Genomic DNA, 134,950 nt, shown 5'->3' with positions numbered 1-134,950 from the left:
CTAAAAACTGTGGCCCTTATTTTATAACAATACAATTGCTCAGAGGAAGAGATTTTGTTTGTATTACTTGCTTAACAACAAGTAATACTTTTTCTTCTCAAAAGGGTAGCGGTCAAAATTATTGACACCCCTGTTTTCAATACCTTACCTTGTGAGGATAACGTCACTGAGCATTTTTCTAAAATGTTTTATGAGTTGGAGAACATATTGATAGGGCTCTTAGACCATTCCTCCATACAGAATCCTTCCAAATCCTTCATATCATTTGTTTGTGCTTCTGGATTGCACTCTTCAATTCAAACCACAGGTTTTCAATTGGTTACAAGTCTAGAGACTGAGATGGCAATTTATTTATTTTTATTTTGTGGCCAAAGAACCATTTTGTTGTGGATTTTGATTTGTGCTTAAGGTTATTGTCTTGCTGGAAGATCCACTTGCGGCCAAGTTTCAGCCTCCTGGCAGAGGCAACCAGGATTTTGGCAAAAATGTCCTGGTACTAGGTAAAGTTCATGATGCCTTTGACCGTAACAAGGGCCTCTGAGGACCAGTGGTAGCAAAATAGCCCCATAACATCAAAGATCAACCACCATATTTTACAGTAGGTTTGAGGTTGTTTTCTGCTCATGCATTGTCATTTCGACACCAAACCCACCACTGGAGCTCTATTTTCATGTCATCCAACAAATGTAAACGCCTGGAGTTTGATAACGGGATTTGGTAAAATGACCTGAACATAGAGCTCTTTGGCTATGAGCATCAGTGGTGGGGTTGGCGTTGAAATGAGAATGCAAATGCCTTCTCAACACAAGTACCTGGAGAGGATTGCAATCACCACACATCACCAGGTGTGCTCTTATACATTCTGCCTGTGCCATCTCAGGGGGAAGCACATGTAGCCTAGTCTACAGACAAGCCTACTTGCCTTTGTCCTACAGCCTAGTAGTGTTTTTTTTGTCCTAGTACCCCTTTTTGGGAAACAGTGCCTTAATCACTTGCAAGAGTATTTCGGAAGCACCTGCATCAAGGCGCAAAGGAGACCATTTTTTCTACAGTGGACATATGAACCCAATACATTTCGCTTTGGATATAGGCTGCTGTAGCCATGCAGTGGCACCTCATGCTGTGGGGGAGAAGATGCTGCTTTACAATGGGAGCATGTCGTAGGGGTTTCCTCCCGCTATATTGGTTGGATTATGTAGCCTGGGGTAGGCTTGCTGGCTAGTTTACGTTGCACTGTGATTTGAACCTCGGTTTTACTAAGGTAATCCATGCCCCTGTGTTTTTGCTATTGTCAACATGTCCCCAGCATCGGCTGCAACGGCCAGTGAGAGCAGCACCACTACCGTTCCAGAGGAGGACACAGAAGAGAGCCCCCGCGAGGAGGTGAGAGAAGAGAAACGCTTTGTTTCGCTTGCGGCTGTACGAGAGCTGCTAAGCGAATCCTGCATTTTGGCAAATGGTTCATATTCATATCATAGCTAAATCCCACGTAACCTGAGCCCTATTCCGATTCTGAGATATCGGTTCAATTACCCACTTAAAATGAACGCATTATGCGCTGCATCAGCACATCTGCACCAATCTTGTTTTGAATACGTTTCTTAGGCTACCGTTTATCACTCTAAATCGTATATGGTTTTGACCATATTATTAAATATGTGGTGTAGTTTGACTGTGCAAGTTTGTGTGCGTGTGTGTTTGCGCGTGAGCGTAGGTAAACTACGTGAGTGTGTGCTTGTTTTTCTCTCCCTTCCAGTCACTGAAATGGTCATGTCCCCATGAAATGGTCCCTCTCTGGTGCGTATCAAAAAGATTGACAGCCACCTGTCTGAGGACAAATGACAGGCTATATGCTATTCCTGTCATGGTCTTCCAAGGCAAGGGATTATGAAAGCCCTTTTAATGTTAATTTACACAACAATTTGAACATTTAGGGGAATTTCACAAACTATTATTATCTATAATTGTTACAATCAGGCCCTCTTGTGTTTACAGTCATTCTGAGTAGGTTTGCATTAGGAAACACTCAATTGTATAACAATGTTTAATTGCTGGCTGGTTATATTCCGATCTGCTTTGTATAGCCAGGGATTGGATGATGATTTAGTAGAATGGTTTATTATCAGTAGATAGGATGTGTCACTAACCATTTTAATGTGTGAGTATTCATTACCTAACACTCATAGTTCCTATTATCACACTTCTGAATTAAACCTAGGATTGAAGAATTTACATTTCCAATCAAGGTTTAAGTCTTGAGAGGTGCTAATGTTGAGTCAAACTTTTGTTCTACTCTACATTATTCTACATTGGGCCAATTATGACTTCTAACCATCAACATGGAAGTTGGGCAAGCAATATCTCTTCCATTAGCCCTTCTATTACACAATAGTTTTTTTTACGTAACGCAGAGCCATTCTTAACAATATAGAAGTGTCAGCTTGAAAGGAACTCAGTTGGAGGCACTAGATAGAACACACTAATAAGCCATTGCTCGAAATGGTTAAAATACAATGTGGACTATTGTAGCCTATAAAAATTAATTAATTTAAATGAAATGCCATGAAACAGGAAGTATGATTGAAAGTATGATTGAATGCCATGTAACAGGAAGTATGAATGAAAGCCTGTGAACCCAAATAAACCCTAAAATAATCGCTGACTTATCTAACACCCTCACTTTGTGCTTCATCAACACCATTTGTTGAACACACCTCTGGTGAAAATTAGATCACCTGAGATGATCATCATTGTGGCTGTTTGGAGCTCCTATTCAGAATTCATTCGGGAGGTTTTTGTCTGTCATGCTTAATTGCTGTCACGGCTACAAATATCCGTTGTTAAATTTTTAGAACGATATTACATTACCTCCTAATATCTATCAAGAAGGCATTAAAACCACCCACACTGCATGTGAAAGAAAATCATTTTGAATTTTTGATATCATTAATTCATAATTCCAGCTGCCTCCACATTGATGATATTTAATTGCCTGGTGCATCTGTTTAACTTAGCTTCACCATTTAAATATTACGATTCCCGCTGCTTTTTCAATCAGCTTTTCTCAAATTCATCTTAAAATTTCAGAAGCAGTGACTGCAAAATGCTTTCTTAAATAAAAAATATGAATCAAGTTACTTTTATAATTGACTCAACAATGGCTGTACTTGCTATTCTGCTTTCCTCTAGGGTTTCCCAACCCCTTTTTAAAACTGTGTTGTTGAGGCAAGTGGTCATGGAGAATATACAATATATTGATTTTTGTGATGCATGATATACATCAGAACAATAGATAGATAATCAAACGCGGTTGGGCACTGATGTTTGGAATTTAGGCCTGGCTCGCAGTAAGCATTCCAATTAATCCCAAAGGTGTTCAAGGTGTTCGATGTAGTTGAGGTCAGGGCTCTGTGCAGGCCAGTCAAGTTCTTCCACACTAATCTCAACAAACCATTTCTGTATGGACCTCACTTTGTGCACAGGGGTATTGTCATGCTGAAACAGGAAAGGGCCTTCCCCAAACTGTTGCCACAAAGTTGGAAGCATAGAATGGTCTGGAATGTAATTTTATGCTGTAGACACTGGGGCCCCACAAGGGTGCGTTCTGAGCCCTCTCCTGTACTCCCTGTTCACCCACGACTGCGTGGCCACGCACGCCTCCAACTCAATCATCAAGTTTGCGGACGACACAACAGTGGTAGGCTTGATTACCAACAACGACGAGACGGCCTACAGGGAGGAGGTGAGGGCCCTCGGAGTGTGGTGTCAGGAAAATAACCTCACACTCAACGTCAACAAAACTAAGGAGATGATTGTGGACTTCAGGAAACAGCAGAGGGAACACCCCCCTATCCACATCGATGGAACAGTAGTGGAGAGGGTAGCAAGTTTTAAGTTCCTCGGCATACACATCACAGACAAACTGAATTGGTCCACTCACACAGACAGCATCGTGAAGAAGGCGCAGCAGCGCCTCTTCAACCTCAGGAGGCTGAAGAAATTCGGCTTGTCACCAAAAGCACTCACAAACTTCCACAGATGCACAATCGAGAGCATCCTGGCGGGCTGCATCACCGCCTGGTACGGCAACTGCTCCGCCCACAACCGTAAGGCTCTCCAGAGGGTAGTAAGGTCTGCACAACGCATCACCGGGGGCAAACTACCTGCCCTCCAGGACACCTACACCACCCAATGTTACAGGAAGGCCATAAAGATCATCAAGGACAACAACCACCCGAGCCACTGCCTGTTCACCCCGCTATCATCCAGAAGGCGAGGTCAGTACAGGTGCATCAAAGCTGGGACCGAGAGACTGAAAAACAGCTTCTATCTCAAGGCCATCAGACTGTTAAACAGCCACCACTAACATTGAGTGGCTGCTGCCAACACACTGACACTGACACTGACTCAACTCCAGCCACTTTAATAATGGGAATTGATGGGAAATGATGTCAAATATATCACTAGCCACTTTAAACAATGCTACCTAATATAATGTTACATACCCTACATTATTCATCTCATATGCATACGTATATACTGTACTCTATATCATCTACTGCATCCTTATGTAATACATGTATCACTAGCCACTTTAACTATGCCACCATTTTATTGTCAATTCAGAAAAAGGGCACAACAGGGGCTGGAATGCAACAGGGTCTGGAAAGTGTGTCATGTTCGATTGATCACGGTGCTATTCGCTGCCAGTGAATAACTAATATTCCATTGCGGTAGCGTTATCAGCAGAAGGGGGAAATTCAGTGCTAAGCCCTCTGCCCTATGGGGAGTTTTGTTTACAGGGGACCATGTCATGTGACAAGGTAAGGGGAGGATAATTATGGAGTGCTGTCAGGTCTGTGTTGTAAAAACCTGAAATACAGTTTGGTGAAACCTGTATTTAAATCCCCAAAAAGGTTGTCTACACAGTATTATTAACAATAATAGAACCATGGAACCATGGAAAGAATTATATAACGTGAACACAATGCCTCCTCTTCCTAGCTGTTTACAGTGTCCTGCCCTCCTTGTGTATGGTACTGTTCAGTTCTGGTCCTACTAATCACCCCAAACAACCACAAACAGGTGTCCCAAATAACCCCAAACATGTACCCCAAACAACCACAAATAACCCCAAACAGTTACCCCAAAGACCCACAAACAACCCTAAACAGGTACCCTAAACAACCACAAACAACTCCTAACAGGTACCCCAACCACAAACAACCCCAGACAGGTATCCCAAACAACTACAAACAACCCCAAACAGGTACCCCCAAATAACGACAAACAACCCCAAACAATGAGAAGCATCCAGCCCCCTGGTCTGCGAACCTCAGAACGCAACCACACACAACCCCAAACAGGTACCCCAAACAACCCCACAAACAACTCCAAACAGGTGCCCCAAACAGGTACCCCAGACAACCCCAAAGAACAACTAACAACCCCAAAAAGGTACCTCAAACAACTAAAAACAACCCCAAACAAACCCAAACAAGTACCCCAAACAGGTACCTCAAGCAAACTTAAATAACCCACAAACAACCACAAGCAACCCCAAACAGGTACCCGAAACAACCAAACAGGTACTCCAAACAACCACGAACAACCCCAAACAACCCCATAACCCCAAATAGGTACCGCAAACAACCTTAAACAACCCCAATACAATCACAAGCAACCCCAAACAATGAGAAGCATCCAGCCGCCTGGTCTGCAAACCTCAAAGCGCAACCACAAACAAGCCCAAACAGGTACACCAAACAATCCCAACAAGTACTCAAAACAACCCCAAACAGGTACCCCGAACAACCCCAAATAACCCCAAACAGGTACCACAAACAACCCCAAACTGGTACCCCAAACAAACCCAAATAACGAGAAGCATCCAGCTGCAGATTATGCGTGATGATGCCACCTGGTCTGCAAACCTCAAAGCGCAACCACAAACAGATACCCCAAACAAGTAACCCAAACAACCCAAAGCAGATACGCAACACAACCACAAACAATCACAACAAACCCAAACAACAAGAAGCATCCAGCTGTAGATTATGCGTGCTGATGCCGCCTGGTCTGTGAACCTCAAAGCGCAAACACAAACAACCCCAAACAGGTACTCCAAAGACCCACAAACAACCCCAAAGAGGTACCTCAAACAGGTACCCTAAACAACTACACACAACCCCAAACAGGTACATTAAACAACGAGAAGCATCCAGCTGCAGATGTCGCCTGGTCCACACTAGTTCTGGCCCATGACATAGCTAGTAGCCCTGGTCTAGCTTTGGTCCGCTGTAACTGACTCTGGGTTGTTTGGGTTTGTTTGCAGTGATTAGTAGGACCTTTCAGTTCCAATGAATTCATCCCCTGCCAAAAGTACCACCATCTTTCCCCACCATATTGGCGACGATGTCCAGCGAGCCTCCTGTACTATACACGATTAGGTCAATCAGTCTTTGCCCCTTGTGTGATGACTGATAAGCAAATGTATGAATGTTGTTTAGGGTACCTGTTTGGGGTTGTGTGTAGCGCTATATAATCCATCCATCCTGGGGCTTTTTCCATCCCATAAGGCGTGACCAGCTTCTGATGCAGGCACTCGGGCTTGCAGTGCCCTGGGGTGGAAAAGATGCCACCAGCTTCATGGTGTCTGGATGAAATTACTGCATGATTTAATTGGGATGGTTTGCTCTTTTAACAGTTCACAATTTTGGAATACTATTCCAATCCTTAAAGTGTTTTAGATATCCATTTGAATACATACCATTTATATTATAAAATATAATTATGTAGCTAATACAGCTCATTTCACTTTTATTATGGTAGTCTTTACTGTATATTTGATCAGAAGACCCCACTTTCTCACATACACCATTAACTGGGAGGGTTTCACATTCACTTGAAGTTGCTGGTAGTATGTGAGGTTCTTGTATGTCATGGCGACAAACACATGCAGTGTTTTCTCAATGACCTGAAATGGAAATGGGAAGATTCTCTTGAAGAGGTTGATCATGTGAAAGTTCAGATGAAGTGTGTGAGCCGTTTGATCATAACAAACTAAAGACATGAGCAAGCAGCTCTTTGGCGAATGTCACATAATTTGTATACCTTGTTTGTCATAATAACTAAGATTCAATGGTGTTTATTGGTGAGAAGCCAGGGGATTGGGTTGGAGTGACTAGGAGGGCTTCAGACACTTCTGTGTATAGCCGCGGGAAGTAGGAGTGCCGAGGGTGCTGCAGCACCCCCTGAAAAATTGGAGAAAAATATGTAAAAAAATATCTATATTTCTTACTTTCTCACAAAAGTAGTAGACTGGGCCTTTACTTATTCCTGTATTAGGGGAGCGATATAGCCGTCTGATGCGTGGGCAATTTTTAATATATTTTTTAACATTTTGTTTTTTCACAAAAGTAGTTAACTGGACCTTCTTTAGTAGTCCTGTACTAGCGGACCAATATAGCCGTCTATAGTGCGTGATTTTCTTTTTCTCCCGCACTACAGATTCTCAGCACCCCCAACATTTTCCCTTATATCCCAGCACATGGACACAATACGACCGTTTTCTAATGTTGAATTGTACCTTACATGGTGAAAACTATACATTGATTTCATTGTATATCCCACCAAGAGAAAATCTTTTTTTTAGATAGTATTCCAGCTATATTAGATCAAATCCAGACAGGAATAATTATTTTAGCAGGTGACCTAAATCATACTTACATAAAAAAAGTTAAGAGAGCCTCTAAAGAGGCTTAAAAATGTAATCTCTACAGGTAATGTAACAGGACACTTGGAGATTACTATTCCCAACTACAAAAAAACAATTCCTTTTTTTCTCAAAGTAAGAAAAGCTATATTAAATGTACAACATTTTATTTCCAAAAAATGCCCTCAATAATTTACTGGATTCAAAAATTAATGATATAGTGATATCGGATCATTTTCCGTTATCGTGCTTAAATACACCAATAGAAAATACACTTAGCAACAGAATTTGGAGCGTCTGTATTAACTAAGTAAATTACATTTATTTTAACCTTTGCCATTACAGATGTAGACGTAGAAGATAGAGAAAAAAACGACCCCTGATTTAATCTGGGATGCCTTTAAGGCGTACATTAGGGGAATGATAATCTCATACTCAGCAAATTATAAATCTGATTTAGAAATTAACATAAAATAAAAATACATCTCTTAGAAAATTCCATAAAAATCATCATAATGTGAAATTATTCAGGAATACGATCTTTTACTATTGAAGAGAGTCAACAATTACAGGTTCATGTCAAATAAAACATATTACTTAATGGCAAATAGACCTGGTAAATCTCTCACAGTTCAAGCAAAAAGAATACCAGTTATAATTTAAAAAGATAAACATACAAATGCATAAATTGGAAATAACATGATTAATTACATTTTAGAAAGCTTCTATGAAAATGTATATAAATCAGAATTAAACAACAGTTGGACAGATCTTATAGACTTCTTAGACTCAACAACCCTGAAGTGATTATCAGCAGAAAGTATATGTATAAAAAATACATTTAAAAAAAATCACTAAAAACAGAGATCACCCAAAAATAAACATGATATACTGTTAAAACATTCACGTGGATAAAAGTACCAGGAAGGGAAGGCTTTCCCATATAATTCTATTTAGCGTTTTCGGACAAAGTAGCGCCCCACATGAAAACAAACATGGCACTCAATTCAGTATTCAGTACTTCCTAGTTCCATGTATCAAACAGTTATTTCAGTTATATTAAAAGCAGGACAATTCTGGAGTTCCCTACTGATTATAGACCCATAAGTTTAATGAACTGCGACAATAAAATAATAACAAATGTGATAAACTAGGTGTATGTGTGGGTCAATACTTCACATCAGAGCCATAATATCTTGTTTTTTTAAATTAAAATGTGTTTTCTGGCAAAAAAAACTTCTGGAACGTGTAAACTTTCATGTGCCTTAATAACAAACTTGTATGCCATCTGAAAATCAGAGTAAAATAGTTAAATTACGAGCCTAGTTGGTTTAGCCACAGAAAAAGTCAGCAACCTTCCCGCTAGCCATGATTGGCTGAGATAATGAGTGGGCTGGACATGCCACTCAAGTTAAAGTGTACTGTGAGCTAACTAACTAATGTTAGCTGGCTGGCTAGCTAACGTTATGTGTATGATCTTATTCGTATCTCAGAGCCATTAGCTTGGCTAGTTATAGCCTATTGTTAGCTAGCTAACCTGGTTGGTTAGCTACCTGCAGATTCATTCAGGGTAGTAACGTCATGAGTTGGGTTTATGCTTTAGCTAGCTAGCCTAGCTAGCTACATTTTCAATTATTACACGTTTCTAATTTTGACAGTCATTTTCATTTCAAGTTAAAGTGTACTGTTAGCTAGCTAGCTAATGTTAGCTGGCTGGCACGCTAGCTAATGTTATGTGTATGATCTTAATATTTGTATCTCAGAGCCATTTCCTTGGCTAGTCATAGGCTAATGTTAGCTAGCTAACATTGAACCTGGTTGGTTAGCTACCTGCAGATGCATGCAAGGTAGTAACATCATGAGTTGTAATTATGGTTCATTGTTTTGCTAGCTATCTAGCTACATGTCTTAACAAAAGACTCCACATTTTAAAAGAATGTCACTGCGGCAATTGTTAGCTTGGGTGCTTGACTGCTTTTGTTTGGACAGAACATTCGGATCAACCCTTAAAACCTCTTGGCGCACCGATCCCTTTAGCCGGATCATTTTCATCAACATCCACTGAATTGCAGAGCGCCAAATTCAAATTAAATTATCCCAAAAAAATAATCATGAAATCACAAGTGCAACATACCAAAATACAGCTTAGCTTGTTGTTAATCCACCTGGCGTGTCAGATTTCAAAAAAGCTTTACAGCGAAAGCAAACCAAGCATTTATGTGAGGACCGCTCTCTCAGCAGACAAAACATTACAAACAGCTAGTGTGGGTGCAAAAGATACATATAGGGATAAAACAATACTGAAGAGCAAAGATGTACGTCAGACTACAGGAGAAGAGAGGGAGAGACACATAGGCTACCAGACACATAGTCTACAGGTCCTAATAAGGACAAACCATACCAAGAACATACCAAGCTGGGCATGTGGGGAACATAGGATAAGACGTAATGTATTATTATTAGGATATGAAGACACTGAAGGAATGTTAGAAGAGCCACATAGTCTACGAGTCCTAATAAGGACATACCATACCAAAGAAACACACCAAAGGGGCCCATAGGATGAAATGGACATATATTATTTTTGGGATAGGAGGAGGTCCTGCCACCATTATAAACCAACCAAGACAGATATGGGCGCTATTGGGCGTGAACAAGCCGGATGGACAGATTGGAAGATAATGGTGGCGGATGGACTAAGGGAGGTTACCACTTTTACATGTAGGAGGGACTCATATGTTATGTGTGTATAAAAACAGAGCCAGAGCTTAGGGAAGGGAGTTGTTCCGCGGACCAGCTCGCCTTCTGATATTTTGTATTAAAAGCCTATATTGAATTCACAAGTTCTTGCATGTGTTATATTTGATAAACGATTTTCTACGACACTAGCAGCAAAGTAGATTGATCACAAAAGTCAGAAAAGCAATCAAATTAATGGCTTACCTTTGATGATCTTTGGATGTTTGCACTCCCAGTTACACAATAAATGTTTGTTTTGTTCGATAAAGATAATTTTTATATCCAAAAACCTCCATTTGGTTGGTGCGTTTTGTTGAGTAATCCACAGGCTCGTGCAGGTCACGACGGGCAGACAAAAATTCCAAATAGTATCCGTAAAGTTCGTAGAAACATGTCAAACGTTTTTTTATAATCAATCCTCAGGTTGTTTTTACAATAAATAATTGATCATATTTCAACCGGATGGTAGCCTTTTCAATAGGAGAGAGAGAGAAAAGATCTGCTCCAGGCTGCTTGCGTATGCACAAATCTGGGGACACCCAGCTATCCACTGACGCGATGTGATCATTCTCGCTAATTTTTCAGAATAAAAGCCTGAAACTATGTATAAAGACTGTTCACACCATGTGGAAGCCATATAGAAAGGAATCTGGTTGATATCCCTTTAAATGGAGGGTAGGCATGCAATGGAACAGAGAGGTTTCACAATAACAGCACTTCCTGGTTGGATTTTTCTCAGGTTTTCACCTGCAATATCAGTTCTGTTATACTCACAGACAATATTTTGACCGTTTTTGAAACTTTAGAGTGTTTTCTATCCTAATCTGCCAATTATATGCATATTCTAGCTTCTGGGCCTGAGAACTTTTCATCCAAACATCAAAATACTGCCCCCTATTCTCAAGAGGTTAACAATATGTGACCGACCGGCTCAATTCGGTCTTATGTAGCAAAATTTGAAATCGTTTTTTATTTTTACATTGGATAAAAGTAGAGACTCAGAGCTAGAAAATTGTATATCATACACTACAGTTGGGAACAATGAGAAAGTAATTATTTTTGACAAAATTAGAAATGTGTAATATCTGAAAATGTAGCTAAGACTATCTTACCCGTACACATGGATGGACGCTTCTCCCTCTCTGTCACAGATGCCATGGTTGACCTAAATTTGAAGTAATCCGGAGACATGTTTTTTATACAACAGCCTTCTGTGTGTTCTCTTTTTCACTTCCTCTGCATATTTGCAATCAAATGCCAGAATTTTCTCCATCTCCTTAGCTATCATTCTCTAATTCCACCCGGCATTCCACTGATTTCAAATCTCGGTCCTCCAGAAAGTGTGGAGAGCAACAGTTTTGCAGTTCTACTACGTGATACCTTTTTAAAAAAGCAGCGTTAGAAAGGATTACCTACATATACTGACCAGCTCATGTTATAGACAGACACGTGTAACCTGGCAGACCAATCTGAACTCATCTCTCGGCATGTCCAGCCCCCCAATATCAGCTAATCATGGCTAATGGGAAGGTTCCTCACTTTTTCCGTAGCTAAACTAACTAGGCTCGTAATTGAACTATTTCTTTTCATATTTCCAGATAGCATACAAGTTTGTAATTAAGGGACATGAAAGTTCACATGTTCCAAAATGGCTCTCCTACCCCCAGTTTCCTGAAACGAGTCACATATGAAAGCAGATTTAATTAAATGGTACAATCTTCCCATAAATCTTACAGGTAGTATAAGCCTCTTCAGAATGGAATGTATTTATTTTTGGTAATACCAATTACCCCACCGAAGACATTCTTTAAAAAAGTATACCCGGTCATAGAATAAAAAATGTAGTTTTACATCAGTGTGAGGGAGTTTTTAAACTTCCAGACTTGGAATTGTATCAACTCACTACCCAAGGCTTTTACTTGTGCCATATAGTTAAATGCACTAAAGGGGAACAATCGGTACATATTGAAGATGCTCATGCTCATCCCCAGAATCTTTTTATTTTCAAAGGATAAAGCTAAGAACGTTAACAACTTCATAGTTAAGAACGCTATAACAATATGGAAGAAAAATACACTTATTCTACAAGAACAAATATCACTCCCTAAAAACGCAACCCTACGGAACAATCCTTGAATAGCCTTTCAGAATTAACCAATAAATTGGTCCACATGGAAAGCTAAAGGCATAGATACCGTAAATGACTTGGTAACAGGAAACACATGTATTTCCATTATATAATTCAAAATCTATTTTGGTCTGACCAATGTAGATATTTTCAAATCGATGCAACTTAAAAGTTCCATGTGTTTTATTTGAAATCTTTTGGACATCAGAACAACCTTGAGGGAAAGAGATGTTCACATGATAGGTAAGACATACAAAATCTTGCAGAGAGCATACCGTATCCAACCTATCCAATTAATTAGAAAAAATATAAACTATTGGAATCAAGACTTAAAAATAACTGATGTTGGCACAAGATGGAGGGAATGTTGGAGCATAACTAATGAAATGACAGTAAACGAAAATGTAAACTTAATCCAGTATAAACTATTGTATAGAATTCATTTATTATACAAGAGACAAAATAAAAAATTCTACAGCACTGATGGATATACCTCAGCAGAGTCATATCTTAAGTGTAAAACTAAAAATGACTCAATAATCCATGCTTTCTAGGAATGCTATGAAGTCCAAAAGTAATGGGCAGAGCTATAAAGTTGTCTGTCAGAAGTATTACAATGTAAATGCACTTTTAATCTGTCTGTCTGCATATTTCAAGACATGGCATATGGGGGTATAGTGAGATACCAAATGGGCTGATTCTCTTCTCATCAACTCATCTTGAAAAAATCTATACATAGTCGACCGAGAAAAACAAATCTGGACAATTTAAGGCAGTGTGGCAAACAATAATGCAGGCACTAGGGAAGGGAGTGTGAGCATGCGGATCCGGGCTGATGAGATGTAGTCGTTGTTTGTGTGCGTCTGTAAATCAATGTTCGCATGTGTATGTTTGTATCTGGTGTTGGAAAAAATATGAAAAATTGACTGGTATAAATTTGAAAAATAAATGGAAACAAAAAGATTCTAATGGGGAGGTTGATCGTGTGAAAGTTCAGATAAAGTCTGAACTGTTTGATCATAACAAGCAAAGACATGAGCAAGCAGCTCTTTTGCTCATACATAAGATACAGTATGTCAAAGCACATAGATGGCTGAATATTTCATGTGTTGCAAAGAGTAATTGCTTTTGCCTCAAATTCTTTCAAGTTTACTGTTTCTATAGAGTTATTTAAAAGATAGCTATTACTTCAAATATCCATCAATTCATCATTCTCATTGTGCATTTGATATGTATTTTCTCACTGTATGTATAATGGTTAGCACAACAATGCTTACAGGTATGTTTTCCCAGACTCATTGCTATTTTCTTTCTCCATTTCCCCCTGTGCAGCAGCGGCCCCTGAAGCAGTCCCTCAGTAAGTCCCTATGCAGGGATAGCCACTGGAAATGCCTGCTCCTGTCCCTACTCATGTACGGCTGTGTGGGGGCCATGACCTGGTGCCACGTGACCAAGGTGACGCGGCTTTCCTTCGACAGTGCCTACAAGGTCAAGTCAATGATGTACCACGAAAGCCCCTGCTCCAACGGATACATCTACATTCCTGTGGCCTTCATGGTCATGCTATACGTGGTCTACCTGGTGGAGTGCTGGCACTGCTGCACCCACAACGCACTGCTGTACAAGGTGGACGTGGAGAGTGTGGGCGAGCGCATCGGGTGCATGCAGCAGGCCACACCCTGCATCTGGTGGAAGGCCATCAGCTACCATTATGTGCGGCGCACGCGGCAAGTGACGCGCTACCGTAACGGCGAGGCCTACACCACCACGCAAGTGTATCACCAGCGTGTCAACACGCACGTGGCCGAGGCGGAGTTTAACTACGGCAACTGCGGCGTGAACGACATCTCCAAGCAGCTGCAGGGCCTGGACAGCTTCCCCGTCACCAAGCTGAGGTTCACCAAGTGCTTTAGCTTTGCCAATGTGGAGTCGGAGAACTCCTACCTAACCCAGCGGGCCCGCTTCTTCACCGAGAACGAGGGCCTGGATGACTACATGGAGGCCCGCGAGGGCATGCACCTGAAGAATGTAGACTTTAAGGAGTACATGATTGCCTATTCAGACCTGGACCACCTGCCCTGGTACGTGTCCAACTACGTGTTCTGGGCAGCCGCTGCCTTCACCTTCTCCTGGCCGCTGCGTGTGCTGACCGAGTACCGCACAGCTTACCTCCACTACCATGTGGAGAAGCTGTTCGGCTTCGACTGTGTCAATGTCACACCGTCCGAGGAGCGACCATACTGCCACCACATCCCTAGGGTCAACACCATCGAAAGCACCGAGCTGGAGTGGCACATCCGCTCCAACCAGCAGCTGGTGCCCAGCTATTCCGAGGCTGTGCTCATGGACCTTGCTCAGCTTTCCTCAGGTGGCGGCAGCAATGCCAACACCTACTCGGTGTGCGGCAGCTATGGCAGCTACCAACAGAACTGCGAGCGCTGCCACTGCACCATCAGCAGCTCATCCATCTTCTCGCGCAGTGCTCTGAGCATCTGCAATGGGACTAGCCCACATATCCCCTTCAGCGCCAGCCGTTTCTCATTGTCGCGTCTGTACGGCTCGCGGCGCAGCTGCTTGTGGCGGAGCAGCGGCAGCCTCAATGAGACGTCGTGCCCCACAGAGAGCACGCGCTGCCTGACACCGTCGGACCAGCCAGCTAGTGAGGAGAACCCGCCGGACTACCAGGATGCACTCTACTTCCCCGTGCTCATTGTGCACCGCAACGAGGGCTGCCTGAACCATTCGCTGCACATGAACGGATCCTGTGTGGAGACCACCCTATGACTCCCACCTAGTCTAGACCTGAACAAGGAATGTAATGTCACTGTCCTTTCTCTCTGGAGGTTGATGACTGAATAATATATCTTTTTTTCCCTTCCAGGGAAGGCTTATATGGATCTATTTTTCCCCCCAATTGGATCACAGAACGACACACCAATGGCATTCCGGACCCCTTCCAGACCTCTTTCAACACAGTTTGTCAAAGACAAACTCCATACAGTACTGGATTAAATGCACCTTTTGGATGCTCACTCCACCTTTCCAATACCTTCCCTTGTAGCCCAGCCCATCTCAAATAAGGTGCGTGATATGATATGTTCATCGTAGTAAGTAATAGACAATGTAACTATCTCAAAGAATGTTTGAAAAAACGACATTGACAAGCATAGTCAGTCTGAGACAAATGGACTTAGTGTTCTGAGAAGGATGTTGCACAACACCACCATTCTGGACCAATCTCAATGCTCTGTTCATATCAGTTCATGCTAGCTTCCATATGACCTATAAATAGAGGAGATGTGTAAGCAAGGTACACTAACAGACATTTGGCCTAAGAATAAATTCCAACTTAAATCATAGTGCATTTTGTGCAACTTTAATGAGAACATCTGTTTGTTGGATTGAATTGATTAAATTGGTTATTTTGTGAGAGGCTTACAAGGGATATCTTGTGACTGAAAATCCCAACACAGCTCAACAGTAGAGGCCTCCATTGGAGATGACTCATAAGTGGGGCGTGAACTTAAGGAACATAAACAATATTTACTCAAGCCTTAAAGAGCAATTTGGAGATGGCAAGGAAAACCATCACACCACACAAATGATTGCAAACAGGAAAAGTTGAAAACAATCAGACCTTTCCTCCCCCGTAAATGCATTTCTGGACATTTAAAAATGTTGCTGCATGTATCAAAGTAAATTCAGACAGTCTATAATTCATTTCCCCTCTTGCTCATGGTTCTCAATTCAAACATTAAAATCTAAACTCATTTGGGGCTATGGAATGGTGTATTTCTTTGTTTCGAGGTCAACAAGTTTTTCTGGAATTAATGCTCTTTCATGATGATGATGTGAGATACAGTAGATACAACATTCACTTAATGGGGCGGCAGGGTAGCCTAGTGGTTAGAGCGTTGGACTAGTAACCGGAAGGTTGTGAGTTCAAACCCCCGAGCTGACAAGGTACAAATCTGTCGTTCTGCCCCTGAACAGGCAGTTAACCCACTGTTCCCAGGCCGTCATTGAAAATAAGAATGTGTTCTTAACTGACTTGCCTGGTTAAATAAAGGTAAAATAAATAAATAAATTAGCAACAGGAGTAAAATATCACAGGATGCAATGGCATTCCCACTTCCTGGCCATCTAAATATAGCATCATAGTCAGTGCCATTAATCATTTAGTACAGGGGGACTAAAGGACAAAAGGACTTCAAACTGAATCCATGAGAGAAGTCTTTCATCACATCATGTTCCTTACTCTTAATGTCACTCTTCACTTAATTTTAATATATTTCTGATTAAATAATACATCAGCTGTCAATAATAACCTCAGCATGTCTCCTATTTCCAATTTGACTATTCTTTCTCAAAATTATTTTCATTATGCATACAATAATTTGTTTCAAACGACCTCTTCTTTGTTTAGGGATTTAAGTGCCTGACTATGGGTCCTTTAAACCTTAAGTTTGGCTTAAAAAACACACACCTAAACAACATACAGTACCAGTCAAAAGTTTGGACACACCTACTCATTCGAAGGCTTCTCTTTCTTTCTTTTATTAGAATAGTGAATAGATCAGACCTATGAAATAACACATATGGAATCATGTGGTAACCAAAAAAGTGTTAAACAAATCAAAATATATATTATGTTTGAGTAGCCACCCTTTGCCTTGATGACAGCTTTACACACTCTTGGAATTCCCTCAACCATCTTCATGGGGTATGCACCTGGAATGCATTTCAATTAACAGGTGTGCCTTGTTAAATGTTAATTTGAGGAATTTCATTCCTTCTTAATGTGTTTGAGCCAGTTGTGTTGTGACATGGTTGGGGTGGCATACAGAATATATCCCTATTTGGTAAAAGACCAAGTCCATATTATGGCAAGAACAGCTCAAATAAGCAAAGAGTAACGACAGTCCATCATTACTTAAAGACATGAAGGTCAGTCAATCTGGAAAATGTCAAGAACCTTTAAAGTTTCTTCAAGTGCAGTTGCAAAAACCATCAAGCGTTATGATGGAACTGGCTCTCATGAGGACCGCCACAGGAAAGGAAGACCCAGAGTTACCTCTGCTTGAAACACGAGCAATGGACATTAGACCGGTGGAAATTCGTCCTTTGGTCTGATAAATCTAAATCTGAGCTTTTTGGTTCCAACCGCCGTGTCTTTGTGAGACGCAAAGTAGGTGAACGGATGATCTCCACATGTGTGGTTGCCACCGTGAAGCATGGAGGAGGAGCTGTGACGTGTCAGGGTGCGGCGATACACCATCCCATCTGGTTTGCGCTTAGTGGGACTATCATTTGTTTTTCAACAGGACAATGACCCAAAACACACCTCCAGGCTGTGTAAGGGCTATTTGACCAATAATTTAGATGGTTTGGGATGAGTTAGACCGCAGAGTGAAGGAAAAGCAGCCAACAAGTGCTCAGCATATGTGGGAACTCCTTCAAGATTGTTGGAAAAGCATTCCTCATGAAGTTGGTTGAGAGAATGCCAAGAGTGTGCAAAGCTGTCATTAAGGCACAGGGTGGCTACTTTGAAGAATCTCAAATATAAAATCTATTTTGATTTGTTTAACACCTTTTTGGTTACTACGTGATTCCATGTGTTATTTCATAGTTTTGATGTCTTCACTATTACTCTACAATGTAGAAAATAGTACAAATAAAGAAAAACCCTTGAATGAGTAGGTGTGTCTAAACTTTTGACTGGTACTGTATCTTTCCTACACATTCATACAACCAACAAACCAACCAACCAGAAATAAACTTAGTAACAGATCAACTCAACATTCACTGCTGATAGCAATATACTGTATACTGTATTTTACTTCTAGTTTTCAGTGGCTTCTGATGAGACAGGACATCAAAGTGAGGCGGGCAACCAATTATTCAAGATGTGCTTTGTCTATTGTCAGAAAAAGCAGGCTAACAAGCTGGACCACATGCTGATTCTGCTGCGTATGCCTATCAGCCATCACAGAGATCTAAAATAGATTATGGCCTGTGTTCAAACACGGATAATGTCAGCTCTAATAATAAACCATGAGGATTTTTGAAGATCTGAGAATAAGCATAATCACAACTGATATCATTTTCTATGTACGAATGTCTAATTTCCACAAAAAAAAAATGTTCAAGGCAAGCCCAGCCATAAACCACATTTGCATGACCTTTTGCAAGACATGTAAATAATATTTGTAAATAAGTTCAATAAACGTGTACAGAACCAATCACTTATAAACTACACAGAAAGGGTGCTCAGCTTATAAACTGAAGAATCCAGCGAACCCACTACCCCCAGTCCCCTGAAACATCAATGTAATATTATGGTTTTGAAGGTAGCAGTCAAAGGGTTTTGTTGCTGTGATCAAAATAAAGCTTACCTAAGAAGCTGGAGTCAATAAGGCCCAGGATAAGAGCTAAGCTGATAGCCAGTCAGATACCCTTGGCACAGAGCCCCCTGCTAGTTAATAGAAAAAAAACTGGTCAATTCAGGGGGGTGTGCCGGCAGAGCTCAGTAATCTATGCCCAGGGAGTCACGCTTACAATTCATAAATCGTTATTAGATCTATACATCAAGGGTAGATTCTCACTTCTTGGTCTCCTACTGACAATTGAATTTCTTACCTCAGAAATGACAAGCATTATCTGCTGGTGTGGTTATGTGATTGGACTGACTGGATCGATCACTTAAAGACATGCTCCAGAACTTTGGTGACTAGTAAGTGTTTTTTTAAACTTCCGCTTCGGGCTGAATGTGACAATGTGTAGTTCAAACATGCATAATCTACAGGCAGAATTACTGGTTTACCTCTTAGCCAAAAAAATCCCTATTTTGAAAGCGACTCTTTGCTGGAAGCTGTGCAGCGCTATTTACCCTACATTTTCTCCCACGTGGGACAGCCCCCTAGCAATTCCAGTTCCAGCTAATTAGCTTTACCTACAAAATTAGACATATTTTGTGAAATCTGGTAATTTATTTATTTCACCTTTATTTAACCATGTAGGCTAGTTGAGAACAAGTTCTCATTTGCAACTGCGACCTGGCCAAGATAAAGCAAAGCAGTTCGACACATACAACAACACAGTTAAACATGGAATAAACAAACATACAATCAATAATACAGTAGAAAAATCTATATACAGCATGTGTAAATGAGGTAAGATAAGAGAGGTAAGGCAATAAATAGGCCATGGTGGCAAATTAATTACTATATAGCAATTAAACACTGGAATGGTAGGATGTGCAGAAGATGAATGTGCAAGTTGAGATACTGGGGTGCAAAGGAGCAAGATAAATAAATACAGTATGGGGATGAGGTAGATTGGATGGGCTATTTACAGATGAGCTATGTACAGGTGCAGTGAGCTGTGAGATGCTCTGACAGCTGGTGCTTAAAGCTAGTGAGGGAGGTAAGAGTCTCCAGCTTCAGAGATTTTTGCAGTTCGTTCCAGTCATTGGCAGCAAAGAACTGGAAGGATAGGCAGCCAAAGGAAGAATTGGCTTTGGAGGTGACCAGTGAGATATCCCTGCTGGAGCGCGTGCTACGGGTGGGTGCTGCTATGGTGACCAGTGAGCTAAGAAAATGTGGGGCTTTACCTAGCAGATGACCTAGAGCCAGTGGGTTTGGCTACGAGTATGAAGCGAGGGCCAGCCAATGAGAGCATACAGGTCGCAGTGGTGGGTAGTATATGGGGCTTTGGTGACAAAACGGATGACACTGTGATAGACTGCATCCAATTTGTTGAGTAGAGTGCTGAAGGCTATTTTGTAAATGACATCGCCGAAGTCGAGGATCGGTAGGATGGTCAGTTTTACGAGGGTATGTTTGGCAGCATGAGTGAAGGATGCTTTGTTGCGAAATAGGAAGCCAATTCTAGATTTCATTTTGGATTGGAGATGCTTAATGTGAGTCTGGAAGGAGAGTTTACAGTCTAACCAGACACCTAGGTATTTGTAGTTGTCCACATATTCTAAGTCAGAACTGTCCAGAGTAGTGATGCTGGACAGGCGGGCAGGTGCGGGCTGCGATGGGTTGAAGAGCATGCATTTAGTTTTACTTGCATTTAAGAGTAGTTGGAGGCCACGGAAGGAGAGTTGTACGGCATTGAAGCTCATCTGGAGGTTAGTTAACACAGTGTCCAACGAAGGGGCAGAGGTATACAGAATGGTGTCATCTGCATAGAGGTGGATCAAAGAATCACCAGCAGCGAGGGCGACATCATTGGCGTATACAGAGAAGAGAGTCGGCCTGAGAATTTAACCCTGTGGCACCCCCATAGAGACTGCCAGAGGTCCGGACAACAGGCCGTCCGATTTGACATACTGAACTCTATTGGAAAAGTTGTTGGTGAACCAAGCAAGGCAATCATTTGAGAAACCAAGTCTGTTGAGTCTGCCAATAAGAATGTTGTGATTGACAGAGTCGAAAGCCTTAGCCAGGTCGATGAATAATCAAATCAAATCAAAGTTTATTTGCGCCAAATCCACAGGTGTACCTTACAGGGTAGCTGGGGCAGCAGGGTAGCCTAGTGGTTAGAGTGTGTGTGTGTGTGTGTGTGTTGTTGGAGGTGTGCCTTGGTCAGTTTAACACTGTAACCATACTGATGCTCCTATAGCTGGAGGTCACACATCATGTGAGGCAGAGTTCACTCACTCACAGAAAGCCCTCTTTCTCATTAGCAGTTTTGATTAGTTATTTTTTTAGATCAACTCCCATTATGTCTGAGATCATTTGAAGTTTGGAAACAGCAGGTAGTGAAGACCCAGAGTTTTAGATTTCAATATTGTTGAATATGATTACATTACTGACATTACCGACTCAATAGTCCAATGCTCACTGACCAACCTCTCATCAATAAAAAAGAAAGTCCAGTTAATTTGATGGCTTCACTGTGATATGTTATCGTGTACAAATACGTGTTTACCAGTGCTATGTTTTCTAACCATACAACCATAAATAGGATACAGCTAAAAAAAATCTGTGAAGGTGACAGGAAAATTCAGAAACCTGAATAATGTTTCTCCACCACAGACTGTTAACATTTAACCCTTTGACATATGTAACATGGAATTAAGCTTGCAAAATTCCGGAAACTTCCCTAAAATTCCCGAGGTTTTCAGAATTCCCAGTTGGAAGATTCCCATTAACAGGAAATCCAGAATCCAGGGCAGCAGGTAGACTAGTGGTCAGAGTGTTGGACTAGTAACTGAAAGGTTGCAAGATCAAATCCCTGAGCTGACAAGGTAAAAATCTGTCATTCTGCCCCTGAACAAGGCAGTTAACCCACTAGGCTGTCATTGAAAATAAGAATTTGTTCTTAACTGACTTGCCTAATTAAATATTGGTAATAAATAAATAAAAATCCTCCAACCAGGATTTATGGGAAAGTTACTGGAATTTTGCGACCATACATGAAACTCATTATCATGTGTACAATGTGGAATAATAAGTAATATTACCGTATGTACTCTCACAACCAGAACGTTTTTGGGGCTCATCTTCTGATAATTTGTACAAAATGTTGTGACTTAAAAAGAGTGTTGCGGAATAAATATTTTGTACTGTAAATAATATAGAGATACTAGGTTAGAAGGACTGTCGGGGTGCTAATATAAAATGTACTTGACAACAGGATAATGTTTTGGTTTGCAGATTGAAAATTGATCCATTTCTACAGTACCAGTCAAAAGTTTGGACTCACCTACTCATTCAAGAGTTTTTCTTTATTTTTTACTATTTTCTATACTGTAGGTTAATAGCACATATTAAATCATATAGTAACCAAAAAAGTGTTAAACAAATTAAAATATATTTTAGCTTCTTCAAAGTAGCCTCCCTTCTCCTTGATGACAGCTTTGCACACTCTTGGAATTCTCTCAACCAGCTTCACCTGGAATGCTTTTCCAACAGTCTTGAAGTTCCCGCATATGCTGAGCACTTATTGGCTGATTTTCCTTAACTCTGTGGTCCAACTCATCCCAAACCATCTCAATTGGGTAGAGGTTAGGTGATTGTGGAGGCCAGGTTATCTGATGGAGTACTCCATCACTCTCCTTCTTGGTGAAATAGCACTTACACAGCCTGGAGGTGTGTTGGGTCATTGTCCTGTTGAAAAACAAATGATAGTCCCACTAAGCCCAACCAGATGGATTGTGTATTGCTGCAGAATGTTGTGGTAGCCATGCTAGTTAAGTGTGGCTTGAATTCTAAATAAATCACTGACCGTGTCACCAGCAAAGCACCCACACACTATCACACCTCCTACTCCATGCTCCAACCTTGTCACAAGATAACTGATTTTCTCAAACGCATTAAGGAAATAAATGCCACAAAATAACTTTTAATAAGGCACACCTGTTAATTGAAATGCATTCCAGGTGACTACCTCATGAAGCTGGTTGAGAGAATACCAAGAGCGTGCAAAGCTGTCATTAAGGCAAAGGGTGGCTACTTTGAAGAATCTCTAAAATATATTTAGATTTGTTTAACACGTTTTTGGTTACTACAGGATTCCATGTGTGTTATTTCATAGTTTGATGTCTTCACTAATTATTCTACAAATGTAGAAAATATAAAAAATAAAGAAAAACCCTGGAATGAGTAGGTGTGTCCAAACTTTTGACTAGTACTGTATATAAAATGGTGGAAAATTTATCTTGTAAATACACTACAGTTTCAATTGCAGACCATGCAGCTTATCTGATGCTGTAGGGTACATCCATTTGAATTCAATCACTTTGACACCAAAACATTCAAGAGATAAAAGTTCTCAAAAGTTGACCCCTTTAGCATACCCCACCCTACCATGAGACATCCATGTCTTCATCACTAGAAAAGACAAACAGGCTTGTCAAACTATTTATAATTTCTTAAAAGGAAATGGTTGAGACGCAACATGATCTTGAATACAGGGTGGGTGTCATATTTTGGCTGATAAATGTACAATGACAAATGCAATTTTAATTTAAACTTTCAAATGGTACCACAAAGACGGTTGGAGGTCCAGACACCAGAGAATATTGACTTGAATGGGAATGTCTGTTTTTTAAAATTGTACTCTTAACCCTCCACAGAGGCGGCGGGTAGCCTAGCGGTTGAGTGTTGGGCCAGTAAACGAAAGGTCGCTGGTTTGAATACCTGAGCCGACTTGGTGAAAAATCTGTTGAAGTGGCCTTGAGCAATGCACTTAACCCTAATTCCTGCTTTAATAAGTAGCTCTGGATAAGAGTGCCTGCTAAATGCTAAATGAAACTTATTGAAATATTGATAATAGAATAGACATGACCATTTAAGTTGACATTCAGAGAGTGATCTGGCAGTCATCTTTGTGGTAGTAGTTACAATTTAAATTCAATTAAAATGTAAATGCTGTACCAGATAAATTGCAGTGGTCTAAAGGGATAGATTTCTGCGAGGGAAAAAAAACACATCCTGTTAAGAACTCTTTATTATTTTTTTATATATATTGACTTTCAATGAATTGTATTTCTATGATTGAAATGACACCCACTGTATTCAAGAGCATGTTGTGTCTCAACCGATGGTGGACACAACACAAAAACCTCAGATTATGTAAAACAGGGTCTAAGCTACAACATACGTGAATATGTTTATGCGTTTTTATATAATTGGTGGTAAAAGGTAAAAAATGACACCATTTTAATATAAAACACGTATTTGAAAGAAATGATCAAATAGTTTGACAACCCTGTTTGTAAACTTTTAAATTATATCAAGCTCAATCGTTTATATTTTGGATGTCTCATGGTAAGGTGGGGTATGCAAAATGAGTCAACTTTGAGCATCTTTATTTCCTGTTTATCTCCTGAATGTTTTGGAATTCAGGTCCAAAAAGTAACTTTCTGACAACTTCTTCCATGGGCAAACATGTATGAAAATGTTTAAAACAAAGGAATGCTGTCAAAAAAGTGATTGAATTCAAATGGATTTATCCTGTATGAGCTATACACTCACTTTGCAATGGCAGAAGCACTGTTGTTTCTTTCTTTTCAACTTTTTGTACGTTTTTAGTTGCTTTCTTCATAGAGGAAGAGTAGGGAGATTACATATTTTGTACGGAGGTTATATACACAGATTTGAGCACGGAAAACTGTTTACACGAGGAAGCCAACCGCTTTCCTGTTTGATCAATATTCCACTCTTGGCTTGCCATTCAGACAACTGTTATATTAAATTAGTCCAGCCTGATCGTACTGAGAACATTGCTCTGCCTACATTTTTCTTACTCTCTCAATGTCATAAACTGCGGGTCCTGGCAGCAAGATCAACAGTCAGGAAACATGTAATATACTAACATGTTTTTTACTGCCTAGGTAACGTGGATCAGAGGTTGGGTGTGTGACTGCAAAACAATACATACAACTGCAAATCTGTATGTATATTGACACGAACACAATGTTGCCTTCATGTTGCATAATACAGTTGCAATGACCACAAACCAAATCTGTGTATCAAAAGGGGGAAAAGGCTAACTCAATAAAAAGTTAATGAAATTGTTGAAACATAATTTGTCTTTTTACATGCTTCGTATAACCTGTATACACTTTGAAGCTCAAGTGGTAGAAGAATATGAAGCCTATGTTTAACAATAAATCCAACTATCCAATTGTGTTCATTGTTATGCTAATTTATAACACATCCACATTGTGCATTTAGTTAACAGCGCTTGTAAACAGTGAGTACATACAGTGAAGGTGCCCGATAGCTCAGTGGTAGATTATTAGGATTATGAAGTAATCTACAGATCCTTTTCCCTCAACCCCTGGAGTCACCCCAGAAAAACTCCTGTCTGTGTTCATCTCTGACCATGCCCATTGATCACATTCTAATAAAGACAGTAGGGTTGCCAGTTCAAATCCCGGGTCCGACGGGAAGAATCTGACGGAAAGTGAGCTGCAACCGATAGTAACAAATCCATTGCCTGCCATTGTGCCCTTGAGCAATGCACTTAACCACCACAACAGCTTCCTGAGCACCCAGTGTGGCAGCCCCCTGCACCTCTCCAAAATCTGTATATGTATGTGTGTCTTTCGGAGGGGTTGAGTTAAAAGCGAAAGTCAAATTTCGGTTGGACCTTGTGTACATATGACCAATAAAGCGATCTTAATCTTAAACAAATTCTGGTTTCTGTTCACATTACAGACATGGCTACATTTAACAACTGAAGCAATGAAACAAATAGGATACATACTATCTGCAATATATGACAAAGTGGCACTTTGGTGAACATACATGGATTGTATGTTTCTATTTGATAATGCTCCGGTTTAGAGAAGGTTTAGGATAGTTTTTAATGAACAATATAACATAGAATCTACCTGCAGACAAGCCGCTCAACATTTACATTGCTTACAGTCATCTAGCAGACACTCCCATCCAAAGCGACCCACAGGAGAAACCAGGGACAAGCGCCCAGACCAAGTAAGCTCAGAGAACGGGACCACCAAGTGCTGAAGTGAGTAGCGTGTAAAAATCATCTGTCCTCGGTTGCAACACTCACTACAGAGTTCCAAACTGCCCCAGGAAGCAACATCAGCATAAGAACTGCTCGTCGGGAGCTTCATGAAATTGCGTTCCATGGCTGAGCAGCGTACACAAGCCTAAGATCACCATGTGCAATGCCAAGCCTCAGTTGGAGTGGTGTAAAGCTTGCTGCCATTAGACTCTGGAGCAGTGGAAAGGCGTTCTCTGGAGAGATAAATCACGATTCACCATCTGGCAGTCCGACGAACTAATCTTTGTTTGGCGGATGCCAGGAAAACCCTACATTCCCGATTGTATATAGCCAACTGTAAAGTTTGGTGGAGGAGGAATATTGGTCTGGGGCTGTTTTTCATGGTTTGGGGTAGGCCTCTTAGTTCCAGTGAAAGGAAATCTTAAAGCTACAGCATACAATGACATTCTAGACGATTCTGTACATCCAACTTTGTAGTAAAAGTTTGGGGAATGCCCTTTTCTGTTTCAGCATGTCAATGCCCCTGTGCATGAAGCGAGGTCCATACAGAAATGGCTTGTCGAGATTTGTGTGGGAGAACTTGACTGGCCTGCAGAGCCCTGACCTCTAAACCATCGAACACCTTTGGGTTGATTTGGAACGCCAACTGCGAGCCAGGCATAAATCAGCCAACATCAGTGCCCGACCTCACTAATGCTCCTGTGGCTGAATGGAAGCAAGTCCTGTCAGAATTGTTCCAACATCTTGTGAAAAGCCTTCCCAGTAGAGTGGAGGCTGTTATAGCAGCAAAGGAGGGACCAACTCCACATTAATGCCCATGATTTTTGAATGAGATGTTCGACCATGTAGTGTACACATACTTACACTGACACACAAACACACACTTCTGTTACTCGTGTCACTATTTCCATACTTTTTATATTTAACACTCCATTGTTGGAAAATGACCCGTAAGTAAGCAGGGACTATTTGTCTACACCTGTTGTTTATGAAGCATGTGACAAATGACATTTGATTTTTTAATACAGTACAGACACTTGATATAGCGACAAATCATAACTTCCACTCAAGTAAAATTTTCACAGTCTCCTATTGACATCAATGCGTGACCAAGTGGAATTTAGGATTCACCCCTACGTCTCACACTGCCTGACATCACACCGTAATCTGCTCTGAAGAAACCTAGAACAGCTGGGATCAAGGCTACATGCAGTGCCTTCAGCAAGTATTCACACCACTTGACTTACAACCTGAATATCAAATTGAGTAAATTTAGATTTGACACTGGCCTACACATAATATCCCATAATACCAAAGTGGAATCATGTTTTTCGAATTTTTGACAAATTAATGTAAAATTAAAAGCTGAAATGTCTTGAGTAAATAAGTATTGTAAATTGTAATAAGTAGCGATATTTACGAATTGTTCAGCAGTGTAATGGCTTGGGGGTAGAAGCTGTTGAGGAGCCTTTTGGTCCTAGACTTGGCACTGCGGTACCGTTTGCCGGTCCGTAGCAGAGAAAACAGTCACTTGGGTGACTAGAGTCTGACAATTTTATGGGCTTTCCTCTGACAATGCCTATTATATTGGTCCTGGATGGCAGGAAGCTTGGTCCCAGTGATGTACTGGGCCATTCGCACTGCCCTCTGTAGCGCCTTACGGTCAGATACTGAGCAATTGCCATACCAGGCGGTGATGCAACCGGTCAGGATGCTCTCAATGTTGCAGCTGTAGAACCTTTTGAGGATCTGGGGGCCCATGCCAAATCTTTTCAGTCTCCTGAGGGGGAAAAGGTTTTGTCGTGTCCTCTTCACGACTGTCTTGGTATATTGTTTGGACCATGATAGTTTGTTTGTGATGTGGACACTGGGAACTTTAAGCTCTCAACCTTTTCCACTACAGCCCCGTCGATGTTAATGGGGGCCTGTTCGGCCTGCCTTTTCCTGTCGTCCACCATCAGCTCCTTTGTCTTGCTCACATTGAGGGAGAGGTTGTTGTCCTGGCACCACACTGCCAGTTCTCTGACATCCTCCCTATAGGCCGTCACATAGTTGTCGGTGATCAGGCCTACCACTGTTGTGTCGTCAGCAAACTTGGTGTTGGAGTCGTGTTCGGCCACGCAGCTGTGGGTGAGAAAGGGCAGTGGAGTGCAATTGAGATTGCGTCATCTGTGGATCTGTTGGGGCGGTATGCGAATTTGAGTGGGTCTAGGGTGTCCGGGAGGAGGCTGTTGATGTGAGCCATGACCAGCCTTTCAAAATACTTCATGGCTACTGACGTGAGTGCCACGGGGCGGTAATCATTTAGGCAGGTTACCTTCGCTTCCTTGGGCACAGGGATTATGGTGGACTGCTTGAAACATGTAGGTATTACAGACTCGGTCAGGGAGAGTTTGAAAATGTCAGTGAAGACACTTGACAGTTGGTTCGCGCATGCTTTGAGTACATGTCCTGGTAATCCGTCTGGCCCAGCGGCTGTGAATGTTGACCTGTTTAAAACCAATTATGCATTAGGCGGGCGCTATTAAAATTTTGGGATGAAAAACATTCCCGTTTTAAACAAGATATCTTGTCACGAAAAGATGCTCGACTATGCATATAATTGACAGCTTTGGAAAGAAAACACTCTGACGTTTCCAAAACTGCAAAGATATTGTCTGTGAGTGCCACAGAACTGATGTTACAGGCAAAACCCAGATAAAAATCCAACCAGGAAGTGCCGCATTTTTTGAAACCGCCTCATGCCAATGACTTCTTATATGGCTGTGAATGAGCTACGAATGAGCTTACGTTTTCCACGTATTCCCCAAGGTGTCTACAGCATTGTGACGTCTTTTTACGCATTTCCATTGAAGAATAGCCGTAAGGGACCATATATAGCAAGTGGTCACATGGTGTCTCCCGCAGAAAATCTTGCGTAAAATACTGAGGTAGCCATTATTCCAATCGCTTCTTATGAGAAACCAATTGCCTCGACGGATATATTATAAAATATATATGTTAAAAACACCTTGAGGATGGATCCTAAACAACGTTTGCCGTGTTTCTGTCGATATTATGGAGTTAATTTTGAAAAATGTTTGGCGTTGTATAGGTAGCATTTTTCGGTCGATTTCTCAGCCAAGCATGATGAACAAACGGGAGCTATTTCGCCTACAAAAATAATATTTTGGGAAAAAAGGAACATTTGCTATCTAACTGGGAGTCTCCTGAGTGAAAGCATCCAAAGTTCTTCAAAGGTAAATTATTTAATTTGGTAGCATTATGCCATGATAAACTTACACAAATGCTTGTCTAGTGTTGGCTGTAACACATATTTTGAAAATCTGAGATGACAGTGTTGTTAACAAAAGGCTAAGCTTGTGTATGAATATATTTATTTCATTTCATTTGCGATTTTCATGAATAGGAAAAGTTTCTAGGGGTATTTATGTCCGCTGCGTTATGCTAATTCATTTGAGGCTATATTACGCTCCCGGATCCGGGATTGCTCGTCGCAAGAGGTTAAAGGTTTTGTTCACATCGGCTATCAAGAGTGTTATCACACAGTCATCCAGAACAGCTGGTGCTCTTGTGCATGCTTCAGTGTTGCTTGCCTCGAAGCGAGCATAAAATGCATTTAGCTGGTCTGGTAGGCTCGTGTCACTGGAGTTCGCATCTGGGTTTCCCTTTGTAGTCCTAATAGTTTTCAAGCCCTGCCACATCTGATGAGCATCAGAGCCGGTGTAGTAGGATTCAATCTTAATCCTGTATAGACGCTTTGCATGTTTGATGATTTGTCTGAGGGCATAGCGGGACTTCTTATAAGCATCCGGTTTAGTCTCCCGGTCCTTGAAGCGGCAGCTCTAGCCTTTAGCTCGATGCAGATTTTGCCTGTAATCCATGGCTTCTGGTTGGGATGTGTACAGTGCCTTGTGAAAGTATTCGGGCTGAATAATTTTGCACGCCCAATTTTTCAGTTTTTGATTTGTTAAAAAAGTTTGAAATATCCAATAAATGTCGTTCCACTTCATGATTGTGTCCCACTTGTTGATGATTCTTCACAAAAAAATACAGTTTTATATCTTTATGTTTGAAGCCTGAAATGTGGCAAAAGGTCGCAAAGTTCAAGGGGGCCGAATACTTTCGCAAGGCACTGTATGTACAGTCATGGTGGGGACGATGTCGTCGATGCACTTATTGATGAAGCCAATGACTTAGGTGGTGTATTCCTCAATGCCATTGGATGAATCCTGGAACATTTGCCTGTATTTGGAGTAAAGGTGGTCTAGGATTTTTTTCCCCAAGGTTGCACATGTGACATGCTGGTAAAAATGTGGTAAAACTGATTTAAGTTTGTGTTAAGGGAATTTTTATCAATAATGACTAACTATGTATACATTTCAATCAGGACTGACTAATCAGAATACTATTATATTACTGTATATGTATGAATTTTCTTTATAATCCTAGTACTGAATATAATGTGTCTAAATATAATCAAGAATTAGAACAATGACTGTCTGTTCCTTGGTAGAAATGAATGAACTTATAGCCAGACTGGCTAGAATGCTTATCTACACAGGCAGACCTTGGCTCTGTTCATAAATTATCTTAATAGGGAGAGACGATGTTGGAAAGCTTGAGAACCATACAGCCATTGTACTGGAGCGGAGATGAGACGGGCTAGTACTAAAACTAATGATGTCATTTTCAGTTTATAACCTGTGGTAAAATGTATCATGGGCAGTACTCTCGAGAATAAACGCTGCTAGTTGACTTTTAAGACTGGTCTCTGTCCATTTTATACAAATAAGAGTCTTACAAATTCTTATGAATTGACAGAGTGTTACATTTTAATTGGGTATTAAAACATAGAGGAATATAATTCCTGTAACAGTTTGCCTGCATTAAAGTCCCCGGGCAGTACGAGCGCCACTTCTGGGTGAGCATTTTCTTCTTTGCTTATGGCTGCATAGAGTTGGTTGAGAGCGGTCTTAGTGCCAGCATCACTTTGTGGTGGTAAATAGACGGCTCCGAATAATACAGATGAGAACTCTCTTGATAGATAGCGTGGTCAACAATTTATAAGGTACTTTACATCAGGCAAGCAATACCTCGAGACTTCTTTAATATTAGACATTGCGCACCAGCTGTTATTGACAAAAAGACCTCAGACTCGGGCAAAGGGCTGGACAAGCTGAGCCACCTTAGTTCCTTTGTTTTGTTTTAGTATGGTCAGGGCGTGAGTTGGGGTGGGCAGTCCGTTTGAGACTCGAGACTTCTTTAATATTAGACATTGCGCACCAGCTGTTATTGACAAAAAGACCCCCCCCCCCCCCACAACACCTCGTCATACCAGAGGTAGCGTCTCCGCCAGCTCTATATTGTCCATTTCTTCGGTCAGCCACGTCTCGGTGACACATAGGATGTTACAGTTTTTAATGTCCCGTTGGTTGGATAATCTTAATAATAGGTCATACATTTTATTTTCTAACGATTGAACATTAGAAAGGAGAATGGAAGGCATTGGGAGTTCACTCGCTCGCCTCCAGCTTCTCAGAAGGATCCCGATCTGCGTCCCCTTTTCCAGCATCTGTTCTTCACGCAAAAGGCGTGGATCTGGGCCTGTTCCAGTGAAAGCAGGATATCCATCTTGTCGGACTCGTTAATGGAGAACGTTTCTTCCAGTCCGTGGTGAGTAATCGCTTTTCTGATGTCCAGAAGTAATTTTTGGTCATAACAGATGGGAGCAGCAACATTATGTACACAATAAGTTTAAAAAATAAGTTACACAAAACACAAGAAAAATAACAAAATTGCACAATTGGTTGGGAGAATGTAAAACGTCAGCCATGTTCTTGGGCGCCATCTTAAAACATACAGATAATTGTAAGATCCCTCAGTTGAGCAGTGATTCCACCACAAAGACTAGGGAGGTTTTCCAATGGCTTGCAAAGAAGGGCACCTATTGGTAAAAAAAGCAGACATTGAATATTCATTTGAGCATGGTGAAGTTATTAAATACACTGTGGGTGGTGTACCAATACACCCAGTCTGTAACGGCCGTCGTCGGTGGAAGAAGGTGAGGACCAAGGTGCAGCATGGTAAGTGTTCATGATTTTTAATAATCAAAACTGAACACTAAACAAAATAACAACTAGGAAAAACGAACAAACAAAACAGTCCTGTCTAGGTGATGACACAAAAAACTGAAAATAAACACCCACAAAACACAGGTGGAAAACGGCTACCTAAGTATGATTCTCAATCAGAGACAACTAATGACACCTGCCTCTGATTGAGAACCATACCAGGCCAAACTCAAAAACCAACCTAGAAAAACAAACAGACTGCCCACCCCAACTCACGCCCTGACCATACTAAAACAAAAACAAAACAAAGGAACTAAGGTCAGAACGTGACAGTACCCCCCCCCCCCAAAGGTGCGGACTCCGGCCGCAAAACCTAAACCTATAGGGGAGGGTCTGAGTGAGCAGCTTGTTGAGCAGCTTGCCCGGGCACCACGGTTCCCAATGAGGTTGTGGGGGAAATTGAGCTACCTGAGGGTGGTTCAGGAGGGTGTTCACCAGTTGACGACACTGCTTGTCGTCCACTTTCCTTTGGTGGATCCTCAGCACCTGCAACGATAGCGGAGATTATGGGATTAAAATCAGGCTCAACAGTCTCAAGAGCAGGGAGGCTTGGCAGATATATTTATGTGACAATAATGCATACTGTAGCTTTAGCTTAACCTGCCCAGATGTTTAAAAATATATCAAATAAAACAAGCTGGAATCAAATTGATTTATTTCTTCTAATACAACAAATTAGAAATATGTGATGTTGTGGTTTATCATAGAATGCCATCTAGCCAATAATCAATGAATCCCTGTGCTGTGGTATTTGTTTCACCACATTTGAAACTTAATCTTTGTTACTGAGGAAGTGCATGGCACAGAGCAGAAAAAAGTGCTTCAGACAATCATCCTGTAAAGGAAAGTAGAGCGACTAAGCCAAAAGGCACCGTGCCAGTGAACACTGAAAGGGAGTATCGTGGATGATTAACTCAAGAGGTTCCTCTCAAAGTTCATGCCACGCCCTTGACCCGGTAGACCACATGCAACTCCTCCAGATGGCTCCTCCAGGTGGCTCAGCTTGTCCAGCCCTTTGCCCCAGTCTGAGGTCCTGAGCGCCCTGGTGCAGGTCTTCATCAAGGAACCCTACTTTGCGCCGTTTATCTTTCCCTCAATCCTGACCAGTCTCTCAGTCCCTGCCGCTGAAAAAGATCCCCACAGGATGATGCTGCCACCATGCTTCACCGTAAGGGTGGTGCCAGGTTTCCTACAGACCTGTTGATTGGCATTTTGGCCAAAGAGTTCAATATTGGTTTCATCAGACCAGATAATCTTGTTTCTCATAGAGTCCTTTATGTGACTTTTGGCAAGCTCCAAGCATGTTGTCATGTGCCTTTTACTGAGGAGTGGCTTCCGTTTGGCCACTACCATAATGGCCTGATTGGTGGAGTTCTGCAGAGATGTTATGGTTGTACTTTTGGAAGGTTCTCCCAACTCCACAGAGGAACCATGGAGCTCTGTCAGAGTGACCTTCGGGTTCTTGGTCACCTCCCTGACCAGGAACCTTCTCCCCCGATTGCGCAGTTTGGCTGGGCGGCCAGCTCTAGGAAGAGTCTTGGTTGTTCCAAACTTCATCCATTTAGGAATGATGGAGGCCACTGTGATGGATGATGGAGGACCTGAGCACTAGGACCATGCCTCAGGACTACCTGGCATGATGACACCTTGCTGTCCCCAGTCCACCTGGCTGTGCTGCTGCTCCAGTTTCAAATGTTCTGCCTGCGGCTATGGAATCCTGACCTGTTCAACGGATGTGCTACCTGTCCCAGACCTGCTGTTTTCAACTCTCTAGAGACAGCAGGAGTCGGCTATGAAAAGCCAACTGACATTTACTCCTGAGGTGCTGACTTGCTGCACCCTCGACAACTACTGTGATTATTATTATTTGACCATGCTGGTGATTTGTGAACATTTGAACATCTTGGCCATGTTCTGTTATAATCTCCACCCGGCACAGCCAGAAGAGGACTGGCCACCCCTCATAGCCTGGTTCCTCTCTAGGTTTCTTCCTAGGTTTTGGCCTTTCTAGGGAGTTTTTCCTAGCCACAGTGCTTCTACACCTGCATTGCTTGCTGTTTGGGGTTTTAGGCTGGGTTTTTGTACAGCACTTTGAGATATCAGCTGATGTACGAAGGGCTATATAAATACATTTGATTTGATTTGTTCTTGGGGTCCTTCAGTGCTGCAGAATTTTTTTGGTACCCTTCCGCCCGATCTGTGCCTTAACACAATACTATCTCAGAGCTCTACGGACAATTCCTTCGACCTGATGGCTTGGTTTTTGCTCTGACATGCACTGTCAACTGTGGGACAGGTGTGTGCCCTTCCAAATCATGTCCAATCAATTGAATTTTCCACAGGTGGACTCCAATGAAGTTGTAGAAACATTTTAAGGATGATCAATGGAAACAGAATGCACCTGAGCTCAATTGTGAGTCTCATAGCAAATGGTCTAAATTCTCATGTAAAAAAGGTATGTTTGTTAAAAAAATAAACGTAATGTCTAAACCCGTTTTCGCTTTATCATTATGGGGTTGTGTGTAGATTGAGGGAACATTTTTATTTAATCCATTTTAGAATAAGGCTATACCGTAACAAAAAGTGGAAAAAGGTTAGGGATCTGAATACTTTCCAAATGCATTTTTTTTTGTATTTCTCACTAATATGAAAGATACAGTTTTGGAAACAAGGAATGTAACAGGCGATGCGTTCTAACGTTCAGAACGAGTGTCGAGGCTCTTAAGAAAACTCTCCCAGCCAGAAGATACTATCGTCAATAGGCACTAAAGGTAGTTAGCTACCGTCTAAGAATGGGTTAAATGAAATATAATGCTATGGTGAGTATGCAAGCACACCGTAGTCAAAATTAGTAGCTATTCTACTGCCCCAATTATGACATGTCCTATGTATAGTGTTAGAGTTGCGTCAATTCGAATCTGGTATCAGGATAAATATGACAATGAGTCACCGATTGTATACTATGTATTTTTTATTAGCTAAGCAATAAGTGGTAAATGAAATTTTTGTATATACGGGTTCTCTGTCCCACCTCGCAGGGCAAACAGAGAACTGACTTGTTCCTGACAAAGATATTATAATATACTCTGATAACAGAAGTAGTTCCTGCTTCCGAGCCGGGCTGTCAGAGTAGAGACTGGGCGTGGTTTAGACTCACCCAGCCTATCGTTGATTGTTGGCGCAGAGGCTGGTCCCAGCCCCCTAAGCGCTTCAGTTGATAGATGTAACTGTTGCTGTGAAGAATATCTATGCGCTCATGCTCGATACCGTTATCTCGCACCTGGCTCCTGTTATCTAACAAAAGACCGTTTGTTCTCGCAACACTACGTTCTGAATGTGCCCCCCCCAACTCATTGCACAGTTGTCTTCATGTTATTCTGTATTTTGCCATCATGAGAAAGGCCCATGGCCCTGAAACTGTTAACAATGTTTCAAGTCAGCTATGTTGCATAACACATACATACATCCACACAAGCCAACAGCAGATAATATTCAATCACATATATGGTAACGGGCTATAGGGCATAACACAGAATCCTCATAATAGGGTAATGTGGGGTAAAAGTCCCCCCTAAGAACAATGGCCAATTACTGGCACTTAAAAGCAAAGTTTGGTAAAGATGTGGTATGTGGATGATGGTCATGCATAGGCAAACAAACTATGAAGCCAAAAAAGTGTCTACAGTTTACACTTTTTTAGTTAATGACATGTTTTCAGAAAATGTGTTTTTCCCAAGTACTGGGGTAACTGCTGGATCATTCGCTTATTTAACATGTATATCTGTGGATCAAGAGGCTGCTGAGGGAACAACTGCTCATAAAAATGGCCAGAACGGAGCACATGGAATCGCATCAAAATACCTGGAAACCATGTGTTTGAAGTACACTACCATTCAAAAGTTTGGGGTCACTTAGAAATATCCTTGTTTTTTAAAGAAAAGCTATTTTTTTGTCCTTTAAAATAACATCAAATTGATCAGAAATACAATGTAGACATTGTTAATGTTGTAAATGATTATTGTAGCTGGAAACAGTTGATTTTTTATGGAATATCTACATAGGCGTACAGAGGCCCATTATCAGCAACCATCACTCCTGTGTTCCAATGGCACGTTGTGTTAGTTTATCATTTTAAAAGGCAAATTAATAATTAATAAGCCCTTTTGCCATTATGTTAGCAGAGCTGAAAACTGTTGTCCTGATTAAAGAAGCAATAAAACTGGCCTTCTTTAGACTAGTTGATATCTGAGGCATCAGCATTCGTGGGTTTAATTACAGGCTCAAAATGGCCAGAAACAAAGACCTTTCTTCTGAAACTTGTCAGTCTATTCTTGTTCTGAGAAATGAAGGCTATCCCATGCGAGAAATTGCCAAGAAACTGAAGATCTCGTACAACGCTGTGTACTGCTCCCTTCACAGAACAGCACAAACTGGCCCTAACCAGAATAGAAAGAGTGGGAGGCCCCGGTGCACAACTGCACAAGATGACAAGTACATTAGAATGTCTAGTTTGAGAAACAGATGCCTCACAAGTCCTCAACTGGCAGCTTCATTAAATAGTACCCGCAAAACACCAGTCTCAACATCAACAGTGAAGAGGCGACTCCGGGATGCTGGCCTTCTAGGCAGAGTTGCAAAGAAAAAGGCATCTCTCAGACTGGCCAATAAAAAAAAAGATTAAGATGGACAAAAGAACAGACACAGGACAGAGGAACTCTGCCTAGGAGGCCAGCATCCCGGAGTCACCTCCACTGTTGATGTTGAGACTAGTGTTTTGCAGGTACTATTTCAATGAAGCTGCCAGTTGAGGAGCTTCTGTTTCTCAAATTACTGTCAGATATAGAGTTGAAATGTATTCAATTTTGAGTTTGCATCACAATATTACACTTTACATACAGTACCAGTGAAAAGTTTGGACACACCAACTCATTCAAGGGTTTTTCATTATTTTTACTATTTTCTACATTGTAGACTAAGTGAAGACATCAAAACTAGGAATAACACATGAAACATGTAGTAACCGAAAAAAAAGTATTAAACAAATCAAAATATATGTTATATTTGAGGTTCTTCAAAGTATCCACCCTTTGCCTTGACAGCTTTGCACACTCTTGGCATTCTCTCAATCAGCATCACTTGGAATGTTTTTACAACAGTCTTGAAGTAAGTTCCTACACACGCTAAGCACTTGTTGGCTGCTTTACCTTCACTCTGCAGTCCGACCCATCTCAAACCACCTCAATTGGGTTGAGGTTGGTTGATTGTGGAGGCCACGTCATCTGATGCAGCACCATCCTTCTTGGTCAAATAGCCCTTACACAGCCTGGAGGTGTGTTTTGGGTCATTACCCTATTGGAAAACAAATAAGCACCAACCAGATGGGAGCGTGTATTGCAGCAGATTGCTGTGGTAGCCATGCTGGTTAAGTGTGCCTTGAATTCTAAATAAATCACAGACAGTGTCACCAGCAAAGCACTCACCCCCCCATCACACCTCCTCCTCCATGCTTCACGGTTAGCATGATGGCGCCGACATAGATGGTCACCTTGCTAAGAGTCCTTAGGAAACTATGCAGTATTTTTGTTTTTCCACTGTCGGAACTAGAAGCACAATCATTTTACTACACTCGCATTAACATCTGTTAACCATGTGTATGTGACCAATAAAATTTGATTTGGCATGTGGAGATCATCCTTTAATCTACTCTGCATCTCACAAAGACACAGCGGTTGGACTCATCAGACCAAAGGACAGATTTCCATTGCTCATGTTTCTTGGCCCAAGCAAGTCTCTTCCTCTTATTGGTGTCCTTTAGTAGTGGTTTCTTTGCAGCAATTCGACCATGAAGGCCTGTTTCACGCAGTGTCCTCTGAACAGTTGATGTTGAGATGTGTCTGTTACTTAGGCTGCAATTTGAGGTGGTTAACTCTAATGAACCTATCCTCTGCAGCAGAGGTAAGTCTGGGTCTTCCTTTCCTGTGGCGGTCCTCATAAGAGCAAGTTTCTTCATATCACTTGATGGTTTTTGCGACTGCACTTAAAGAAACTTTCAAAGTTCCTGAAATTTTCCGGATTGTTTGACCATGTCTTAAAGTAATGATGGAGTGTCATTTCTCTTTACTTATTTGAGCTGTTCTTGCCATAATATGGACTTGGTCTTTTACCAAATAGGGCTATCTTCTGTATACCACCCCTACCTTGTCACAACACAACTGATTGGCTCAAACACATTAAGTAAAGAAATTCCACAAATGTGACCCGATTCAGGAAACTAGGCGTATGTTTCAAGTCAGGACTTCACAGAAGAGCGGTTTGAACATAATTTTTTGAATTTTTTATAATAAACGTGTATGCCACAAGCCTTGTTGGTTAAGCCACAGAAAAAGAAGCTACCTTCCCAATAGCCATGATTGGCTGAGATAGTGAGCTGGACATGCTGAGAGAGGAATTCGGATTGGTCTGCCATAGAAGGCTTCTGTCTATTTGAGATCGTCAGTCTGTGTTGGTAATCCTGTCAAACGCGGCTTTTCAAAAATATGTACTGTGTAGTGGAGCTGAGTAATTGTTGCTCTCCACTTTCTGGAAGATCAAGTTTTGAAATCAGTGGAATCAGAGTATGATAGCTAAAGAGATGGAGAAACCCACCTGTCTCTGGATTACATGTTCAAATTAAGGGCAACCGTGGCATGGCATTCCTGACAGGGAGACGAGTCCATCATGCATGACGTATACAGGTAAATTAGCTAGCTACATTTTCAGATATTATACGTTTTCTAAAGATTATAGAAAGTGGTTTAATTTCAAGCTAAAGTGTACTGTTAGCTAGCTAAAGTTAGCTGGCTGGCTCCGTAGCTGACGTTATTCGTTTCCCAGAGCCAATTGCCGTTCTAGTTAGAGCTTAATGTTAGCTAGCTAATATTGAACATGGTTGGTTAAATCCCAGCACTTTGGCATTGTTGATACTGTTCATGGTTGTTTAACTAGCTAATGTTACCTGGCTTGCTCGTTAGCTAACATGTACAACACCCGTTAAATATGGCCGGTGTCAGTAAACTTCTGCAAAAAAGCATAATGAAAGAAACTCTGCAAAGAAAAACAGTTTGCTGAAAATAAACAGTTGACAGTGAGAGGATGTTTATTTTTTTTGCTGATATACATATATAACTTCTGCCCCACTTGCCCTGAATGACGGTTCGCCACTGTCAGTAAGTATTAAAGCCTAATAGCAGAAATTTCAGCCAGTAGAGCTGATTCTCATATCATAAACCTTTTTCCTAATTTATGATCAGATGAAGCGTTGGTGGCAGCTCAAGGACATCCCTACAGGGAAACTCCACAGTGATGTCACGGCCTGTCTCACAACAAGACTATAAACGTGTAATTACAATTACTTGGCCATCTTTTTTTACACAAATTACCCTCAAAGCACTCGTTTGGATAAATTACTATCCAATGTAGGTCTACTGCTCAAAATATACAATATTTGATTACATAACACAAAGCCATAATGTATGACTTTAATACATTTGATCAATGTCTTACTCAGAGGCTGCCTTACCATGGCAATTGGGGAAGGAAAAAGGGACAGGGTGTGAACAGTGTTACTGCAGAGTGGGGTGGACATAGTAACTCTGCCTGCATGCGATTCACAGCACATACTGTCCACATGGAACTTTAGATGCAGTGTAGCTCTGCCATGATCCTAATGTGGGGACCATGTGACCAAACTGGCAGATTGAATGAGGCCTTTGGATAATATGCATTTGGAAAGGAACCATCATCCATCCCAAAGCATCTAAATAATGGAGCAGATTATCTAGTTTAAAACCATGTTGGAATTACCTCATATTGATGTCTTGCAATGGATTTTTCATTTGTTTAATAAAATAATCACACACACCAAAACATAACACATCTTATCAGTACTATGTGCTAGTACACAAACATACAACCTGATAATTCTGATAAATGTTGAGCCATGAATGTATAGCCTATCTGAAGAGTTGAGTAATAGCCAAAACGGGGGAGCTATTGTAATAAGATGTTTAGGTCACACTAGTATACATTCAGATCCTGCAGAATAAATAATACATTGTAGTCTAGACACACACACAAATAGCTTGATCAGCCATCCTTAGCCCTAAAACAATAGCCACTGATGCCTGGAGTTGTACTAGTGGTCTTATCAGCTGCAGCACTAGGGGGTCTCCGGGGAGGTGGGGCTCTGACAACACAAAAAGCCTCTGGGTCCTAATTTTCTGTCAGTAACACTCATCTGGAGCCTGTGTACCTCTCTCCGAGTCTGCCTGCTGCAGCCACACTTCATTGAGTGAAGCTTGTTTCTTCAATGGCTCTACAGCCGCATACAGAGGCATGTCAGTTTAGCACAGCAGCACTATGCTGACTCTCCTAACAGCCCCGAGCGGATATAGAACAGTGGGAATAGGATGTTTACTTGGCTTAAAGCTTTTTGTTTGGCAGTATGCATCAATGACACATCTTATATACAATATTAGGTGCTAGCATACAGGACAAAATTCACCTGAACAAAAATAAACGTAAAGTGCTGGTCCCTGAAATAAAAGATCACAGAAATGTTCCATATGCAAAAAGAGCTTATTTCAAACTTGTGCACAAATGTGTTAGCATCCCTGACAGTGAGCATTTCTCATTTTTCAAGATAATTCATCCACCTGACACAGGTGTGGCATTTCAAGAAGCTGATTAAACCGCATGATCATTACAAAGGTGCACCTTGTTCTGGGGACAAAGGCCACTTTTTTTGTCACAACACAATGCCACAGATGTCTCAAGTTGAGGGAGTGTACAATTGGCATGCTGCCTGCAGGAATGTCCACCAGAGCAAATGGCAGAGAATTTAATGTTTATTTTTCTACCATAAGTCATTTTAGAGAATTTGGCAGTATGTCCAACCTGCCTCATGACCAGCCCAGTAACTACGACAGCCCAGGACCTTCTTCACCAGCGGGGTCATTTGAAACCAGCCGTGGCCAAAAGTTTTGAGAATGACACAAATATACATTTTCACAAAATGTGCTGCTTCAGTGTCTTTAGATATTTTTGTCAGATGTTACTATGGAATACTGAAGTATAATGACAAGCATTTCAAAAGCGTCCAAGGCTTTTATTGACAAGTTGATGCAAAGAGTCAATATTTGCAGTGTTGACACTTCTTTTTCAAGACCTCTGCAATCCGCCCTGTCAATTAACTTCTGGGCCACTTCTGGACTGATGGCAGTCCATTCTTGCATAATCAATGCTTGGAGTTTGTCAGAATATGTGGGTTTTTGTTTGTCCACCCGCCTCTTGAGGATTGACCACAAGTTCTCAATGGGATTAAGCTCTGGGGGGGGTTTCCTGGCCATGGACCCAAAATATCAATGTTTTGTTCCCTGAGCCACTTAGTTATCGCTTTTGCCTTATGGCAAGGTGCTGGAAAAGGCATTGTTCGTCACCAAACTGTTCATCATGGATGGTTGGGAGAAGTTGCTCTCGGAGGATGTGTTGGTACCATTCTTTATTCATGGCTGTGTTATTAGGCAAAATCGTGAGTGAGCCCCCTCCCTTGGCTGAGAAGCAACCCCACACATGAATGGTCTCAAGATGCTTTACTTTTGGCATGACACAGGACTGATGGTAGCGCTCACCTTGTCTTCTTCGGACAGGCTTTTTTCCGGATGCCCCAAACAATCAGAAAGGGTATCCATCCGAGAAAATGACTTTACCCCAGTCCTCAGCAGTCCAATCCCAGTACCTTTTGCAGAATATCAGTCTGTCCCTGGTGTTTTTCATAGAGAGAAGTGACTTCTTTGCTGCCCTTCTTGACACCAGGCCATCCTCCAAAAGTCTTCGCCTCACTGTGCGTGCAGATGTACTCACACCTGCCTGCTGCCATTCCTGAGCAAGCTCTGTACTGGTGGCGCCCTGATCCCGCAGCTGAATCAACTTTAGGAGACGGTGCTGGCACTTGCTGGACTTTCTTGGGTGCCCTGAAGCCTTCTTCACAACAATTGAACCGCTCTCCTTGAAGTTCTTAATGATCTGATAAATGGTTGATTTAGGTGCAATCTTACTGGCAGCAATATCTTTGCCTGTGAAGCCCTTTTTGTGCGAAGCAATGATGACGGCATGTGTTTCCTTCAAGGTAACCATGGTTGAAAGAGGAAGAACAATGATTCCAAGCACCACCCTCCTTTTGAAACTTCCAGTCTGTTATTCAAACTCAATCAGCATGACAGAGTGATCTCCAGCCTTGTCCTCGTCAACACTCACACCTGTGTTAACGAGAGAATCACTGACTATGTCAGCTGGTCCTTTTGTGGCAGGGCTGAAATGCAGTGGAAATGTTTTTTGGGGATTCAGTTTGCAATTAATTGCAATTCATCTGGTCACTCTTCATAACATTCTGGAGTATATGCAAATTGCCATCATACAAACTGAGGCAGCAGACTTTGTGAAAATTAATATTTGTGTCATTCAAAACTTTTGGCCACGACTGTACTGTACACTCAGTAAAATCATTGAAATTGTTGATTTTTGCATTTATATTTTTGTTCAGTATATATAGTGGGAGAAGGGGTTAGGCAGGGGCAGTGCTTAACGTTATCATGACACTGTAGGCCTAAGGTCCATTATATGGTGTATTAGGAGGATCTTTGTTTAATTATGTAATGTGATGAGTAACCCTACTCAGTAGCTTAATAGGACACGACCCAAACGCTTCAGTGCAATGAGGGAAGAAGGGGGAAGACAGAAAAAGACAGGCGGAACGGAGAGAGAGAGTGCACAAGAGAGAGAGGGATGGGGGTAACTGTTGCTTACATCGCTCTTTTCATGACACATCATGGCAGAGGCTCTTGGAGGAGGAAGGCGGGAGGAAGCTCTGACTTGGGCCCCGGGGCTGTCCGTCGCTGTCATCCTCATGTAATGTAGCATGACAGACACGCTTCCATTGTACTCAGCTTCAAATGGACTGGCATGACAAGGGCTGGCTTGACAGAGCAGGAGAGGAGCAGGGCTCTGGAAGCAGGCGCTGAAATGCACTCGGGATATGAGGCTGCATCTGGTCTTGCCTGGAACTGGTAGTAGAATAATCTGTGGGAAATTCCAGTGTCATCCATGAGTCTACACAGCATGGTAATGTTGTTTGTTTGGATTTTCGCCCCATTGTGTCTGAAGAACCAAACAGGTTTCATGAAACACTGTGGGGGAAATCTGCATATGTTGAACTAACAAACCATTGAACTTCATCATTCACTTTGGTAGTTAAGTAGAATTGGCAGGAGACACAAAATCTATGGTTGAAAAAAAGATTGTCAATAGAGAACAGTTTAAAATGGGATGCCATCAAACTTCCAGAACTGCTGCCCCATATAGCACAGTAGGATATTGGCCCATATAGCTCACTGAGTGCCGGCAGTTTCATACAGATAAGAGCTTTGCTCTTGGAAAATGTAATACAGGCCATCTTTATTTAACACAGAATCTGTTTGTCTATGAAGAGTACCAGTAATGTTTCCTGCATTATTGTTGGGGTGGTGGTGCAATCACAGTTTTCCATTTTGCCTTCATGGCACAAGGAGCAGTTGCATTGGTTGCTAGTCAATGTGGTGATGTGTAAAATTGCCAAAGAGTAGATGGACGGTGCAATTTGAGATCAGTGGAATTTAGGCAAACTAGAGGTACTGTCAGGATGTATGCATGCCATGCTCTGTGTATTCAAGACATGGCTTACATAGATAAAATATTGCCTTTCCAAGTCAGACTTAGGCATTCTATGGCACACACTTCTAAAAATAAATGTAATAATTTCGGCATTCATCATACACTTATTCAGAGTGACTTACAGGAGCAATTGGGGTTAAGTGGGGCTTTGCTCAAGGGCACAGATATATTTTTCACCTAGTCAGATGGGTATTTTCGGTTACTAGTCCAAAGCTCTTAAACAAAGTCACCCTGTCTGGTCTTAAGAGCAGATTATATTGTATCAATATTATATGGTTTTGTAATTTGTTTACCAATAAGCCCCTCACCATCATATAAAAAAAAGGTAAATGAACAATGACCACGGTTAAGCTCACAAAAATGTTTAACTGGCCTGGCGCCACCAAGTTTCCATTTCTTGGCAGATTCATTTTGTGACTATTCAAATTAATGAAGTAACATTTTATATTCTGTTTCATTGGAAAAAATAAATAAACAAAAAATACATTTGTACAAAAAATATAACACTAACGGTATTTGTCGTACAATATCGAGTGCGTTGGTTTCCTGGCAAGGACGGACTTTCTTCAATTCTCTGCATTCTCTATGACTGTCTTAGCCTGAACATTTCATTTCAAATGAATAAAAAAGTAACATGTAACAATGTCAAATGGGCTAAACCTCGTCATTGTACTCATTGGAATTGTCGTTGGAGCCCCAATGGTCGCACTCTTCCAGAGAGATTATGGAGCTGAAGCTATCCATGGAGAGGTCACTTAGTGCTGCTACTATTGCTACTGTCTTCATGGATCACCATCAGCTCCCCCGGCTGGGCTGTGTGGAAAGAGACAGTGGAAGGCATCATGAGCCTTCATAGACCCACAGTGACCTGGGTCGTGTTCGGTAGGACACACCATAGCAAAATGTATTGCAATGGAAAATGAGAATCTGTTATTGGACAGGTAGCTCCCCATTTAAAAACATTTGCTCCCTACTGAACACGACCCTAGAATTCATGGGTGGAGATGTGGCAGATGGTTGGATGTTTCTGAGTGAAAACAGAAATCAAAATGAGTGCATAGGGAATTGCAGGGACCATAGCTCTATTTTTTACAACAAGTGGATATGGTCCTTGCAATTCACTTAAACATCCATCTATCCATCCACATCGCCATCAATGAATTTTAACAACCTCTGCGAACCTAGGAGCAGGGTGAACATACCTCTCACCTTTCTTCTCGGTGATGAGCACCAGGCGACGCTGCTTCATGTCGGGGATGAACTGCTCCACCATGCGGTCGATGCAGTTGACCAGCACATGCGAACGGCTCTGCGACAGGATGGCCTTCCAGCAGATAGGGCACTCATCCTTCCGCTTTCGCCACTCTCTGATGCAGTGCAGGCAGAAGCTGTGGGCACAGTTAACCGTCTGCCTGTAGGGGAGATCGAGGATCGAAACCAAACGACTCTGATTAAATGCGCAGAGCAATCAATTCTGTTTTACCTGTGTTTTGTATTCTTGTACAACAGACGAAACTAACACTGTAAAAGCACAAAAATATTTCATCTGTGTTATTTTCTGATAGTTGCTGGTTAAAAAATACAGTCTACACAATCAACAGGGTTTGCATGCTTTGAGTTTTGGCTTGCCTGGTGACATCACCAGGTGGTGTAAGTTTAATTAGACTAATAAAGAGAGCGCCAAACCTCTCTGCCAATAACAACTAGTTTTCCCCTCCCCATTCAAACCACTCAGCCCTAGCAAATGTATTACATATATATTTTTGGCTATTTCTACATATACATTTTTTACCATTTGAATGGTAAACTATTACAGTAAGGTACTAAATTGTTACCCAGAAACGTTTTGATATTCAGATAAAAACATCTGCAATGGGCCTTTAAAATAATCTTTCATTGTGATAAAATTGGGATTACAGATTGAGATTACAATAAAGCATCTTCCAGTCAGAAGCTATAATTCCAGACAGAGAAGTAAACTGAACAGTACGAGACACTTATTGCTATCAAATGGGAATGACGTAAGACTGGTATTTACCCTAATGAAGAGCTCAGAACAAATGATGCATTGTTCGTTCTCCAGCACCTCCGTCATTTGCTTTACCACCTCCTCCTTTTGAGCTCTCGACCTTCTCCTTCTTTTCCTGCAAGACAAAACATTGGCTTGAAACCTCACCGATTTATTGTCATCCAAGTGAAGTCAGTAATTCAACTGGGTTAGGAAATTAAATTGAGTGAGGTGGGGGTAGCTTACTTTTGTCACCTGCAGCTCTTTGTCTTTGGCCTTGAGGATGTCCTCAAAGCCTTGTCTCGAGAGTGCAATTTCCTCTATGACTTTTCTTTGCTATATGGATTGGATTGCAAACAGATTGGTTACACTATTATGGTTACATCAGGTCACCTTTAATACAAAAGCTGAATGTTTTCTGTTGCTCACCTCTTGCAAAGCCTCCTCCAGCAGTTTTTTCAAACCAATCTCTTCATGCTGTGTTTTTTTGCACCTTTAAAACAAGCATATGCCGTTATGAACACCTCATTCCAAAATCATGGGCATTAATATGGAGTTAGTCCCCACTTTGCTGCTCTAACAGCCGCCACTCTTCTGGGAAGGCTTTCCACTAGATGTTGGAACATTGCTGTGGGGACTTACAGGAAAGGGCCTTCCCCAAACTGTTGCCACAAAGTTGGAAGCATAGAATGTCATTGTATTTCCCTTAACTGGAACTAAGGAGATTAGCCCGAACCATGATAAACAGCCCCAGACCATTATTCCTCCTCCACCAAACTTGACAGTTGGCACTATGCATTGGGGCAGGTAGAGATGTCCTGGCATCTGCCAAACCCAGATTCGTCCGAAGGACTGCCAGATGGTGAAGAAACTTGAATAACTGACTTGTTGGAAAGGTGGCATCCTATGATGGTGCCACGTTGAAAGTCACTGAGCTCTTCTGACGTTTGTCTGTGGAGATTGCATGGCCGTGTGCTCAATTTTATACACCTGTCAACAACGGGTATGGCTGAAAAAGCAGGATGCACAATATTGAATGGGTTGTCCACATCCTTTTGGCCATGTGGATCAGAAAACCAGTCATTATCTGGTGTGACATCTCCTTCACAGTGTTAAATCAGGCAGTTTATTGTGGCTTGTGGAATGTTGTCCCACTCCTCTTCAATGGCTTTGCGAAGTTAACATGCCGTCGTACATGTCGTTCTAGAGCATCCTAACATGCTCAATGGGTGACATGTCTGGTGAGTATGCAGGCCATGGAAGAACTGGAACATTTTCAGCTTCCAGGAACTGTACACAGATCGTTGCGACATAGGGCAGTGCATGATCATGCTGAAACATAAAGTAATGGTGGCAGATGAATGGCAAGACAATGGGCCTCACAATTTCGTCGGTATCTCTGTGCATGCAAATTGCCATAAATAAATGTAATTATTTTCATTGTCTGTAGCGGCCCACACCATAACCCTACCGTCACCATGGGGCACTCCCTTCACAACATTCACCACATCACTCGCCCACATGACGCCATACGACAGGTACAGTTCAAACCGGGATTAGTCCGTGAAGAGCACACTTCTCCAGCATGCCAGGGGCCATCGAAGGTGAGTATTTTCCCAGTGAAGTTGGTTAGGACACTGAACTGCAGTCAGGTCAAGACCAAGGTGAGAACGATGAGCACGCAGATTAGCTTCCCTGGGACGGTTTCTGACAGTTTGTGCAGAAATGATTTGGTTGTGCAAAACCTCAGTTTCATCAGCTGTCCGGGTGGCTGGTCTCAGACGATCCCGCAGGTGAAGAAGCCTGATGTGGAGGTTCTGGGCTGGCATGGTTACATGTGGTCTGCGTTTGTTAGGCAAGTTGGATGTACTGCCAAATTGTCAAATGACATGGGAGGCGGCTTATGGTAGAGAAATTAACATTACATTATCTGGCAACAGCTCTGGTGGACATTCCTGCAGTTAGCATGTCAAATGCATGTGCCTTCAAAACTTGAGACATCTGTGGCATTATGTTGTGTGACAAAACAGTACATTTTAGTGGTCTTTTATTGTCCCCAGCAAAGGTGCACCTTTGTAATGATCATGATTAATCAGCTTCCTGATATGCCACACCTGTCAGGTGGATGGATTATCTTGGCAAAAAAATACTCACTAACAGGGATCTAAACAAATCTGTGCACAATATTTTAGAGAAATACGTTTTTGTGCGTATGGAAAATTTCTGGGCATCTTTTATTTCAGCTCATGAAACATGCGACCAACACATTACTTATCATGTTTATATTTTTGTTCAGTCTATGTGAATGGAGAATAAATGTCAGATATATATATATATTTTTGGTCACACACATCTTTAGCAGATGTTATAGCGGTTGTGCTTGCGTTTCTAGCTCCGACAGTGTAGTAATATATAACAAGTAATATCTAACAATTTCACAACATATACCTACAGAAATCTAAGTAAAGGAATTACGAATATATAAATATATGGACAAGCAATGTCAAAGCAGCATAGACTAAGATAAAGTAGAATAGGAAATGGTATATACATATGAGACGAGTAATGCAATATATGTAAACATTATTAAAGTGAAAAAGCAGGAATTGTGATTTGTCAGATCCCGATATCCCCCAGTGAGTCTCACCCAGAGGAGCTTCTCCATCTCGCTGATGGACCTTTCCAGCAACTCCATCCTGTGAAGCTGGCCCCAGAGCAGCTCCAGCTGGCTCTGCAGGTCCCTCGCCCTGCTGCCACTCCCCCTCCAGGGCCTCCACCCACTGCTGGGTGTCATTCATCCGCTCCCGCAGCACCAGCATTTTCTGCCGATATGTAAGTCAGTCAGTCAACTTTAGGCATTTCTAACCATTTTCAATCTTTAAAATTAGGAAAGATTCTAGCCAAACATATGTTAAAAGTATTAAAGACCCAACGTGGCTGTAATCTCAAAATCAAATCATTTCTGGGTAACGTGGAACTCTTTGTTATAGGTCTATTAACCATTTTACTGCATAGTGATGGGATCATCCTTTTACTAACTTTTGGCTGCGTTGAGACAATGACTTATCAATGACCCAATCCCAGCTCAGTTCAGTTAATCCCTACCCTACAGCTATTGTATGCACTAACCATGTGCCTATGAACCACAGGCAATGTGCCCTAGCAGGAAGTCCACTGTATGCAGCTCACACAATGCACTAACATAAATAACTTGAGCATGTCTACCTCTACTAAGCTTCCCAGTAAAGACATTTAAATAATCAAGCATCACAGAAAAGTGCTAACAATAGCCCACGTTAACATACTGTGCATTCGTAAAGTATTCAAACCCGTTGACTTTTTCCACATTTTGTTATATTACAGCTTTATTCTAAAATTGATTAAATATTTTTTAATCAACCTACACACAAAACCCCACAATGACAAAGCAAAAACAGGTTAGATTTTTTTTTTTTAAACTTAGGCTGCACTTGACACATATGAAATTGCTTATTCCAGTTACTTTTCTTAATGCACCCATTAAGAAAAGTACTAAAAAGTGTTAAATCCCTGTGGATTGATGAGGAATTTAAAAAAATGTATGGTTGAGAGTGATGAAGCAAAAGGAATGGCAAATAAGTCTGGCTGCACAACCGATTGGCAAACATACTGAAAATTGAGAAATCTTATGACTAAACAGAATTTAAAAAATAATAATTATACTATAAAACAAAGATAAATTATATAAAAGAATGATAGTAAAAAGCTTTGGATGCCAAACCAAATTTTGGGCAAAAAGGCACTCCATCATTCATTGAATCAGATGGCTCATTCATTACAAAACCCAATGATAATGCCAATTAATGATTTTTTAATAGGCAAGATTTGTAAACTTAGGCATGACATGCCAGCAACAAACGTTGACACTACACATCCAAGTATAACCGATCAAATTATCAAAAAACAAGCACTGTAATTTTGAATTCCGTAAAGTAAGTGTGGAAGAGGCGAACATTTTTTCTATCAACAATGACAAGCCACCGGGGTCTGACAACTTAGATGGAAAATTACTGAGGATAATGGCGGGCGATATTGCCACTCCTATTTGCCACATCTTAAATCTAATCCTACTGGAAAGTGTGTGCACTCAGGACTGTGGGGAAGCAGAGGTCATTCAGCTACCCAAGAACATTAAAGCCCCCTTTACAAAATCAGCCTGTTACCAACCCCTTAGTAAACTTTTGGATAAAAATTGTGCTTGACCAGATACAATGCTATTTTACAGTAAACAAATTGACATTCAACAAGCACAGCACTGACACAAATGACTGATGATTGGCTGAGAGAAGTTGAAGAAAAATATTGTGGGAGCTTTTCTGCTAGACTTCAGTGTGGCTTTTGACATTATCGATCATAGTCTGCTGCTGGAAAAACGTGTATTGTGGCTTTACACCCCTTGCTATATTGTGGATAAAGGGTTACCTGTCTAACAGAACACACTTTAATGGATGCCTCTCCAACATAATCCAGGTAGAATGAGGAATTCCCCAGGGCAGCTGTTTAGCTCCTTACTTTAAAAAATCTTTACTAATGACATGACATTGGCTTTGAGTAAAGCCAGTGTGTCTACTGTATGTATGTGGATGACTTAACACTTTACATGTCCACTATTACAGCAAGTGAAATTACTGCAACACTTAAAAGAGCTGCAGTTAGTTTCAGAACGAGTGGCAAGGAATAAGTTGGTCTTAAATATTTCAAATATTAAAAGCATTGTATTTGGGACAAATCATTCACTAAAACCTAAACCTCAACTAAATCTTGTAATAACATTTTTGGGGAAATTGAGGTCAAAACATTTTGATAGAACAGGTGCTACTCTGCCTTTTAAACAACACTATCAACAAGGCAGGTCCTACAGGCCCTAGTTGTCGCATCTGGACTACTGTTCAGTCGTGTGGTCAGGTGCCACAAAGAGGGGACTTCAAAAAATGACAATTGGCACAGAACAGGGCAACACGGCTGGCCCTTAAATGTACACTGAGAGCTAACAGTAATATGCATGTAAATCTCGCATGGCTCAAAGTGGAGGAAAGATTGACTTCATCACTACTTGTTGACATGCTGAATGCACTGAGATGTCTGTTTAAACTAATAGCACGGAGCTCGAACACCTATGCAGACCCCACAAGACATGCCACCAAAGGTCTCTTCACAATCACATAATCAAGAACAGACTATGAGAGGCACACAGTACCACAGAGCAGGGTTCCCCAACTTGTGTCCCGCAGGTTTTATTTGGGCCCCCAAGTTTAAGCAAAAAAGTAAATCCTTGTGGGCCATAAGACTGTAAAACCACCAGGAAATCAGCTCCAAGTGATTTTAATTTAAGAAATGTATTCCCATGTATGATCTAAAATGTACCTGGTGAAAGCCAGCCTAATGATAAGCTTTCACCATATTGTTTTAATTGTCAAGTATTTTCGTAATCGGTGCAGACAAAGGGGAGGACAGATTTTTGACAATTGAGAGATATTCACTTTTACTACATAAAACCTGTCCAAGGGGTTAGACATGGGTGAAGCACCAACAGCAACAGACGTATGTTTGCAAATGGGACAGATTCCTGATAGGAATGCTGGGTCCCTCTGAAGGCGAGTCCAGCCTCTGATGCTGCTGGGCCCGGCCTCCTCCCGTACCCTGGTCCCTCCCGGGGCTTGTCTGTAGGACAGGGCTGGCCCTGTGACTTGTCTGTGGCAGAGCGTAGGGCTTTGATTTAAATGAGGTTGAAGGCTCCATTTCATCAGAATTCAATTTCCTCTTACTCTTCTTGGTTCTGGAGGCGGTGCAGGCCACTTCACTAGGTCCCTTCGCTAGGTAGGGTTTGATGTCTTCGAGGCGCTGCCGAATCAGTATGTACTCATGCTCCACTTCGGTGCCAACAAGGGTCACTTTCAGCTTTATAGAGTCCCCAAGCCTAAGCAATAGAGCTTTATCCACAGGAATTCGTTCTCCGTTCACCCACACACCATTAAGGCTATAGAAAAAAATGAATGTACAATGCTGACAGCTTATTACCAGCGTCACATAAAAAAAGCGGTTTCATTTTAAAATAGAGAAGCTGTACCTTCTTGTCGGTCACTGTCCATCGGCCGTCGTCTCGTTGCTTTAACATACAGTGCAGTCTGGATATCATTAGGAGGCAGCTTGGGGACACGAGCTGGTGAGTGACATTCAAGCCACGTCCAATTGTAACCTGAGACAAGAGTGGAGCTTAGGCCAGAGAATTTGATTTATAGTAGCTCCTGTTATATTAGCTTTGCCAAGAAAAAGTGTTAACAAGAAACATATGCACACAGCAGAGTAAGATTCCATAGATGTTTCTATCATAAAGAGGTGATTTTATTGTGATGTTAGCTAGTTAAACAAGGTGGTTTATGTACCACTAAAGTTAGCTAGCCAACATTCGGTTTGTGAGAACTGCGACTAGTGTTAGTCATTTGCACATAGGAGGCTACTCCGTTAGCCATGGACTAGGCTACCCCATTCATAGACGCTAACTGCTTAAGCTCCTATTCACGATAGCATCTTCTGACCGGGGGAGATTTGTTAAAGTGCCCCAACGCTTGCTCTAAACATTAAAGTCCCACCTCAGAAGAAGTTACCTCACCTATTTTGTGTAATTCCTGTCCTAGAGTGGAAATGCTCTTTATGTTCCACCTCGAAGACTGACACAGGTTGCTAATACATAAGGAATTGGGGGTGGGAACGTTGTGGTGATTTCAACAAATAAGGCATTGACTGACAGCTGTCAGTGTAATTAGCTAGCATGCTAACCTTAGCAAGCTAATGGAAGTTGTGGGCAAGTGAAAATAATTATTTCAGAAAAAGACAACCAACTTCCACCACTTCCAGTGGTTCCTCATTTAAAAGTTGTGAGCTTACGCCGTGAGACTTAGAGGTACCCTGAGTCAAGGCTTCATTGCTTCAGACCACCACAGGGGAGTTAGAGCACTCATTATGCATTTGGGTCCCAAAGTTTTTATATGACCAATCATATCGAGTGATTCCAATGACGAATTTGACTTTATGCCACCCGTCGCTGGTGACTTTCTTCAGCAAAGATGTCTGACAAAAACATTATGGTGAAAGCAAATGTAAGTAATTATAACGTCATAACGAGTCAAGCAAAAAAAATATACAATTGAGAGGAATGTGTTAGTTAATGTGGAGAAATTAAAAAAGTTTATTTACGAAACTTGCATTTTTAGCTATTTTTTCCCAGTCATATCCAACACCAGGTGTATCCAACTGCATTCTTTGAATGATGCTGTGTCTGCATGTATGTATTACAATTATACACTTCAACAGTGTTTACCACTCCTGCTCCTGGGACATCAATGACTATACATTGTAACTATACAACAGACTAGAAACATGATTTAAGTAAAAGAAACATGATTTAAGTAAAGGCTGATTTGTAATTCATATATACAGAAAGAAAACAGTACACTACACTCCCTATGCATATCTAACTCCCTTCATCTGCATTAATCTGAGGACGTTCTCCCAGCCATGTAGACGATTGAAAACAGGGCAGCAAAGTTTGTCACCAGAGCAGTTTAGAGCATATTACTATTTGCATGTGAATAACCAGACCTTCATACAAACTTGCTATGCTGAATTCTTGACGCACAACCGAAGGTGCTGCCATATCCTGCCAGCAGGCCCACAAGCGAGCCACTCAGACGGAGAATGATGCATGGAGGAGGGTAAGGAACGAGATGGGAGTAACAATCCAGGCAATTTGCTCTGAGACCGGCATGTAATGTCGGTCTCAGAGCAATGAAACAAGCAGGGAGCAGGTTTCGAACCCTCAACATTCTAGCCCGAAGTCCAGCATGCTATCGACTGTGCCTAAATGTATTAATTGGGGTTGGGGCCAATTGTGGCTAAAAACACCATCATTTGGAATCTTTAAAAAGTGGAAAGGGGAAAAAGTATCCTTTTTCACAAGCATAGCAGGCTGTGAATTCTGCTGACAACGTTTCTAGGATGGGCTATTAGCTGAACAATAGACTATTCAACTTTACTAAAGAATTTTCAAATAGTCGAGCTAGGTGTGAACCCCCCAAATAAATAATTTGTATCTACCTTTCCACATCTACCTACACACGGTTAATTTTCATGACACATACATACATATATGTGTATGTCATGTCACCCGAGTGGCGCAGTGGTCTAAGGCACTGCATCTCAGTGCAAGAGGTATTACTACAGTTCCTGGTTCGAATACAGGCTGTATCACATCTGACCGTGATTGGGAGTGCCATAGGGCAACGCACAATTGGCCCAGCATCACCTGGGTTTGGCCGGGGTAGGCCAGGCAATGTAAATCATGCTTTATTATCCAAATGTAAAAGCATATACTGTACAGCACTGTATTTCTTCATCAGCATCTACGCTTTCGTTAATAAAATACTATTTTAAAATGCCGATGTTTATTTAGCTATGGATCATAACGAATACTATGGGAATAAATGTCACTGAATTAAAGAAATATTGGAATAAAATTGTCTAATGAAGGTAAAACAAATTGTTGCTTACTGGAAAATACTCTTTCAAACACAGTCACGGTGTACAGCGCCATTATGGCTATTAGCAGGGCTATATTTTGGCCTTAAATTTTTTGTCCCTCTTTGGGCTAGGGGGCAGTATTTTGACATCTGGATGAAAAGCGTTCCCAAAGTAAACTGCCTGTTACTCAGGCCCAGAAGCTAGGATATGCATATAATTGGTAGATTTAGATAGAAAATACTCTAAAGTTTCAAAAACTGTCAAAATAATGTCTGTGAGTATATAACAGAACTGATATGGCAGGCAAAAACCAGAGGACAAACCATCCAGAAGAAGAAAAAAAAATTTCGGCCTACCACTGTTTCCAATGGCTGTCATATTTATAATGAATGGAAAACCTCCCAGATTGCAGTTCCTAGGGCTTCCACTATATATCAGTCTTTAGAAAAATTTGCTAGAATTTGTAGTTTTTCTAAGTGGCTCCCATTTTGGCTGTAGTGTTTTCATGCGCGTGGATGAGAGCGCACTCTTTGTTCATCTCCGGTAAAGACAATAGCGATTCTCAGTCTTAAATTTTGTTTATTTACGTATTAGGGTACCTGAGATTTGATTATAAACATTGTTTGACTTGTTTGGAGAAGTTTATTGGCAAAGTTTGGGATTCATTTGGTATGCATTGAGGGAAACCGGTGGATTATTGAATGAAGCGAGCCAGCTAAACTGAGTTTTTGGGGATATAAAGATGGACTTTATCGAATAAAAGGACCATTTGTGATGTAGCTGGGACCTTTGAGTGCCAACAGAAGAAATCTTCAAAGGTAAGTAATTTATTTTATTGCTAGTTCTGACTTGTGGCGCACCTGCCTGATTGAAAAATGTTTTTAATGCTTGTGCGCGGGACGCTGTCCTCAGATAATTGCATGGCGTAAAGTCTTTTTGAAATCTGACACAGTGGCTGGATTAACAAGTTAAGCTTTTTTTTTGACACTTGTATTTTCATGAATGTTAAATTACTATTTCTGTCATTTGAATTTCGCGCTCTGCAATTTCAGTGGATGTTGTCGAGGTGAGTCGCTAGCGGAATGCCTGCGCCAGAAAGGTTAATCAGATTGCAAATTGATCTGTAATTTTTTTGAAAACAAAATATATAGCTTTCCCGCTGTGGACGTCTATTTAAGCACTGTTTCACGCTGCTCTGAGACAAGCATGGAGAAATTAAAATGTTCCATTTATATTCCATGATATTTTTAAGATGTGTCGATTGAATATAGGCAAGTAATGTATGCTAAATAATGAAGTTAGGTTTCCCCAGAAAAAAATATTTCTAAATAACAAACTGCCTTTATTTACAAATTAGTGAGAATGTCTCACCCCATGTTCAACAATTGCCTATTTCTTCACACTAGGTTAAATGAAAACGAAACCTCTAAAATATCATTACTTCATTTATTTTTTATTTTTATTAAATACATTTTTAAAAAGCCCCTTAGATATTCTCACAGATCCTAACAGAAGTGCCTTACTGCCTGGCGTCGCTGGGCAGACGGGCGGCACTGGCGGCGCTGGGCAGACGGGAATCTCCGGCAGCGCTGGACTGAGGGGCGGAAACTCTGGTAGCGCCGGACAGGCGGGAGCACCTGTGTTGATGGGACGGAGAGACAGCCTGGTGCGGGGTGCCGGCACTGGTGGTACCGGGCCGGGTACACGCACCTCAGGGCGAATGCCTTGCATACTACGCCAAATCAACTGCTCTCTTTCTTCACACTCCCCCAATTCTATTAACACCTCCTCGAGTGTCTCCTCAATTCCCATTCACTCTCCTCCATTCTGTCCAATAACTCCTCGACCCTCTCAGACTCAGCCCTCAGCTTAGCCGATAGCTCCGATAACATCCATGGCTCCTTACGGTAAACAGGGGGAGTTGGCTCAGGTCTGGCTCCTGACTTTGCCACACTCTCCCTGTGCCCCCCCCAATACATTTTTGGGGCTGCCTCTCGGGCTTCCAGACGCTCTGCCGTGCTAGCTCCTCATAATGCCGCCTCTCTGCTTTCGCTGCCTCCAGCTCGGCTTTGGGGCGGCAATATTCCCCTGGCTCCTCCCAGGGTCCTTTCCCGTCAAGGATCTCCTCCCAAGTCCATTTCTCCAAATAGTGCAGCCTCTCCCACTGCTGCTGCCTTTGTTGCTTCTCCTGCTGCTGATTTTGCTGCTGCTGCTTTTGCTGCTGCTGCACCTGTCGCTTCTCCTGCTGCTGCTCTTGCTGCTGCCTCTGTTTACCACACCGCTTGGTCCTTGGTTGGTGGGTGATTCTGTAACGGTTTTCTTCTGGTGAAAGAGAGGCGGACCAAAATGCAGAGTGGTTAGTTTTGTACATCTTTAATAAAGATGAAAGTACAACAATCTACAAAACAAGAACCGTAAAAAAAAAAAAAACGAAACAGTCCTATTTGGTGCCACAAACACAAAGACAGGAATAATCACCCAGAAGAGACCTAAACAATACGGCTGCCTAAATATGGTTCCCAATCAGAGACAACGATAAACACCTGCCTCTGATTGAGAACCACTCTAGGCAACCATAGACTTACCTAGAGTACTACTCTAACCACAATCCCATAACTACAAACAACTCCAGACAAAACAAACCACATAAATCCCCATGTCACACCCTGGCCTAACCAAAATAATACTGAAAACACAGAATACTAAGGCCAGGGCGTGACATGGTGAGACTAGAATTAGAAAAATTAGGGTGCAGAAATGTTATGCTCTTAGTGTAACCTTTATTTAACTAGGCATGTCAGTTAAGAACAAATTCTTATTTACAAGGACTGCCTACTCCATCATCCCCGTCTCCCAGAGGCTATTATAGCAGCAAAGTGGGGACCAACTCCATATTAATGTCCATGATATAGGAAAGAGATGTTTGACGAGCAGGTGTCCATACTTTTGTTAAGTGTGTGATAACTCCACCAGTTCATATCATTTACAAAGATTATACCATTAATATTAGTATTTTCTGGTGGATTAAACTGAAATTGCAAAAAGACTTCTATATATCTATATATTTCTTGTATTAAAAATAGTGATAGGTTGGATATGATTTCATTTTCAGATAACCGAAACTGAGATGTAATCTGAATTAGAGGTAAAGTTGTTTTATATTCACACATTCGGACATTCAGACAGACGTATGTATGATGAAGTTGAGCTTTCTATTTGGTCCATTTTTCAACATATTACAGCTAGCTGAGCAAAATATGTTTTGTTTTCCCTTTGGGTTGACAGAGAATGCCTTCTATAGCCAGCGGATATGACCGCGTTAAAAAAAGTCCCACAATGCCTCTCTTCTTCTTCTTCTATGAGGTTTAACGACAGTTGGCATGTTGCATTACCACCACCTACTAGACTGGAGTACAACTCTCTTATACTTCGCTTGAAAAATAAAAATGTACTAAATAAATACCCTACCATCTAACACTACACTCACTAATTTCAAAATATTATAAAATAAAGTTAACACCACCCTACTCCACTAATTAAATGTATTAATTCCTACCTCATGCCATCATCCCGAAAGGATGGGACATCACCACTTAACACAGCCTGTAACTCTTCTGTTGTCAAGTCTCGCACACCCAAATACCTCTTTGCAGCTGCCACCACAACTTTAATTATGGTGGCAGAGACTTCCGCTCCATCCCTGTAGTACAATTGATAACCATTGCTATACTGAAACTTATATCACTTTTTGGCCTATCCCTCTGTACTGGTATGTTTCTACTACTTTCACCACTCCTCCCCTTACCCATATTCCTCTACTTTCTTCACTACCTCAGCATATGACAACTTCTGCACTACTCTAACCGTGGAAACCTCAACCTACCTCTCCTGCATGGGATATTTCTGATCCCCAGCTCCATGGTCACCCGTACAATTAACACATTCCACTACTTTCCCAAATACTCCACATTCTTTCGTCTCATGCCCTTCTGCACATTTCTCACACCTTGGACCCTCCCTCATACACACTGCTGCCACATGCCCATAAGCTTGACACGTGTAACAACATCATGTATTCGGCACATTCGCTCGTACAGGATAACTGATATATTCTAACTTCACTTTGTCGGACAACTCAACTCAACTTCAAAAGTCAAAAGAACAAACAATGACTCTTCAGTTTCCCCACTCTCGCCACCCTGTCTGCGTCGCATCAAACGACGAGCATCACATACACCGGGAATCTTTCCCCTCAGATGGTAAACTTTTATATTTACTGCAACCCCAGTTATCACTCCTTTCATTTGTGACCTTTTCTTGAGAAAGAAACAATTCACTTTTCTTGCCCCCATTCGTTTAACTCCGAGCGCATTCTCACTCTACCCAACAGAAACACAAATAATTATAACTAGACCACTTCTGATAACCCTCACCGATTTCACATGACCCAACTCTTTTTTTCATCCACTGTGAAACCACAAATGGATCAGCCAAAAGGCAAGAGTCCACTTTTTCCATAAACTTCACTCCTACTGTTACAGACTCTTCTTTTTCCTGATCGTCAGTGCATACCTCGGTCTCTGATAACTTCACTGCATCTACCACCTCTGATACTTCACCCTCATTCACTTCCATTTGTCCTCCTGTCTTCAACACCCTCTGCTTACACTTTCTACCATTCTTCTTTAACAAACCATCTCCCTTTTTGCCACCATTTTTATCCGACTCAAGCTCACCCTCTTCTTCCCTCTCTCTCTTAAACCTCCTCTCCCTCTCTTTTTCCCTCCATTCCTCCTCCGTTTTCCAAGTATACGTCTCCTTATGATAATACTGCTGCCCCACTCCCATCTTGTTCTTGCTTTCTCTAGGGACTCAATTTCCCACAATGCCCAACTCTTAAACTTTTTCTTTATGTCCATATTTCTTGTTCATGTCTGAACAAAAAATCTTGATTATTATATTTAAAGCTGTTGCAAAGAAACCACACAAGACATGTCCATCTCAATACATCCCAAATGATATTATGCTAATTGTAACAACATTAACCATCAATTTGATTAGAGCAAATACACCAATCAAGTTTCTGACATATCACACTCGACACTCCTGCTCCTGATTACAATAATGCAGCATGTTTCTCACTTTATCTTTATAACTTCATGTTAAGAAAATACAATTTCATCATAAATGCTGTCTTTACCAAGATTACCATAATTCCTGGTATTTGAGTGTACAGTACAATACCTGCATTCTTTTTATTGGCCCTCATGAGAAATATTTTTTTAAATGCATAATTGCTTTTCTTCTTTCTTGAGGTTATCACTGATCTGTGAACTGGGTATGTTTAAATTTTACATTTAAGTAATTGAGCAGACGCTCTTATCCATAGCGACATACAATTAGTGCATTAATCTTAAAATAGCTAGATGAGACAACACGTTAATAGTATCATGTACATTTTCCCTCAACAAAGTATTTATCAGCAAAGTCAGTGCTCGTGGGAAAAGAGAAGTACCAATAAAAATAGTATTTTATTTTTATGTCAGAGCATTGTTTCTATCTCATTGCTTATTCCCATCAAACCTCGGCAGATCAGTGATTATTTCACGGAAAATAGATAGGATTAAAGAATGTGTTTCCCAAAAATTCAAACTGGGCCTGGGGTTCGGTGTCAGACCTCACACTATCTGATCGTTAATGAGTCCCAATGGATCCCAGCCTAAACAGTTCCGTATGGAACCGTTCAAGCATTTATTATGATGACATTTTGTGACGTTTTTGTTCGTTTTCGACTTTAGACAGATCGGGTGTAACCGATGTGAAATGGCTAGCTAGTTAGCTGTGGTGTGCGCTAATAGCGTTTCAATCGGTGACCTCACTCTCTCTGAGACCTTGAAGTAGTTGTTCCCCTTGCTCTGCAAGGGCCGCGGCTTTTGTGGAGCGAGGGTGACTGTTGTCTGTGTGCAGAGGGTCCCTGGTTCGGGCCCAGGTAGGGGCGAGGAGAGGGACGGAAGCTAAACTGTTACATTGATGCTGTTGACCAATCTCTTTGGATCTATGGGTAACGATGATTCGAGGGTGGCTGTTGTCGATGTGTGCAGAGGGTCCCTGGTTCGAGCCCAAGTGGGGGCGAGGAGAGGGGCGGAAGCTATACTGTTACACGGGCACGGGAAATCTCGCCCCCTCTTCCCCTCTTCGGCGATTGGTCAACAGGGATTTTCAATGAAGCGCATGTTGTTGTCATTCAATGAGAGACGACTCGTCCTCATGCACATTTATCCACTTGAAAAATACTGCACCAAACATCCTACTCATATGCAAAATTGCACGACTAAGATCTCTTCCGGCAAAAATATTATTCAGGGTTAGGTTTTACTTAGCATTATGTGTTCCCTACCAAGTGCTTATAAGGGCACAGATGACAGACCGGTAGGATTCCAGTTGAGGTTGTTTAATGACGCAGATTCACATAGAGCATTAACGGCATGGCAGTATGGCTTGACAATTGTGTTAACCAAGAGTGTGTATGGTTCTGAAAAGGGGGAAATTAAATACAATAGTAAATGGCAGGTATAGGCTTAGTACAACCACCCATTACATAAGCTATAAATAATATGGCTACAATAGGTTCTGCTGCACAGGGCAATACCACCTAACACCATGGCTGTGACTTCACTAATGAATGATCAGAGTGCAAATACACAGCACTACTGAGCAGAACCATCATCCTCACACAACTGCATGAACTTGAATATACAGTGCCTTGCGAAAGTATTCGGCCCCCTTGAACTTTGCGACCTTTTGCCACATTTCAGGCTTCAAACATAAAGATATAAACCTCTATTTTTTTGTGAAGAATCAACAACAAGTGGGACACAATCATGAAGTGGAACGACATTTATTGGATATTTCAAACTTTTTTAACAAATCAAAAACTGAAAAATTGGGCATGCAAAATTATTCAGCCCCCTTAAGTTAATACTTTGTAGCGCCACCTTTTGCTGCGATTACAGCTGTAAGTCGCTTGGGGTATGTATCTATCAGTTTTGCACATCGAGAGACTGACATTTTTTTCCCATTCCTCCTTGCAAAACAGCTCGAGCTCAGTGAGGTTGGATGGAGAGCATTTGTGAACAGCAGTTTTCAGTTCTTTCCACAGATTCTCGATTGGATTCAGGTCTGGACTTTGACTTGGCCATTCTAGCACCTGGATATGTTTATTTTTGAACCATTCCATTGTAGATTTTGCTTTATGTTTTGGATCATTGTCTTGTTGGAAGACAAATCTCCGTCCCAGTCTCAGGTCTTTTGCAGACTCCATCAGGTTTTCTTCCAGAATGGTCCTGTATTTGGCTCCATCCATCTTCCCATCAATTTTAACCATCTTCCCTGTCCCTGCTGAAGAAAAGCAGGCCCAAACCATGATGGTGGTGTGTTCAGGGTGATGAGCTGTGTTGCTTTTAAGCCAAACATAACGTTTTGCATTGTTGCCAAAATGTTCAATTTTGGTTTCATCTGACCAGAGCACCTTCTTCCACATGTTTGGTGTGTCTCCCAGGTGGCTTGTGGCAAACTTTAAAACAACACTTTTTATGGATATCTTTAAGAAATGGCTTTCTTCTTGCCACTCTTACATAAAGGCCAGATTTGTGCAATATACGACTGATTGTTGTCCTATGGACAGAGTCTCCCACCTCAGCTGTAGATCTCTGCAGTTCATCCAGAGTGATCATGGGCCTCTTGCCTGCATCTCTGATCAGTCTTCTCCTTGTATGAGCTGAAAGTTTAGAGGGACGGCCAGGTCTTGGTAGATTTGCAGTGGTCTGATACTCCTTCCATTTCAATATTATCGCTTGCACAGTGCTCCTTGGGATGTTTCAAGCTTGGGAAATCTTTTTGTATCCAAATCCGGCTTTAAACTTCTTCACAACAGTATCTCGGACCTGCCTGGTGTGTACCTTGTTCTTCATGATGCTCTCTGCGCTTTTAACGGACCTCTGAGACTATCACAGTGCAGGTGCATTTATACAGAGACTTGATTACACACAGGTGGATTGTATTTATCATCATTAGTCATTTAGGTCAACATTGGATCATTCAGAGATCCTCACTGAACTTCTGGAGAGAGTTTGCTGCACTGAAAGTAAAGGGGCTGAATACTTTTGCACGCCCAATTTTTCAGTATTTGATTTGTTAAAAAGTTTGAAATATCCAATAAATGTCGTTCCACTTCATGATTGTGTCCCACTTGTTGTTGATTCTTCACAAAAAAATACAGTTTTATATCTTTATGTTTGAACCTTGAAATGTGGCAAAATTTCGCAAAGTTCAAGGGGGCCGAATACTTTCGCAAGGCACTGTATATACCGCACATGATCTTATCACATTGCACATGGTCTCCTACATACTGCTGTTTATGAGTATTACTAAGGATGAAGGAGTGCTCTTCTATCTTCAGTTTACAATGACAAACCTGCGTCTGCCTGAGGAGAGAAGTTTTAACTTTGGGTGGAGTACATAGGAAGGGTCTGAGACAATTTTACTTGGCTGTCCCATGATTGTGTGTTCACACCCATCATATGAATTGATGTCTGGATAGTAATTTTAAAGTAACTGAAAATTTCACAAACCAGGCAAAAATGACATAATAGAAAGCTCTCTAGAACAGTCTGGTAGAAAAGGAGGGTTTAACTCCAAAAACCCTGCATCACACCACCGGTGAGTAGTCACCAAACAAAAAAACATTTTCTTTATGTATGAAGTGGTGGTAATCACACCACTGCACAAACCTCCCAATGAAACATATGTTCTTTTTAAAGCCCGTTTTATATCAGGAGTTATCATTAAGTGCTTATACAGCAACCAGGCACAGCCAAAAGAGGAATGGTCACTCCTCTCTAGGTTTTCCCCTTCGGCTCCTGCCTTTCTGGGCAGTTTTTCCTAACCACTACAGTATGCTTTGCTTGCTGTTGGGGGGTTTAGGCCAGGATTTAAGAGTACACGTGGCCAATTAAGGCCACATTTTTCTTCAAAATGTTTGAGCATGTTAACACACTTTACAGTTTCGATCAAACTATGTAAAAGTCATGAGGTTAATTTGACAGTCTTTTCATAATATGTTATGTTGCCCACAGTGGATTTACAATGGATTTCTGGTAGGAGTCATATTGATGGATTTTATTGTTGAGCTTGTCATTGAATTGAATGACAATACAATACAGAGTCCAGCAGTTCCCATTCTAAAATGGTTTGCTGCCAGATTCTACAAGAATAGAGTATTGAGCTAAAAGGCCTACCTTCAAACTCAATGCCTCTTTGCTTGACATCATGGGAAAATCAAAAGAAATCAACCAAGACCTCAGAAGAAAACTTATGACCTCCAGAAGTCTGGTTCATCCTTGGGAGCAATTTCCAAATGCCTGAAGGTATCACGTTCATCTGTACAAACATAGTATGCAAGTATAAACACCATGGGACAAACCAGCCGTCATACCGCTCAGGAAGGAGACATGTTCTGTGTCCTAGAGATGAACGTACTTTGTTGCGAAAAGCGCAAATCAATCCCTGAACAAAAGCAAACGACCTTGTGAAGATGCTGGAGGAAACATGTACAAAAGTATCCATATCCACAGTAAAACGAGTCCTATATCAACATAACCTGAAAGGCCTCACAGCAAGGAAGAAGCCACTGCTCCAAAACCACCATAAAAAAGCCAGACTACGGTTTGCAACTGCACGTGAGGACAAAGATCGTACTTTTTGTAGAAATGTCCTCTGGAGTGATGAAACAAAAATAGAACTGTTTGGCCATAATGACCATTGTTATGTTTGGAGGAAAATGGGGAAGGCTTGCAAGTCAAAGAATACCATCCCAACCGTGAAGCACGGGGGTGGCAGCATCATGTGGTGGAGGTGCTTTCCTGCAGGAGAGACTGGTGCACTTCACAACTTCACAAAACTTCACACAATAGATGTCATGAGGTAGGGAAATTATGTGGATATATTGAAGCAACATCTCAAGACATCACTCAGGAAGTTAAAGCTTGGTCGCAAATGGCTCTTCCAAATGGACAATGACCCCATGCATACTTCCAAAGTTGTGGCAAAATGGTTTAAGGACAACAAAGCCAAGGTATTGGAGTGGCCATCACAAAGCCATGACCTCAATTTTTGTAGGCAGAACTGAAAAAGCGTGTGCGAGCAAGGAGGCCAACAAACCTGACTCAATTACACCAGCTCTGTCAGGAGGAATGGGACAAAATTCACCCAACTTATTGTGGGAAGCTTGTGGAAGGCTACCCGAAACGTTTGACCTAGTTCAACAATTTAAAGGCAATGCTACCAAATACTAATTGAGTGTATGTAAACTTCTGACCCACTGGGAATGTGATGAAATAAATAATTCTCTCTACTATTAATCAGACATTTCACATTCTTATAATAAAGTGGTGATCCTAACTGACCTAAGACAGGGTATTTTTAAATGTCAGGAATTGTGAAAATTTAGTTGGAATGTATTTGGCTAAGGTGTATGTAAACTTCCAACTTCAACTGTATGTTAGATATTGCTGCACTTTCAGAACTAGAAGCACAAGCATTTTGCTACACTCACAATAACATATGCTAACCATGTGTATGTGACCAATATAATTTGATTTGAGATCCTATTTGTGCGTTGTAGCATATATTTGCATCTTCCATTATGGAATGCCTACTCTGTGATGTGCGAGTGTGCAATAACTCAATTCGCATTTGTGCTCCTTTGAAACAATGCACTTTTTAAAAACCTTTAGTAAAGGGAAAAGTCTACAAAAATTTGTCCACTCTGTTTGTAACAGATTCTAGTTTAGGGAACAGACTACTGTATTGAGATGAAATGTTTCATCGATATAAACATTTGTAGAATATCGGGCCAAATACACTTGGGTTCCTCTCACTACTATATTTGGTTGTGGGTAGAAACGCCAAGCAGATGCTTTGCATTTATACATTTGTGAAATATCTGTCTCATTGTTCTATCTGTGATAATGTCCTCCCAGGCTGGCCGGAAGTGACACACGGTCAGGAACACAGCTCATTCAGGAACACAGCTCATTCAAAACCGTAACCAATCACAGAGAAACCGTCCAACGCCAGATCCTCCCAACAGTGCTCCCTATCCTCTCACTTCTCTCGACACGCCCATTGAAAGGGTCACTCTGGCGATGCAGCTACCTACACTTGCTGAATATACCAAATATGTTTTATAAATAAACCAAGATAGACAACAGCATGTCGTTTACAATGGGAACAAATTAGTCACAGTTGGCAGAACAAGCAAGGAGGTGGGTAGAACCCAAGCACGAGCTGGCATTTATCTGCATATTTTAGTTAGGGAACGCCTACTCTGTGAAGTGCGCCTATGCAATAACTCAATTCGTCTTTGCACTCATTTCAAACAACGCGATTTTTAAAAACTTTTGCAAAGGGTCTACAAAACTTGGTCCACTCTGTTCATGACAGATATTCGTTTTGGGAACAGAAAACTGTATTTAAATCAAATGTTTAATCGATGAGGAAATTTGCATAATATCGGACAAAATCCATCTCGTTCCATCTTCTCCTACTGCCGGCCAGTGGGCTTCCAGTCACTACCATATTAGTAAGTGGAAACGCCAAGCGGATGCTTCACATTCATACATCCGGTGAAATATCTGTCTCAAACGTTTATCTATGACTCTACTGCATATTGTGAGAGGCGGGACTTCCCTTCGTTTACGGATAGAGGTTTAGTTGAGAACATAGAAGGGATCGTTACTGTATCAACTATTGGTAGGCCTATCACAGGTTTATGTGAAAGCCTCAGTACAGTAGCACAACTACTAGGATACAATGTTCCGGCGAGGGACATAGTAGCCCATATCGGCGATGCTAACCTGAAACGTCTTGTGCAACTCCACCCTGTGAACATGTCTGATGTCAACAAGACTATCCAGAAATGGCACGCGAGTTTCACAAAAGGCACGGACTTTGATTCTTGGGGACAATTAGTAGAGGCCATAGATGAGTACCAAATGTAAGTTGCATCATCTGTCACAGTGTTTAGAAGAATGACAAGAATGCGAAAGGATGGTTGCATCTTACTATCTATTCAAGATAATGTTTACACCGCTCATCTCGAAATATGTAGTAAAATATATCATTATTGTTTTCATGAAGTATCAGGAAAACCAGCAAATCTAAAAACCATCAGCAATAGAAAGCCATTGCATGATCTTTGATATGGTGTAACTAACTATTTTCTCTTTGCGTTACATTATCACAAAGATGGGAAGTCAATTTGCATCTGTTACAATGTTGCTATCATATTAGTTTATAAATCACAATTAGAATTTGGGTTGATGCATTCTGAAAATGCAATTTATATGACAGAGCAAGTCACTCATATGGGCATAGGGAAATGATCTGCCACACCCTCCTATTCTAATGGGTGGAGCTCTGATCTGTGGATGTGTCATAAGCTGCTGCTGATGAACAAAAACAAATGAGGATATATTCAAGACATTATTAAATAAGTTTATCTTAAAATAGTATACTGTATTACACAGGAATGACAATCATGATAATTTTGAGGCTACTGTACCTCTTCTCTTGGCCCAGGAGGGGGCATGAGAATAATGCATTTCATTATTTTATTGCCACAACACCCATTCTTAGATGCCTTCAACGATGACTAGTGCTGTAGGTTACAACAATTTTTACTCAGCATATTTGTTAACATATTGTTTCCATATTTTGGGAACTATTAGTTTAACTTGATTAAGAATATGCATTTAACTGATGTTTCTATTTATTTATATGTATATAGACTCGCAAGGCAGCTGCAGAAAGAGGTACAGTCAACAAACCCATCTGACTTCACAGAGGACCAGAAGGTACATACTTTTCTCAGACTCATTTCAACACCAGGTGAATGAATGAATACTCATATTCAACACTGGGTGAATTAATGACTACTTATAGGCTTAGGCTACCTCAACCTCTCTTTCTCATTATCATATAGCCTATGTGGATTTTCATATGCCTTTTTTTTATAGCTGAAAGATACAGTTTTTCATCACAACATATTTATTAACAGAAAACGGTTTGACATTCAGTGGAACACTAATGATGTGAAACTTTTTTTTTTTTTTTTTTTGTATTTTTAGAAAACATTAGGGAAGTTTGCAACATGCCTGGAGATGAGAAGCTCTGCCTTGCAGGTTTGTACCTCTAATTACCCAATACCACTAAATGAATGCTCTCCTTCTACCTATTCATCAGTGTTGAACTGTCTATAGGCGAGGTGATGAATACATCCAATACCAATCTGTGATGGCAAATCAAATGACATTTTATCTATCACATGCCCCGAATACAACAGGTGTAGGTAGACCTTACAGTGAAATGCTTACTTTACAAGCCCTTAACCAACAATGCAGTAGTAAGAACAAAATACAACAAAAAAAGAAAGAAATAAAAGTAAAAAATAATTAAAGAGCAGCAGTGAAATAAGAATAGCGAGGCTATATACAGGGGGTACCGGTACAGAGTCAATGTGCGGGGGCACCGGTTAGTCGAGGTAATTGAGGTAATATGTACATGTAGGTAGAGTTATTAAAGTGACTATGCATAGATAATAAACAGAGAGTAGCAGCAGCGTAACAGAGGGGTGGGTGCAATGCAAATAGTCTGGGTAGCCATTTGATTAGATGTTCAGGAGTCTTATGTCTTGAGGGTAGAAGCTGTTTAGAAGCCTCTTGGACCTAGACTTGGCGCTCCGGTACCGCTTGCCGTGCGGTAGCAGAGAGAACAGTCTATGACTAGGGTGGCTGGAGTCTTTGACAATTTTTAGGACTTTCCTGACACCACCTGGTATAAGAGGTCCTGGATGACAGGAAGCTTGGCCTTACGCACTACCCTCTGTAGTGCCTTGCGGTCGGAGGCCGAGCTGTTGCGATATAAGGCAGTGATGCAACCAGCATTCGATGGTGCAGCTGTCAAAACCTTTCAGGATCTGAGGACCCATGCCAAATCTTTTCAGTCTCCTGAGGGGGAATAGGTTTTGCCGTGCCCTCTTCGCGACTATCTTGGTGTGCTTGGATCATGTTAGTTTGTTGGTGATGTGGACACCAAGGAGCTTGAAGCTCTCAACCTGCACCACTACAGCCCTGTCGATGAGAATGGGGGTGTGTTCGGTCCTCCTTTTCCTGTAGTCCACATTCATCTCCTTTGTCTTGACTATTCATCTAATTAAGTGTGTATGTGGACATGTTCCGGCTCGCCGGCCAATTATCATATTGATGAAAATCCAGTGTCTGTGTTATGACTAACATACGATTGATTACATGATGTTACACTCATTCTGTTTTTTTTTACGAATTCTAATTCTTAACCTTCCATGATATGCATTTAACTCTGTAACACAACCTTGTCAGTGAATCACAGGAAGATTTTGTCAGAGTTGTCAGATGTTCCAGGGCTGTGACAATTGGCTCCAAAATGTATTCACGTCTTCAGCGAATTCTTGATTTCAGTATTTCCCATCTTCTTTTGCTCCTTTAGTGCACACAATCTCAGGAGGAGTTCAAGTTGGAAGATCTGAAGAAACTGGAAATTAGTGTGTATACTAGGAAGAATTTGATATCGTCAACATCTGAATGATTTATTCATCATAAGTTGAATGTTTTGGCAATGATATGTGTTAATTGTGCTTTTCTCTCAACAGTTATCAAGAGTATTTTGACGTATAACAAAGATTTTCCTTTTGATGTGCAGCCAGTGCCCTTGAGGTAAATGAAGATCGATGAACCATCACAATGCAGGCCACTTATTGTCGTACCCAATGTAAATACAGAGAAAACCCAGATTATTTTTTGTTTAAGTACACAATAATCAGAACAAATCAGAGCAAATTATGGAGTAAAGCAAACGGTATTACTAAAAATTCAACAATGGCTTCCCCACCTGAATGACCTAATCTAATCTCCTAACAACGTGCTGAGTCTATAAATATTCAAAACAAGTAATCTGATGAATGAAATCTTACATTCAGGAGAATCCTGGCCCCGGGGGAGGAGGAGAACTTGGAGGTGGAAGAAGAGGAGGATGCTGCTACAGGAGCAGGCTCCCCAGAGTCCTTTCCCAACAGAGTACCAGGTAAGTACTCACAAAGTACTTGCAAAGTACTCAACAAATACAGTGTTTTATTTGTAATCTATGATGTATATAGAGCATTCATAATCATTGATCACTATTTTGAATCTGTTGACTGTGTAATTTTGCCATGATTATTTATTTTGGCTTTGTGGCCCTGTTTTGAGTGCCTTTGTGATTGCTGTCTCCTCTGTTCCCTGTCTCTCTGCATGGCTTCGTCGCTCTGTCCTCACTGCCTGCTCCATTCACAGTTTTGCAAGGTATGGTTTGGTTGAGAAGTAAGGGGTTGGCATGGGTCTGAATGAGTCTGTCTTTTTATAGTTTTGTCGTAGCATGAATATGATTGCCTACGAATGGACAGTTTGTTATTAGCAAACACCGTATCCTACTACTACTAGATAGTTTTAGTTGTTGAATCTACTTTTCAACGTCTTTTTTTTATAAGCATTCACCAAAACGTGTATGTCATCTTAGCCTTATCTGTTAGTCAGTCTACAACTTCTTCTGCTGCCTATTATTGTATAAGTAAAATACTGCTGACAGTAATGACTTGAAGAAGGATCTGTAAGTATAAACACTGGTTACGTCCCAAATGACACCCTATTCCCTATGCAGTACATTACGGGCCCTGGTCAAAAGTAGTGCACTATAGTAGTGTACTTGTCCCCCTTGCCCTTTTTATTTTTGTATTCCTTGTAAGTTCTTGTGCTGTTAGGGGAATAACCTATGTGTAAATGTAACAATCTGTTGCTGTATGTTTTTGTGATATTTGTGATCATTTTGTTTGTCTTGTGTAGTTCCTTAATCATTGTACACAAACTGTATGTGTAAACATGTATACGCAGGGCCCAGCTGTAAAAGAGACCTTGGTCTCTGTCTGTGTTCCTTGTTGAAATAAAGGTATAATAAAATAATAATATAGGGAGTAGGGTTCCATTTGGGACATTACCATTATCTTGATTTCAGCTGCATTAGTTCTGGGAACATGGGAATGTTTTCTGCAATTATTGTATCTTAGAATGTTACAGCTTTCATGTCTCCAACAGGGACATTGTTGCCACGGTTACCCTCAGAGCCCAGGATGTCGCTGCTCACAATAAAGATTGACAAGATTGGGCTGAAAGATGCAGGGCAATGCATTGATCCCTACATGACAGTTAGTGTGAAAGGTACTATATATAGGCTATATTGTTTACATTGCTGAGATGAGTTGCTTACCTTCACATCTGAAATGGTAAGGTCTGACACAGTGATAATCTAGAAAAATGTTAAAATAATTATCTCTGTTGAGTTGACACTTGACAGTACATTTTTTAAAAATATATATAATTTATTCCTGCAGAACAGCCCAAGTGAATCTGAACATTTTGTTTCCCAACAGATTTGAGTGGCATTGATTTGAACCCAGTGCAAGACACACCTGTGGCAACCCGAAAGGAGGACACATACGTTCACTTCAGCATAGACATTGAGATCCAGAGACATATCGAGAGACTACCAAAAGGTAGTCAAACGTTCTATTTCTACTGAATTAGTAGTGGGGGCCTCTATTTAGCCAGTATCATGTAATATTAAGCTAATACAGTGTCAGTTTATGTTCAAATCCTTGCAGAGCGGTTGGGCAGACAATTGTTAATCCTGAATTTTGTTCCGTTCCAGGGGCAGCTATTTTCTTTGAGTTCAAGCACTATAAACCCAAGAAGGGGTTTACCAGCACAAAATGTTTTGCCTTCATGGAAATGGATGAGATCAAACCTGGTCCCATTGTGATCGAGTTGTGAGTGACACATTTTGTGTTTTCCAGATTAACTTTCTTTAAATGTACTCACTATTTTATTTTAAGATGAAAATAAATTACATTTGATAACTATTTCTTTTGAGAATCTCAGATTTCAGCTATTTTTCGGGGGGGGGGGTTATAGGGTTCAGTCTGCTCTTTGAATATACCGTTTGAATTAATCACTTCATTATGCTATCGGATGTCAGGTACAAGAAGCCTACTGACTTCAAGAGGAAGAAGCTCCAGCTCCTGACCAAGAAGCCACTCTATCTCCACCTCCACCAGACGTTGCACAAAGATTAATAACCGAGGTCACTGAGTAGAGCACATCAAGAATGCAGAAGCGCCACAGAATTCCACTGTAGTCATCAGACATCCAGCAAAGTTTGGTGTACCGACTCCCTATCCGCCTCCACTCACATCAGCAATACTAAACCCAGCTGGCCCAAATGCCACAACCTCAACTCTGTGATAGGACGGCCCTGGATGACACATATTAACTACAGCGGCGACAACACACTACTGTATAATGCTGCTTCGTAACCAAGTGGGAGGTGGGAATTTACCAGTTGTGAAGTCGTAAATACCAGTTGGATGCCTTCACGTGCTTTGAAAATATCATTTGGTTAATGGCCAACAAGCTACCTAAACCATAAACTAAAAAGCTATCATGCTGGTAAACAAATGAGTGTTAAAAAAACATATTAATAGATTGCTTTTTATAAATAATGATTTGTTGCATTTAATTGCAGAAAAATGCTGTTATCCAGGTCATTTCCTAAGTAGATGACGACAGAGGTCAGCATGTGGGAGAAGTGGGAGCTCAGGATGATGTATGAGTTTCCCACTAGTAATTACCAGTTGTAGGGCCTTTCAAATGGATTTTTCCCAGTTGTATATGGTAAATTCCCACTTGGTTACAAACGCATTTGACCCCTCTGGTGCCAATTAGCGATCACTTTTTTCTCTCTTCTCTGCATGACGCTCAATGGAAAAGAAGAGTTGAGATAGCAATTGGTACTGTATGTCAAACAACCAGCAGAAAAACAACCAGCCTCGTCTTTAGTCTTCCTCTGCCTTTCCCTTTGGGGATGAAAGAGGATCAACATGGTCATTGGTGCTCAAGTGGTGTATTGATGATGTCATATCCTGGTGCAAATTTCAAAATATCTCATTGTGCCCATTTGAAACTGCCACAGTGAAAATATATAACTGCCCTGTTCATTTACTTACATCCTTATCACTGATCTAGCGTTATTTAATAGGTAAAAGTAATATATTGGGATATTTGCTTTAATCTATCCTATCACATATGTGTGATTACTTCAAGGATGGGAGGAAGGATGCATTTTTTTAGCTTTCAAAAAGGATTCTGAGATGCTATGTCATCCTGTTATAAAGGGAGTTGAAAAGGATGCTGCATGTAACTGAAGTTGACTTTTACCTTTGTTTTGAATCCTGTTCCCATCAAGGCCACAATGGCTAACCACTATTTAAACATTGTCTCCATTTTATTAAAATTGATATTTTTTTGTTGTAATGGCACTAACTGAATACACTTATGGTGCTTTCAAGACATCTGGGAACTCTGAAAATGTTTTGTCAAATCATGTCAGTGATCTTCGGGTCGGAAAATCAGAGCTCTAGAAAGGTGCCAGAGTTCCCAACTTGGAAGTCCGAGTTGGATGACTTAAAAGATTTCTCCCAGTCAGAGCTTGTTTTTTTCAGAGTTCCCGGTTGTCTTGAACACACTGAAGTCGGAGATTTCTGAGTTCCCAGTTGTTTTGAACACGGCATTAAGAGACACTAATCAGTGCATATTATTGTGTGTGCTGTCCGACAGGGTTGACGATTGTCAATACAGTGTTGTGCTTTTGGTAACAGGTTGTGAGAAAATGAACATTTATCATTGGACTGACAATTTACACTACTTTCATTTTTAATAAACAAAATGCTGTTTGAATAGTGGTCCTTCTTTACACTTACTAAAGGAGCGAAACCAAACATGTCAAATGTTCACATTGCAGGTGACCGCTGACTGATAAACAAATGACCTCGCATCATAAAATAAACAACTCATTATTCGTAGATCAGTTAGTCATAATGAATCACATATTTGATTCTCACGAACATAGCCACTGCCGTGTAAGACTAGCGAAGGCTTTGCAGGAGTGCCCATAGTAATTACCAGAATTATCCACTTAAATCAGGAATAACAGATGGGTATTACTGTAGCAGTTGTTAGCATATACAAAGACAGCAAATTCAATCCATTTAGTCATCATGATTAACCTTCAGTAACTCCATTTATGGCATCACATACTGTAGAAATGTACAATGTCAATACAAACCCTGTTCATTCTACCTGCACTGTTTCTGTAGACTAGAGCAGGGTTTCGCAAACTCGGTCGTGATTCAAATAATCAAAGCTTGCTGAGTTGATTAATAGAATCAACTGTGTAGTGCTAGGGCAAAAGGACTGAGTTTGGGAAACCCTGGACTATAGCATAAGACTCAAACCCTTGTATGCCCTTACTTTTCCCTGTGTCATTCACTCAGAACCACTTTCATTGTACAGTATGGTGACAGGCAGAGCAGAGCACAGCTACACAATAATTTGACAGCCTCGATAAGTGTACATCATAACATTCCAGATATGCCAATAATCAGTCAAGTGTTTTTGGTAGCGGTAAATAGTCAGTGGGTACAAAGAAAAGTTCTGGGACCTACAGAGAGTAAAACATTTCTAACCAAAGCATGCAATGATATACATTTAATGCAAATAGTCTTTAGTCACGTGCAAAAAAAAAAAATTGGGTTATTTTCTTTTTATTAATAAATAGAAAAATGTGATGAATTCCTGATGTAACATGACAAAAAGAAACAAATGTGAAACAAATGTAATATGACAGGTGTTCAGTTAGTGGGTGATTACTGGCCTTTCACATGTAATACAGCTACCCATACAAAACAAAATGCACTGTCAGACATTTCCTTTCAAACTAAAATGGATTGCAAAAGTTGTCATATGCGTCATATGAACAAAAGAAAACTGCAGTACCTCTTACCAGTTTCATTAATAAAATATCCTAAGAACAGTAAATTACATCTGACTTTCAACTTACACAACTTTCCCTTTCAGTTCATTCTGAAGAGAGTTTTGGGAAGAGCTCAGATAATATGGTACTTCTGAAATGATTGATCAAGCAACCCAAAAGCTTGGGGTCCATTTATTTTTAATAATCATTTCCACAGGAAACCATGATAACATTGTGAAATGAATACAAAATCAACATAAATAACCTTTCAAAAAGCTCAGTCACACAATAGAAATGTTATTGCACAATAGGACTTCTTGCAGAGTAACAAGCCTCAGTACTACTCCTCTTCAAGTCTATTACATTTCAGACACGAAACACAAGACATAGATTTTCTGATGCTTTAATAGGAACACTAACTTTTTAGATACTTCTGTTGTTCGCAAGTATATCATATATATATTTTTAGCTAATTAAAAAACAAAAAGGAAAAAATAAAGAGATGAATCGTGGTTGATTAAATGTAGCTGGGTCATTAATGGTTGGTAGGTGTCTAAGGCTCTGCCATGGCAGAGATGTCTGAGTCCTGGGGGGCAGCTGTTGCCTGCTGGGACCTATAGTCTTGCCCCTGGCCCTGGGGGCCAGCGCCGGGCTGGGGGCCCACTGAAGAGTCATGGCCATGTGGGACCTGTGGCTGCACAGGGAAGTCTCTGGGGCCGACATGAGGGTATGGGGCCACCCCAGGGGGCAGGATGGAGTGATGAAGTGGTCCATAGTGCACGTAGGTATGTGGGGGTCCCATGGGTCGGCCCATAGGAGGGCTGCCGGAAACACCTAGGTAGAAGGAAAAATGAACATACAAATTAAATATAACACTGTAGTACGAACATAACAATAGTATTTCAGTTGTGGTTAGCGATGCGAATAACAAAGACTCAACTTGAGATAAAAGCTGGGGGCCAGAATTCACCACCTACCGAATGGGGGAGGCACCGGTTCATAGTGAGAAGGTGGAGGAAGGTACCGGTTGTGTGGGGAAGGGGGACTGTAAGCACCAGGAGTTGGAGGCTGATGTCCGGGTGGTATCATGGGACCAGGTGGGTGTCCGTTAGGTGGTGGGGGTCCAGGAGGCATCATGCCTGAGTGTCCGTTGTCTGGTCGGTACACGGGAGGCATGAAGGGTGGGGGAGGAAGGATGTGGTGGGGTCCGGGAATGGGACGGTAGCAGAGTCTGGAGGGATGGCTGATGACTGGTCTGAGGGGGCCGGGGCTTGAGTCGGGGGGGGACCTGATGGGAGAGACCAGCAGGGAGCCAGGACCCTGAGGTCGGGTGTTCTGGAGGAACAACAACAAAAAATATTAAAACAAAGAATAGCAATAGGTCCATTGTGCTTGTAGCCCTGCTGCTGGCACCAACAATGAGAGTCCCTTTCATCTGATTCAAACAGTTTCGTTAGGTTAGAACAAAACAAACAATTATGCACTGGTGAGAAAGACAACAATATCCCACAATAATAAGTCAAGTTACACAGTCCCACAAGAATCACACAACCAAGTGCTACACACCGATTCAGAATCAGGACCGTTTCCACAAAGCATTAACCTCAAAACACACACAGCTTTAAATGATAACACATTTGAGATATCCATCATGTAGTTGTGCTGAAGTTATGGCTTTGTAGAACAGTGTCACCAATTCATTCAGTGGGGGTCAGAGGGAGGGTGGGTGTTGTAATATAGGGAAAAAATAAAAAGGAGCTTACAGACGGGCCACGGGGAGTGGCAAAGGTCTTCAGACTTCAATGGGACTAGGGCGGCAAAAGGCAAGCAGTTTTGCAATTGTCGCGGTTCGTGGTACTCACTCCAGTGAGCTGCGGCGTTGGCTCTACGCTCAAGGCTTCAAAATATGCATGGTTGACCATTGAGCAGAGTCCATCTCGCCAACCAACCAATGTTTTAAATCACAACCGTCGAGCTGACAACAACCGAGACCGCTGGCATCTACACACAGTAGGCAGAAATGTTCAGTTTACCGCAGCCCGTCTGTAAGCTCCTTAAAACAAGCAACCATGCATGTCAGAATCCAGCCAGCAATGTTAAGTCTGACAACCCTGTGAAGCCACTACCCAGCTGACTGCCACTCCAGCCACTGATCCACGGCTGGGGTAAGCATGCTCACACACACATCCACATCCCTGCCACTGCTGCCTCCAACATAATACTCACTGCCTCTGGGTTCTCTGTGGAGGCCTGGGCCTCAGCCTGTGACTCTAGTGGAGCGGTCTGTTTAGTGCAAACACACCCACATGATGGAGGAACAGGGGGAAGAGATGCACATAAGACTAAGGACTCACGGTGTTTCGTTGAAACTTTCCTTCTCTAGTTCCATGTCACTTTTTCCTCCTGACATTGTTACGTAATAAGGAAGTAAATAACCTGTGGACATTTTCAGTCAATTTGAGACACTTACCGAGCTGCCCAGATCGCTTGGTGAGGATGTACGTGGGGCCATGGTGTCTGTGGAGGAACAAAGGGCAGAATGATTAGAGGAGATTTAGGATAAGGGCTCGATTAGGGATAATACCACATCAACCCTCATTGACAAAAAATACAATCCCTACCAGGTCTAGAAGCCACTGGGTGTTTGTGGTCAGGAGGGTAACGGCCGCGAGGTCGTGGTCCTGTTGGACAATAAATACACGGTGATACATCAACGTAAAACACTGCAATATTCTCAAATCTTCTAGAATGCTAACCTTGCCTCTCCTGGTTGTCATTAGGCACCTGACTCAAGACCACATTACTGGTTCATGCTACCATCTATTTATAGCAAAGTCTGGTCTATTTGCAGTCCGAGGAAAATGTTTGGTCCTTTCATGGTAGGATATTATTCTTCCAGAACTAGAAGTACCAGTATATGAGATTCTTCAAAGAAGCCACCCTTTGCCTTGATGACAGCTTTGCACACTTTTGGCATTCTCTCAACCAGCTTCATGAGGTAATCACCTGGACTGCATTTCAATTAACAGGTGTGCCTTGTTAAAAGTTAATTTGTGGAATTTCTTTCCTTCTTAATGCATTTGAGCCAATCAGTTGTGTTGTGACAAGGTAGGGGTGTTATAAAGATGGTATTTTACCAAATAGGGCTAAGTCCATATTATGGCAAGAACAGCTCAAATAAGCAAAAAGAAACAGTCCATTACTTTAAGACATGAAGATCAGTCAATCTGGAAAATTTCAAGAACTTTTAAAGTTTCTTTAAGTGCAGTCACAAAAACCATCAAGCTCTATGATGAAACTGGCTCTCATGAGAAACGCCACAGGAAAGACCAAGAGTTACCTCTGCTGCAGAGGATAAGTTCATTAGTTACCAGCCCAAATAAATGCTTCAGAGTTTAAGTAACAAACACATCTCAACATCAACTGTTCAGAGGAGACCACGTGAAGCAGGCCTTCATGGTCGAATTGCTGCAAAGAAACCACTAAAAGGACACCAATAAGAAGAGACTTGCTTGGGCCAATAAACAAGAGCAATGGAGATGAGACTGACAGAAATCTGTCCTTTGGTCTGAAGAGTACAAATGTGAGAGTTTTTGGTTCCAACCTTCGTGTCTTTGTGAGACGCAGAGTAGGTGAACGGATGATCTCCATATGTGTGGTTCCCACCGTGGAGCATGGAGGTGGTGTGGTGTGATAGTGCTTTGCTGGTGACACTGTCTGTGATTTATTTAGAATTCAAGGGACACTTAACCAGCATGGCTACCACAGCAGTGATACGGCATCCCATCTGGTTTGCGCTTAGTGGGACTATCATTTGTTTTTCAACAGGACAATGACCCAACACACATCCAGGCTGTGTAAGGGCTATTTGACCAAGGAGAGTGATGGAGTGCTGCATCAGATGGCCTCCACAATCACCCGACCTCAACCCAATTGAGATGGTTTGGGATGAGTTTGACCCCAGAGTGTAGGAAAAGCAGCCAACAAGAGACTGTTGGAAAAGCATTTCAGGTGAAGTTGGTTGAGAGAATGCCAAGAGTGTGCAAAGCTGTCATCAAGTCAAAGGGAGGCTACTTCAAAAATCTCAAATATATTTTGATTTGTTCAACACTTTTGGTTATTACATGATTCAATGTGTTGTTTCATAGTTTTGATGTCTTCACTATGATTCTACAATGTATAAAATAGTAAAAATAAAAACCCTAGAATGAGTAGGTGTCCAAACTTCTGACTGGTACTGTGTGTATGTGTATATACAGTTCGGTTGGAGTCATTAAAACTCATTTTTCAACCACTCCACAAATTTCTTGTTTACAAACTATAGTTTTGGCAAGTCGGTTAGGATTAAGTTCATCTCTAGGAGACAGAACGCGTCTCCTTCCTGAGCAGTATAATGGCTGCATGGTTTGAGTACAGGCTCAAAATGGCCAGAAACAAATACTTTTCTTCTGAAAGGCCAGCATCCCGGAGTCGCCTCTTCACTGTTGACGTTGAGACTGGTGTTTTGCGGGTACTATTTAATGAAGTTGCCAGTTCCTCAACGTGTGAGGCGTCTGTTTCTCAAACTAAACACTAATGTACTTGTTCCCTCCCACTCCTTTCTATTCTGGTTAGAGCCAGTTTGCGCTGTTCTGTGAAGGGAGTAGTACACTGCGTTGTGCGAGATATTCAGTTTCTTGACAATTTCTCACAAGGAATAGCCTTCATTTCTCAGAACAAGAATAGACTGGCGAGATTCAGAAGAAAGTGCTTGGTTTCTGGCCATTTTGAGCCTGTAATCGAACTCACAAATACTGATGCTCCAGATACTCAACTAGTCTAAAAGGAGGCCAATTTTATTGCTTCCTTAATCAGAACACCAGTTTTCAGCTGTGCTAACATACTTGCAAAGGGTTTTTTCTAAAGATCAATTAGCCTATTCAAATGATAAACTTGGATTAGCTAACACAACGTGCCATTGGAACACAGAAGTGATGGGCCTCTGTACGCCTATGTAGATATTCCATTAAAAGTTTAAAAAATTAAAAACTTTCCAGCTACAATAGTCATTTACAACATTAATGTATACACTGGTCTGGTCAACTTGATGTTATTTTAAATGGACAAAAATAAATGCTTTTCTTTCAAAAACAAGGACATTTCGAAGTGACCCCAAACTTTTGAACGGTAGTGTATATTTTAAATATAAAAATGTATGGAATGCAGTAATCCCACAAGGGAAAGCAAAGGCTGAAGCTTTTGTAACCTAACGAGTTGCCACACACAACAGCTGAACACAACAAAAACACCACCATAATACTGAAAGAGCAAGAGGCATGCAAGAGCGGTTATTCCAAATTGTGAAAGCAAACGGGGGCATAGGAACATTCTGGATCGTCTGGACACGCAAATACAGGTGAGAAAGATGGCAGTGAAAGAGACAGGAAAGAATGTCTTCGAAAATCAGAGAGGACGTAATCAGAAGACAAACATTAGGAAGAGGAAAAGGTCAGAGGTGGGTACCAGCAAAGAGCAGGAGGAAGAAAAATAAGTGAATTATTGAAACCCCACAGCGGAGGTAAAGACAGGGAAAAGGAAAGGTGAAAAAGAAAGCGGGGAGTCAGGGCATACAAGGGTGAACAAGGGGGGGGTTTGATTGGCTGAGGGATGGTACTGCTCGGGCCAATCAGCAGGGCCAAGGCTGTCCGGGGCGGGGGTTCAGGAGACTCCCGATAGGGCTCGTTCCTTCACCCCACAGGGGGGGGGCACCCGTGAACATCTATCATGAGAGGGGGAAGGGGCACCTCCACTCACAGGTGAGGGCCCTTACTAATCACCTGTTTAGCAAAACCATTTAACAACAAAACAATGTCTGTCTCTCCACATTGGACCAGCTACAAGGAATACAAATCAAAACCTCAGGAAAACATGCATTTCAGAGGGTGGAAGTCAAACAGCAGATGGGGTATCAGACAGTCAAAAAGTCTAATTTAAGTCAAAATCTAATTTGAAACGCAGTCACAGCTGATTTCCAACCGACAAGACAATAGAAATGTCCAGGAACGTTACAGAACGTTCAGATAGAAATATGATTCTCTGTCCTCAAGAATAGTGTCATATCAGCCCTATTCATTTAATTTCTATCTGCAAGAAATGTTCTGACAATTTTGCCTTACTGAATGCAGACGTGCCAGTCGCCAGCACTAAATAACGTGAACTGAGGATTGGTTCTTACCTCGTCGGAGAGGCATGGGAGCCATCCCAGGGGTGGGCTTGAACAGAGGCCTACGGAGCTCATTCAGCTTGCTGGACATGTCAGTCAGTCTAGGGTGAAAAAGAGACCAGGCATTTAGATTCTCAATACTGTACCTCCAAATCTAGACTAATACAGCTTGCAAAACTGTGACCAAAACACTTGCATTTGTGGCCCTTCGACTTGGCAGTGCAACCTTTGGTTCACAATGAGTCTCTTTTTACTTTACTATTATGACTCAAAAAGTAAATGTGATATTGACCAAAAATAAACCAAATGAAAGGATCTGCCTGTCTCCATTTTGAGTGAGCAATAGGTGAGGTGCGCATTCTAATTAGCACAACCATATGACCGCTGCTTAAAATGCAATTTGGAAAAAGGCCGTTTGCAAAGCAGCTACTGTTGTTCTAGTTACAGAGAGGAGAGTCACAGCTTTCTGTGAGTATACAATTACATTTCTCAGCTCTCAATATGGAGCTCATGGCACCACTTAACAACCGGAGTAGGCTATGTAGTACATGGTTTTGATGCGCCCGTGGAGTGCACCATTTGCAGTGAATAGGGCTACATCCAGTAGCCTGGACGGGCCTAGTGCTGGAAATCTTTTGTAAGACATTACATTTGCTAATAAATTAGCTATCTAGTAACATTAACATATCTAGAGTTAGCAATCTAGATAAGTGTTTTGAGTTTCCACTTCCTCAGGTGGTGAATAATATAGCCTAGGTCAAGGTGTGTAGGCAGACATATAGGATCATTTTGGATCCTAATTGGACAGGTTTCACATCAAAATACCAATCATGCATTCCCTGGATGTGTTAGAAGAAATATCTTACTTTTTGAATCCTAGAATACCATCTCAGTTCGCTTGTCACTGGAGAAAAAAAATATTCTACTGGCTACTGTTGATAGTGTACAAAAAAGAAAGCTACAAAGACAACTAGCACTCGTCTTGGCTAGCCTACTGTAGACACATTGAACTCTCCTTCAAAAAGCAGTCTGTCTTAATTAAGGGACAACATACTATTTTTAAATGTAAAATCTTTTACAGGCTTACTTTAGAAAATACATTTCCGCAATTCTAACAAACAGAGCAATGTCTTACATTGCAAAATTATATCATACAGCTTTTTAATATATCATTAATTAATAACCAAATGTAGCCTATTACTAGCTGAATAGAGAGAGAAAGCATGCATCTCAAAGGATTTATAAACTTCCACTGACAAAAAAGTCACATTGCACCCTGAGTAAATCTATCCAAATCAATGTTAGAACTCAAGGGCATGCTAATGTGAAGATGGCTAGTCATTATTAGCCTGGTTCTGTATGGAATGCAGGTACATTATGGGACACAGGTCAGGTCATTATATCAGTGGCGAAAAGTGTATGCAACCAAATCATGTGCTGGTCCCATCAACTAAATAAGCCTTGAGCCCTGCATTGGTATAGCCCAATTGAGTCTGTTGTATTAGTGTTGCACTCACAAGTTACGAAGGTTAGTGTTTTCCTTCTTCTCGTCGAACATAGCTCGCTCTGCGGCGCGTGCAATCACCTAGAGAGAAGGAATAGACATTTAAAATCTCCTGTTTTGGACTAAATTCACCTTACAAATGACTGGCCAAACAGAAGACTTTAAAAAAATGTCCTGATCCTAATGTGTGCCATCGATGGGGGTTGAGAAATGAGACATGTTGTTTCTTTAACAAATGGACTAAAAAAGTTGTATTGTACAAACCCAGTTCTCGTGAGATTTCTGCTCCTGCTCAATGATCTGGGCTTTGTAGGACTTCTCGGTCCGTTTCAGCTCATCCTGGATCTCTTTAACGCGCTGCCTACACACCTTGACCTCCTCCTCTAGGGCCTTGCTGTCCACCTTCATCAGCCAGTCTTCCTTGTTGGGGCGCTCAAACTCCTCCTTGGTCAGCTTCCTGTAAGGCGACACACAAATTAAATCAAACTCTACTTAAAGTCCATTTGAAAACCTCACAGTAAAAGAATACAGTAAAAGACAAGGATTTTTTTTTTTTACATGCTGTGGAACCATGGTGAACAAACCCTACTATAGTATTAACGCATGAACTGCACCGGTTCTGATTCTACTTACTGCTGCAAAGCGTTCTCCTTCTGCTGGTACATCTCGGTCATGATGTCATTCTTCTGCTGCAGGGTCTTGTACTGGTTCTCCAGGTGGTTCTTGTCACTTTTCACCAACAAGATGTCATGCTCCAGCTTCTGAAATTGCTCTGTGGCGAAAACAAGTTGATAGTGTTGAGAGAGAAAAGGTAGTGATGCATATCAAATTCTAGTTGCTGGGACATACCTTCCAGCTCTTTCCTGGACTTCTCTTCGTTCAGCAGCTTGGTCATGAAGCGATCGCGCTCTTCCTCCACAACAGACAGAGTGGTCTGGACCTGTGGAAAGTTCTGCCAACAGTTAGTGCAAGAGTTGACACACTTCTTGGTTCTGAGCACGAGTTTTACCTGCCTTCAGGTACACAGAAATCTGGGTCCGTTCAAGAAAGAACTCAGTCTTACCCGAGAGACGACCATCATTTGCTTAATGCGGTTTTGGATGATGGTCTGCTTGTCTGAAACAAATAATTGTAAACACAGTGACACATTTCAGGAAAGTAGGCGTATGTACCGCGTCAATAGAGGCATTTGAATGTATAACTATCAAAATGCGTTTTTTTGGATGGATGAGCTGGACGCGCCATTAAACGAGTTCAGATTGGTCTGCCATGTAGCACGCTTTGGTCTATAACATGAGCTTCTCAGTATGTGTAAGTAATCCTTTCTAACGCAGCTTTTTTGAAAAGATGCTCTCCACTTTTAGGAGGACCAACTTTTGAAATCAGTGGACTGTCCGGTGGAAGCAGAGTATGATAGCTAAGTAGATGGAGAAAATTCTGTGGTTTGATTGCAAATATGCAGAGGCAGTCGAAAATAGAACACATTGAAGGCTGTTGTATTCTGGAGACAGGTGTTTTATACATCTTCAAATTAAGGGAAACTATTTTCAGATATAAGTTTCTAATTTTGTCAGAAAGTCATTTTCTCATTGCAAAATAAAGCATATTGTTAGCTAGCTAACGTTAGTTGGCTGGATCACCAGCTAATGTTAAGTGTATGATCTGTGTAATAATATTATTCATATCGCAGACGCATTTGCATTTCTAGTTATAGCCTAATGTTAGCTAGCTAGGTTAACATTGAACTAGTTGGTTAGTTTTAGCTACCAGGGGATTCATGCAAGGTAGTAATGTTATGAGTTGGGATTATGGTTAATTGTTTAGCTAGCTAGTCTAAACAAAAGACTCCACTATGCAAGTAACCAGATTTTATTTGATATGTGTGTGATCACCAGAGACGGTAATATGTGAAGAACATGACCTGCAAAAAAGTCCAAATTCGGATATAACGTTAGGCCAACGAGACACTGTCCAAGTACTAAAATTCTCCAGTAGAATACCCTGCTTTTACTTCGTCACACTAATATCCGTAAGCTATTTTCTTAATTTGTATATAATGATTTTGTTGTGAGTTTATTTTTCTGTAATAATGAATACTAATTAGCTAAAGTTAAGACTGTCAGATATATGATATGGTCATTATTTGAACTGGCTAGCCAACTAACAAGCTAGAAACAAACAAAACCATTGTTTAGAAATTTTCTTGGTTTGCTAGATTGACATATACAAAATTCAATTTTTAAATGGTTGGGTTTATTGGTGTTAAAATACACCAATTATGCTATTTTGGACCACCAGGCTGCTGATGTCATGCGGCCTGTCGTTTTTGTGATTAGATTTTTTCTTCATAATAGAATGTTCATGTCACTACGACAACTGTCTACAGACATGTCGATAGACGTAGTGTAAACCAGCCTTTAGTCTTGAACTCTTTGGTTGTTTAGTACACGACCTCACATGTGAATCCTTAAAGAGATGGGTGGGGCTAAGGTTAAAGAGGGTGTGAACAATGCTGAATGGGTATAGACAAAGAAGAGCTATCCAGTATGAGTTACAAGCTTATTAACTTTCAAAGCAGAATTACTTTCCCATTGTTCCTCAACTGTAGTGTATGATATACCATTTTGTTGCTCCAAGTCTCTACCTTAATCCAATGTAAAAAACGATTTAAAATTTTGCTACATAAGACCAAATCACATGACAGTATCCTAATCAGAGAAGGCTGGTGGGAGGAGCTATAGGAGGACTGTCTCACTATAATGGCGTAAACGGAACGGAGTAAAGCACACTGTTTCCATGTTTTTCATTCCATTCCAGCCATTACACGGAGCCCGTCCTCCTATAGCTCCTCCCACCAGCCGCCTCTGATTAGGACACAGTGTCAGGTGACTTACCGTTAAAGGCTTCCCCGTTAGCCACAACTCCACCTTTCAGGTCATCGCAGGCCTCCAGGTCTCCTAGCAGGTCAGATAGAACCTGCCAGAGAGGTTGAGAAGCACCAATTGAGATACTTTCCCCCTGGAATCAGTCAAGAAGTATTTCTTTGGAACATAATAAAGGTGACATGTTTCTTTGTCTTCAAGGTGCATTTGAGAAGGTGAACAGGAATTGTGAACAGGAATTGATGTGTGTAACAATATCGTAACGTGTAAAAAAATATATATAACCTCAATGTTGTGGTCCTTTTGAACGAGGGAATCCTCCAGGTCTTTCTGAGACTTGTGGTAGACTTTGATCTGCTCTCTTGTCTCCTTGTGCTTCTCCTCCCACAACTTGGCAGCATGGTGCAGCTGTAACAAGGGAATTAGGTTATAAGGACAGTGCTATGCAGGCCCTGCATGGCCAATGAGTCCTACACAATGTCTTGAGGCTTAAATTGTGAACCGTTGTTCCATATTGGTACTCACCGAGAGGTTCTCCTCCTTCAGGGTGGCAATATCCTTCTCCAGAACCTGGTGCTGGACATTCTGGGCATCTTCACGGAGCTTGACTTCATCCATCAGAATGGTAGACTACAGATTCAATGATAAGGATAATTAAAAGGAAATAAACACTTTACATTTGATTGTTGCAATGTTAATATATTTGACATTTTCATTGAGCATGTTCACGTATATGACATATACCTTTGAGAGTGCGTCCTGGGTCTTCTTCTTGCTGCGCTTCAACTTCTCAATGGTTTTGTCCATTTCGGACATCTATGGGCAAAGATAATGATAAGCATAATGACAACCATCTTTCTCTGTGCTCATCAACGAGCCATCCTATTTAGGATAGTAGCTGGCTAATAGTAGCTGCCTATGCTGTCTACATCATTAAAGCAATTGCTCTCTAGGGTGTCTCTTTCGTTTGCAGGCTGTCACTTTCTCTCTGTGACTGCCCGCACAAGTCCAGGCAGCTGTAGGTGTAATGGATTGTGGTCATTTTTAGTCAATTACCACATTTTCTGCACTAAACTATGTTGAATATTTATTTGCCTGTTGAAAACTACAACGTCCCAAAGTTTGTGCTTGATTTGATTTCTCTCTAGAGAAACGGCACATTGAGCTCACATAATAAACTAACTTAATGGGTTTCAAATAATTGAACCGACGTCAGAGAATTGGTTGTTCTGAAACATTTTAATTACAGCCAAATCGCTCAATACTACTCACCATATCTTCATGTTTCGCAGTATTGGCCCGCTCTTTGTCAAAGGATATGGCGAGTAAGTGATTTTCCTCATCCAGGCGCTCATTTTGTCTCTCCATCTCTTGCACAATATTCTATTGGATAGAAAAAGAAAATGCCTAGTCAATTTAAACACTATGGAGAAGAAAACAATTATAATAAAAAATAAAATAATTGTCAGCATGACATGTGATCAAGATAATATTTCTCAGAGACACCTCCAAATCCTGGATCTTCTCCAGAGATAAAGTGGCAGATTTTTCAGACAGCTTTTGATTTTCTTTAAGTTCTTTGCCCTAAGGGGAACCCAGTAGAAATATACTGTCAAAACATTATGTCCCTTAATTCACATTAAACTCTAAATTCTGGATCTTAGTCAGTGAAAAGTCTCTGCAACTTACCCGTTGCTGCAGTTCAGCGACCTTTTGGAGTATCTCCTCCTTCTCTTGTTCAAGCATTTTCATCCTGTCCACCAGCTCTTTTTCAGTAGCTAATAAAATAAATGACAAGAATATGAAATCAGACATGGTTTTACACGTGACAAGGACAACAGCCTGTAAGCAATATGAATGAGGATTCACTATGCACCCTAAATAGCCAGAGAGAAGAACTTACTTAGATATGACTTGCTTTTGACCTGTGAGGAGGAAAACAAAAGTGTCAGCAAACAGCCTCCTCAATGGTAGCATACAATACATCATAGAATAACATAAAGCAATCAGAAATTATGAAAGCGGTAACCGTGCAACAACGACTTACAGATAGAATGCTCCTCCAGAAGAGGAAGCCGATGACCCCGGCACCTGCAGTGACCAGCACGGGTTCACAGAACACGCTGTAGAAGTCTGGACCTGGCTTCCAGTGCTCTGGCAGGCTGGTGACCATCTGGGGAGAGACAGGTCCAAATCAGTATTACGACAGCACATGTCAGGCTTAGCAAATAAGTTGGGTAATAGTTGGCCTGAGATGACAGATGAAAATAAGTGATGTTAAAAACATTGAACTAAACCATCAGTGTTCTGTTTACAAGCATGGCTAATGGATATCCCACTGAGCACCCTCTAGGTCAATGCAAAGAGGCATATCTTCAGATCAAATCAAGGTGGGTTTAGAAATAGACATAGCCTATAACCTAGTTTTTGATCAAAATCAATAGAGAGAAGATTAGCTTTGACCTTATGTAATCAATTGGGATTGGATTGGCCTGGGCTCCTAACACTGTCCATACATGGTGACCTTTGCACAATACAGAACTTCCATTGCAGTCTCTTAGTGAAATTCAGGGAATAGCTAAATGAATCACCACAGAGTGGATCAAACTAACAAGCCTTAGGCCTATGTGGATTTAGAGTGCAAAAGATTGCATCATGTAGCCTTTCACCCTGTAAAATGACCAATAAACAAAACAGATGATTACGTAACATATCACTAGACATGTGTAGATTTGAATGGCATGTAACCTCAGGTGATAGTTATGTAAGGGGAAGCTGTCAAAGCAAAATTCAACAACTTAAAGGCACCTCTCGATCTGAGACCCAGATACAGGAAGAACAGATACTGCTAGTCTGGAAAGTGAGCCATTTTTATTATGAGGAAGAGGACAGGCAACTTCCACTTCGAAAAAAATCGAGACTAAGAGCAATCAAGTGACCCATTCTAGGCTGCAACTATTTGGGAAATGCATTAGGTATTGTTGGACAAAATGAAGTTGCCAACAAGATTCAGTTTCAATGTAGCTAGCCAGCCAGCCATATTGCGGCCATAGACTTGACAGCTAGCTACATTGTAGCCAACTACTTCCATATTGAAGTACAAGACAGTACAAGACAGACAGTTGATCAGATTCTGTCATCAGGGGCAAAGTGGGTAATGCGGTTGTTTCTTCTGAATCCATCGCTACCGTACGTTACTTTGACAGTTGAGCTGGCTATCAAGTTATTTTGGCTTGTGAAAATAAACCCGAAAATCCTAATTTCACCAACTGATCAACGTTGTCGACTACTGGAGAGCATCCTTCATCGTGGTTCTATTTACCCAGGAGAGGACAATATGTACCTATCTTTCTAGCTACTATAACCTAAGCTTGAAGGTTAGCTTGCCAATGCTGGCTCTGCTTCGCCAACAACATGTCTACTAGCCTCCTTTTAGAGTTCTGAACACGATTACTCTCTACGCAAAGCCTGGTAAAACGAGCGGCGGGGTCATTTATATCCCACTCAATAAGCAAAACACCGGCTGTGGACACTTAACTTAAGCCTACACTTCACTAGAACACGTCTACAAAAAAATGGGAAAGGATCACTGAACCTGGGCTGCATTCAGTACGTTTTTACGTTCTGGAACGTTTAATTTAACGGAAACGGTGCTGTACTCAACTACCAGTTGAAAAAAAGGGGAAGGGTTGGGTAACGCTGTCAGCATGGCAAATGCCCCCCCAAATTAAAATAATACATGCATTGTCCCAGCAATAATAAAATAAGTATGAATACTTGAGTCCTAAGCACTGCATGGAGGCAATTAGTCAATTACAATGGAAAGGAAAGCCCATTCACAAGAGAGAAATACATGAAGTAACTTACCATAACACCATATATTCCAAGATACTCATAAAACAGGGTGATGAGACGACCAGATAAAATTAGCACTGATACGAATGATGAACCACTCTGCTCCTCTTCATGGAAATCAGTGACAGGTGATTCCAGAGATACTGGAAATACAGCACAAGCAAATTAGGTTAATGCATAGTTTACATCTCACCACAATTTCAAAAGTAGGGAAATATAATGAACACCTACCTGAGGGAGGGTGATCCATGTCTACGCTAAGTCCCATGTCCAAGGTATTTTCCAAAATAGTTTGAGGGCCCCTCTGGATTTCTTCTGGAGTTTTAGAGCTTGCCTGATTGTCTTTGTTTCTGTTCAAGTACCCACTATCCTCCTCAATGCCCATATCTGGTATCTTGTGACCATCATGGGCAGGCTTCTCAGGTGCCTTAGTCTCTTCACCCGTCTCTGTCACAGTGAGGTTGTCCTTGTCTGTGTCCTCCACAGACTGCGGGAATGTCTTCTCTTCCTCCGCATCATCAGACATATCCCCATCTTTTGAAACATTCAGAGAGGTGCAAACAGTGAGTAAATGTTCATGCATTACAATCTAACTGGCATTGTCAGGAAGTGTATTTGTTCTGTCAACAGATTACTATTTACTTTGTTGTACTTCTTGGGCATTTCTTAAATACAGCTTATTCTGCAAACCAAATCTCCAGGCATTATTATCATGTCATTAGCAATGTAATGAGACTTTCCAAATATTTATTTAACAAAAGGTTTTAATCCTCCTATACTCTGACATGAACATAAACTGAAAAAAAAATATATTACCTGTGTCAGGGTGTAGTTGACTGCCCACTGCCAGGGGAGCACTGTTTCTGGCCGTTGAGTACTTCTGACTCAGGGTGAACACCAATTCCTGGAAGTCGTCCATGATGGAAGCTTCCTCAACAAACTCACCAGCCTCCTGCTGCAGGTCAGCGTTCTCCTGGGCATTCAGCATCCTCTCAATCTCATCCAGGATTGGGGTTTCAGAGGCTTCCAGCACCTTTTCAATGTTCTCACTGGTGTTTGTCTGGGACAGCCGGGCAGCCTTCAGCTCCAGGTCAGAAAACAGGAACTCCACCCTAAAGAGATTCTGAAGACCTAGAATCTTTTGGAGGCGCTCCATATCCTCCTCCTTGAATTGGTCTCGCAATAGTGTCAGCCTCAACACATTGTCATTGTATTCCGTCGCCTTGTTTGGAAGGGGATCCAGAACTTTATCTTTAAGTGAGGGTGTGTGGCTTTCAGCATCACTTTCAGTCTCATGCACCTCAGGTTCTATGTCAATAGCCTCGTCGTGTTGGACCACATCCAACACATCACTGGATACAACATCGGTTTGTGTATAATTATTGGGTTGCTCTGACCCAAATTCAGATAGACTTTCTGTGTCATTTTCATCAGTGTGCTCAGTTTTGGATGAAGACAATACTGCATGTTCATCCTCTAGCAACTCTTCCTCAATCGCTTCCCCCTCTAGGTGTATTGAATCATCCTCCTCTATGGGGAGTTCAAGATGGCTCTCTTTCACCATTGTGTTTTTACTTGGATCTGGGATCTTCTGGTATGGTTCTCGCAATAGTCTGAAAAGCTCTGTACCACCCTGTTTAAATGTATTCTCTACTTGTGAGAAATCTATTGACTCCTCTTTTTGTATGGGGAGTTCTTCAACAGCCTGTTTCTGCTCTAATTCGTTAATTTTACTATCAAAGTCTGAGAGTATGTCTGTCTGTGAGAGCTGTTTAGGGACTGGGCTGTCATCTACTGTAAGATTCTCTGCTAAAGCCTCAGTGTGTTCAAAGGGACTCGCCTCATCAGCAGGAGGTGTTGAAGGTTCAATGTCAGCTTCTTCAGATTCATCCTCAAACTGCAACATCTGAGAATCCTCATCAGGTACTTTGACAGCATCCTCACTGAAATTAGAGTCCGCAGGTTGCTCAAAGATTAGCTCAGAGGAAGTAGAACAGCCAAATGACTCCTTGGGTTCTTCAATTTTGGGAGGCTGCTCTGGTGTAATCTCACCTTCGTCATCCTCCTCATCTTCCTCTGAACCGGCAACATGAGCTATTCTTTCCCCACCACTGACAATGTTAAAAACTGTATCACCAAATGCAGACCACAGGTTATTGTCCTTGGAGTCCTGTTTCTGTGTATGAGGTACCTCTGATAGACAGTCTTCCTCATCTGTATGATCAGATTCCAGAATGTTCTCGTGTTCCAAACTAGAACTTACTTCAGAAAAAGCCAGCAATGGAGTTTCCCTGAGATGATAATCACTTTCCTCATCCTGCTGATATTCAGTCTTGTCCCTTTCCTCATCATATGGAGTCACCTTCCAAGTGTCCTCATCATTGGAAGTGACAGCATCAAAAGTTATTCCAAGTGTGGTTTTTAACTCCGGCATAGGTCTGCCTTCTGAAAAACCACCAGGTGCATTTTCTAACTCAGGATCATCTTTGGATAGAGGTTCTGAGGGGGTTTCTTTGATCTCACCTTCCTCTGGTTCAACAACACTGTACGGCACAGAGTCCTCTGTCCTCTGCTGATCTTTCTGAAGGTAATCTTTGATCCTCTCAGCTGTGGTCTCAAGTACAGTGTTATATTCCACTCCCTTTGTGTCAAGAGTTTCAGGCTGAGGCAGAGAGAACTCTAAAGCCTCAAAATGTCTCAGATCATCATTATCTAGAACCTCTACAACCTTATCAATGTCCTCAGGAACATCCCTATCAATCTCATAATTTTCTAACAATGTCACTTCAGGTGGAGGCTCATCCACTTCCACCGTGGTGCTCTCAGCACTTTTGTTTAGGTAAAAAGTCTCTGTGGTTACTTGCACAGATTCCTCCTTGTCTGTTAACAATAAAGAGGAACCTAACAGTGAATCAATGTCATAACTGTCAAACTTATCGTGTCCAGTGTCAAAGTAAACAAAGTCGGTTTCCTGAAAAGAAAAAGAAAACATTTGTTTGAGTCATACTACCCATTTCAGAAAGAAGTTCAGTCATTCCAGATAATGTTTTAAGCGATGATGCATTGGCAGTAGTGAACTAGGCCTACATCTATTTATTGACTTACCTCAGCAGGAATCTCCAATTCTTTTTCAGTGTATATGTGATTGATTACGAGTTGGTCCTTATTGAAGTAACCAAAGCGGTTACCAACCTATTGTAAGAAATGGAAACAAAACAGAGAATGAAACATGTTAACAAAACAGAAAAAGCTTCACCATTCCTTCTAGACTGCAATGTTATCACAAAGTACCAGTAAAAAAGTTTGGACACACCTACTCATTCAAGAGTTTTTCTTTATTTTCTACATTGTAGAATAATAGTGAAGACATCAAAACTATGAAATAACACATGGAATCATGTAGTAACCCCCAAAAAGTGTACAAAAAAAATATCGAAATATATTTGATATTCTTCAAAGTAGCCCAAATCAAATCAAATTTTATTGGTCACATACACTTGTTTAGCAGATGTTATTGCAGGTGTCGCAAAATGGTTGTTGTGTTGTTGAACCAGGAATGCTTTTCCAACAGTCCTGAAGGAGTTCCCACATATGTTGAGCTCTTGTTGGCTGCTTTTCCTTCACTCTGCGGTCCAATTCATCCCAAACCATCTCAAATTGGGTTGAGGTCGGGAGATTGTGGAGGCCAGTATGGCGTATCACTGCAGAATGCTGTGGTAGCCATGCCAGTTAAGTGAGCCTTGAATTCGAAATAAATCACAGACAGTGTCACCAGCATAGCACCCCCACACCTCTTCCATGCTTCACGGTGGGAACCACACAAGTGGAGATAATTCGTTCACCTACTCTGCATCTCACAAAGACACGGCAGTTGGAACCAAAACTCTCAAATGTGTACTCATCAGACCAAAGGACAGATTTCCACCAGTCTAATGTCCATTGCTCATGTGTCTAGGTCCAAGCAAGTCTCTTATTATTATTATTAGGGTCCTTCAGTAGTGGTTTCTTTGCAGCAATTCAACAATGAAGGCCCGATTCACACAGTCTCTTCTGATCAGTTGATGTTGGGCTATGTCTGTTACTTGAATTCTGAAGCATTTACTTGGGCTTCAATATGAGGTGCAGTTAACTCTAATGAACTTATCCTCTGCAGCAGAGGTAGCACTGGGTCTTCCTTTCTTGTGGCAGTCCTCATAAGAGCCAGTTTCATCATAGGACTTGATGGTTTTTGCGACTGCACTGTTCTTGCCATAATATGGACTTGGTATTTTACCAAATCTTCTGTATACCACCCCAACCTTGTCACAACACAACTGGCTCAAACGCATTAAGAAGGAAATAAATTCCACAAATACAATTTTAATAAGGCACACCTGTTAATTGAAATGCATTCCAGGTGACTACCTCATGAAGCTGGTTGACAGAATGCCAAGTGTGTGCAAAGCAGTCATCAAGACAATGGGTGGCTACTTTGAAGAATCTAAAATATATTTTGATTTGTTTAACACTTTTTTGGTTGCTACATGATTCCATGTGTTTTCCAAAGTGTTGATGTCTTCACTATTATGCTATAATGTAGAAAATAGTACAAATAAAGTAAAACCATTGAATGAGTAGATGTGTCCAAACATTTGACAGGTACTGTAATTAAATATTAACTCATACTTACACTCCCTGCCCATATATTTGTCCTTTGGCTTGAGAGTTTATAGTAGACATATATAGTCTCTCCTTTTTTAAATGGCAGAAACCGACAGTCTGGTCCAGTGTAATCGCTAAAAGTTTTCCCCCGGCACAAGAGCACTGTGGAGAGGAATGATTCAAAGATCAGTTGTTTCACCCCTACCAAAGATTTCAGCCCATTACCTCAGCGTCCACCCTTTGTGCCCCATGCACAATCAGGGCGTGAATATAATACAAATCACTAAAGTAAGCCTTGTTTTATCTGCTTCTCTTTTTACAGAGCCATAGTATCCAAAAGGAAAGCCAAGCATTAAGGGTAAATAGAATATTGTTTTTGTCTTGATAAGGTAGATGTAAAAAGAGAAGAACTTGCAAGCAGAGGGGTTAATGACATGCCAGTATTTTATGTCAACAATAGCTAGCTTTATAGCTAACCAGGCCTATACACCATCTTGCAATTTGCTTCCTAAGCCAACAGAATTTTGATATATTTATGGTCCATTTAGTAAGTAACTATAGAGGTTGATTACAATCAAGCTAACATCTCTTATTGTGTGTAGCTAGCTAGTTAGTTAAGAAGACTGCCAGATCAATTGGCAAGTTGTCATTTAGCTAGTTAGTCAATGTTCACAAGTTTGGAGGAGCTATGGGCCCTTGTGTGGCTTTACCTTTGGTTTCAAAATATATAGTCCGAAAGCGTGTTTACATTGTGCAAGTTACTAACGTAGTTACTACAGAAACAGTTGTTGTAGTTCCAGAATTTGGCAACTAGTCAGGCAGTAGCCAACACAGGCTAAGACTTCGCTTCGGCTACAATTAAGCAAGCTTAGGTTACAATTAAGCAAGCGTAGGTTATTATGCATTGGTATTTACAACTAACGTTAACGACAGTTGCGCTAGGTTAGCCGAGTTCTTCCCTTTGAAATGACAACACCGGTCAAGCTAGCTAGCTATGGAAAGATGGAAGCATCCTGAAAGTTCGCTTGAGTTGAGCGCCAAGTACTTACTACTGCATTCCTCGTCTGGACAGCTTTTGAAGTCGGAGAATCTCCTTTCGACTGCGGCATTGGATATGAAATTCTGAATACATAAAATAAAAATGTATACGTAAGAAACATTTACAGCCATGTTGGTAATTGGGCTGGCTGGTTCGGCTGGAGCATGAGCAGATGAAGCCTACACGTCGGAAAATCCAAGGCAGGAACAATTCGTAGGATGTTGATCGTAGAGGCAAATATCAAAATCTGGGCAGATAATGTCAAAAATAAGAGCAAGGACATGAAACCAGAACGCAGAATAAAAAGCTTATTATTGCGTCACGATATAAGTTCTGATTCGGGTTTATCACGTATTTGTTGGATAGAACTAAACCGTCCACAAGTTTACTGACAAGTGAACGCAATGTCCCATTCGATTTGACGATCTGACTACCGCAGATTTATTATGATACATCAAAAGCACATGTTGATTGTTTTGGTACCCAGTGCCTGAAAAACAGAGAGGATGTGACTCACATTTTCAGGGTGGGCTATAAACTACATTTATATTAACCTGTAAAAGTCAGAATTGATCAAATAAATGTTAATACAAATGCCTAGTTGCTGGACGAAGCTACGGGTTGGCGATCCAGTTGTTTTTGTTTCACCTGTTATCAAAATAGTAGCCACTCCCACCCGACTAGACTACAATCACCCCATTAAACCTGAGGACATAATTTTACTCATATTTGGGAGGACCCTCAATGACGGTAATGATCCAAGATGCATGTCATTGCCAATGAAATTACAAAAAAAAGCATTGCAACAAATTACAGGCCTATACCAAAGACAATTTATTTAATTACATTTTTTGATTTAACATTTATCTAGGCAAGTCAGTTAAAAATAATTTCTTATTTACAATTACGGCCTACCCCGGATAAACCCGGACAACGCTGGGCCAATTGTGCGCTTCCCTATGGGACTCCCAATCACAGCTGGTTGTGATACAACCTGGAATCGAACCAGGGTCTGTGTAGACAGAAGCTGTTTTTAAGTCTCTCGATCTCAAGGCCATCAGGCTGCGAAACATCACTAGCACATCAGAGGCGGCTGCCTATAGACAAAGTTTTGGAATCGCTGCCAATTTTAGAAATGGATCACTGCCACTTTAATAATGTTTCCGTATCTAGCATTACTCATCTCGAACCGGCTCGAAGTTCGTAACAAAAAGGAGACAAGGTGGAGATAAGGAATAACAAAATATATTTATTAACTGAAGTAAACTAAATGCAATTAACAATGGTGAGTGTTTGTGTGCATAAAGGTGATAATAAAGTGTGTTGAAAGGTACCAAAGCAACCAAACGGCCACAAAAAAATGCCACAACCAAAATCTATAAGTGTGCATGCATGGAGAGTCTCCCCAATGAATGGGGAATTGGTGCATTTATCCGGGGACACACCCGGGCCCAGGTGTGTCCCATGTCGCTGACAACATCCTAATAAGGAAAACAAGAGCAAAGCGAAAGAATACGGCAGACAGAGCAGGAGGGTCGTCACAATATGTATAAACTGCACTCCACACTATTCTACGGTATCTTAGTCACTTTTAAATTGTGTTTACAAATTGCATCACACCATCTCATATGTATATACTGTATTGTATTCTATAAATCAAATCAAATGTTATTAGTCACATGCGCTGAATACAACAGGTGTAGACCTTACAGTGAAATGCTTACTTACAAGCCCCTAACCAACAATGTAGTTTAAAAATATGAATAAGAAATAAAAGGAACAAGTAATTAAAGAGCAGCAGTAAAATTACAGTAGTGAGACTATATACAGGGGGTACCGGTACTGAGTCAATGTGCGGGGGCACCAGTTAGTCGAGGTAATATGTACATGTAGGTCGAGTTATTAAAGTGACTATGCACAGATAATAACAGAGTAGCAGCAGTGTAAGAGGGGGGGGGGGGGGGGGGGGCAATCCAAATAGTCTGGGTAGCCATTTGATTAGATGTTCAGAAGTCTTATGGCTTGGGGTTGGAAGCTATTTAGAAGCCACTTGGACCTAGACTTGGCGCTCTGGTACCTCTTGCCGTGCGGTAGCTGAGAGAACAGTCTATGACTAGGGTGGCTGGAGTCTGACAATTTTTATGGCCTTCCTCTGACACCGCCTGGTATAGAGGTTCCGGATGGCAGAAAGCTTGGCTCCAGTGATGTACTAAGCCGTACGCACTACCCTCTGTAGTGCTTTGCGGTCGGAGGCCGAGCAGTTGCCATACATGGCAGTGATGCAACCAGTCAAGATGCTCTCAATGGTGCAGCTGTAGAACCTTTTGAGGATCTGAGGACTTATGACAAATCTTTTCAGTCCCCTGAGGGGGAATAGGTTATGTTGTGGCCTCTTCACAACTGTCTTGGTGTGCTTGGACCATGTTAGTTGGTTTGTGATGTGGACACCAAGGAACTTGAAGCTCTCAACCTGCTCCACCACTACAGCCCAGTAGATGTTAATGGGGGCGTGCTCATCCTCTTTTTCCTGTAGTCCACAATCTCGTTTGTCTTGATCATGTTGAGGGAGAGGCTGTTGTCCTGAAACCACACGGCCAGGTCTCTGACCTCCTCCCTATATAGGCTGTCTCGTTGTTGTCGGTGATCAGACCTACCACTGTTGTGTCATCAGCAAACTTAATGATGGTGTTGGAGTCATGCAGTCATGAGTGAACAGGGAGTAGAGGAGGGGATTGAGCACGCACCCCTGAGGGACTCCTGTGTTGAGGATCAGTGTAGCGCATGTGTTGTTACCTACTCTTATTCTATACTACACCACTGACTGTTAAACAGCCATCTCCAGCACATCAGAGGCTGCTGCCTATAGACATAGATTAGGAATCACTGGCCACTTTAAGGAAATTAAACACTAGCCACTTTAATAATGTCTCCGTGTCTTGCATTACTCATCTCATATGTAACTGTACTCTATACTATTCCTAGGTATCTTTAATTGTGTGTAAATATTGCATCACCCATCTCATATGTATATACTGCATTCTATACTATGCCACTGTATCTTCGTCCAATGCCACATTTTGGGGTCACTTAGTAATGTCCTTGTTTTTGAAAGTAAAGCACATTTTTTGTCCATTAAAATAACATCAAATTGATCAGAAAAAGGGGGTAGACATTGTTAATGTTGTAAATGACTATTGTAGCTGGAAATGGCAGATTTTTAATGGAATATCTACATAGGCGTACAGAGGCCCATTATCAGCAACCATCACTCCTGTGTTCCAATGGCACGTTGTTAGCTAATCCAAGTTTATCGTTTTAAAAGGCTAATTGATCATTAGAAAACCCTTTTGCAAGTATGTTAACACAGCTGAAAACTGTTGTCCTGATTAACGAAGCAGTAACACTGTCTTTCTTTAGACTAGTTGAGTATTTTTGAGCATCAGCATTTGTGGGTTCGATTACAGGCTCAAAATGGCCAGAAACAAAACACCAGTCTTAACGTTAACTGTGAAGAGGCGACTCCGGGATGCTGGCCTTCTAGGCAGAGTTCCTCTGTCCAGTGTCTGTGTTATTTTGCCCATCTTAATCTTTTTTTATTTATTGGCCATATGGCTTTTTCTTTGCAACTCTGCCTAGAAGTCAAGCATCCCTGAGTCGCCTCATCACTGTTGACGTTGAGACTGGTGTTTTGCGGATACTATTTAATGAAGCTGCCAGGTGAGGACTTGTGAGGCGTCTGTTTCTCTAACTAGACACTAATGTACTTGTCCTCTTGCTCAATTGTGCACTGTGTTCTCCCACTCCTCTTTCTATTCTGGTTAGAGGCAGTTTGGTCTGTTCTGTGAAGGGAGTAGTACACTGCGTTGTACGAAATCTTCAGTTTCTTGACAATTTTCTTGCATGGAAAAGCCTTCATTTCTAAGAACAAGAATAGACTGACGAGTCTCAGAAGAAAGCCTTTGTTTCTGGCCATTTTGAGCCTGTAATTGCTGATGCTCAAAAATACTCAACTAGTCTAAAGAAGGCCAGTTCTGTTGCTTCCTTAATCAGAACAACAGTTTTCAGCTGTGTTAACATAAATGCAGAAGGGTTTGGTTGCTGATAATGGGCCTCTGTACACCTATGTAGATATTCCATTAAAAATCTGCCATTTCCAGCTACAATAGTCATTTACAACATTAACAATGTCTACACCCTATTTCTGATCAATTTGATGTTATTTTAATGGTTCAAAAACAATGACATTTCTAAGTGACCCCAAACTTTTGAACGGTAGTGTGTGTGTGTGTGTGTAATTTACGTATATTTTGGGTATATGTTGTGAAACTGTTAGATATGACTTGTTAGATATTACCGCACTGTCGGAGCTAGAAGCACAAGCATATCACTACACCCACAATAACATCTGCTGAACACGTGTATGTGACCAATACATTTGATTTGATTAATGATGCAGCTAGCACTGAGATGCAGTGCCTTAGACTGCTGCGCCACTGGAGCCCTTTCTGCCTATTCTCAATATCTCAAGTATTGCCTTTATTGGTTAAAATTATCTCCACCCCCCCCCCATAAATAATATTAATATTTTCCCCAGTACTATTTGAGGCCTACTTACCGACATGATTCTAGGGAAGTGAGGCACTGAGCCTACCAAAGATTTTGTGCCTGAGCCTCATTTACATTCTCTGTTACCATTTTGTTTAATTTCACTTTGTTGTCACGAGCAATAGATTGTATAGCTGTGTCACAGTCCCCTTTAAGGCTAAATCCATTTTACAATGGCTGTACTTGAACTCAACATGATTGAGTTGCATAGAAAAATAGCAGATTCAACATCCTTTTGACTATCTGGAGATAGGCCAACACAATCAGTGCTTGTTTACAGTTTGGTGGTTTACAAAAACAAAAGTGTTTGGGGTTTCTTGTGCTGTGTGACACGTTCCTCACCATATTTACCTTTCACTGCATTTCTCCTCCCCCCTCTGTGTTTGGTGTTTTTGTATCAATTAGTTCAGTCTGACTGTTGCACTGACTTAAATTTGTGCGGTCATCCTCATCTCCTATTTCATTACATATGGGTGACGTCCCAACGGATTGGTCAATTCAACCTATTCCTCAATCTGATTCACAAAAATGAGGCTAAACTGAGGCTGAGGCTGATTAACAAAACCTCTATTCTTGTCCCAAATATTCCTAAGATTTTTGACACTACGTTTATTAGTGACAATTGTTTTTCCAATTGGCCATTGCAAGGTTTTGGCAACTTCCTCACAAAATTGGAAACCACTTTTTTCATTATGCTGCATTAGTGGAATGTATTGCCATTGAAATATGATGACAATCCCAAAATGCATTTATGTCCCCCCCACCACAAAATGTGAGTATTAACTTTCTGATCATTCACAACATCCGTGCCACCCCCATACAATTTATGCTTCAGATTTGGTGGTTCAACAGCCTTATTTTAATTTATCATCCATTGTGTAAAATTATTCTGATCTATGCATTTATCAGTACTGTCAACTCCACAGTTAACCCTCATCACCCCAGACAACAGCGTCACTATCAGTACAGTCAACTCCTACTTTAGCACTAGGTCCACCCTTTACCAGTTCTTCCACCAACACCAGACCTCTGCAGCGTGCTCCCTTTCCTAATTGATTATATTTTATTCCAGTATATTGTTGTTAAATCATTATTATATAGGTTAGGTCTATGGATAGTATAGCCTATAATTGTCTGTGAAACAGGTAGGCCTACCTCTTATTTCTTATAGGCTCAAACACAAAGCTATCTTGTTATAAATTAAAATGAAGACCCTAGTGAGTAATCCCAACCCCACTTTATTTCAGCATCTAGAATAGTTTTTTCAATGTAAGCCAATATGTAATTTATAGGCCTATAGTGCAGGGCTAGGCAACCATGGTCCTGGAGTGCCCCAGACACTTCATGTTTTTAATTAACCAACCTGGAACAGCGGGTGTGTTGAATTTAGGCAATCATTGAACTGATCAATTAGCTCAGTTGGTCAGATGTGGTGCCTAGTTGGAACAAAATCCTGTAGTTCTTCCTGCACTCCAGGAACAGAGTTGCCTATCCCAGCTACAGAGCCCCAAAGTGGCGATGTCATAATACCCAAACAGGGAAATGGTTCCAATCGTTTTTCCACCATTCATTTTTCACCTTAAGGAATTTTAGAAACACTTAATAAGGGCTGTGTTTCGTGTCATGACTAAATATAGGTTAATGCCACTTTTCTACTATTACGTGGGCGACTTTTATTTTGAAAAACGACTTCTGTGACCCGGAAGTACTTTTTTTGTGTCGCTGATAAGACGCTGTTATCGTGCATGGTGTTTGGCGCAAATTCACACTTTTTGCTAAACAACCTAAATCAAATATATGTTAACGAAAATAGGTCGAACTTTGAACGGTGGGTCATGGATGATCTGGAGTCAGAACTGAGGGTGCCCGTTGAAGAACAGGGCGAAAATGAGTCTTCAGATGACGATGAATCAATCAACAGAAAACGAATCAAGAAGCCAAACCTTCCCCTGGCGCCTCCTTTATTTAAAGGTAATTTATAAAATGCAGTGTGTAGAAGAATATGTAAACCCTTGAGTAAGCTAAGCCAGCTAGTTAGCTAGTTCAAGTTGCTGTTTACTGACTGGTACTACATACACTATATATACACAAAAGTATGTGGACACCCCTTCAAATTAGTAGATTTGGCTATTTCAGCCAGGTGTATAGTTGTATAAAATCGAATACACAGCCACGCAATCTCCATAGAATCCCATTGGCAAAATAATGGTCTTACTGAAGAGCTCAGTGACTTTCAACGTGGCACCATCATAGGATGCCACCTTTCCAACAAGTCAGTTTGTCAAGTTTCTGCCCTGCTAGAGCTGCCAACTATAAGTGCAGTTATTGTGAAGTGGAAACATCTTAGAGCAACAACAGCTGAGCTGTGAAGTGGTAGCCCATACGTTCACAGACAACTGCCGAGTGCTGAGGCGCATAGCTCGTAGAAATCATCCTCAGTTGCAACACTCACTACTGAGATCCAAACGGCCTCTGAAAGCAACTTCAGCACAAGAACTGTTCGTCGGGAGCGTCGGCTGGAGTAGTGTAAAGCTCTCTGTCATTGAACTCTGCAGCAGTGGAAAAACATTTATCTGGAGTGATGAATCACGCTTTAACCATCTAGCAGTCCGACGAATGAATCTGGGTTTGGCGAATGCCAGGAGAACACTACCTGCCCGAATGCATAGTGCCAACTGTACAGTGTAGGAATAATGGTCTTGGGCTGTTTTTCATGCTTTGGGGTAGGCCCTGTAGTTCCAGTGAAGAGATCTTAGCGCTACAGCATACAATGACAATCTAGACGATTCTGTGCTTGCAACTTTGTGGCAACAGTTTTGGAGAAAGGCTCTTTCCTGTTTCAGCATGTCAATTCCCCTGTCCATACAGAAATGGTTTGTTGAGATCGATGTGGACTAACTTGACTGGCTAGCACAGAGCCCAGACCTCAACCCCATTGGGATGAATTGGAACGCCGACTGCCAGCCAGGCCTAATCGCCCAACATCAGTGCCCGACCTCACGAATGCTCTTGTGGCTGAATGGAAGCAAGTCCCCGCAGCAATGTTCCAACATTAAGTGGAAAGCCTTCCCTGAAGAGTGGAGGCTGTTATGTTTAGCAAAGGGGTGTTACAACTCCATATTAATGCCCATGATTTTGGAATGAGATGTTGGACGAGCAGCTATCCACATACCTTTGGTCATGTAGTGTATGTTAATGCCCGATTTTTATCATTTTCATCTATACATAAGATGCTCTTATTAACCAGTGGCAATGTCTGTTGTTTAATTAGAGACACCCCGTGAGACTGGCTTTCACAAGACCACAAGGAACTGCCTCCAGCACATCAGGGAGGTCTTGCTGCACCATAGATGGCAGGATGCCGCAGAGTACATGGCCAGTTACTCACAGACACTGGAGGATACCACCGCAAACATGCCACAACTCTACGCTGAGGTAGGTCAATCGTTGCACCGACTGAAACTCTCACAAAGGGTAGCTAAGTACGGTATAAATGTTAAGTTTGATTTCTTCAAACTTTGTCTTTCAGATCATTTGGAGGATAGGCACAGAGATACTACACCACCATCCCGACTCGAAGCTGGAAGACTACAACAGTTTCTATGAGCGAGTGAAACACTCAGGAGTAAAGCATTACCTGAAGGTAGGTTCCATAATTGACCTCTTGATCTCAACACTATCAGCCCAACTAAAGGACCCTAAGTCAATAAGTAAAAAAAAAAAAGTTAATATAGGACAGTCAACATGTCTATACTTTTGTTATGAAGCAATTATGACACCTTCAAAAACAAACAAATAGGTGGAATGTGTAAACAATGTGTTTGCAATGGAAGTGTATGCCAATGTGCATTGAAGAATTGGTTTATCCTGAAGGTCTGTCTGGAGCACTCGTTCCATCTCCTGGTCAATGGGCAGTTTGAGGATGCCAAGCTTCAGCTGTCCATCGCTGAGAGCTGGAGGTATGGCAAGCAGTCAGCCGGTCAGTCCCAGAGGATTAGGCTGATCCAGGCCTATAGTGGCTTCCTGGATTACTTCATCTGGTGTGACAAGAAAGCCACTGCATCCAGCACAGGTAAGAGGACACCTGGCAACCCCCAAGTATCCATTTTTCATTGGTTTCAATGACATTGGGATAGTGGAAATACTTATGTTATGTCATCATCTACTGGCCAGATAATGTAACTGCGTCTTTAGGTACAATTCCAATACATTTCAAAAAGCATGGCCAAATAAAATGTAACCATAACCTGTGGTTGTGCTTTGGCTTAACATGGACTTTAACATATTTTAGATGAGTATGATGCAGCTGTCAACCAAGAAATGCATAGCTACTTCCGACAATCTTCTGTGAACCTGAAGGAGATCATGAAGCTTCCTGGTGTCTGGGATCCTTTTGTTCTGAGTTACATTGATGTAAGTACTGCTTCGTGTTCAGTTAGGCATGAAACAAGAACAATTTCCAAACCAAACGGTAACATACTACCTGAATTTGTCCAGTAAAAATACTTGTTTTCATTTTTCCGTTTCAAAACGATTTACTACAATTTGCCCTACTTAACATGGCCCCATGGCATCCCCTTTTTCCATCATTGTATTACTTTTGAATCATTGAACTACTTTCCCTTATCAGACTACCTATGATGATCTAATGTTTTGACTTGCGTGTGCCAATGGCAGATGCTGGAATTCTACAACGATCATGAGGGAGCTGTGAAGGTTCTAAATGACTATGCCTATGACAACAGTTTCCCACCCAACCCCAATGCCCATGTCTACCTATACCGGTACATGAAGAAACAGAACCACCCACTGAAGAAACTTCTCAAAGTGCTGAAGGTAGTACTGAGGCCATTGCTGTTCTTAACAGGGGAATCTAGCTGAAATGTTGGGCACTATTATCATTATTAAAGGCCCAGTGCAGTAAAATATTTTCCTGTGTTTTATATACATTTCCACAGGTGTGAATTATACTGTGAAAATGTATAATGTCCTTTTAGTGTATGAGTTGTTTGAAGAGACGCCTGAAATGTCCGCCTGTTTTTGGTGGGGTGGAGTTTTGGTCTGCCTGGTGACATCACCAGGTGGTCAATTTGTTAATAGACCAATAAGAAAGAGTTCCAAACGTCTCTGCCAATAACAACTAGTTTTTGGATTTCCCCTCCCCACAAAGACCTCTCCCAGACAGTACTAGCAAAATTCTTGCTTTAGAAATGGTTCTTTGCTAAGAAGCAATTTGTTTATTTTTGACCATTTCATTTTAAAACAATCACAGTAAGGTGAAATCTCTAGGCTACAGTTAGTCCTGTACTCTGCCCCTCAATAGCCTACTGGTACTGTTTAATGAGTCCATGTTTTCGATTACATTTGCCTTAGATCCTGCATACATTGGTCCCAAGTCATGAGTTGATGCCGGAATACTGTTCTCTTCTGGTACAGTCGGGTATGTGAATATAGAATAATAATAACAATATATTGATTTTGAGTGTCTTAAAGGGACAATGGGGTGTAAAATGAGGGAAAACTAAGTAATTTTAAAGTCTATCTTGATGTTTTAGTCATTTTTCAATGTTTTCGTGCGTGTTTCTGTCCTCTGGGCTTTTTTACGCATTCAGATTAATGTGTTTGGTGGATGTGCTCTTCACATTGATGTTGGTCCTATGAAGGTGTTCATAGTAAAGGATGAGTTTTTTTCCCCAGAGAATGAGGGTGATCTTCAGAAGGCTCTAGGTGTGGTTCTGGATCTCCTGGACTACTCCAGTTGGAGGAGCAACTTGGATGTCTGGAACCATTTGATGAACATCATCAAGAGACTGAGGATGAAGTAAGGATGGCTGCATGAATCCACACTACTCTCTCTCAAAAGGAGGACATTGAAAATGCAATCCCTTTTGAAGAAATTAAATTCAGCATACATTGCTTATATCTTCTCATGGCAAATTGGCAAGTCCTTATGTCATGCTTCATTTGTGCCAATTCCACTGATTTATATTTTCCTTTAGAAAACAATGGCTGAAGATTTTTGCAGAGGAGATGGGGTACAGAAAGGACTGGTGGCTAGAAATACACTTCTCAACATTCCAGGCCAGGAAAGATTCTGCAGAGAATAGAGAGCTACTGGAAGTGAAGAGCTTTGTGGTTGGAGCCTTTTGTCCTCGCTGTAAGTAAAGCTACACTGTAACACCTTTTATTTTCTTGAGTATTACTTACTTTCAGTTGTGTGAAATTAAGAGATGTCCCCACTTATTATCAGTATTTGCAGCATTGGCACTTTGCAGCAAAATATCCAATTAGTTTAAGAATACATGTTTACTTCCTTGAACCACCATGCTTGGCTATCCTTAGGTCTAGTTTTTCCTGGTTCTGATAGTGGAAAAGTGGCAGTATGACATCTTATGTAGTCTAACCCATTGTTGTCTATTTTGCCAGATGCCTCCATGTACTGCGGTGTTGGTAAGGCAGCCCGAAAAGGAGTAACTTCTGAGGCTCGAAAGGCTAAGAGGAATCCTAAACCGCTAAGAAATATAAGAAGGCTCAGAAGAGAAAGGGGACAGCAAAGCCAAGACTGACCTTGAGGAAGTTCCTGGAATGCCACCAGGCACAGTGGCGAGAACAAACATTTTGAAAATTTGTGAAGAGCTTCTACCATTGCCAAGATCGGCAGGGTAGCCTAGTGGTTAGAGCGTTGGACTAGTAACCGGAAGGTTACAAGTTCAAATCCCAGAGCTGACAAGGTACAAATCTGTCGTTCTGCCCCTGAACAGGCAGTAACCCACTGTTCCTAGGCCGTCATTGAAAATAAGAATTGGTTCTTAACTGACTTGCCTATTTAATTAAAGGTAAAAAAATAAATAAATGACCACCTCATACAGTCATCAGGTCAGACTCTCTCCCCTTCCATGACAGTTGTTCCAACTACATTATTTTTCTTGTCTAGAATGTTCTTGGTTATCTGCATACAGTAGTTGCAGCCACGATGACCATTCCCACCTTCAAAAGGCAGGCCTCTCTCATTGCACTGCAATGTATTATGCGTCAAATTCTGTGATTGTCCACCAGGGAGCACTCAAGCTATGGCTACGTTTTGAGTTGCTCTGCATGCTGCTGCTCCTTCGTTTTTAAAAGAAGCTGAGGCAGAAATTAAAGCATGTGTTCACTGTGGTAGTTGGTCGGGAATAGGGAGGTTGGGTGTGCTGCAGTATTAAGTCTAGGAGGTAATAAGCTCTGAGGCAGGTGTGGCCTCAACTGAACTTCCGCTGATTCATGGAGAACCCAGCTGCATTTAGGTGGAGGTGACGTGTTGGAATTGCTAAAACATTTGGCCGCCAAAGAGCAGCATAATGGCAACAGACGCAAAGGATAGTGCAGCGATACAGAGGGGGGGAAAAAATGTGCATTTTTGTATCTTGCTGTTGAGATTCTGCAGTAATGTTCACGTGACACGACAGACACCCTTGATAAAACTCTGTGCCTTTGCTCTGGAGTCCTCTGTCTCTGTGTGATGACATCACATGAGTGATATCCCTGGTTGGAAGCAGCCTTGGGTCCCTGAGGTAAAATAGAGGGAGAGCACACACACCCTTGGCTCCTTCCACACCTATCCATCACACACACACACAGGCGGAACACAAATCTGATTACTTTACACCCCTCCAGCCTCTTGATGCAGGATAACAGAGCTCAATTTCACAGGCCAAGGAACAGTGGGCCCAGCTTTATCATGATTAAGGACTACTCATGTTTATCAGAACCTGTGAAGCCTTCTGTTCCTGAACAACTAACTGTGGTTTATGGCCAGTACTATGTGAAGTCAGGAAGTTACATGATCAAATACTCTGCACTGTAAAGTGAATGACTTGGTTGTACCTGATTCAGTTTTGTAGTCTCTGTGGTATGGTGATTGTGGCTGCTATATGTTGTACCATTTGTTACTGATTTAACACTGTTGATTGGGTGGCTGAATAGCTCTAAATGAATGAAGTTGATTGTGATGAATTAATCTGTGAAGTCTAAGTGTTTTTGTTTCACCCATGGCACTTTAGTTTAATTTATATTAGTTTGTTTTCAATGCCCGCCACAGGAGTCGCTAGTACGCGATGGGACAAGAACATCCCCTAACCTGGACGACGCTGGGCCAATTGTGCGCCGCCCCATGGGTCTCCCGGTCGCGGCTGGCCGCGACAGAGTCTGGACTCAAACCAGGATCTCTAGTGGCACAGCGAGCACTGTGATGCAGTGCCTTTGACTACTGTGCCACTCAGGAGGCCTTAACTATTATTTTTCTAATCTTGTATCTTGTATGCCAATGTCCATGGGCATAGTCTTAAAGTAGTGACATGAGTCGAATCAAATGTTTTTTTCTTTGAGGTATTATGTTCAGGCATTCATCAGTCTTGCCCTATTTTCCTTTATGCCCATTTCTCTCCTTATTTTCTCTCCTTTTTCTCAAACAGTGTCCTAGTTGAACTCCTCATGCATACATGCACATTTCACACATCTGCCAACATTCTGTATTTGCAGAGCATCATTGGCTCTGAAAGCATCTGCCTCGTAACACTACTTGAGCTTAGGTAAAAGAGCCTGGGGCTTTTACCTAAGTGTATGGGTTTGAGTTGGGGTCACTTCAGGCTTTCTTCCACGCCACCTCCACACGTCCAGAGAGTGGACCCAGCTGAGGCCACAAATTCTGGGGCTTCTTTTCTGTCTGTCCACCCTGGTGTGGTGCCACAACTAAGTGCTCGCTCACAACTTTGCATTGACCTGGCTGCGAACGCTCTCATCAATCAACCATAAGAGACTTTGCAATTAGCTCAGAGAGGAGAGAGTGTCTTGGCTGGGAGGTGCTGCATTTCCTCTGCATTACAAGTGGCCTATATCATCTTTATCCTCCACTTCGGTCTCAGGTACCCCCAAAGCCCCCACCACACCTCACTCCTATATCTTGTATTTCATTTAGGCTACTTGAATAATGTACTGTTCATTTTTACGTCACCTTGTTTTCCTCTTCTGTGGGACTTGAGTATGCTGCCCTACACATGCTCTAGAGTCTACTCAGTCATTCTCATGGGCTCTTGCACTGTGCCTTTGTCTAACATCTCAGGGGCTTGCCCCACATTGGGCCCCATGCCAATTTTAATAAGCTTAAGTGCTTGTAATGATTCTGTTGTAGCAGCTCACCTTAACGATGGCCATGCATGCAGTCAGTGCGCGCTTCCCAAATGGCACTCTATTCCCAATGTAGTGCACTACTTTTGGGAGTGCACTATAGGGAATAGGGTGCCATTTGGGATGCTATTCAGTTGACCAGGGGATGTGGCTCTATGCTTCTATCTGCTCTGCAGTCATTACATAACTAGAGCCCAGAGCACTAGACAAGGCTAGTTAGCCAAACCACAGAGCGGGGGGGGGGGTGCGTCATTTGAGAATTCAACCTCACAGCGAGCAATTAAGGGAAGATGGAAATAACTATTGTAATGATTGTTGATGGTTGCCATGGACACTGGACACCAATCATTTTTGGCTAAATTTGTATATATTAGCATTTTTTCTGCAGATGAATATTCTGTGCATCTTAATTATATCCTAAAAATGTACATCAGTTTAAATGGGAATGAGGTCTCTGGTCATGGCTCATTATGGCGGGGTCAGGCAGCAACAGTGAAGTCAGACAATTTTGTTGAACGCTGCCATGGCTTGGGACGGTTGATTTGATATTGATGAAAGCCAATTGTGCTACATGTATCAATAACTATACTGACCTCAGGCCTAGAGTGATGGTCTATAGTGCTTGTAAAAATCTACCTTCGGGCCTCCCGAGTGGCACAGCAGTCTAAGGCACTACTTTGCAGTGCTATAGGCGCCGCAGCCCGCTGCGAATGGGAAACCCATGAGGCTGCGCACAATTGGCCCAGAGTCGTCCTTGTTAGGGGATGGTTTGGCCGGCGGGATGTCCTTCTCCCATCGCGCTCTAGCGACTCCTTGTGACGGCCCGGGGGCATCCATGCTGACTTCGGGTGCGAACTGTACAGTGTTTCCTCCGACACATTGGTGCGGCTGGTTTCCGGGATTAAGTGTGCTGTGTGTCAAGAAGCAGTGCGGTTTGGCGGGGTTGTGTTTCGGAGGGTGCATGGCTTTCGACCTTCACCTCTCTAGAGTCCGTATGGGAGTTCCCGCAACGGGACAAGACTCTAACTACCAATTTGAATATCACGAAAAAGGGAGTTAAAAAGTACTGAAGAAAAATAATCTACAGTTGAAGTAAAACATATTTTTCAACCACTCCACAAATTTCTTGTTAATAAACTATAGTTTTGGCAAGTCGGTTAGGACATCTACTTGCATGACTCAAGTCATTTTTTGTTTACAGGCAGATTATTTCACTTATAATTCACTATCACAATTCCAGTGGGTCAGAAGTTTACATACACTAAGTTGACTGCCTTTTAAACATCTTGGAAAATTCCAGAAAATGTCATTGCTTTAGAAGCTTCTGATAGGCTTATTGAGAACATTTGAGTCAATTGGATGTGTACCTGTGGATGTATTTCAAGGCCTACCTTCAAACTCAGTGCCTCTTTGCTTGACATCATGGGAAAATCAAAAGAAATCAGCCAAGACATCAGGAAAAAATGTGTAGCTCTCCAAGTCTGGTTCATCCTGTGGAAGCAATTTCCAAACGCCTGAAGGTACCACGTTCATCTGTACAAACAATAGTACACAAGTAGAAACACCATGGGACCACGCAGCCTTCATATCACTCAGGAGAGAGATGCGTTCCGTCTCCTAGAGATGAATGTAATTTGGTGTGAAAAGTGCAAATCAATCCCAGAACAGCAGCAAAGGACCTTGTGAAGATCCTGGAGGAAACGGGTACAAAAGTATCTATATCCACAGTAAAACGAGTCCTATATCGACATAATCTGAAAGGCCGCTCAGCAAGGAAGAAGCCACTGCTCCAAAACTGCCGTAAAAAAGCCAGACTACGGTTTGCAACTGCACATGGGGACAAAGATTGTACTTTTTTGGAGAAATGTCTGATGAAACAAAAATAGAACTGTTTGGCCATAATGACCATCCTTATGTTTGGAGGAAAAGAGGGAGGCTTGCAAGTAAAGAACGGGGGTGGCAGCATCATGTTGTGGGGATGCTTTTCTGCAGGAGGGACTGGTGCACTTCACAAAATATTTGGCATCATGAGGCAGGAAATTTATGTGGATATATTGAAGCAACATCTCAAGACATCAGCTTGGTTGCAAGTGGGTCTTCCAAATAGACAATGACCCCAAGCATACTTCCAAAGTTGTGGCAAAATGGTTTAAGGACAACAAAGTCAAGGTATTGGAGTGGCCATCACAAAGCCCTGACCTCAATCCTATAGAACATTTGTTGGCAGAGCTGAAAAAGCGTGTGCGAGCAAGGAGGCCTACAAACCTGATTCCAGTTACACCATCTCTTGTCAGGAGGAATGGGCCAAATTTCACCCAACTTATTGTGGGAAGCTTGTGGAAGAATATCTGAAACGTTATACCCAAGTTAAACAGCTGAAATGAAATGCTGCCAAATACTAATTGAGTGTATGTAAACTTCTGATCCACTGGGAATGTGATGAAAGAAATAAAATCTGAAATAAATAATTCTCGACCTTTATTCAGACATTTCACATTTCACACATTTTTTAAATAAAATGGTGATCCTAACTGCCATAAAACATAATATTTACTAGGATTAAATGTTAGGAATTGTGAAAAACTGAGTTTAAATGTATTTGGCTAAGGTGTCTGTAAACCTGTGACTTCAACTGTACCTTTAGAGAAATCAATGATTTAGATCAAATAAATAAACTTACTAATAATCAGATTGCCTGTAAATGGTTGTCACACAATTACGGTGTCACACAAGTATTATTACTGCTGGTTAATGCACATAGTCAAACGTTAGGCGTCAAAAAGAGTACTAAACTACAAAGTCTACGGGTAAACTCTTCTCTTGAAGAAAGACCTGGGTTGGTTGGTTTCTGTTTTGTCCCTGGCTGTAGCCAGGCAGTTATGCTGTATGTACATGCATTCTCATGGAAACTGTCTATTTTTGAAAAAGTAAAGGAAATCCTTTACTATAGTCTAATATAACCAGGGTAGAATAGTTTAACCTATTATATAACTAGGGTCCAAAAACAGGTAATCTAGGAGACATTCCTCTAGTCTATCCCTGTGGTCATAAGATATGTGTGTGTGTATATATATATATATATATATATATATATATATATATATATATATATATTATATATAATTACAGCACTGTTTTGGCTTCTGATTGGTCCCTGGTGGCCGTACTGGTTGTTGGTGTTCTATATCCATGTAAGTCCCTCCTGACCTTCTCCACAAGCTGACCTCTGACCTTATCAACAGCCTCTGTGGTCCCGAGAGAGAGAGAGAGCACTAACACCTGTTCGTGAGAGGAGACATGACGGTGAGTCACATTGAGGGAAATAGGACACTAAACCCACACTGTTTAACATGCCCCTACTAATTGTAATATGGCATGCTATCTCTTGAGTTATTGAAGAACAAGCCTATATGACTTACTTGACTTAAACCTTTTCGCTCTCTAGGGAGCGTCAGTCATCTACAGGTCATACATGTACGTTAATACATTTTTCCCGTAACCTAACATTGACAAAATTGTATCTGGGAATATACTGCAAAGCTGGGTGGACACATCTTTTATGAACTCCCCCTAAAATCCCCAGTTCCAGTCCTTGCTTGGGGATTTTTCTGCAGCTGAAATGCCAAAATGAGTGCCCGGTACGCATGACCAAATGCATTAAGGAAGTGGAGCAACCGTTCAACTGAGTGCAAAAGTCCCAGCCCCCCAGGGGATGAGAGCGTGTGTGCGTTCACGGGTGTGTGCGTGTGTGTGTGTTTATGTGACATAAACACAGTGGGGCTTTCATAAGGTCTGGCCTGGTTCATAAGAGTGAACACATCAGTGAGCACATCAACCTTCTCTTTCAAACAACTGACTTCTGGTCTCTGGTCTTCTGGTCTCTGGTGCACAATTAATTTACTTTTGAACTATATTCCTTCTCTTTCTCTCTCTTTCACACACACATGGCCACAAGTGTGTGTGCAAACACACACACTCTCCATGACTCTCTCTCCCCCTCTGTAGTCATGGTCTGCAATGTTCCTTTTGCACGACAGCGAGATTGCTGACCCCTTGATGAGTAACTCAGTCATGAGTTTGAAGTCTCAGTCTGAATTCTGAAATGTTCCATGTTTTCTGTCTGAGGTCATGTCTAGATACAGGATCTGAGCAAACACAGGGCTAATACATTCATTCTGGCTCTGATTTCAGTGTGAATGTGCCCTGTACGTGTCTTTATACATGCTATAAACATACAGTGGGGCAAAAAAGTATTTAGTCAGCCACCAATTGTGCAAGTTCTCCCACTTAAAAAGATGGGAGGCCTGTAATTTTCATCATAGGTACACTTCAACTATGACAGAATGAGAAAAATTAGAAAACAAATCCAGAAAATCACATTGCAGGATTTTAAATGAATTTATTTGCAAATTATGGTGGAAAATAAGTATTTGGTCAATAACAAAAGTTTATCTCAATACTTCGTTATAAACCCTTTGTTGGCAATGACAGAGGTCAAACGTTTTCTGTAAGTCTTCACAAGGTTTTCACACACTGTTGCTGGTATTTTGGCCCATTCCTCCATGCAGATCTCCTCTAGAGCAGTGATGTTTGGGCGCTGTTGCTGGGCAACACGGACTTTCAACTCCCTCCATAGATTTTCTATGGGGTTGAGATCTGGAGACTGGCTAGGCCACTCCAGGACCTTGAAATGCTTCTTACGAAGCCACTCCTTTCATTGCCCGGGCGGTGTGTTTGGGATCATTGTCATGCTGAAAGACCCAGACATGTTTCATCTTCAATGCCCTTGCTGATGGAAGGATGTTTTCACTCAAAATCTCACGATACATGGCTCCATTCATTCTTTCCTTTACCTTTCTTTCCTTTCCCTTTGCAGAAAAACAGCCCCAAAGCATGATGTTTCCACCCCCATGCTTCACAGTAGGTATGGTGTTCTTTGGATGCAACTCAGCATTCTTTGTCCTCCAAACACGACGAGTTGAGTTTTTACCAAAAAGTTATATTTTGGTTTCACCTGGCCATATGACATTCTCCCAATCTTCTTCTGGATCATCCAAATGCTCTCTAGCAAACTTCAGACGGGCCTGGACATGTACTGCTGCTTAAGCAGGTGGACACGTCTGGCACTGCAGGATTTGAGTCCCTGGCGGCGTAGTGTGTTACTGATGGTAGGCTTTGTTACTTTGGTCCCAGCTCTCTGCATGTCATTCACTAGGTCCCCCCGTGTGGTTCTGGTGATCATTTTGACCCCACGGGGTGAGATCTTGCGTGGAGCCCCAGATCGAGGGAGATTATCAGTGGTCTTGTATGTCTTCCTTTCCTAATAATTGCTCCCACAGTTGATTTCTTCAAACCAAGCTGCTTACCTATTGCAGATTCAGTCTTTCCAGCCTGGTGCAGGTCTACAATTTTGTTTCTGGTGTCCTTAGACAGCTCTTTGGTCTTGGCCATAGTGGAGTTTGGAGTGTGACTGTTTGAGGTTGTGGACAGGTGTATTTTATACTGATAACAAGTTCAAACAGGTGCCATTAATACAGGTAACGAGTGGAGGACAGAGGAGCCTCTTAAAGAAGTTACAGGTCTGTGAGAGCCAAAAATCTTGCTTGTTTGTAGGTGACCAAATACTTATTTTCCACCATAATTTGCAAATAAATTCATTAATAATCTTACAATGTGATTTTCTGGATTTTTTTCTCTCTCATTTTGTCTGTCATAGTTGAAGTGTACCTATGATGAAAATTACAGGCCTCATCTTTTTAAGTGGGAGAACTTGCACAATTGGTGGCTGACTAAATACTTTTTTTGCCCCACTGTATGTTCCTTCCTTTTGAATCTGTGGCCTATAAAGGGAACTCATTGAACTTTCCATCAGCTGCTGGATTTCACCTGCTCGGATTTCCATGCTCTCATGTAAGACAGTCTGCGTCCCATAGGGCTCTGGTCAAAAGTAGTGCACTATACGGAATAGGGTGCAGACTGGGCCCTGGTCAAAAGTAGTGCACTATAAAGAGAATAGGGTGTCCTTTGGGACACAGGCATAAACTTATAGGGAGACACATCTTCAGGATGACGCCATAGATTATGTTGAACATATCACTCAGTCACCCTGGGACCCTCTATGTATCATATGAAGACCCCCCCACCCCCTGAATCCACTTGTGTCTGTCTGACAAATAAGATGTTTCTATATCATGTGGCTTCATTGATGTTCAGTTGGTTATGTCTATGACTATGTCATGCTCAGTCCATGTATCTATCTCTATATGATATGCAAAATGTCGGAGCAGCCTTTCACTCTGACACAATCATGTTGTATTTATTTTTGACAACATTTTTATTTTGTCATTTTAAGTATTGATCGTTATGATCATATTAAAGAGTTAAAAAAGAATAAGTTGAATATGTAAAGGAAAATAAACACCATAGCCTCCCATCCCATTCCCCCAACCCCACCCATCCAGGATGTCTCCATCTAACCAAACCACCCACCTCTTGCCCCCCACCCTGAAACCATATTTTTCACCCTTCCCACCCATACTTTTTTTAATGGTAGCTCACAATATGAGCATTCTAAAAGTTGTTTATATATTATAGAGATCAGTCCTTTCGGGAGCCCAGATAATTTGTGTGAGAAATAATAGGACCAAAGTGTAGTTTACATTGTTTAGCCCATAAGAGTCTAAGTTCTGTCCAGAGCATGTGAGCTGAATTAAGTGGTTGGAAATCCCGCTAATAGCTCCCGGCGCTCAATGTACTTTCCAACCCTTCAGCAACAAAAAAAATATTCCGCGCCCACAGGAGAGAAAAAAATCGGACAATCCAAATTTGCTCCATTCATTAAAAGTACAATTTAACCAACACCCATCTATTTTTGTGACTACCTGGACCTACCATTTGGATTTAAAGTATTGAAACCAAACCATATGGATTTGAATGAAAAGTATTTGAATGAACATGAAAAGGTGAATGCAAGAAGCGCATATCATTTCAAATAGGCTACATGTCATATTAAACAGCATATAAACACTCTAAATAGGCCAGGAGCCAGACAGGGAGCCTAAGAAGGAACGGAAATGAATTATTTAGTCTATATTATTTATATTATTTCAAGGCTATAGTCCACAAGGAAATACATTGCGAGTGCGACACAATAGGCTGGTAGGGACATAAAGCACTCAGCATTTAAACAGCATGTCATGCATTAAATCATTATAGTCTACAAATTGCGCATATAGCCTGTGATTTACTTAGAATGAAATACAAATCAAATGAAAAAATGATTTATTGGTGCCTTTGAAATCCTTTTTAGAATACATTTTTAGAAACGCGAGTTTGTCCATTCTGTGGCTTCACACTCATGCGATGGTACCTGGAGAGCAGTCCAGCAGCGGAGAACATCCTCTCCACACTTGGATGATAAACACCCTTTTTGGCCACTCTTGGCAGAGATGGAGATTTTTTATTTATATATATATTTTTTTAGGTAGGCCTAAAGGTTTTTAGGCAAAATTATCATTTTGTTGTGGACATTACATCACCGCGCTCCTTCTCTTGCTCTTGGTCACCTTGATTTAGCAACTGTGTGTTTTTATCAGTTTCTTTATGAAAATATTTAGCTGACTCCATGACAGTAGCTAAAGCAAGAGGCAATATCAGCACACAAGTAGACTACAAATACATGCTGGACCGGGCATGTCCTAAGCGAAATTGGAGAGGGCGAGAAGGCCTTTGGGAATCTCGCTCCGCGCTCTAGGCAAATCGGGCACGCTCCGCTCTTCCCACCGCTTCAGCTTCGCTCACATACTCTTGCCCTGTCTAATCCAGGGGCTGGTTCTACTGAACTATATGGAATTGGTTTAAGAAGGTCACATCAAGGTTCATTCAGATATTTGATTTAGAATTTTAAGACTCCTTGAAGTATCCTAAAAAATATATAATACAATTATTTGATGAAAAACAATTTGGCCTTACTGCTATTAGCCCGTTAAAAATGCCTGGAACAACAGATAGTCCCAAAAATGTTTTAAAGAAAGTATGTTCTGAAGTGTGTCCTATATCTGAGAGATATATAAGAAAGATAGATAAGGAAACATTATTTGTACATGTATTTAACCCATTATTTTTGGCACTAAACAGTGTCCATATACAGTGCATTCGAAAAGTATTCAGAACCCTTGACTTTTCCACATTTTGTTACATTACAGCCGTTTTTTTTTTACCCCTTTTTCTCCCCAATTTCTTGGTATCCAAATGGTAGTTAGTCTTGTCTTATGGCTGCAACTCCCGTATGGACTCAGGAGAGGCGAAGGTCGAGAGCCGTGCGTCCTCTTAAACACAACCCAACTGCAACCCAACCGCACTGCTTCTTGACACAATGCCCACATAACCCGGAAGTCAGCCGCACCAATGTGTCGGAGGAAACACCGTACACCTGGCGACCTTGTCAACATGCACTGCGCCCGGCCCGCCACAGGAGTTGCCAGTGCGCGATGGGACAAAGGACATCCCTGCCGGCAAAACCCTCCCCTAACCCGGACGATGCTGGGCCAATGCGCCGCCCCATGAGTCTCCCAGTCGTGGCCGGCTGCGACAGAGCCTGGACTCGAACCCAGAATCTCGAGTGGCACAGCGATGCAGTGCCTTAGACCACTGTGCCACTCGGGAGGCTACAGCCTTATTCTAAAATGGATGATATAATTTTTTCCCCACGTCAATCTATGCACAATACACCATAATGACAAAACTAAAACAGGTTTTTAGAAACAGAAATACCTTATGTAAATAAGTATTCAGACCCTTTGCTATGAGACTCAAAATTGAGTTCAGGTGCATCCTGCCATGAGGTCGAAGGAATTGTCTGTAGATTTCTGCAGCATTGAAGGTTCCCAAGAACACAGTGGCCTCCGCCATTCTTATATGGAAAAAGTTTGGAACCACCAAGACTCTTCCTAGAGATGGCCACTCAGCTAAACTGAGCAATCGGGAGAGATTGAACTCTTTGGCCTGGATGCCAAGCGTCACGTCTAGAGGAAACCTGGCACCATCCCTATGGTGAAGCAGGGTGGTGGCAACATCATGCTGGGGGATGTTTTTCAACTGCAGGGACTGGGAGACTAGTCAGGATCAAGGGAAAGATGAACGGAGCAAAGTAGATCCTTGATCAAAACCTGCTCCAAAGCGCTCAGACCTCAGACTTGGACGAATGTTAATCTTCCAACAGGACAACGACCCTAAACACACAGCCAAGAGAATACAGGAGTGGCTTCGGCACAAGTCTCTGAATGTCCTTGAGTGGCCCAGCCAGAGCCCTGATTTGAACCCGATCTCTGTTAGTCCTTATTTGGACTAATATTCCAAGAGTCCGTAAACATTAAAATGCAATTTATAATATGGTCACATTTTCACATATAACACGCTGTTACAAACAGACTGACACATTGACCAGATAAATACTTCAACAGTCTGAAAAGATAGATTGAGTCCTTCATCTACCATAGTCCTGCACAACCTTCCAATTTATTACATTTAAATGGTTCTAAAGTATTGTTGGAATTTATATATTGAAAGGTTTCTGGAAAGTATTCCATTTCTTTATTGCTCAATCAAAATGTTATTTAGCCTATTTCTCTTTTCTGTCTGGATAACACATTGTACACCATCTCCTGTATATATTCCTAGTATTTCCTGAATGTCTGTCTTTTACCAACTGAATACTGTTGTGAATGGAGTTTGGCTGTTTTAAATGGTGTACATAGTGAAATAAAGTCTGTTTTTATTATCTTGTTGATTGATGACCAATCAAGAGCATTGTCCATGACTACAACAGAATAACCATATATCCACCTTAAAACAATCCTTGCTGCTTTGTTCTGTGCAATTTGCAGCCTCCTAATTTCACTTGCTGATGCATTTCCCCAGACCACAGAACAGTAGTTTACCTGACTCCCAATGAACGCTTGGGTTGTTTGCTTAAGAATCTTTCCCGGGTAAATATTTAGCTATCCTTCTGATCATGCATGCAGTTCTTTAAAAACATTTTTTAAACATAAATAACTAATTTAAGACAACCATGATAAGCAGTGGTCTAGCTGCACCCCTAGTATTTTGGTTTCTGCCACCACAATGTATGATCCCCCCATAGATAATTGTATCCCATGTTGTGTTGGCTTTTCCTGGTGGAACAGACCAACATAACCTTGGTTTTCTTATCAGGGAGTGGGTTTCGGCAAACCCACTCCCTGATATTTCCCAGATCTACTTGTAGAGCTTGCTCTACCAGTTGCACCGATTTTCTTGCTGTATAAATTGTAGTGTCATCTGCAAATGTAGTAGCTTGAGTTTCAGATAAGGCATATGGAAGGTCGTTGGTATATATTAAGTAAAGAAGAGGCGCAAGGCAGCTGCCCTGCGGTATTCCACAGTTTAGACCACGAGGGGAAGAAAACAACCCATTTGATATAGGTGGACTGTTTCCTGTCAGTTAGATATGACTGTACCCAATTAAATGCTGCCTCCTTAAACACAAAATGCAATAATTTTGTCAAAATGATTTAATGATCCACTAAATCAAATGCTGCGCTAAAATAAAATAAAATATTACACCCACAAACCTACCATTATCCACAGCATTGAGTCACTGGTCAGTCATGTCAAACACTGTAGTGGTAGTGGAATGGTTTTTGCGATAAGCATGCTAATTGGCTGTGATCAGATTATTATTTTCCATGTACTCCCATATTTGTCTACTCAGAATACCCTCCAATATCTTACTGAGTGAAGGGAATAGACAAATTGGTCGACTATTGGCAGGATTAAGGGGTTCTTTGCTGTCTTTCGGGATTGGATATAGTTTAGCATGCTCCCGTACATTTGGAAATGTCCCCTTTTCCAGTGACCAATTAAATATGTATTTCAGTGGAGCTGCAATCTGGGGAGCAGCATAGCGAAGTAAATGTTTTTCTCCATAAGATCATAACCTGTAGATTTATCATTGTGTAATTACTTCAATAGGTTTAACACCAACTCTACTGCCACCATTTCTAGACTAAAAGAGCAGGTTTTAATAATATATATTTTAAAATTCATTGGACAATAGCTTGTTTGGAAGAATGGGTGTTTACATTATTGCTCAGTAAATAAATGTAATTTTTTTAAATCAGCAAAATGATTGACAATATCTGCTGGTTCTGTTATTGTTCTCCCGTCAACCTCCACACTAGATGGGCATGATGAGATCGATGTACCAAGTAAGCCCTTAACTGTATTCCATACCTTTTTTGAATCATTTTTACAATCAATAAAATAATTTTTGAAACGTTTTTTTCTTTTCTTACAATGTAATTTAACTGCATGATTACGTAGTGTTCTATAATTTTGTTAATCAATTTTCTATTTTAGATTTGGCTGCTATGACTTTTGCCGTATTTCTTTGAGAAAATGCCTAACCCAGTTCATCAATCCATGGAGATGGATGAGCCCCAACTGTACTCTTTCTTACTGGGGCATGATGGTGCATTACCTCAGTGAGCAAATCAATAAAACATTCTGTAGCGTGATTTAAATCATCCTCTAGATAAATTAGCTCCCAGGGTACAGCAGTCAAATCATTCTGAAATAGCTCATGATTAAATGTTTTAAAATTTCTCTTGACCACAATCCTTGAGGGTTTCTTTGGAACCTTGGTGTTCATGGTCACAATATTATGGTATGTCCAGCCCACTGGCATTGATCTGGGCTTTTAAGCATTGCAATGGTATATTACAGAAGATCAGATCAATGCACATGTCTGAACGGTGACCTAACTTAGTTGAAGATCTAGTAGTATCATTAACCATTTGTTTCAAACCACCGCTCTCGGCATATCTCATTAATTTAGTTATATTTTAATTATTATGATCCTTCCAATTTATATTAAAATCACCCAAGATAAATACATCTGTGGCCTGGTTAAACCAAGTACATACAGCGCCTTGCGAAAGTATTCGGCCCCCTTGAACTTTGCGACCTTTTGTCACATTTCAGGCTTCATACATAAAGATATAAAACTGTATTTTTTTGTGAAGAATCAACAACAAGTGGGACACAATCATGAAGTGGAACGACATTTATTGGATATTTCAAACTTTTTTAACAAATCAAAAACTGAAAAATTGGGTGTGCAAAATTATTCAGCCCCCTTAAGTTAATACTTTGTAGCGCCACCTTTTGCTGCGATTACAGCTGTAAGTCGCTTGGGGTATGTCTCTATCAGTTTTGCACATCGAGAGACTGAATTTTTTTCCCATTCCTCCTTGCAAAACAGCTCGAGCTCAGTGAGGTTGGATGGAGAGCATTTGTGAACAGCAGTTTTCAGTTCTTTCCACAGATTCTCGATTGGATTCAGGTCTGGACTTTGACTTGGCCATTCTAACACCTGGATATGTTTATTTTTGAACCATTCCATTGTAGATTTTGCTTTATGTTTTGGATCATTGTCTTGTTGGAAGACAAATCTCCGTCCCAGTCTCAGGTCTTTTGCAGACTCCATCAGGTTTTCTTCCAGAATGGTCCTGTATTTGGCTCCATCCATCTTCCCATCAATTTTAACCATCTTCCCTGTCCCTGCTGAAGAAAAGCAGGCCCAAACCAATGATGCTGCCACCACCATGTTTGACAGTGGGGATGGTGTATTCAGGGTGATGAGCTGTGTTCCTTTTACGCCAAACATAACGTTTTGCATTGTTGCCAAAAAGTTAAATTTTGGTTTCATCTGACCAGACCTTCTTCCACATGTTTGGTGTGTCTCCCAGGTGGCTTGTGGCAAACTTTAAACAACACTTTTTATGGATATCTTTAAGAAATGGCTTTCTTCTTGCCACTCTTCCATAAAGGCCAGATTTGTGCAATATACGACTGATTGTTGTCCTATGGACTGAGTCTCCCACCTCAGCTGTAGATCTCTGCAGTTCATCCAGAGTGATCATGGGCCTCTTGGCTGCATCTCTGATCAGTCTTCTCCTTGTATGAGCTGAAAGTTTAGAGGGACGGCCAGGTCTTGGTGGATTTGCAGTGGTCTGATACTCCTTCCATTTCAATATTATCGCTTGCACAGTGCTCCTTGGGATGTTTAAAGCTTGGGAAATCTTTTTGTATCCAAATCCGGCTTTAAACTTCTTCACAACAGTATCTCGGACCTGCCTGGTGTGTTCCTTGTTCTTCATGATGCTCTCTGCGCTTTTAACGGACCTCTGAGACTATCACAGTGCAGGTGCATTTATACGGAGACTTGATTACACACAGGTGGATTGTATTTATCATCATTAGTCATTTAGGTCAACATTGGATCATTCAGAGATCCTCACTGAACTTCTGGAGAGAGTTTGCTGCACTGAAAGTAAAGGGGCTGAATAATTATGCACGCCCAATTTTTCAGTTTTTGATTTGTTAAAAAGGTTTGAAATATCCAATAAATGTCGTTCCACTTCATGATTGTGTCCCACTTGTTGTTGATACTTCACAAAAAAATACAGTTTTATATCTTTATGTTTGAAGCCTGAAATGTGGCAAAAGGTCGCAAAGTTCAAGGGGGCCGAATACATTCGCAAGGCACTGTAGATAGCTACGAAAAATATAGATGTAAACTCTCTTGGTAAATAGTGTGGTCTCCAGCTTATCATGAGATACTCTACCTCAGGCGAGCAAAACCTCGAGACTTCCTTAGATTTCATGCACCAGCATATGTCGCCACCCCTTATCTTACCAGAGGCAGCTGCTCCTTCCTGACGATAAAGCTTAAAACACGCCAGCTGTATGTTAATCATGCCATCAGCTGTATGTTAATCATGCCAAGTCACAAAACATAAGATATTACAGTTTTTAATGTCCTGTTGGTTGGATATAAGTGCTCGTAGTTCGTTTATGTTATTATCGATTGATTGTACATTGGCTAATTGGACCGTTGGTTAAGGCAGATGGCTACTAGGACTGATGGTAAAGGTAGATTGGCCTCTCGGCTATGGATCCTTACAAGGCACCCGAACCGTCCTCGACGATTTCTCTGTCTTTTCCTCCTGCGATTGACAGGTATGAGGGCACTGTCAGGCGTCTGAAGTAAATCCTTCCCGTCCGACTCGAAGACTTCCTCCATTACAGGGTGAGTAATTGCTGCCCTGATATAAAGGAGCTCTTTTTGGTCATAAGACACGGTGGCAGAAACATTATGTACAAAATAAGTGACAAATAACGCAAAAAGCATACACAATAGCACAATTGTTTACGGGATTGTAAAACTGCTCTCCTTCGGCGAGTGAGAAGACTGGGTGGCATCCTTAACTTTTGAATTAACTTAATTATTTTAGAAAGAACTTTGTCTGGCTTGGTGTGGATTTACAATCAGAGATGTGCAGTGGCAACCTGTCATTCAGAGCCCAACCTGTTTTGAGCCCCACCTGTTTAGCAAAAATGTAAACATATATTTTTTCTCTTGCCTGTTTTGCATATTATTTTGGTATACATGTCTAATATCAGTTTGCAAACAATATAAAAAAACAAACAATATTTAGTTAATAGTTACCCGATTAAATTAATCATTTAAAAAAAATGAATATTTTTATTTATTTCACCTTTATTTAACCAGGTAGGCTAGTTGAGAACAAGTTCGCATTTGCAACTGCGACCTGGCCAAGATAAAGCAAAGCAATTCGACACATACAACAACACAGTTAAACATGGAATAAACAAACATACAATCAATAATACAGTAGGACAATCTATATACAGCATGTGCAAATGAGGTAGGATAAGAGAGGTAAGGCAATAAATAGGCCATGGTGGCAAAGTAATTACAATAGAGCAATTAAATACTGGAGTGGTAGGATGTGCAGAGGATGAATGTGCAAGTTGAGATACTGGGGTGCAAAGGAGCAAGATGAATACATAAATACAGTATGGGGATGAGGTAGATTGGATGGGCTATTTACAGATGAGCTATGTACAGGTGCAGTGATCATGTAACAATTAACTCATTAGGGTCTGGGGCACCACGAGAGCGGTTCTTTAAAGAGTTACTGTACCATCTCCCAAATTAAACTCTAAAAGGTCTTTACCTATCACATCTATAAACAGTCAATTTATTAATCTACTATCATATCACCATTATGAACAGTCGTAACCTCCTTGCATATGCAAAAACCAGCGCCTTACTTATGATTCAGTACTACACAATTTGGTTTGATTATTTATTTACTAATAAATTAAATGGGAACACAGGATAAACACACACTGCACTGGTTATTGACTGGAGATAAATGTAATACGCTGAAAACACGTGGAATGTGTTGTTAAGTGGAATGACAACAACATTGGTGCTTGTTAAAGAAGAGATGGAGAGAGGGACAAAGCCACTTAACATTGCCACATTCAGAAAATACTCTCCTACAATAACCATACTTTGCACATGAACCGGAGCCAGATTTGAACAAGAAATCAGGAATGTATTTATGTGAAATGCCTGGGTTTGCCAGGGATCTCTCGGTGAACAGGACAGCCTTGGAAAGGGGATTGGACCTTTTCACGGCACGCTTGTAAGGCTCTGATTGTCCTAAATTGTTCCAACAACTCTTCTACTGTTGTCCTTCTTCATAGTTGTCCGGCATCCAACGACTTTTCGTGTAATCCTGAACAGAACTACAGAGTTGATTTTCATTCCATTCACTCTTGAAGATGGTTCTTTGAAGATAGGCTGGCCAGCCATTTCAATGGTTCCCCAATGGGATGATGAGAGTAGCGTAATACAATGGTTTGAGCTTAAATTCGCATTCGAAGATACTTTACATAGGACAGCTAATCAGCCTTACCAGTGATTCTCTGGGAGAACACACACGTCTCCATCTCATGTTGAGATTCAAAGTTCAAACCATTTTCAATGTGTAGCTGCCACTTCACGCCTTTTCTGGTTCACTGTGTTAATTCGTAACCCATCATTTATACCTTTTGCTTGAAAGGGGGCATTCCGGCAGGCTGGCACACTCCCTGACAGCACTCCGGGGCGGTGATTACTCACTGTGCAAAGTTATGGAAAACAATTATCTCTGATAGCTTCTCAAATCACTTCCCTCGCTTAACAAAAACACTTTAATTTTCCATATTACATGCACAACCCATAGTATGGAAACTTCAGCTATGTAGTATGCGTACTTTCCAAGTAACAGTATTTTCCTTTATAACATTTTAAATGACATCACAAAATAACAAACAAAATGACATTAGTGTTCTATATATCGCCTCTGACTATTCACCACGTTCTATGTTAGAAATATTGTTCCAGTACTTGCTTTCGAATGTGTTAGAGTTTCAGGGGGAAAAGGTATGTTGAGACAAAGCACATTCCTTTGGTGAATTTGGCGAGCACAGGCCTGGGTCTTCTCCCTTGATTTACAACAGGCCGTGAGTTATTTACCCCCACTAGTCCCCCCCCCCCTCTATGGGTGAAAGGGGGTCTGATTGAAGTTATTCATTGCAAACCTGATCTGACCTATTTGGATTCTCGCTGTCAGTCATGCCATTTAGTAAGGCAGATCCAAAATGCAGGTGTTCCAGCCTAGCTCAGTGCTTTCTGTGGTGGTGGAGCAGCCAGCGGAAAATACGGACCGTAGGGGTTGTTTAATGTTTTGCTAGTTGCGCCTTGATTGGCATAGTGTGTCCCTATGAGTGGTAGAACTACAACATCTAAGGGTAGAGCTCAATTCAAGGGTAGAGAAAATTCAAGCCCCTTGGGTGCTGCAATAGAGTAACATTAGAAGTGCCCATCAAAGAAGGCTCAAGGTCATTGGCCACAGATAAAATGACGTCAAATCACATATCTACATAAACTTTGATTGGACTGATCATGTCAACATCATACTTTGAAAATCTTAGCTTGCAGGCTAGCAGTCATCATGAATCAAGTGTGGCAATCTACTGGCAAATCCTTTCCAATCCTTCTCATAAGAGAAATAATGAGGAGAAATTATTGATAAAACGTATCGGTGCTCATTGTCCATTGGACATAAACATTATACAACAAGTTGGAAATCACAAATCCTTCTAAACAATGAGTGGTTTAGAAGGAATCAGTGGCTAAGTGCAAGCAATGCAAAGCAATCACTAGCCTTCTATTCAGTGGAGTGGGTGTGTGGTCCCAAGTCTGGGTTTAAGGGTCTCTTTTCCAAGCTTAAAAGGATCAACTGTCACACCCTGACCATAGTTTGCTTTGTATGTTTTTTGTTACTCTGTGTTTGATGGTGTTATTTGTTCGTGTCTTTATTCTCCGGACAATGTTTGTCCTGTTGTTTGGACTGGCAACTTGTATACGCCCTGTGTGTTGGCGTGACCGTTTTTGTTGCGCTGGTGAATAAATTTAACAAACGACTGAACCCTGCTCTCTGCGCCTGATTCCACCCACCACTCCTAGTTGATCGTTACAGAATCACCCACCACAACAGGACCAAGTGGCGTGGTAACGGGCAACAGCAACAGCGGCGCAAAGAGGAATGGACATGGGACGATGTATTGGACGGCAAGGGTTGCTACACCTGGGAGGAGATCCTGGCGGGAAAGGATCACCTTCTATGGGAACAGGTGGAGGCAGCTAGGAGAGCAGAGGCAGCCGGAGAGAGGAGCCGGTGATATGAGGGAACACGGCTGGCAAGGAAGCCCGAGAGTCAGCCTCAAAAATGTCTTGGGGGAAGGCACACAGGAAGTGTGGTGAAGCCAGGTAGGAGACCTGCGCCAACTTCCTGTGCTTACCGGGGGGCTGGAGAGACCGGGCAGGCACCGTGTTATGCTGTGAAGCGCCCGGTGTCCCCAGTGCTGGTGCATAGCCCGGTGCAGTACATTCCAGCTCCGCGTATCGGCCGGGCTAGGGTGGGCATCGAGCCAAGTGCCATGAAGCCGGCTCTACGCATCTGGTCTCCAGTGCGTCTCCTTGGGCCGGCTTACATGGCACCAGCCTTGCGCACGGTGTCCCCGGTTCGCCTGCATAGCCCAGTGCGGGCTATTCCACCTCGCCGCACTGGCAGGGCGACCGGGACATTCAACCGGGTAAGGTTGGGCAGGCTCAGTGCTCAAGAGCTCCAGTGTGCCTGCACGGTCCGGTCTATCCGTCACCACCTCCACAGACCAGCCCTCCGGTGGCAGCTCCCCGCACCAGGCTTCCTGTGCGTGTCCTCGGCCCAGTACCACCAGTGCCAGCACCACGCATCAGGCCTACAGTGCGCCTCGCCTCTCCAGAGCTGCCGGAGTCTCCCGCCTCTCCAGCACTGCCAGAGCCTTCCTCCTCTCCAGCGCAGCCGGAGTCTCCCACCTGTTCGGCGCTACCAGAGCTCCCGCCCCCAGTCCAGAGGCGCCAGAGCTACTCAGTTGCCGGAGCTTCCCGTTCGGCGCTACCATAGCTCCCGCCCCCAGTCCAGAGGCGCCAGAGCTACTCAGTTGCCGGAGCTTCCCGTCTGCCCAGCGTTGCCGGAGCTTCCCGTCTGCCCAGCGTTGCCGGAGCCTCCCGTCTGCCCAGCGCCATCTGAGCCTCCCGTCTGCCCAGCGCCGCCTGAGCCACCCGTTTGCCCAGCGCCGCCTGAGCCACCCGTCTGCCCAGCGCCGTCTGAGCCACCCGTCTGCCCAGTGCCGCCTGAGCCACCCGCCTGCCCAGCGCCATCTGAGCCACCCGTCTGCCCAGCGCCGCCTGAGCCACCCGTCTGCCCAGCGCCGCCAGCGCCGCCAGTGCCGCCAGTGCCGCCAGTCTGCAAGGGGCCGCCAGTGCCGCCAGTCTGCCAGGGGCCGCCAGTGCCGCCAGTCAGCCAGGGGCCGCCAGTGCCGCCAGTCAGCCAGGGGCCGCCAGTGTCGCCAGTCAGCCAGGGGCCGCCAGTGCCGCCAGTCAGCCAGGGGCCGCCAGTGCCGCCAGTCAGCCAGGGGCCGCCAGTGCCGCCAGTCAGCCAGGGGCCGCCAGTGCCGCCAGTCAGCCAGGGGCCGCCAGTGCCGCCAGTCAGCCAGGGGCCGCCAGTGCCGCCAGTCAGCCAGGGGCCGCCAGTGCCGCCAGTCAGCCAGGGGCCGCCAGTGCCGCCAGTCAGCCAGGGGCCGCCAGTGCCGCCAGTCAGCCAGGGGCCGCCAGTGCCGCCAGTCAGCCAGGGGCCGCCAGTGCCACCAGTCAGCCAGGGGCCGCCAGTGCCGCCAGTCAGCCAGGGGCCGCCAGAGCCCCTCAGCCCAGAGCCGCCAGAGCCCCTCAGCCCAGAGCCGCCGGAGCCCCTCAGCCCAGAGCCGCCAGAGCCCCTCAGCCCAGAGCCGCCAGAGCCCCTCAGCCAAGAGCCCCTGCCCCTCAGCCAAGAGCCCCTGCCCCTCTGTCCCGAGCTGCCGCCCCTCTGTCCCGAGCTGCCAGAGCCGCCACCGCGGACAGATGCCCACCCAGACCCTCCCCAATAGGTTCAGGTTTTGCGGCCGGAGTCCGCATCTTGGGGGGGGGTACTGTCACACCCTGACCATAGTTTGCTTTGTATGTTTTTTGTTACTCTGTGTTTGATGGTGTTATTTGTTCGTGTCTTTATTCTCCAGACTATTTTTGTCCTGTTGTTTGGACTGGCAACTTGTATACACGTGTTGGCGTGACCGTTTTTGTTGCGCTGGTGAATAAATTTGACAAACGACTGAACCCTGCTCTCTGCGCCTGATTCCACCCACCACTCCTAGTTGATTGTAACATCAACATTCAACATTGGCCATGCTGTCAATACAGCATGACTTCTGCCACGCTCAAAACAACTGGAAACTCGGTATTGGGAAATCTTCAGTGAGTTCAAGACAACTGCGAAAAACTAGCTCCGACTGGGGAAAATACATTTTGAACGGTCATCAAACTCGGAATTGCAAGGCGTGGAACTCTGGCCTCTTTCTAGAGCTCCGACCTGAAGATCAGTGACATCATCATGATTCAATCTTGTTTTTTCTGATTTCCCAGTTGTCTTGAAAGCACCATAAATCCAGAGAATGCCTGACTTTGATGACTAAGTTTGATGACAAACTTTGCCCATTAAGGACCACCGTGCCACCTTCATGTTCAAGTGAGCACAGCACAACAAGGTGAGGCCAAAAATGTATTGTATGCTGCGGCATAAATTATGTAATATGCCAGGGAAATATGTAGCTAAGAAAGTAGTACTAAGTGTATGTTGTTTAGAAAGCTGTTAGTAACCCTTGTGCCTTACCCTCATAATTTGGTCCCGTTCCCTCTCATAATTATGCCTACTGTGCTGACTTGGTGGTGCACATGTAACCTATAATCTGTTTTAGAGAAATGTAATCATTGAATATTGTAAGAGCTTTCCTTGTCTGCTTATATGCCCCCTTTATTTATCCTACGGTTCTGACTTGGTTTACAGGGAGAATAATGAAAGAACAGCCCATGTTCTTAATTCTGTTGCTGTACATTTCAAAAGTGCTGAACAAATAGTTATATTGACTACGTCCGTCCAAGCTCACTCAATAATGTCTTAATAGAAATTACGGATTGCCTCTTATCCACTCGTCGTCCCCATATGCCATAGTTTGTACATCTCAATTGTCAATAGAAACCACATTTGTTTTAAGCAAGTCAGCCATATCAGCTGTGTTTTTTAAAAGGCAGTAAACGAGGCTGAATGAACTGTTTCTCTGCCAGACAAGGCTGTTGAAAGCCAGGTGTAGCAGTGGTAAGGTGTTGGGGCTGCTTTTGGGACAGCTTTATTTAGGCCCTAACAGTTTGTGGGCACCATTTGTCACAGTTAGGGGAATTACTATCAGAACCCAAATTAATCAATCAAATATTCTCCCACTTTTTTTTAGACGCATGCCAGCAAAGCCAATACACAACACAACACTAAACAATACATGAATTGCACTATGTTTCTGATTCATTATTTGCTATATCAGCTAATTGATCATTACTGCATGCCTTGTTGGCCAGTAAAGGACTGGGACGATTACCATGGAAGTAATGGTTGAGTTTAACTCAATGGATGGCAACTTCTGCTCTCTCTCTCTCTCTTATTAAGTTATGTCTTGACTTTGGAAAGAGTAATAGCTACCTGGTCAGAAGAAAATGTTTTTTTTTAGAACACTCTAACACAGCTAAAACCATTTCCAATTCTAATATCTTATTTCATTGTGATTTATTCAACCCAGATGCAAACGCAGTTGCATTATCTTTCTATAAAACCTTGAATGGCATCCCATGGAATACGGGGGTCATCAACTGAGTTTTATGGAACATTATGAATTAATTTAGTTATTATGTAGTAATGTAGTTATTATTTAGTTATTATGTAGTTATTATTATTATTATTTAGCTATTATGTAGTAATGAAACTCCATCGTGTGGCTTTTTTAAAATATTTGAAATTTGTAATTGGCAGTTGTAGGCATGGTGATCGGACAAACTCATATTTCAAATTAATATTTTCTTAATTTTTGAAAATATAGGTGTAGATAATATAAAATTGATTTGGGATGATGTTTTATGCCTGTTTGAGTAGAAAGTGTACTTGTTTGCTTTTGGATTATGTGCTCACTAGGCATCAATGAAGTATAATCAGAGAGTATATGTTGGAGAGCCTTAGTTGTGTGTGGATAGTAGGTGGTCTTATTAAATTTGTCCTGCATGTCCAAGATGGCATTCATGTCTGTCCCAATAACCAGCTAGAATTCAGTTAATTCTAACAATATGCTGTTCAGAGAAAAATGTGGATCACGTGAATTTGGTGCATACACATTAATAAAGGCAATTTCCTTTCCATTATGGATGTATTGTATTTAAGGGAAGTGATTCTGCCTTCTTTAGGGTCAATGGGTTCTGGGGTCATCACCCTTCTAGGTTTTTTCTGGTGAATTTTAAAGGGAAAATACACCCAAAACTTTCCTGATAATTTGGTCAATATATCCCAACCACACCTGAAATACCAATCACTTCTGCATTACTTTAATAAAACAACAAACGAGACAACGTAACAGTAGTGTTTTTGCATAAACACAGGATCAATACTGACTGGGGAAAGAACCTAAGGGAGTGCCAGATATAGGGGAGGTCATGAGTGAGGTAATAGACTCCAGCTGTGCCTCATGATCACGTACAGGTGCGTATAATGATGGATGCCAGGTGTGCGTAATGATTTATCCCGGGACCGGTGGTTAGTATACAGGCGACGTCGAATGCCGGAGGGGAGAAGCAGTAGTAGACATGACACCTTCTAACTATAGCTTTTTCCACTACCATATCCTATCACTAGGTCTATATCCTCAAAAATGGTCTCCAAGGAGACTATCATCCCTGTTAAAGCCATTCTAGCTCCGACAGGTCCTGAAATTTACTGATGTCTTGGTCACAGTGCCTCTGAGAATAGCAAGCGAGACCACAGGTAGACAGGCATCACAATTGTTTATCTAATGAATCATTGTTACACACAGCAGACTGAGTCTCGAGAGAGGGAGGGAGGGAGAGAGAGAGAATTTATTTGTATATTTTTTTAATGCCTGACATGGCATGGCACTGGAGAATTCTCTGCGGCGCAGTCTGTGTTTAATTAAGTTTTCCCCTCCCTCACCATTACTGTCTCGCTCCCTCTTTCATTTGTGCTCACACAAGTAAACACACATACATACACATGCTCGTACACATGTTCGTACACATTCACACACACACACACGTACACTCAAGTATAATGGAGTTAAAAATTTACCATTAGCTCACTCCACAGCTAGCTTGAAATGTTGTGGATGGGGCTATCCAATTGGCACTTTTTGGGTGGCTGAACCCATCTGAATGTTGTCAAGGAGGCCGGTCTTGTGGGTTAGCAAAGCAGAGGTCCCGAGTTCGAGCCAGGAATGAGTGGAAATTGGGGGGAAGTGGTACTCGCTAAGCAAAGCAACACACGCGCACACACACACACACACACACACACACACACACACACACACACACACACACACACACACACACACACACACACACACACACACACACTGCAGAGAGAGTGACTCAGGGGTCTCACTAAGCTAAAATCCAGGCTTAGAGTGACATCTTGGTATGGCTGGAAAGGCAAGGGAGGGAGGTAGAGGGAAGGAGCAAGGATGGAAGGGAGGGAAGGAAGGAGAGTGATAGTTCTGCTATGTTATTTGGGCTTAACATTTGGATGTGTTCCACAGTGCTGCATGGCGCTACAAGCAGAGAGGAAATAAGAGACAAAGAATGCAAGCTCTTGTACAGATGCTACAGCTGCAGAATCATCTCTATTACAAGAGGGAAGAACAAAATTATGATGAAAATAGATCTTCAACTCACAAATGACAAGAATCACAATGGGGTTTGTTTGAGTGACAAGACAGCATTAGTGATGTGATTCATATTCCAGTCACACAAAAATTATGCTACAATTAGGATACATTTCTATTCCTCAAATAACAACTTTGTTATTAACAGTTCCCTCAAAGGTACACAACTGCTTGATATTGTTCTATACATAGATAAAGAATACCGTAATAGTTGTCTCTATTGTCCTATACGTTAGTATACACATGTTTACTGCTGTGACATGATTTCCGTGTTCTCTTTGTTAACTAACACTGACATCAACACTATGGTAAAACCATTTGGCCCGTGTTCTTCTGGCTCACTTGAGACAAAAGCAGATGTTGAAAAAATAAATGCTTGAGGGGTGTCAAAAAAAGGGCGCGAAGATGAATCCCAAAATATAACTCCCCTCTCTCTGTGATGTCAAAAGGGACAACAGCAATACTTTTGCTCTCAGAGACCGGCTGCAAAAAAAACTTTCGATAATTCATTAGGTGAATAGGAACCAGGAGCTGATATCTGGGGAGAGGGAGTTTGGCTCCACATACACTAAGGGCAGAAAGGAGCTGTTTCTGAATTCTTGAGAGAAAAACTGATGGTGGTGATGAGCACAATCTCTTCTCTGACTGACACAAGTCAGTCCTATCTTGACAACCCAATCTCCAAATAGTACGTAATTTATGAATGTACCAGGCCAACCTATTGTCGGCACCTGGAGAGGGAGAAACCCACAGTTAAAACTGTCCCGATCTGGAATGACAACAGTATCACTTGTCTCCAGGGGTGTGTCATGACGTTGGCCTGGGGGTAGGTTTATGACAGTCATAAATACCTCTTCCCCCCTTTTTCCTCTCTCTATCCTACTGATGTTACATTTGCAAACCCCTTGGTTAACATAGAGAGTCTGGGAACATCAGAAGGTGGGGGGAAATGAACTATATTCTGGTAATCCGACCAATTGAACATATGCGGTGGTACTTAATGAATGATGTCAGTTCGGCTGGCATCTGAGACATTCTCATCAATGATAAGATGACATAAACTCTACCGTGGAAAGTTTACACATCAGAGTTATCGGATTCACATGGAATTGTTGTTCAATTTAAATGTTTGAATATGAAATTATTCGTGATGGGATGAAATGTGATTTCAGCTTCTAAAATGTGAGAATTGGGTTTCCATAAGGTTAGGGCTCTGCTCAATCAGTGGCCTGCCCCTGTAAAGAGTCATGGGTTATAAAACTTTTCAGACACACCCTTCTCACTCCACTATATAAGCCCTTGACGACAATATAACCTCCTGTTCCGAGGATGTGAGGACGAGTGTCCGATGTCAGAATGGTTCAGATAATAACTACAGAACGAAGCCAACATCAGCGTGAGCTTTGGTTGCGAATAGTATGAACTTTGAACTCTTATTCACTACAGAAGTGATACCTCCTAGCCGTTGAGTTAGCAACAGCAGCTGCAAACGAGGGTTAGGAAGGAACAGACAGAGTATCCCGTCTATCAACGACGATACTACAACGTATCCAATTGACCACCAGAGACATTCTTCAAAGGACTCGGTTTTGCAACACGGCCTTCCATCTACCACCAACCTACTGAAGCGCAGCTCAGAGTAAATATTTATTGCATTTTCCTTTTCCAAATGCGCGGTAATTTAGAATGCATAAGATACTGTATTTACGATAGCACAGCTTCGCCCTTTGTTCCTCAGTCTTCCCGCTCTTTCACTCAAACCCAGCCCCTTTTCTTTTGTGTAACAAGCTGTCATATCTGTTCCGCCCGCTAGGGACGTTTTCCTTTATGACGTCATTTGTAATCAAGTTATGATTAATTATGTGTATGTGTAATTCTGTGTGATTAGTTAGGTATTTAGTAAATAAATAGTGGAACTCAATTTTGTATTACTGATTCAACTTGTTAGCCAGGGTTCGTGAAGATAACCAAGAATTTACAACTTTCAGATGAGACTGAAATAAGGTGACGATTAATATTGACTGCTATTGATGAAAAATATTTCTAGGTCTTTAAGAGTATTTCCGGAAGATAACAGCTCTATCAATATTATTTTGTGGTGCCCCGACTCTCTAGTTCATTACATTTACATGATTAGCTCAATCAGGTAATATTAATTACGGAGAAATTATTTTATAGAATAGCATGTGGGTTAATCTGGCATAGCCAAAGACACGACAGGTGTTTTGACTGTACTATGTGGGAGGTATTTGAGGACAGCAGCTCTGATCTTGATGAACTCACAGATGTTGTTTCAAACTATGTAAATTCTGTTTTGAGTCAGCTGTTTCTACTAAAACCTATAGAATCTTCCTTAACAATAGGCCTTAGGTATCAAAAATCACTACTTGATAGGAAGAAGCCAGTTTATGTTGAGGGTGATAGACAGACTTTAAGAGATGTACAACGTGAGATGAAAAGAGATACTGGTGGACAACGAGGCATACAAGCAAAGGGTGGAGAAGACCCTCTCCTCAGGAAATGCAAGGGAGGCCTGGCCAGGGATTAAATCCATGGCTAGTGCCCTCCACATAGGCAGGGGAAAAACAGTGCTGACCTTGGGAGATATGAGGGCCAGAACATGGCTAATGAACTGAATGTTTTCTTCTCAAGATTTGAATCAGACAACTTTGTGTCGGAGGTAAAACAAATGGAAGCATCATTACAAATGTTTGAGAGAGTTGTTGTTAAACAGTCTGATGTTTTAAAGTTGTTCAGGGGATGTAACACATACAAAAGCCCAGGCCCAGACATGTGTTAAAGCACTGTGCTGAACAATTGGCTGGTGTTTTTAGACATTTTCCAATCCTCACTCGACCAGCAACACATGCCAGTATTGTGGAAAAACTCAATAATTATACCAATTCCTAAAGCATCTAATCCCTCTGTGCTGAATGACTACCACCCTGTCGCCTTGACATCCTTAGTAATGAAATGCCTTGAGAAACTTGTGAAAAGTCATATTCTCAGCTTCTCGACCCATTTCAGTTTGCCTATCAGCCTTGCAGAAGAGTTGATTATGCCATTCTTACCCTCCTTAACATGGTCTATATACACCTAGAGGGTGCCAAATCCCATGTTAGGGTTCTGTTTGTTGACTTTTCATCTGCCTTCAACACAATCCAGCCCTACATTCTGGCACAGAGACTCAGTCGGGACTTCTCCTTAGATGGGGGGCTGGTTTTGTGGCTGTTGGACTTCCTGAGCCAACGC

At 41.7% G+C, this 134,950-nt stretch overlaps 4 protein-coding genes and 1 pseudogene across 11 annotated transcripts; 3 read left to right on the top strand and 2 right to left on the bottom strand.

The window, feature by feature from the left end:
- The first annotated feature begins 901 nt into the window (after positions 1-901).
- On the top strand, positions 902-16,473 carry LOC109866170 (transmembrane protein 151B-like). Its single transcript, XM_020454735.2, has 2 exons — positions 902-1,383; positions 13,914-16,473. The coding sequence occupies exons 1-2, from the start codon at positions 1,297-1,299 to the stop codon at positions 15,363-15,365; spliced, it is 1,539 nt and encodes a 512-aa protein (XP_020310324.1). The 5' UTR covers positions 902-1,296; the 3' UTR covers positions 15,366-16,473.
- Positions 16,474-44,702: 28,229 nt separating this feature from the next.
- LOC116356167 (E3 ubiquitin-protein ligase rnf8-like) lies at positions 44,703-48,746 on the bottom strand (annotated as a pseudogene).
- A 17,497-nt stretch (positions 48,747-66,243) lies between these two features.
- aida (axin interactor, dorsalization associated) lies at positions 66,244-73,432 on the top strand. Of its 2 annotated transcripts, XM_020454802.2 has the most exons (11): positions 66,244-66,570; positions 67,363-67,429; positions 67,703-67,756; positions 69,099-69,153; positions 69,262-69,325; positions 69,589-69,692; positions 69,941-69,949; positions 70,736-70,858; positions 71,071-71,193; positions 71,349-71,466; positions 71,676-73,432. In XM_020454802.2, the coding sequence occupies exons 1-11, from the start codon at positions 66,464-66,466 to the stop codon at positions 71,770-71,772; spliced, it is 921 nt and encodes a 306-aa protein (XP_020310391.1). In that variant the 5' UTR covers positions 66,244-66,463; the 3' UTR covers positions 71,773-73,432. The 2 variants fall into 2 exon arrangements, with proteins under 2 accessions (XP_020310391.1, XP_020310392.1); XM_020454803.2 differs by lacking the exon at positions 69,941-69,949.
- Positions 73,385-95,123, bottom strand: LOC109866247 (transport and Golgi organization protein 1 homolog). 7 transcript variants are annotated; one of them, XM_031800373.1, is made up of 26 exons: positions 94,641-95,123; positions 93,620-93,753; positions 92,056-92,142; positions 89,767-91,921; positions 89,182-89,484; positions 88,963-89,093; positions 87,143-87,268; positions 86,999-87,020; positions 86,785-86,873; positions 86,602-86,679; positions 86,368-86,478; positions 85,840-85,911; positions 85,621-85,725; positions 85,381-85,503; positions 85,108-85,231; positions 83,277-83,329; positions 83,063-83,165; positions 82,847-82,985; positions 82,478-82,670; positions 82,227-82,294; positions 80,722-80,810; positions 77,129-77,188; positions 76,978-77,024; positions 76,734-76,790; positions 75,485-75,842; positions 73,385-75,341 (listed from the first exon to the last, which is right to left on the bottom strand). In XM_031800373.1, the coding sequence occupies exons 1-26, from the start codon at positions 94,759-94,761 to the stop codon at positions 75,061-75,063; spliced, it is 5,229 nt and encodes a 1,742-aa protein (XP_031656233.1). In that variant the 5' UTR covers positions 94,762-95,123; the 3' UTR covers positions 73,385-75,060. The 7 variants fall into 7 exon arrangements, with proteins under 7 accessions (XP_031656233.1, XP_031656234.1, XP_020310386.1 ...); XM_031800374.1 differs by having other exon boundaries at positions 83,063-83,153; positions 94,641-95,121; XM_020454797.2 differs by having other exon boundaries at positions 85,108-85,189; positions 94,641-95,120.
- A 5,802-nt stretch (positions 95,124-100,925) lies between these two features.
- taf1a (TATA box binding protein (TBP)-associated factor, RNA polymerase I, A) lies at positions 100,926-107,227 on the top strand. Its single transcript, XM_020455182.2, has 10 exons — positions 100,926-101,206; positions 102,507-102,670; positions 102,765-102,878; positions 103,109-103,307; positions 103,527-103,648; positions 103,913-104,071; positions 104,609-104,675; positions 104,933-105,056; positions 105,235-105,392; positions 105,662-107,227. Exons 1-10 carry the CDS (start codon positions 100,981-100,983, stop codon positions 105,799-105,801), a joined length of 1,473 nt encoding a protein of 490 aa, XP_020310771.1. The 5' UTR covers positions 100,926-100,980; the 3' UTR covers positions 105,802-107,227.
- The last annotated feature ends 27,723 nt before the right edge of the window (positions 107,228-134,950 follow it).

The sequence above is a fragment of the Oncorhynchus kisutch genome, linkage group LG21, assembly GCF_002021735.2.
Source record: "Oncorhynchus kisutch isolate 150728-3 linkage group LG21, Okis_V2, whole genome shotgun sequence".
NCBI lineage: Eukaryota > Metazoa > Chordata > Actinopteri > Salmoniformes > Salmonidae > Oncorhynchus > Oncorhynchus kisutch.
This window is presented reverse-complemented; position numbering and strand designations above follow the sequence as displayed.

What these genes read in the sequence shown, in the direction of transcription:
- LOC109866170 (XM_020454735.2), top strand. Translation starts at nt 1,297, where the DNA reads ATGTCCCCAGCATCGGCTGCAACGGCCAGTGAGAGCAGCACCACTACC. An exon ending in AAGAGAGCCCCCGCGAGGAG is followed by an intron (nt 1,384 to 13,913) that starts GTGAGAGAAGAG and finishes CCCCCTGTGCAG; the next exon opens with CAGCGGCCCCTGAAGCAGTC.
- aida (XM_020454802.2), top strand. Translation starts at nt 66,464, where the DNA reads ATGTCTGATGTCAACAAGACTATCCAGAAATGGCACGCGAGTTTCACA. An exon ending in TCTGAAGAAACTGGAAATTA is followed by an intron (nt 69,154 to 69,261) that starts GTGTGTATACTA and finishes TTCTCTCAACAG; the next exon opens with TTATCAAGAGTATTTTGACG. An exon ending in TATCGAGAGACTACCAAAAG is followed by an intron (nt 71,194 to 71,348) that starts GTAGTCAAACGT and finishes GTTCCGTTCCAG; the next exon opens with GGGCAGCTATTTTCTTTGAG.
- LOC109866247 (XM_031800373.1), bottom strand. Translation starts at nt 94,761, where the DNA reads ATGGCTGTAAATGTTTCTTACGTATACATTTTTATTTTATGTATTCAG. An exon ending in TCGCTGAACTGCAGCAACGG is followed by an intron (nt 86,680 to 86,784) that starts GTAAGTTGCAGA and finishes GGTTCCCCTTAG; the next exon opens with GGCAAAGAACTTAAAGAAAA. An exon ending in TAACGGGGAAGCCTTTAACG is followed by an intron (nt 83,330 to 85,107) that starts GTAAGTCACCTG and finishes TATTTGTTTCAG; the next exon opens with ACAAGCAGACCATCATCCAA.
- taf1a (XM_020455182.2), top strand. Translation starts at nt 100,981, where the DNA reads ATGGTGTTTGGCGCAAATTCACACTTTTTGCTAAACAACCTAAATCAA. An exon ending in AACTTCTCAAAGTGCTGAAG is followed by an intron (nt 104,072 to 104,608) that starts GTAGTACTGAGG and finishes CATTTGCCTTAG; the next exon opens with ATCCTGCATACATTGGTCCC. An exon ending in TGGAGCCTTTTGTCCTCGCT is followed by an intron (nt 105,393 to 105,661) that starts GTAAGTAAAGCT and finishes CTATTTTGCCAG; the next exon opens with ATGCCTCCATGTACTGCGGT.